The 143062-nt window shown below is 45.6% G+C and overlaps 2 protein-coding genes across 4 annotated transcripts; both read left to right on the top strand.

The window, feature by feature from the left end:
* Positions 1-45117: 45117 nt before the first annotated feature.
* LOC131810249 (conserved oligomeric Golgi complex subunit 2-like) lies at positions 45118-71392 on the top strand. 3 transcript variants are annotated; one of them, XR_009345501.1, is made up of 5 exons: positions 45118-45340; positions 64415-64575; positions 65971-66033; positions 68238-68318; positions 69935-71392. XR_009345501.1 is itself a non-coding variant. In XM_059137958.1 (4 exons), coding segments are annotated over exons 1-4 (297 nt in total). In that variant the 5' UTR covers positions 45118-45268; the 3' UTR covers positions 68239-68457. The 3 variants fall into 3 exon arrangements, 2 of the variants coding, with proteins under 2 accessions (XP_058993941.1, XP_058993940.1); XM_059137958.1 differs by lacking the exon at positions 69935-71392 and having other exon boundaries at positions 68238-68457; XM_059137957.1 differs by lacking the exons at positions 68238-68318; positions 69935-71392 and having other exon boundaries at positions 65971-66519.
* Positions 71393-72234: 842 nt separating this feature from the next.
* LOC131810250 (conserved oligomeric Golgi complex subunit 2-like) lies at positions 72235-88540 on the top strand. The gene is made up of 4 exons (XM_059137959.1): positions 72235-72412; positions 73229-73408; positions 75054-75181; positions 88318-88540. Exons 2-4 carry the CDS (start codon positions 73400-73402, stop codon positions 88469-88471), a joined length of 291 nt encoding a protein of 96 aa, XP_058993942.1. The 5' UTR covers positions 72235-72412; positions 73229-73399; the 3' UTR covers positions 88472-88540.
* The last annotated feature ends 54522 nt before the right edge of the window (positions 88541-143062 follow it).

Below are 143062 nucleotides of genomic sequence, written 5' to 3'. Positions count from 1 at the left end.
GGATCAATAAAGGGCAGCCAGTTATTATTGATGTTTTTCTAGGGATTTTTTCGCCATATATTTAAGGGGTTTCTGGTTAGCCCCAGAGGGAATGTTTTTTCTTCTGGAGGGCAGGCAGAGGGTTGCATTGTACTTCTGAAATTGCCAAACTGGAGGGCTTTGGGTCAGGAGTTGAGGACAGAAGTCTGAGAACACAAGCTATCTTAGGTTTCTGGGCAAGGGCATGGCAGTTACGCGCTGCAGAGCTGAGAGGAGATCTCGTGCATCTGAAATCAGGTGAGGATCTGACGAACGCTCAGGTTGGAGTTTCTGTCCCTTATGGCCCTCTTCAAGAAGAGGTGGTGGATCACGAGGCCATGGAATTTTTCCAACCATGGGAGTTGTGAGATGCTCCAAATCGTAAAGAGTCTTCTGCAGGATGATTGAGACCTGTTGGTTGGCTCCAGGATTTCCCATACGGATCGATTCCGAGTAGGGTTGGGAATGGATGGCTGGGAAGCCCGACTCTCATTCCTCTTGTCTCCGAGTGACAAGACAGGTTAGATCTGCTGGATCTTGGGGAGAAACTGAGAGGGTTGAGTTGAAATGGACTCTCTTGTGGATGGGTCCTGATGTGGGTTTGTGTCCATGGAGAACTTGGAATGAGGCAGTGGCACAGGGTCCCTGAAGGGTTCTCCTAACCAGAGGCTTTGACACAGCACCAACGTGCAAGATTCCCACGTGGAGACGAGATTTGTTCTGATGGGTGCCTCAAGAAACAGCCATATGCTGCTATTGGAATCCAGGCCTCTGAGGAGAGATGACTGGACAACAAAGCAATGGATCCGATTAGGATCTAGGGGCCTGCTCATTCCAATTTACCTCTGGGGACATCTGTCCACGGGTCTAAGTGCAGGTAGAGGCTCAGCTGGTGTCAGACCACCCTTGTTATTCCTGGGCAGTCAACACTATTGGGATGGCCCCGGGCACTTTGGAGGTTTATCATCCTATTTCTAGGTTTGTGGCCAATGGAATGGGCAGAATTCCCAGGCACAGTCCTCAGGTTTGGCTCCAAGAACCTGTGCCTGTAGGTTTTGTGGGCCAGGGCTGTGGGGACAGTTGTCTGAAAACACAAACTCGGCTTAGGTTTCGGGTCGTAGGTATTGCAGGACTGATCTACAGACCGTGAGGAGAACTCTTCAGGATATGAAGAAGGGGGCGAGTGTGAGACGCTTGCTCAAGATTTTGTCTCTGGATATTGTGTCATTGATGGCCGTGGAATGTCCGGGTGGCCTCATGGGCCATGGACGAGTCTTCCTCTCTGGGCATTTGGCCCGATCCCAAGAGTTTGGGGTTATTCTTTGAGATGGGAGGAGTCGGTTTTGTTTTGTTTTTACCTCAGGTGTCCCACCAAAAGAGAGTTTCCAGAGCAGAGCCCTGGGGAGGGGCGACTGGACAACCAGAAAGCTGGTTAAAACTTGGGGCCTAGGGGCATGGCAAGCCCATTATGACGTCTAATGGTCCAGCCACTGAGAGGACTTACTAGAGGACAGGACTCACGCTGAGGGTCACAATGCGTGTTTGTGCCCTCTTCGTACTCAAGCATGGGCGGGGCCTCATGGTGAACGCTGGTTTCTCCTACACTGAACGTGGGACTACATGCCAACCACAAGGTTTCTTGCCATAGGGAAGGAGGAGTTCTGATTTCTTCATCACATTCACCCCTTGGCGGGGTGTGGAGTTAAGGTCTATGTTCTGAAGTCTGAGAAGCTAGGTTGGGAATAGATGACGAGCTAAGGCCATGGCGGGTCTGTTGTGCTCAGTGTGCGGTCAGCTGTCTCGGTGTTGGTCAGGAAGTCCGGGCTCAGGCTGTGTCAGACAGTGTATTAGTGCCCAGATTTGTCGATATAATTTGTGTACAGAAGGGTGCCGTGTAGGTCTATCCTCATTTGGGGTGTCTGGGAATCTCCATAGGGCAACATTTTGTTCTTTTTTCTGGAGGGCAGGCAGAGTGCTGCCTTGTGGGTCCAGAATTGCCAAACGTGAGGTCTTGGGGGCGAGGAGTGTGAGGACGGACATTGGAGAACAGAAGTTTCACATAGGTTTAAGGGCGAGGGCAAGGCCGGCACACTCTGCACAGCTGAATCGAGATGTCGTGCATCCGAATTCAGGGCGAGGATCAGACGTTGGCTCAGGTTGGAGTTCCTGTCCATGATTTCCCCTTCAGAAATGGGGTGGGGGCTTCAGAAAGCCATCACGGTTTTCCCACGTTGGGAGTTGTGAGATGCTCCAAAACGCAAGGATTCCTTCTGCAGGACATTTGAGACCTTTTGGATGGGTCCAGGACGTTCCATATGGAAGGACGCCAGAGCAGGGTTCTAAGGGCGGAGCCCTGGGCAACCCGCCTCGCATCTCAATTGTCTCCTAGCAACAAGACAGGTTCTATCTGCTGGCTCTGGGGGAGCAACCGAGAAGCCAGAGTTGAAATGGACTCTCCTGCGGATGGATCCTAATGTGGGTTTGTGTCCATGGAGACCTTGGAAAGGGGTGGTGGCACCAGGCCCTGAAGGATTCTCCTAACCGGAAGTTTTGACACAGTTCCAGCCTGCTATTTTCCCATGTCGAGACAAGATTTGCCTCCAGAAACCCCCGCATGCTTGTATTTGAAAACATGCCTCTGAGGAGAGATGCCTGGAAACCAAAGCAATGGATCCGATCACGGCCTAGGGACCTGTGAGGTTCAATCTACTACCCTGGTGACATCCAACTACGGTATGAGTGGAGGTAGATGCTCAGCTGTTGTCAGACGCCCTTGTTTGTCCCGGGCGGCCTACACAATTGGGATGGCTTCAGGGACTGTGGAGGTTTCTCCTAATTTGGAGGCGTGTGGTCAAGTGAATGGGCAGAATTCCAGTGGAGTGGGCAGGCACAGACCTGATGTGTGGCTCCAGGGGCCCCAGCCTTGAGGGTGTGTGGGCCAGGAGTGTGGGGATAGAAGTCTGAAAACACTAACTCAGCTTACGTTTGGGGACATAAGTGTGGCAGGCCCGATCTACAGACCGTGAGGAGAACTCTTCGGGATATGAAGAAAGAGTGAGTGTGAGGCATTTATTCAGGCTTTTGTCTCTGGATTTTGTGTCAACAATGGCCGTGGAATGTCAAGGAGGCCTCATGGGCAAGTCTTCCTCTCTGGGCATTTGGCACGAACCCAATTGTATTGGGTCCATCTTGGGGATGGGAGGAGTCCTTTCAGTTTGGTTACCTCAGGTGTCCCAACAAAAGAGGGATTTCAAAGCAGAACCCGGGGCGGGGGGGCGAATGGACAAACCGATCTATGGTTACTTCCAGCCACTGAGAGGCCTTCCTTGAGGACAGAACTCACGGTGAGGGTCACAATGTGTGTTTATGCCTTCTAGGCGCTCAAGCATGGGCGGGAATCATGGTCCACGCTGTTGCTCCTACACTGAACGTTGGGCTCCATGCCAACCACATGTATTCTTGCCATGGGGAAGTAGTAGTTCTGATTTTTTCATCTGTTTCACCGCTGGGCCGTGATTGGAGTTAAGGTCTAGGTTGTGTAGTCTGAAAACCGAGCTTGGGAAGAGATGACGACTTAAGTCCATGTCAGGTCCGACGTGCTCAGTGTGGAGCCAGCTCGCTGAGTGTTGGTCGGGAGGTTCAGGCCTAGGCTGCGTGAGACCAGGCATTAGATTTCAGGGTATATTGTATAATTGGGGGAGAGTCGAGTGCCGTGCAGCTTGATCCGCATTTAGCGTTTCTGGGTAGCCCCAAGGGCAACGTTTTTCTTCTGGAGGGCAGGCAGAGTGCTGCTTTGTGGCTCCGGAATTCCCAAACTGGATGCCCTTTGGGCAAGGAGTGTGAGGACGGAAGAATAAGAACACAAGTTAGGTGTAGGTTTCGGGACGAGGGCACGGCAGGCACTCTCTGCAGATCTGAATCGGGACTTCGTGCATCTGAAGTCAGGGAGAGGTTCAGACCTAGGCTCAGGTTGGAGTTTCTGTCCATTATGGCCCTTTCTTGAAGGGGGCAGCATCTCGAGGCCATGGAGGTTTACCCAGGAGGGGAGTTGGGATATGCTCCAAGCCACAAGGATTTTTTCTGATCAACAATTGAGATCTGTTGGATCACTCCAGGATGTTTCATACGGAATGACAGCAAAGCAGGGATCGAAGGATGGAACCCTGGGCAGACTGCCTCGATTCTAACTGTCTCCTAGTTAATAGACAGTTTTGATATGCTAGCTCTAGGGGAGCAATGGAGGGGGCTGAGTTGAAATGGACTCTCCTGCGGATAGGTCCTAATGTGGGTTTATGTGCATGGAGACCTTGGCACGGGGCGGTGGCACACGGACCCTGAATGCTTCTCCTAACCAGAGGTTTTGCGTCATCTCCAAAAGACAAGTTTCCCATGTGGAGACTAGATTTGATCTGATTGGTGCCTCAGGAAAGCCCCACATGCTGATATTGGAAACCAGGCCTCTGATGAGAGATAGCAGGAAACCAAAACAATGGACCCCATTAGGGCCTAGGGCCCTGTCCCGTTCAATCTCCTTCTCTGGGGACATCCATCTACAGTATGGGTGGAGATGGAAGCTCAGCTGGTTCCAGGCAGCCCTTGTTTGTCCTGGGCGTTCTATGCTATTGGGATGGCCTTGGGGACTTTGGAGGTTTCTCCTAGTTTGTATGATTGTGGTCAATGGAAGGGGAAGAATTCCCGTGGAGTTGAGAGGCAGAGACCTGATGTGTGGCTCCAGGGTCCCCAGGCTGGAGGGTATGGAAGCCAGGAGTGTGGGGATAGAAGTCTGAAAACACACACTCGGCTTGTTTTGGGGACGTAGGTATGGCAGTCCCGATCTACAGACCGTGAGGGGAACTCTTTAGGATATGAAGAAAGAGCGAGTGTGAGGCGCTTATTCAGGCTTTTGTCTCTGGATTTTGTGTCAACGATGGGCTTGGAATATCGGGGAGGCCTAATGGGCCATGGATGAGTCTTCCTCTCTGTGGATTTGGCCCGATCCCAATTGGGGGGTCAATCTGTGGGATGGGAGGAGTCCTTTCAGTTTGGTTACCTCATTCTAAAGCAGAGCACTGGGGAGGGGCGAATGGACAACAGGAACTATGGTTAAAAATTGGGGCCTAGGGGCATGGCAAGCCCAATATGCCGTCTCTTGGTCCAGCACTGTGAGACCTTACTTGGGGACTGGGCTCACGCTGAGGCTCACAATGCGTATTTGTGACCAACGTGGCCCTCAAGCATGGCGGGGTCAAAGGGCCACACTGCTATCAACTACACAGAACGCCAACCCCAAGATTTCTTGCCATGGGGAAGGATTTCTGATTTCTGCCTCATGTTCAACCCTGGGCAGTGATTGGAGAAAACGTCTAGGTTCTGAAGCCTGAAAACCGAAGTTGGGAAGAGATGACGACCTAAGGCTTTGGCAGGTCCGATGTGTTCAGCGTGAGTCCAGCTGGCTGGGTGTGGGTCGGGAGGTCCAGGCTCAGGCTGTGACAGAAAGGGCATGAGTGCCCAGGGCATCCTGTAGAATTGGGGTACAGTCAAGTGGCAAAAAGGTTGATCCTCATTTGGGGTTTCTGGTTAGCCCCAGAGGGCAATGTTTTTTCTTCTGGAGGCAGAGGGCTGCATTGTTGTTCTGGAATTGCCAAACTGGAGGGCTTGTGGGCCAGGAGTTGAGGACAGAAGACGGAGAACACAAGCAACCTTAGGTTTCTGGGCGAGGGCAAGGCAGGTACGCTCTGCAGAGCTGAATCGAGAACTCGTGCATCTGAAATCAGGTGAGGATCTGACGAACGCTCAGGTTGGAGTTTCTGTCCCTTATGGCCCTCTTCATGAAGAGGTGGTGGATCACGAGGCCATGGAATTTTTCCCACGATGGGAGTTGTGAGATGCTCCAAACCGTAAAGATTCTTCTGCGGGACGATTGAGACCTGTTGTTTGGCTCCAGGACTTCCCATACGGATCGATTCCGAGTAGGGTTCTAAGGATGGATGGCTGGGAAGCCCGACTCTCATTCCTCTTGTGTCCTAGTGACAAGACAGGTTAGATCTGCTGGATCTGGGGGAGAAACTGAGAGGGTTGAGTTGAAATGGACTCTCTTGTGGATGGGTCCTAATGTGGGTTTGTGTCCATGGAGAACGTGGAATGAAGCAGTGGCACAGGGTCCCTGATGGGTTCTCCTAACCAGAGGCTTTGACACAGCTCCAACGTGCAAGATTCCCACGTGGAGACGAGATTTGTTCTGATGGGTGCCTCAAGAAACAGCCATATGCTGCTATTGGAATCCAGGCCTCTGAGGAGAGATGACTGGACAACAAAGCAATGGATCCGATTAGGATCTAGGGGCCTGCTCATTCCAATTTACCTCTGGGGACATCTGTCCACGGGTCTAAGTGCAGGTAGAGGCTCAGCTGGTGTCAGACCACCCTTGTTATTCCTGGGCAGTCAACACTATTGGGATGGCCCCGGGCACTTTGGAGGTTTATCATCCTATTTCTAGGTTTGTGGCCAATGGAATGGGCAGAATTCCCAGGCACAGTCCTCAGGTTTGGCTCCAAGAACCTGTGCCTGTAGGTTTTGTGGGCCAGGGCTGTGGGGACAGTTGTCTGAAAACACAAACTCGGCTTAGGTTTCGGGTCGTAGGTATTGCAGGACTGATCTACAGACCGTGAGGAGAACTCTTCAGGATATGAAGAAGGGGGCGAGTGTGAGACGCTTGCTCAAGATTTTGTCTCTGGATATTGTGTCACTGATGGCCGTGGAATGTCCGGGTGGCCTCATGGGCCATGGACGAGTCTTCCTCTCTGGGCATTTGGCCCGATCCCAAGAGTTTGGGGTTATTCTTTGAGATGGGAGGAGTCGGTTTTGTTTTGTTTTTACCTCAGGTGTCCCACCAAAAGAGAGTTTCCAGAGCAGAGCCCTGGGGAGGGGCGACTGGACAACCAGAAAGCTGGTTAAAACTTGGGGCCTAGGGGCATGGCAAGCCCATTATGACATCTAATGGTCCAGCCACTGAGAGGACTCACGCTGAGGGTCACAATGCATGTTTGTGCCCTCTTTGTACTTAAGCATTGGCGGGGCATAATGGTGTCAGGGTCAGTGTCAATGTCAGGGTTTGGGTTAGGGTTTGGGGCAGGCTCACAGGCAGTGTCAGGGTCAGGGTTAGTGGTTACTGTTAGGGTGAGCCCCGCTCCTGGGTCATGGACCCATCCGTTCAGGGTCTCAGGATAAACCCTGGGCAGAAGGGTGTAGACCCTACACCCGATCCCACTTAACCAGCCTTAAACTGGGGTGTGAACATAACTTGCCAACCAGACATCTAAACCCTCATCAGCCTGACCCTACTTGGGTCATCTCCTCCCACGATGGCATGGCGAGGTCCTCTTTACACACAGACACACAGACACCCAGAGGCACACACACACACACACAGACACACACACACAAACGGGGAAGAGACCTAGGGCTACACCAGTGGATCAGAAGGTGTGGGACTCTCTGACTCTGAGCCGCCTGGTGTCACCTTTTGATTTTATTAGCCAAAGGGTCTGAGGCATTGGGGAATCCTGATATGACCTGAAGGGAGGCCACGTGTCTGGCGGGCGATCTCTCTTCTCCCTGCATCCTCTCGGCTTCAGTACAGCAGAAGAACATATCGCTTCCTTTAGGATGTGCCTAGAAATGAGCTAGGCAGGGGGGTTTTCTCTGTAATGGGGTGCCTGGATACGTGGGTTCCAATTCCGTTGGGCTCTGTCGTCAGGGAAGTGAGGTCACCACTGCCTGGGGGCTCCTTACCGAACTTCCTGCTTCACCAGAGCTCCCTGAGCCTCCGGTCCACAAGCTGCTCAGGCTCACACTCCACTCAATGCAGTGCCCATCCAGTGTCCCCCATACAGCCTCCACCCCGCGCCTGGGAGGCCTGGGTGCAGCTGTTGTCCCCGCTGGAGGCAACCGAGCTGGGTTTAGACTAGGTTAGTGTTAGGGTTTAGGGTTTTGAAAAACTTAGGGTCAGAGTTAGGTTTAGACGTCGTTGGGGTCAGGGTTAGCGTAAGGCTTAGGGTAGGGGTCATGGTTAGGGTTAGGTTCATGTTTAGGTTTAGGGTCAGGCTCACAGTAGGGTCACGGTTAGCGTAACGGTCAGAGTTAGGGTCAGGGTCAGTGTTAGGGTGACGGTTAGGTTTAGGGTCAGGTTCAGGGTCATAGTCAGATTTAGGGTCAGGTTCAAGTTTAGGTTTGGGGGCAAGGTTCATGTCAGGGTCAGGGTTAGGTTTGGGACAGGTTTAGTGTCAGGGTTAGGGTCAGGGTCAGGGTTAGGTTCATGGTTATGGTAAGGTCAGCTTTATGTTTAGGTTCTGTTTTATGAGTCGGTTCAGGATCAGTGTTACCTTTAGGGTTACGATTCTGTCCAGCATCACAGATTGGGTCAAAGTTAGGTTTACAGGCAGGGTTAGGGTCAGTGTTAAGGTCAAGGCCAGGGTCAGGTTTAAGGTTAAGTTCTGACATAGGCAAAGTTCAGAGTTAGGGTTATGATCAGGGTCAGGGTCAGGTAGAGGGTCAAGATTATTGTTAAAGTGGGTTAGGGTTAGGGTAGGAGGTAGGTTGAGGGTTAGAGTTAGACCGGGTTAGGGTCAGTGTTAGGGATATTGTTAGGGGTTAGTTTTAGGCTTAGGTTCAGCATTAGTTTTCAGGTCAGGGCCCATGTTAGTGTCAGGGTTAGGGTTACGTTTAGTGTTAGAGTTAGGGTCAGGCTCACATTCACTGTCAGGGTTATTGTTAGGGTCGGGGTGAGTGTCACTGTTAGGGTCAGGGTTAGGTTTATGGTCTTGGCCTGGGTCAGGGTCAGGGTGAAGTGTAGCACCAGTGTCAGGTTTAGGGTCAGGTTCAGGTATTGTTTTAAAGACCACATTCGGGTCTGGGACAGGGTTATGTAGTGGCCAGTGTTAGAGTCATTGTTAGGACTAGGTTCAGGGTCAGGGTCAGGTGAAGGTCATGGACAGGGTCAGGTTTAGCGTCAGGCTTTGGTTTAGGGTCAATGTTCGGTTCTGTGTCACAGTTAGGTTTTGGCTGTAGGGTTTGGGATGGGGTTAGTGTTAGAGTTAGAAGTAGGGTTATGGTTAGTGGTAGGGTTAGTCAGCTTAAGGTCAGAGTTAGGGTTTGGTTTAGGGTAGGGGTTAATATGGGGGTCAGGGTCAGCATTAAGTTTATGAAGGGTCCGTATTAGGGTCATGTTTAGACTTACCTTTAGTTTAGGGTTAGGATCAGGCTCACAGTCACGTTCAGGGTTAGGGTTATGGTGAGGGTTAGGTCAGCGTCAGGTGTAGGATTAGGGTCAGGGTCAGTGTCTTGTTTAGGTATGAGTCATGGTTACGGTAATGTCAGAGTTAGGTTTAGGTTCAGGGTCCACATCAGGCTGAGTGTCAGGCTTAGGTTTAGGTTTAGGGTTCAGGTCAGGATCACAGACAGGGTCAGGGTCAGGGTCAGGGCTTCACTTAGGGTTTGGGGCAGGCTCAGAGTCAGTGTCAGGGTCAGGGTTAGTGGTTACTCTTAGGATTAGGCCCGCTCCTGGGTCATGTACCCATCCCTATAGGGTCTCACGAGAAACCCTGGGCATAAGGGTATAGACCTTACACCCCATCCCACTTAACCAGCCTTAAACTGCGGTGTGAACATGACTTGCCCACCAGACATCTAAGCCCTCATCAGCCTGATCCTGCTTGGGGCATCTCCGCCCACGATGGCATGGCCAGGTACTCTTTACACACAGACACACAGACACCAAGAGGCACACACACACCCAAACACACACACACACAGAGAGACGAGGAGGAGACCTAGGGTACACCGGTCGATCAGAAGGTGTGGGACTCTCTGACTCTGAGCCCCCTGGTGTCACCTTTTGATTTTATTAGCCAAATGGCCTTGGGCATTGGGGAAACCTGATATGACCTGCCAGGGAGGGGACTTGTCTGGCGGGCGAGCTCTCTTCTCCCTGCATCCTCTCGGCTTCAGTACAGTAGAAGAACAGTCGCTTCCTTTAGGATGTGCTTTGAAATGAGCTGGGCAGTGGGGTTTTCTCGGTAATGGGGTGCCTGGATACGTGGGTTCCAATTCCTTTGGGTTCTGTCGTCAGGGAAGTGAGATCACCACTGCCTGGGGGCTCCTTACCAAACTTCCTGCTGTACCAGAGCTCCCTGAGCCCCCAGTTCCCGAGCTGCTCAAGGTTCACCCTCCACTCAATGCAGTGCCAAACCAATGACCCACATACAGCGTCCCCCCAGCCCCTGGGAGGCCTGGGTGCAGCTGTTGTCCCCGGTCAAGGCAACAGAGCTAGGTTTAGACTAGGTTAGTGTTAGGGTTAGGGTTAAGGAAGAATTAGGATCACGGTGAATGTTAGACTTCATTGGGGTCAGGATTAGCGTAAGGGTTAGGGTAGGTTTCAGGTTTAGGGTTAGGTTCATGGTTAGGTTTAGGGTCAGGCTCAGAGTAGGGTCACGGTTAGCATTATGGTCAGAGTCAGGGTCAGGGTCAGTGTTAGTGACGGTTAGTTTTAGGGTCAGGTTCAGGGTCTTGGTCAGATTTAGGGTCAGGTTCAGGTTTACGTTTGGGGGCAAGGTTCTTGTCAGGTTTAGGGATAGGTTTGGCACAGGTTTAGTGTCAGGGTTAGGGTCAGGTTCAGGGTTAGGTTCATGGTTACGGTAAGGTCAGCTTTATGTTTAGGTTCTGTTTTATGTGTAGGTTCAGGATCAGGGTTAGCTTTAGGGTTACGATTCTGTCAGGATCACGGATTGGGTGAGAGTTGGGTTTACAGGCAGGGTTAGGGTCAGTGTTAAGGTCAAGGCCAGGGTCAGGTTTAAGGTTAAGGTCTGACATAGGCAAAGTTCAGAGTTAGGGTTATGATCAGGGTCAGGGAGAGGGTCAGGTTTATTGTTAAAGTGGGGTTAGGTTTAGGGTTAGAGGTAGGTTGAGGGTTAGGGTTAGACCGGGTTATGGTCAGTGTCAGGGATAATGTTAGGGGATAGTTTTAGTGTTAGGTTCAGCGTTAGGTTTCTGTCAGGGCCCGTGTTAGTGTCAGGGTCATGGTTATGTTTAGTGTTAGAGTTAGGGTCAGGCTCACAGTCAGGGTCAGGTTTAGTGTTCAGGTCAGGGTCGGGGTCACTTTTAGGGTCATGGTTAGGTTTATGGTCATGGTCTGGGTCAGGGTCAGGGTGAAGTCTAGGGCCAGTGTCAGGTTTACGGTCAGGATCAGGTATTGGTTTAAAGTCCACATTCGGGTCAGCGACAGGGTTATGTAGTGGTCAGTTTTAGGGTCATGGTTAGGTTTAGGATCAGGGCCAGGGTCAGGTATAGGGTCAGGGTCTGGTATAGACGAAGTTCAGGGTTAGGGTTATGATCATACTCAGTTATAGGGTCAGGGTTATTGTTAAAGTTAGGGTTAGTGTTAGGGTTAGCATTTGGTTGACGGTTAGGGTTAGAGCTTGTTAGGATCAGGGTCCATGGTAGGGTTATTGGTTAGTGTTAGGGTTGGGTTCAGCGATAGGATCTGGGGGAGGTCCCGTGTTAGTGTCAGGGTCAGGGTTACATTTAGGGTTAGTGTTAAGGTCAGGCTCACAGTCAGGGTCAGGTTTGTTGTTCATTCAGGGTCGGGTTCACTGTTAGGGTCAGGGTTAGGTTTATCATCATGGTCAGGGTCAGGGTCAGGGTGAAGTTTAGCACCAGTGTCAGGTTTAGGGTCAGGTTCAGGTATTGGTTTAAAGTCCACATTCGGGTCAGGGACAGGTTTGTGTAAGGTTAGCATCAGGCTCACAGTCACGGTCAGGGGTAGGGTTAGGGTCAGGGTTAGGTCAGCGTCAGGGTTAGGATTAGGGTCAAGGTCAGGGTCATGGTTACATATGATTCTTAGTTACAGTATTATCAGCATTAGGTTTAAGTGCAGCGTCCACATCAGGGTTAGTGTCAGGCTTAGGTTTAGGTTTAGAGTTCAGTTCAGGATCACAGTCAGTGTCAGGGTCAGGGTTAGTGGTTACTTTTGGGGTTAGACCCGCTCCTGGGTATGGACCCATCCCTTCAGGGTCTCAGGATAAACCCTGGGCAGAAGGGTGTAGACCCTCCACCCGACCCACTTAACCAGCCTTAAACTGGGGTATGAACATGACTTGCCCACCAGACATCTAACCCCTCATCAGCCTGATCATGCTTGGGGCATCTCCACCCACGATGGCATGGCCAGCTCTTCTTTACACACAGACTCACAAACACCCAGAGGCACACACGCACACACACACACACACACACACACACAGACGGGGAGGAGACCTAGGGCTATACCCGTGGATCAGAAGGTGTGGGACTCTGACTCTGAGCTCCCTGGTGTCATCTTTTGATTTTATTAGCTAAAGGGTATGAGGCATTGGGGAAATCTGACATGACCTGCCAGGGAGGGGACGTGTCTTCTCCCTGCATTCTCTCGGTTTCAGTACAGCAGAAGAACATGTCACTTCCTTTAGGATGTGCCTAGAAATGAGCTGGGCAGGGGCGTTTTCTCTGTAAAGGGGTGCCTGGATTCGTGGGTTCCAATTCCGTTGGGCTCTGTCATCAGGGAAGCCAAGTCACCACTTCCGGGGTGCTCCTTACCGAACTTCCTGCTCCACCAGAGCTCCCTGAGTCCCCGATCCCCAAGCTGCTCAAGGCTCACACTCCACTCAATGCATTGCCCATACAGTGACCCCCATACAGCCTCCCCCCAACCCCTGGGACACCTGGGTGCAGCTGTTGTCCCTGCTGGTGGGAACAGAGCTGGGTTTAGACCAGGTTAGTGTTAAGATTAGGCTTAGAAAGCCTTAGGGTCAGGGTTAGGGTTAGACCTCATTGGGGTCAGGTTAGACGTCTTTGGGGTCAGGGTTAGTGTAAGGCTTAGTGTAGGGGTCAGGGTTAGGGTTAGGTTCATGTTTAGGTATAGGGTCAGGCTCACAGTAGGGTCATGGTTAGCGTTACGGTCACAGTCAGGGTCAGGCTCAGTGTTAGGGTGACGGTTAAGTTTAGGGTCAGGCAGGGTCATGGTCAGATTTAGGGTCAGGTTCAAGTTTTGGTTGGGGGCAGGTTCATGTCAGGGTCATTGATAGGTTTGGGACAGTTTTAGTGTCAGGGTTAGGGTCAGGGTCAGGGTTAGGTTCATGGATATGGTAAGGTCAGCTTTATGTTTAGGTTCTGTTTTATGAGTAGGTACTGGATTAGGCTTAGTTTTAGGGTTACGATTCTGTTCAGGATCACGGATTGGGTCAAGGTTAGGGTTATGATCAGGGTCAGGTTAGGGTCAGGATTATTTTTAAAGTGGGGTTAGGGTTAGGGTTAGAGGTAAGTTGAGGGTTAGGGTTAGACCGGGTTAGGATCAGTGTCAGGGACAATGTTAGGTTTTTAGTTTTAGGGTTAGGTTCAGTGTTAGGTTTCGGGTCAGGGCCCGTGTTAGTGTCAGGGTTATGTTTAGGGTTAGAGTTAGGGTCAGGCTCACATTCAGTATCAGGGTAAGTGTTAGGGTCAGGGTCAGGGTCACTATTAGGGTCAGGGTTAGGTTTATGGTCTTTTCCAGGATCAGGTTCAAGGTGAAGTCTAGGGCCTGTGTCAGTTTCCGGTCAGGAGCAGATATGGTTTAAAGTCCACATTCAGGTTAGCGACAGGTTTATGTAGTGGTCAGTGTTAGGGGCATGGTTAGGTTTTGGATCAGGGCCAGGTTCAGGTATAGGGTCAAGGTCTGGTATAGGCAAAGTTCAGGGTTAGGGTTATGATCATAGTCAGGTATAGGGTAGGGTTATTGTTAAAGTTAGGGTTAGTGTTAGGGTTAGCATTTGGTTGACGGTTAGGGTTAGAGCTTGTTAGGATCAGGGTCCATGGTAGGGTTATTGGTTAGTGTTAGGGTTGGGTTCAGCGATAGGATCTGGGGGAGGTCCCGTGTTAGTGTCAGGGTCAGGGTTACATTTAGGGTTAGTGTTAAGGTCAGGCTCACAGTCAGGGTCAGGTTTGTTGTTCATTCAGGGTCGGGTTCACTGTTAGGGTCAGGGTTAGGTTTATCGTCATGGTCAGGGTCAGGGTCAGGGTGAAGTTTAGCACCAGTGTCAGGTTTAGGGTCAGGTTCAGGTATTGGTTTAAAATCCACATTTGGGTTAGGGACAGGATTGTGTAGTGGTCAGTGTTAGTGTCATGGTTAGGATTAGGGTCAGTGTCAGGGTCAGGTTTAGAGTCAGGCTTTGGTTTAGGGTCAATGTTCGGTTCAGTGGCACAGTTAGGTTTTGGCGGTAGGGTTTGGGATTGGGGTTAGGGTTAGAGTTAGAAGTAGGGTTATGTTTAGGGTTAGACAGCGTAAGGTCAGGGTTAGGGTTTGGTTTAGGGTAGGGGTTAGTGTTAGTGTTAGGGTCAGCGTTAGGTTTAGGTTCAGGGTCCGTATTAGGGTCATGGTTAGAGTTACCTTTAGGTTTAGGGTTAGGGTCAGGCTCACAGTACGGTCAGGGTTAGGGTTAGGGTCAGGGTTAGGTCAGCGTCAGGGTTAGGATTAGGGTCAGGGTCTGTGTCATGATTAGGTTTGAGTCATGGTTATGGTAATGTCAGATTTAAGTTTAAGTTCAGGGTCCACATCAGGGTGAGTGTCAGGCTTAGGTTTAGGTTTAAGGTTCAGGTCAGGACACAGGGTCAGGGTCAGGGTCAGGGTCAGGGCTTGGGTTAGGGTTTGGCGCAGGCTCACAGTCAGGGTCAGGGTCAGGGTTAGTGGTTACTGTTGGGATTAGCCCCACTCCTGGGTATGGAAACATCCCTTCAAGGTCTCAGGATAAACCCTGGGCAGAAGGGTGTAGACCCTACAGCCGATCTCACGTAACCAGCCTTAAACTGGGGTGTGAACATGACTTGCCCACCAGATCTCTAACCCCTCATCAGCCTGATCCTCCTTGGGGCATCTCCACCCACGATGGCATGGCCAGCTCCTCTTTACACTCAGACTCACAAACACCCAGAGGCACACACGCACACACACACACACACACAAACACACACACAGAGGGAGAGGAGACCTAGGGCTACACCCGTGGATCAGAAGGTGTGGGACTCTCTGACTCTGAGCCCCCTGGTGTCACCTTTTGATTTTATTAGCCAAAGGGCCTGAGGTGTTGAGAAATCCTGATATGACCTGCCAGGGAAGGGACCTGTCTGTCAGGCGAGCTCTCTTCTCCATGCATCCTCTCGGCTTCAGTACAGCAGAAGAACAGGTCGCTTCCTTTAGGATGTGCCTAGAAATGAGCTGGGCAGGGGGGTTTTCTCTGTTATGGGGTGCCTGGATACGTGGGTTCCAATTCCGTTGGGCTCTGTCGTCAGGGAAGTGAGGTCACCACTGCCTGGGGGCTCCTTACCGAACTTCCTTCTCCAGCAGAGCTCCCTGAGCCACCGGTCCCCAAGCTGGTCAAGGCTCACACTCCACTCAATGCAGTGGCCATCCAGTGACCCCCATGTAGCCTCCCCCAAACCCCTGGGAGGCCTGGGTGCAGCTGTTGTCCCCGCCAGAGGGAACAGAGCTGGGTTTAGACCAGGTTAGTGTTAGGGTTAGGTTTAAGAAAGACTTAGGGTGACGGTTAGGGTTAGACATCTTTGGGGTCAGGGTTAGCGTTAGGCTTAGGGTAGGGGTCAGGGTTAGGGTTAGGTTCATGGTTAGGTTTAGGGTCAGGCTCACAGTAGGGTCACTCTTAGCGTTACGGTCAGAGTCAGGGTTAGGGTCAGTGTTAGGGTCACAGTTAGGTTTAGGGTCCAGCAGGGTCATGGTCAGATTTAGGGTCAGGTTCAAGTTTTGGTTTGGGAGCAAGGTTCATGTCAGGGTCAGGGATAGGTTTGGGACAGTTTTAGTGTCATGTTAGGGTCATGGTCAGGGTTAGGTTCATGGTCAGCTTTAGGTTTCGGTTCTGTTTTATGAGTAGGTTCTGGATCAGGCTTAGTTTTAGGGTTACGATTCTGTTCAGGATCACGGATTGGGTCAGAGTTAGGGTTATGATCAGGGTCAGGGAGAGGGTCAGGATTATTGTTAAAGTGGGGTTAGGGTTAGGGTTAGAGGTAAGTTGAGGGTTAGGGTTAGATCGGGTTAGGATTAGTGTCAGAGACAATGTTAGGTTGTTAGTTTTAGGGTTAGGTTCACTGTTAGGTTTCGGGTCAGGGCCTGTGTTAGTGTCAGGGTCAGGGTTACGTTTAGGGTTAGAGTTAGGGTCAGGCTCACATTCAGTATCAGGTTTAGTGTTAGGGTCAGGGTCAGTGTTAGGGTAACGGTTAGGTTTAGGGTCCGGCAGGGTCATGGTCAGATTTAGGGTCAGGTTCAAGTTTTGGTTTGGGGGCACGTTTCATGTCAGGGTCAGGGTTAGGTTTGGCACAGGTTTAGTTTCAGGGTTAGGGTCAGGGTCTGGGTTAGGTTCATGGTTATGGTAAGGTCAGCTTTATGTTTAGGTTCTGTTTTATGCGTAGGTTCAGGATCAGGGTTAGCTTTTGGGTTACGATTCTGTTCAGGATCATGGATTGGGTCAGAGTTAGGTTTACAGTCAGGGTTAGGGTCAGTGTTAAGGTCAAGGCCAGGGTCAGGTTTAAGGGTAAGGTCTAACATAGGCAAAGTTCAGAGTTAGGGTTATGATCATGATCAGGGAGAGGGTCAGGATTATTGTTAAAGTGGGGTTAGTGTTAGGGTTAGAGGTAGGTGTATGGTTAGTGTTAGATCGGATTAGGGTCAGTGTTAGGGATAATGTTAGGGGTTAGTTTTAGGGTTAGGTTTACCGTTAGGTTTTCGGTCAGGGCCCTTGTTAGTGTCAGGGTCAGGGTTACGTTTTGGGTTAGAGTTAGGGTCAGGCTCACATTCAGTGTCAGGGTTAGGGTTAGGGTCAGGGTTAGGTTTCTGGTCTTTGCCTGGGTCAGGGTCAGGGTGAAGTCTAGGGCCAGTGTCAGGTTTATGGTCAGGATCAGGTATTAGTTTAAAGTCCACATTCGGTTCAGCGACAGGGTTATGTAGTGGTCATTGTCTGGTTCATGGTTAGGTTTAGGGTCAGGGCCAGGGTCAGGTTTAGGGTCAGGGTTGAGGGTTGGGGTTATGAGCATAATCAGGTATACGTTCAGGGTTATTGTTAAAGTTTAGGGTTAGTGTTAGGGTTAGAGTTAGGTTGAGGATTAGGTTTAGACCTGGTTAGGGTCAGGGTCCGTGGTAGGTTTAGGGTATAGTGTTAGGGTTAGTTTCAGTGATAGGATTCAGCGGAGGGCCCATGTTAGTGTCAGGGTCAGGGTTACATTTAGGGTTAGAGTTTGGGTCAGGCTCACATTCAGTGTCAGGGTTAGTGTTAGGTTCTGGGTCAGGGTCACTGTTAGGGTCAGGGTTAGGTTTATGGTCATGGCCTGGGTCTGGGTCAGGGTGAAGTTTAGGGCCAGTGTCAGGTTTAGCGTCAGGATCTGGTATTGGTCTAAAGTCCACATTCGGGTCAGGGACAAGGTTATGTAGTGGTCACAGTTAAGGTCATGGTTAGTATTAGGGTCAGGGTCAGGGTCAGGTGAAGTTCAGGGCCTGGGTCAGGTTTAGGTTCAGGCTTTGCTGTATGTTCGGTTCAGATTCACAGTTAGGTTTAGGGGAAAAGTTTGGGATGGAGTTAGGGTTAGAGTTAGAAGTAGTGTTATCGTGAGTGTTAGGGTTAGACAGCGTAAGGTCAGGGTGAGGGTTTGGTTTAGGGTAGGGGTTAGTGTTAGGTTCAGGGTCAGCGTTTGGTTTAAGTTCAGTGTCTGTATTATGGTCAGGGTTAGGGTTACCTTTAAGGTTAGGATTAGGGTCAGGCACACAGTCACGGTCAGGTTTAGGGTTAGGGTCAGTGTTAGGTCAGCATCACGGTTAGTATTAGAGTCAGGGTCAGGGTCAATGTTAGGGATGAGTCATAGCTAGGTTATCTCAGAGTTAGGTTTAGGTCCAGGGTCCAGATCAGGGTCAGCGTAAGGCTTAGCTTTAGTTTTAGGGTTCAGGTCGGGATCACGTCATAGTTAGGGTCAGGTACAGGGTCAGGGCTCGGGTTAGGGTTGGGGGCAGGCTCACAGTCAGTGTCAGGGTCAGGGTTAGTGGTTACTGTTAGGGTTAGCCCCGCTCCTGGGTCATGGACCCATCCCTTCAGGTTCTCAGTATAAACCCTGGGCAGAAGGGTGTAGACCCTATACCCCATCCCACTTAACCAGCCTTAAACTGGGGTGTGAACATAACTTGCCCACCAGACATCTAACCCCTCATCAGCCTGATCCTGCTTGGGGCATCTCCACCCACGATGGCATGGCCAGGTACTCTTTACACACAGACACAGAAACGCAGAGGTGCACACACACACACCCACACCCACACCCACACACACACAGAGAGACGGGGAGGAGACCTAGGGCTACACCGGTGGATCAGAAGGTGTGGGACTCTCTGACTCTGAGCCCCCTGGTGTCATCTTTTGATTTTATTAGCCAAAGGGCCTGAGGTGTTGGGGAAACCTGATATGACCTGCCAGGGAGGGGACGTGTTGGCGGGAGAGCTCTCTTCTCCCTGCATCCTCTCGTCTTCAGTACAGCAGAAGAACATGACGCTTCCTTTAGGATGTGCCTAGAAATGAGCTGGGCAGGGGTTTTTCTCTGTAATGGGGTGCCTGGATACGTAGGTTCCATTTCCGTTGGGCTCTGTCATCAGGAAAGTGAGGTCACCACTGCCGGGGGACTCCTTACTGAACTTCCTGCTACACCAGAGCTCCCTGAGCCAGCAGTCCCCAAGCTGCTCAGGCTCACCCTCCACTGAATGCAGTGCCAATCCAATGACCTCCATACAGCCTCTCCCCAGCCCCTTGGAGACCTGGGTGCAGCTGTTCTCTCTGCTTCAGGGAACAGAGCTGGGTTTAGACAAGGTTAGTGTTAGGGTTAGGGTTAACAAAGACTTAGGATCAGGGTTAGGGTTAGAAGTCCTTGGGGTCAGGGTTAGCGTAGGCTTAGGGTGCGGGTGAGGGTTAGGGTTAGGTTCATGGTTAGGTTTAGTGTCAGGCTCACAGTAGGGTCTCGGTTAGCGTTATGGTCAGAGTCAGTGTCACGGTCAGTGTTAGGGTGACGGTTAGGCTTAGGGTCAGGTTCAGGGTCATGGTCAGATTTAGGGTCAGGTTCAAGTTTTGGTTTGGGGGCAAGGTTCATGTCAGGGTCAGGGTTAGGTTTGGGACAGTTTCAGTGTCAGGGTTAGGGTCAGGGTCAGCGTTAGGTTCATGGTTATGGTAAGGTCAGCTTTATGTTTAGGTTCTGTTTTATGAGTAGGTTCAGGATCAGGGTTAGTTTTAGGGTTATGATTCTGTTTAGGATCACGGATTGGGTCAGAGTTAGGTTTACATTCAGGTTTAGAGTCAGTGTTAAGGTCAAGGCCAGGGTCAGGTTTAAGATTAAGGTCTGACATAGGCAAAGTTCAGTGTTAGGGTTATGATCAGGGTCAGGGAGAGGGTCAGGATTATTGTTAAAGTGGGGTTAGGGTTAGGGTAGGAGGTATTTGAGGGTTAGGGTTAGACCGGGTTAGGGTCAGTGTCAGGGATAATGTTAGGGGTTAGTTTTAGTGTTAGGTTTAGCGTTAGGTTTCGGGTTGGGCCCGTGTTAGTGTCAGTGTCAGGGTTATGTTTAGGGTTTGAGTTAGGGTCAGGCTCACAGTCAGGGTCAGGGATAGTGTTAGGGTCGGGGTCAGGGTCACTGTTAGGGTCAGGGTTAGGTTTATGGTCTTTGCCTGGTTCAGGGTCAGGGTAAAGTGTAGCGCCAGTGTCAGGTTTAGGGTCAGGTTCAGGTATTGGTTTAAAGTCCACATTCGGGTCTGGGACAGGGTTATGTAGTGGTCAGTGTTAGTGTCATGGTTAGGATTAGGGTCAGGGTCAGGTGAATTTCATGGTCAGGGTCAGGTTTAGCGTCAGGCTTTGGTTTAGGGTCAATATTTGGTTCAGTGTCACAGTTAGGTTTTGGCGGTAGGGTTTGGGATTGGGGTTAGGGTTAGAGTTAGAATTAGGGTTATGGTTAGGGTTAGAGTTAGACAGCGTAAGGTCAGGGTTAGGATTTGGTTTAGGGTAGGGGTTAGTGTTACGGTCAGGGTCAGCGTTAGGTTTAGGTTCAGGGTCCGTATTAGGGTCATGGTTAGAGTTACCTTTAGGTTTAGGGTTAGGGTCAGGCTCACAGTCATGGTCAGGGTTAGGATTAGGGTCAGGATTAGGTCAGCATCAGGGATAGGATTAGGGTCAGGGTCAGGGTCATGGTTAGGAATGAGTCTTGGTTACAATAATATCAACGTTAGGTTTAGGTTCAGGGTCCACATCAGGGTGAGTGTCAGGCTTAGGTTTAGGTTTAGGGTTCAGGTCAGGATCACAGACAGGGTCAGGGTCAGGATCAGGGTTTCGGGTAGGGTTTGGGGCAGTCTCACAGTCAGAGTCAGGGTGAGGGTTAGTGGTTACTGTTAGGGTTAGCCCCGCTCCTGGGTCATGGACCCATCCGTTCAGGGTCTCAGGATAAACCCTGGGCAGAAGGGTGTAGACACTCCATCCGATCAATCTTAACAAGCCATAAACTGGGGTGTGAACATAACTTGCCCACCAGACATCTAAACCCTCATCAGCCTGATCCTGCTTGGGGCATCTCCACCCACGATGGCATGGCCAGGTCCTCTTTACACACAGACACACAGACACCCAGAGGCACACACACACACACACACACACACACACACACACACACACAGACATACACACGCACACACATAGAGAGACGGGGAGGAGACCTAGGGCTATACCGGTCGATCAGAAGGTGTGGGACTCTCTGACTCTGAGCCCCCTGGTGTCACCTTTTGATTTTATTAGCCAAAGGGCCAGAGGCATTGGGAAATCCTGATATGACCTGCCAGGGAGGAGACGTGTCTGGCGGGCGAGCTCTCTTTTCCCTACATCCTCTTGGCTTCAGTACAGCAGAAGATCATGACGCTTCCTTTATGATGTCCCTAGAAATGAGCTGGGCAAGGGGATTTTCTCTGTAATGGGGTGCCTGGATATGTTGGTTCCAATTCCGTTGGGCTCTGTCATCAGGGAACTGAGGTCACCACTGCCTGGGGGCTCCTTACCGAACTTCCTGCTGTACCATAGCTCCAGAGCCGCCGGTCCCCAAGCTGCTCAGGCTCACACTCCACTCAGGCAGTGCCATCCAGTGACCTCCATACAGCCTCCCCCCAGCCCCTGGGAGGCCTGGGTGCAGCTGTTGTCCCCGCTGGAGGCAACAGAGCTGGGTTTAGACTAGGTTAGTGTTAGGGTTAGGGTTAAGAAAGACTTAGGGTCAGGGTTAGGTTTAGACGTCCTTGGGGTCAGTGTTAGCGTAAGGCTTAGTGTAGGGGTCAGGGTTAGGGTTAGGTTCATGGTTAGGTTTAGGGTCCGGCTCACAGTAGCAATAAGGTTAGTGTTACCGTCAGAGTCACGTCAGGGTCAGTGTTAGGGTGACGGTTAGGTTTAGGGTTAGGTTCAGGGTCATGATTAGATTTAGGGTTAGGTTCAAGTTTTGGTTTGGTGGCAGGGTCATGTCAGGGTCAGGGTTAGGTTTGGGACAGTCTAGTGTCAGGGTTAGGGTCAGGGTCAGTGTTAGGTTCATGGTTATGGTAAGGTCAGCTTTATGTTTAGGTTCTGTTTTATGAGTAGGTTCAGGATCAGGGTTAGCTTTAGGGTTACGATTCTGTTTAGGATCACGGATTGGGTCAGAGTTAGGTTTACAGTCAGGGTTAGGGTCAGTGTTAAGGTCAAGGCCAGGGTCAGGTTTAAGGTTAAGGTCTGACATAGGCAAAGTTCAGAGTTATGGTTATGATCAGGGTCAGGATTATTGTTAAAGTGGGGTTAGGGTTAGGGTAGGAGGTAGGTTGAGGGTTAGGGTTAGACCGGGTTAGGGTCAGTGCCAGCAATTATGTTAGGGGTTAGTTTTAGGGTTAGGTACAGCGTTAGGTTCTGTCAGGGCCCGTTTTAGTGTCATGGTCAGGGTTACGTTTAGGGTTAGAGTTAGGGTCAGGCTCACATTCAATGTCAGGTTTATTGTTAGGGTAAGGTCAGGGTCACTGTTAGGGTCAGGGTTAGGTTTCTGGTCTTTGTCTGGGTCAGGTTCAGGGTGAAATCTAGGGCCAGTGTCAGGTTTACTGTCAGAATCAGGTATTGGTTTAAAGTCAACATTCGGGTCAGCGACAGGGTTATGTCGTGGTCAGTGTTAGGGTCATGGTTAGGTTTAGGCTCAGGGCCAGGTTCAGGTATAGGGTCAGGGTCTGGTATAGGCAAAGTTCAGGGTTAGGGTTATGATCATAGTCAGGTACAGGGTCAGGGTTATTGTTAAAGTTTAGGGTTAGTGTTAGGGTTAGCGTTTGGTTGACGGTTAGGGTTAGAACTTGTTAGGATCAGGGTCCGTGTTAGGTTTAGGGGTTACTCTTAATGTTAGGTTCACCGATAGGATTCGGGGGAGGGCCCGTGCTAGTGTCAGGGTCAGGGTTACATTTAGGGTTAGAGTTAGGGTCAGGCTCACCGTAAGGGTCAAGTTTAGTGTTCAGGTCAGGGTCGGGGTCACTGTTAGGATCAGGGTTAGGTTTATGGTCATGGTCTGGGTCAGGGTCAGGGTGAAGTTTAGCGCCAGTGTCAGGTTTAGTGTCAGGTTCAAGTATTGGTTTAAAGTCCACATTCGAGTTAGGGACAGGATTGTGTAGTGGTCAGAGTTAGTGTCATGGTTAGGATTAGGGTCAGGGTCAGGGTCAGGTGATTAGGGTCAGGGTCAGGGTCAGGTGAAGGTCAGGGCCAGGGTCCGGTTTAGGGTTAGGCTTTGGTTTAGGGTCAATATTCGGTTCAGTGTCACAGTTAGGTTTTGGCGGTAGGGTTTGGGATTGGGGTTAGGGTTAGAGTGAGAAGTAGGGTTATGGTTAGGGTTAGAGTTAGACAGCGTAAGGTCAGGGTTAGGATTTGGTTTAGGGTAGGGGTTAGTGTTAGTGTTAGGGTCAGCGTTAGGATTAGGTTCAGGGTCCGTATTAGGGTCATGGTTAGAGTTACCTTTATGTTTAGCGTTAGGGTCAGGCTCACAGTAACAGTCAGGGTTAGGATTAGGGTCAGGGTTAGGTCACCATCAGGGTTAGGATTAGGGTCAGGGTCAGGGTCATGGTTCGGAATCAGTCTTAATTACAGTAATATTAATGTTAGGTTTAGGTTCAGGGTCCACATCAGGGTCAGTGTCAGGCTTAGGTTTAGGTTTAGGGTTCAGGTCAGGTACAGACAGGGTCAGGGTCAGGGTCAGGGTTTCGGTTAGGTTTTGGGGCAGGCTCAGAGTCAGAGTCAGGGTCAGGGCTGGTGGTTACTGTTGGGGTTAGCCCCGCTCCTGGATATGGACCCATCCCTTCAAGGTCTCAGGATAAACCCTGGGCATTAGGGTGTAGACCCTCCACCTGATCCTACTTAACCAGCCTTAAACTTGGGTGTGAACATAATTTGCCCACCAGACATCTAATTCCTCATCAGCCTGATCCTGCTTGGGGAATCTCCACCCACAATGGCATGGCCAGGTCCTCTTTACACACAGACTCACAAACACCCAGAGGCACACACACACACACACACACACAGAGAGAGATAGAGATGGGGAGGAGACCTAGGGCTACACCCGTGGATCAGAAGGTGTGGGACTCTCTGACTCTGAGCCCCCTGGTGTCACCTTTTGATTTTAGTAGCCAAAGGGCCTGACGCATTGGGGAAACCTGATATGACCTGCCAGGGAGGGGACGTGTCTGGCGGGAGAGCTCTCTTCTCCCTGCATCCTCTCATCTTCAGTACAGCTGAAGAACATGTCGCTTCCTTTAGGATGTGCCTAGAAATGAGCTGGGCAGGGGGGTTTTCTCTATAATGGGGTGCCTGGATACGTGGGTTCCAATTCTGTTGGGCTCTGTCATCAGGAAAGTGAGGTCACCACTGCCTGGGGGCTCCTTACCGAACTTCCTGCTCCACCAGAGCTCCCTGAGCCGCCAGTCCCCAAGCTGCTCAAGGCTCACTCTCCACTCAATGCAGTGCCTATCCTATGACCCCCATACAGACTCCCCCAAGCTCCTGGGAGACCTGGGTGCAGCTGTTGTCCCCGCTGGAGGCAACAGAGCTGGGTTTAGACAAGGTTAGTGTTAGGGTTAGGTTTAACAAAGACTTAGGATCAGGGTTAGAGTTAGACGTCATTGGGGTCAAGGTTAGCGTAAGGCTTAGGGTAGGGGTCAGGGTTAGGGTTAGGTTCATGGTTAGATTTAGGGTCAGGCTCACATAGGGTCAGGGTTAGGGTTATGGTCAGAGTCAGGGTCAGGGTCAGTGTTAGGGTGACGGTTAGGTTTAGGTTCAGGTTCAGGGTCATGGTCAGAGTTAGGGTCAGGTTCAAGTTTTGGGTTTGGGGCAAGGTTCATGTCAGGGTCAGGGTTAGGTTTGGGACAGGTCTAGTGTCAGGGTTAGGGTCAGGGTCAGCATTAGGTTCATGGTTATGGTAAGGTCAGCTTTATGTTTAGGTTCTGTTTTATGAGTAGGTTCAGGATCAGGGTTAGCTTTAGGGTTATGATTCTGTTTAGGATCACGGATTGGGTCAGAGTTAGGTTTACAGTCAGGGTTAGGATCAGTGTTAAGGTCAAGGCCAGGGTCAGGTTTAAGGTTAAGGTCTGACATAGGCAAAGTTCAGAGTTAGGATTATGATGAGGGTCAGGGAGAGGGTCAGTATTATTGTTAAAGTGGGGTTAGGGTTAGGGTTAGAGGTAGGTTGATGGTTAGACCGGGTTAGGGTCAGTGACAGGGATAATGTTAGGGGTTAGTTTTAGGGTTAGGTTCAGCGTTAGGTTTCTGTCAGGGCCCGTGTTAGTGTCAGGGTCAGGGTTACGTTTAGGGTTAGAGTTAGGGTCGGGCTCACATTCAATGTCAGGGTTATTGTTAGGGTCGTGGTCTGGGTCACTGTTAGGGTCAGGGTTAGGTTTATGGTCTTTGCCTGGTTCAGGGTCAGGGTGAAGTGTAACGCCAGTGTCAGGTTTTCGGTGAGGATCATATATTGGTTTAAAGTCCAAATTCTGGTCAGCGACAGTGTTATGTAGTGGTCAGTGTTAGGGTCATGGTTAGGTTTAGGCTCAGGGCTAGGGTCAGGTCTGGTATAGGCAAAGTTCAGGGTTAGGTTTATGATCATAGTCAGGTATAGGGTCAGGGTTATTGTTAAAGTTTAGGGTTAGTGTTTAGTTGACGGTTAGGGTTAGAACTTGTTAGGATCAGTGTCCGTGGTAGGATTAGGGGTTACTCTTAGGGTTAGGTCAGTGATAGGATTCGGTGGTGGGTCCATGTTAGTGTCAGGGTCAGGGTTACATTTAGGGTTAGAGTTAGTGTCAGGCTCACAATCAGGGTCAGGTTTAGTGTTCAGGTCAGGGTCGGGGTCACTGTTAGGGTCAGCCTTAGGTTTATGGTCATGGTCTGGGTCAGGGTCAGGGTGAAGTTTAGTGCCAGTGTCAGGTTTAGGGTCAGGTTCAGGTATTGGTTTAAAGTCCACATTCGGGTCAGGGACAGGATTGTGTAGTGGTCAGATTTAGTGTCATGGTTAGGATTAGGTTCAGGGTCAGGGTTTGGTGAAGGTGAGGGCCAGGGTCTGGTTTAGGGTCAGGCTTTGGTTTAGGGTCAATGTTCAGTTCAGTGTCACAGTTAGGTTTTGGCGGTAGGGTTTGGGATTAGGGTTAGGGTTAGAGTTAGAAGTAGGGTTATGTTTAGGGTTATGTTTAGACAGCGTAAGATCAGGGTTAGGGTTTGGTTTAGGGTAGGGGTTAGTGTTAGGGTCAGGGTCAGCGTTAGGTTTAGGTTCAGGGTCCGTATTAGGGTCATGGTTAGAGTTACCTTTAGGTTAGTGTTAGGATCAGGCTCACAGTCATGGTCAGGGTAGGGTTAGGGTCAGTGTTAGGTCAGCGTCAGGGTTAGGATTAGGGTCAGGGTCAGGGTCATGTGTAGGTATGAGTCATGGTTACGGTAATGTCAGAGTTAGGTTTAGGTTCAGGGTTCACATCAGGGTCAGTGTCAGGCTTAGTTTTAGGCTTAGGTTTCAGGTCAGGATCACAGTCAGGTTCAGGGTCAGGGTCGGGTCAGGGCTTGGGTTAGCGTTTGGTGCAGGCTCAGAGTCAGTGTCAGGGTCAGGGTTAGTGGTTTCTCTTAGGGTTAGCCCCGCTCCTGGGTCATGTACCCATCCATTCGTGGTCTCAGGATAAACCCTGGGCAGAAGGGTGTAGACCCTCCACCCGATCCCACTTAACCAGCCTTAAACTGTGGTGTGAACATGACTTGCCCACCAGACGTCTAACCGCTCATCAGCCTGATCCTGCTTGGGGCATCTCCACCCACGATGGCATGGCCAGGTCCTCTTTACACACAGAAACACAGACACAACGAGGCACACACACACACACACACACACACACACACACACACACACACAGGAATTCTATGCAGCCATCAAAAATGAAATCTTGCCTTTTGCAATGACTTGGATGGAGCTAAAGTTTATTATGCTAAGTGAAGTAAGTCAATCAGAGAAAGGCAATTATCATATGATCTGTCTGATATGACGAATTTGAAAGGCAGGGTAGGGGGTCATGGGAGGTAGAGAGGGTTAAAATGAAACAAGATGGGATGGGGAGAGAGACAAACCATAACAGACTTAATCTCACAAAACAAACTGAGGTTTGCGGGGATGGAGGGTGTATGGAGAGGGTGGCTGGGTTATGAACATTGGGGAGGTTATGTGATACGGTGAGTTCTGAGAAATGTGTAACACAGATGAATCACAGACCTGCACCCTTGGGGCAAATAATACATTATATGTTAATTTAAAAAAATTTCACCTGTGCTTTATGCAGTCTGGAGGAGGATGGGCACACATATAAACCCATATAGTGATTAGTCCACCTGACACCAATAGGACCAATCAGAGTCTCCCTGGGATTGATATGTAAATGACAGGAAGACGAGGTTCTCTCTTTAGGCGAGTGACTGGCCTTGCTGGATGGGATTCAGGAGCTGGCCATGGCCATCTTCCTGGACACTTGAAGAGTCTGACCAGAGAAGAAAGCAGCCATATGGAGACGAGTAAACATGAAACATGGACAAATAGAAAACTGTTTTGCCGGGTTCCAGTCCCTGTTCTTGATTCTGAAATTTTAGTTCTGCAGCTCTTCTTTTGATTTTTAAAAAGATTTTTTTTTAATTTATCTGACAGAGATCACAAGTAGGCAGAGAGGCAAGCTGAGAGAGAGGAGGAAGCAGGCTCCCTGCAGAGCAGAGAGCCCGATGTGGGGGTCGATCCCAGGACCCTGGGATCATGACCTGAGCCGAAGGCAGAGGCTTAACCCACTGAGCCACCCAGGTGCCCCATCTTCTTTTGGATTTTTATGAACTTCTGTGGTATCCATCCCTACAGGAACCTGGACATTCCTTTGTTTTTTGATTGTTTGCTTGCTTTTCCCTTTTTGTTCCTCCAGTTTTCTTTGGATTGCTGCCACTTGCAAGCAAAGGGTCTTGTAAAAATACCACACCAAGGAAATTCACACGTCCTTAGGAGCTATTGAGTAAGTTCCTATAGGGGAAGGACACAGTGAGATGCACATTTTAGAGTGATCATCTTAGAATAAGTTTAGAGGATGAATTGGTGTGAGGAGGGGAGGGAAAGGGGCATATTCCTGAAGATGAGATGACAGGTTGGAAGGCCGTTATGGTCATTGTGGCAAAGTATTGTGAGTGCCTGAAACAGAAGAGAAAAGGGGGCCGAGGAAAGATTAAACTTACACAAGGTGAGAAGACTAATGAGACTTTATGAAATCTGAGTTTGTGAAATCGGATATTGCTAGGCTTTTAGCACACTTACTTTGGGATCTAATCTTCAAAAATATTTAAATATCTCTGGTGGTGACAACACCATCGTCTTTCCAGTGATTAAGAACTCTGAAATCTTAATCTGGCCTGGGCTGTAGAATGTCAGCTGCGGCTTAATCACAACGAAAAGCCGTTGAAGGGTTTTACACTGGTGGGTGGAGGGTGGTCATGGGATTCCTTTTGCATTTTTAAAATGTCATTTTTGGCTGCTGTGTAAAGAATGGATAGAGAAAAGGCAAAAATAGTAACAAATCATTCTCCAATATTTACGGAACATCTACTATGTGTCAGGTACTGTTCTAAACCCTAAAGACAGAATAGTTAACAAGAGACAAAATAAATTTGATGTCCTCTTGGAGTTTTCATTTTAGTTGTTGAGTGAGAAATGAAGCAAATAAATATACATACATATCAGGGCCGTTTGTTCTGGCGGGCCTTGCCTCAGCACTCTGGAAAGTCCCAGGTCCACTCTATTCCTCATTTGTCTTTTCTTTTGACAGACCGGGTGATCACAGACAATAGACATCCTGGTATGTGTTGCCATCTGGCTATGGGGACAATCAAGCCTTCAGCAAGGGGAGAGGGGGTGCTGTGGGGACATCAGGTTATTTAAACAAGCCTTTAGCAAGGGGGGAGGGGTCTTTCATTCCCCCCTTTTTCTTTATCATGGATAGAATCCTATATCCATTCAATTTGTTTATGAAGTAAGTCAGTTTGAGAGCCGGTTTGTTTAATTAGTTGATATTGCTGTGTCAGTACCATTGTCTGGATTACTGACAAGCGATCTTTTACTGTACGAGTTTATTTAAGATACAAGGGCCGATTGAAAATTGGGCTATTGATAAGGTAACTTCTTTGTTGTAATCTCAAGGACATTTGCAAACCAAGGGAGGCTCCTATCTTGCAGGATTGTGATCTTAGCAAGTCAACTATTTATCATTTTATGGCAGTCAGGGGTGCCTGAGGAATGCTACACATATGGAGGGGAGCGGGTGAAGGGGGGATGCAAGGTGCCAGCTTTTAAAGACCCTTAAATTTTTAAGGTGGTTGAAGGTGGAAGGTCTCATCTTCTATAACTTCTTCGTGCTGAATAGGGGCGTAGAGCTGTCCCTACCTACTGGGGTTAATATTGATCAGGGTAGGAATGTATAAGGGAGTTTCGAAAGGTGGAGGCAGCTGAATCCAGCGCTGACAGTGAAGAGGTGTCCTTGCACGCGACAAGGATCGTCTGTCGTGGTGTAGTCATTGTAGCAATGGAGTCTCGACACCAAGTAGAGAAACATGGAACAAAGCAACATATTAAGGTTAATAAGGTGATAAGAATGAGAAGCCCGAAAAGGAGATTCGGTCATAGTCCTCCTTCAAATCAGGAACTTAACCATTCACTGAGAGAGAGAGCAGGATCTTGTAGGCCTTAATTTGGGTATTCATATCTTTTATTAGTCCTGTGACATTTTTGTGATAGTCTGGGATATACACACAACATTCTGTCTTGATAATTGCACATGTGCTACCTTGGGCTACTGTCAGGACATCTAAGGCCATCCTATTTTGTAGGACTGCCTTGCGTATCTGTGACACTTCGGTATTAAGCTGGGAGATGCTATTTAGTGAATCATTGAGTGCCTTTGTAGTATATTTATTAAAGGCTTCTTCATGCCACATGATATCCCCTAGTCCCGCAGATGGAACAAAAATGGATGCTAAGTGATCATACCATTTAAAAACAGATCGCGTCCATCTTTGTCTCAAGTAGGGGAGATTAGCTGGAGTTGTAATGGTTTTAGTAATGCGCCCATGATTCCAGGAAAATACCCTTTTCTTCCAAATAGCTCCATGGGCATGTGGTACCAGGAAGGCATATTTGGAGTCAGTATACATGTTAATTCTTAGGCTTTGGCAATTGCAAAGTGCTAGTGAGCACTATGGCACACCTAACTTTTCTTCTTCTTTCTATGAAAACTATTTTCATCAAAAAACCAACTTTCATTTGTAATTTTAACAGGGGCATCTTAAACCTGGCCATATAGAATAAGCTAGATTAATAATCTCTGAACATTTTTGCTCTATAGAGAAAGAAGTACAGTGGTCAGGTTCAGGCATACAGGTAACTAGGTTTAAAGTTTGACAAATTTTAAGTTTTATTTCTGGCATCTCTGTTAGTGTAGCCCAGTATTTAATAAGTTGGCCTCCATCATCCATTGGTGGCCTTTGGCTACTAAGACAAATCTGGACCTGATGTGACATTATTACAGTTAGGGACTGTCCCATAGTGAGCTTTGAGGCTCTTTTATGAGGGCTGTTTTAGGTTTTGCTAAAGCATCTGTTTGCAATTGCACCTCAATGGAGGTGGCCTCTAGATAAATATGACTAAGGGATGAAACCAATAAGAAGACCTTTGAGTGGTCCAGCCTTAACAATATCCTAATGACAGAGGATCATTGTCAAGTGGGAGAAGAGTACGGTATGCTGGCTTTTAGGCAATTTCATTATTCCAGTCGTTTAATCATGTGCCGTGGGGTCTGCTAATATCCCCACAAAATAATAAGATTGAATAAAGAAGCTATTTTACAAGTTCTCTGAAGTTTACCTCAAATTGTTTAGCTTAGGTAAACAAACATTGAAAGACAATCAAATCTAGAATTTAACATCCATAAAGGTGTTTTACTAAAATAGAATTTTTTTCTCTAAAATAACCCTCATTTACAGAGATAGCCAAATCAGGACTAATTCACTTGTGAAACAAGTTTAGTTTTGACAAACTTGGCCTATTATTTACATAAGCTCAGCAAGAACAATAAGTTTGATCAATAGATCTTTTAGCATCTGCTTTGCTGGAACTTTTAATAAGGAATCTCTAGGTTGAACTTTTAGTAGCCTCTCTGGGCCAGAAGCCAAGCCCTGTACTGGTCATCAGGCATGCCTGCAATACCTGTCGATTTGGGCGAATCTCTCATTGGGGAATTCCTCTTCTGAGACCGCACCTACCAAGGAGTGACATTCTTTACTCACCTGGTGAGGCTGCTGGGAACTCTGTAAGCAAGGTATCAGGCCAACAGTCCCAAGGGGCTTTATGGCTCTAGGTTTTATAAAGTCAACCTTAGTTCCTTTAAACTGTCTGGTTATATCCGAGTCTTTTTAAATATGACATTCCAGCCAACGCCTTGATAAAATAAACCGTGTTTCCAATTCTTTCCTGTTACAAGGAGAACAGATTCTTATTGGACTTATGCAAATGACTGATTGTCATGGAAGAATGTTTACTTACTGAGACCTTTTGGTTTCAGAGGGTTCAGATAGAGAGAAAAGCTTGAATGCTTTGAGCTCTTTTATAAATGAGCACTTTTACATCTCTATAAGTTACAGATAACTAGGAGGAAGTATCCCTAGTCTGGAAAAGTAAGTAAGTTTAAAGTAAGACAAAACATTAAGAGATATAACATTATAATTTTTTAGTTCATTTAGTCCCGTGTTACCAAATCTAGTGAATGCGGCTTTAGTCAGTTTTGGAAATTTTTACCCATTTCAGTTTTAGGATTTTCAAGTATATCAAATATCTGTATGTGTCCTGAAAGTCCTTTATAGGAATCTCCTTGAAAATAAAACTCATTTTATAAGAGAATTAAAACAATTATAAATGACAAAAACTCAGAATGGATATGGTTAAAGCTAAGGAGACACGGGAGTTTACAATTTAGCTGCAAGGAAATCAGGTTATTTTTGTGATACATAACATTTCCATAATTACAGTATCAAGCGATGATCTCTCAAAACATTAAAACTTTAGGAAGTGCGTAGAATCTCTAGAATAGTTATAGTATTTTCCCAAATGTAATCCAAGGTTTATCATCGGTTCAGTAGTATTTCATGAGCAACTTCATATATTAAGGAAAAGCCTGAGTTAAAGAGATTTTACAATTTAAATCTTGTCAACATTTGCTAAGATCTCAGAAAGTTTTGAAGCACATGCCTAAATATAATTAGGGATGTTAAACACCTGATAAAACAAAACATAGAAACTGGTTTTTCTGGGCAGGCAAAGAGAAAATCACTTACATTCTCGTAACAGGAGATCAATTAATCTAAGAAAACTTTGTCCTTTGAACAGAAAATTTTAGTCTTGTACTAATGTAATATACTTTTAAAACCCATTTATTTAGTCTATTTTAGTCCGTCCTGACCATAGCTAAAATTCCTTTTCTGAAGATTTCCCTTTATAAATCTTTTATAACTTTCCTTTGCACTCAGGTCTTGTCCTAAGCCATTTCTTACTAAGCAACCATCTCATTTAGGATAAAATTACCTTCCCTTACCTTCAACAAAATGTATTCCCATTCCTTAAATTTTTTTACTTATCATCTACTTTCCTACAGAGTTTCCCTTATTTCCATCAGTCTTAGTTACACTAAGCAGAATTTGATACTCTTAGAAACCCCTTAATCTCTAGTGAAGACTAAGTATTAACCAATTGTGAACTGTTACAACAGAATTCTTCAGGTGGCAAATTTATGAATCAGTTAAGTGGCAAACAAGTTTACCAACAGATTTAAATACTCTTAGTTTCTTTGCAGTAAGAAGTCAAAAGCACAAACCTATATCCAGTAATTAATGACCTAGCATTTTATCCTGCTTGGTTAAGACCTAGATGTTTATAATTCAATTTTATTTGTCATCCAAGCAAAACTTTAAAGCTTTCAGATTATCAAAGACTTTGAAAACGACTTCAGCAATTACCCATTAGAACTTTGAGACAGACAATTAACCACCAGTTTAGTTATTTCTTTGCTAACAAATTTTAATAAATAACATGAGCTTATTTGACCTTCAGTAAACTTCGAAGTTTTACATTTACTGCTGATAACTTAAAAGACAGGTCTTATTTTAATTAAACCAACAAACTTAACTTAGTTCCAACACTGATTTACGTTCCATCTGGACCTGAGACATGGTTGGGAAGATCTGGAGTGAGGGGGTGTTAGGTCCAGGGGGTGCTCTTCTTGCTCCTTGACAGTGAAGAGAGAAGGAGCTGTGGTGCATGATCTAGAGGCGAGTCATGAGGGCTGCACACACGTTGGTATAGAAATAGGAGAAGAGGGAAACAGAAGAAAGAAAGTGCTGCCAGGAGGCAGAGAAAGGATTCCCAGTTTTGGAGCTCCTAAGCCCCAACAGAGGAGCAGATGCCATGCTTTTTCATTAACCAGGGGGGAGGGGTTAGGCAGTCCAAGTCAGGCCAGAGAACACAGGGAAATCTCCCCGAAACAAAGAGTTTCGGCAGCTGCTTGGGAATATTCCCTATAGTCTCTGTCCCGAGTCAGACCAACCCCATTTGGCTTCAGTTATAGCCATCAACATAGGAAGTGAGTGAGGGAGAAGCTCCCACATCTATTAGGAGAAACAGAGAGAAATAAAGCCAGAGTCCCCTTTGCTAGGGATGGCCCAGCAACCTGGGTTTACTAGAAGAAGGCTTATTTACATAATTATTATCCAATATGTCAGGAGGAAATTTACTAGCTGACTCATTGAATCTGGTTTTAGTTCTTAATACCTATCTTTTATATTTCCTTCCGATATGTATGATGTTGCAGACAAGGGGAGGGGGACCTTTCAGGTGCTGTCCTGCTCACGTCCCTCGTGGGAACTTAGGAGCATCTTAGCTAAGGTCTATCCACATAAACACCGGACCAGGCTACTCCATGGAGTAGATGACCGTTATGCCGTATGACGCTCCGCGAGACTCAGGGTGCAGCCCACTCAGACTCCATAGCTAAAGGCAGTGGAGCCACATAAACATTCATACAGTCAGGCATTCCTCAGATTCAAACGGATCAGACATTTTTTCCTAAACAGAATGTTACCTTCATAACTGAAACAAAGAACATATAGACACTTAGGACGTCGACAGGACAGCCTGGACACAAGAGACAAAAAAAGAAATTGCTGTGCGGGTTCGGTCCAGAAATCGAGACTACGGGTTATGGTCAGGAGGAACGCAAGATCCTCTCTGACCGACAGGTGGCCCAAGATAATGGCCCTCTTCGGAAACCCCAAGGCATACCCTGGAGTAAACTGAAACCCCCGAGGCGTCCCTCGGTTGCAGCAGGGGAGAAGTCTGAGTTCGTCAACTCCTTCTCAGCCTGCCCAAAAATACGGAGCAACAACGTTGTTGTACGGAACAGAAAAACAGACAAACAGAGAGACAGAGACACGAATGACAGAGACACGGATACTGGCCAGCTTACCTCCTGGTGGGGACCGGCTAGAGTCTTGCGTGGGACTTCAAGAGATCTCGGTGGGACCTCCAAATGAAAGACCCTGGAGCCGCACCCAAGAATCAAACAGCACGCCTCCACTGGATGCAAACTGCAAGAGGTTTATTGGTTACACAGGCGCCTGCGGACACATCAGACTTTGTGGGCTGAGCGCGCCGGGCTAAGTTGGGGAGCAGATTATATAGGGCAGGGTTGGGGTGGCGGGAAGAAAGCTTACAGAAGCAGATGCATGGTTACAGGGATCTGATTGGTTAATTAGTCAGGCGTTGGGTTTAAGGCAAGGACACAGTCATTTGTTCTGGCGGGCCTTGCCTCAGCACTCTGGAAAGTCCCAGGTACACTCTATTCCTCATTTCTCTTTTCTTTTGACAGACCGGGTGATCACAGACAATAGACATCCTGGTATGTGTTGCCATCCGGCTATGGGGACAATCAAGCCTTCAGCAAGGGGAGAGGGGGTGCTGTGGGGACATCAGGTTACTTAAACAAGCCTTTAGCAGGGGAGAGGGGTCTTTCAGTAGGAGGTAGGTAAGGAAGGTAGTGGGGTCAGATCACATAAAGTATTCAAGGCCATTGTAAAGATTTGCCTTTAACTTTGTGACAGATGAGAAGAGCTTGGATGGTTTTGAAGAGGCTTGACTTGATTTAGATTAGAAAAGGATCGGGGTGCCTGGGTGGCTCAGTGGGTTAAGCCTCTGCCTTCAGCTCAGGTCATGGTCTCGGGGTCCTGGCATCGAGCCCCACATTGGGCTCTCTGCTCATCAGGGAGCCTTATTCTCCCTTTCCCACTGCCTGCCTCTCTGCCTACATGGATCTCTCTCTCGCTCTGTCAAATAAATAAATAAAATCTTAAAGAGAAAAGAAAAGAATCACTCAGGCTGCTGTGTGCAGAACGGACTTGCGGGGTTGTGGGGTGGGGATGCTACTTGCATTAATGTAGACTGAGATTTCTATACTGTTGACATTTGGGGCCACATTAATTTTTGTTATGGGGAGCTGTCCTGTGCACTGACCACTAGATCGCAGGAGTGCCCTTTCCCACTCTCAACTTGTGACAACGAAAAGTGTGTCCAGACCCTGTCAAAATCCCCTGTGGGGGAGCAGGTACACAAAACTCTCCTGGTTGAGGACCACTTATTTGGGTGAGAAGGGGTATTGGCCCAGACCAGAGCAGTAGATGCAGGGGTGGGGAGAAGGGGGGAGATTTTGGGTGTATATTGAAGACAAAACATGCAGGATTTGTAAATATATTAAGTGTGGAGTGTTCGGAAAAGACAAGAGTTGGGATGATTTTACAATTTTGGGGGCCCGAGGCCCTGGAACAGTGACGTTACCACTTGCTAAGATGGGAAAGATGACGGGAGAAGCAAGTTTGATGGGCAACAGGTGTTTGTTTCTGGAGATGGTGGCTGAATCCACATGGGGATGCCCAACCAGCAGCTGAACACAGGAGTCTGGCATTCATGGGTGAGGTCCAGGCTGGAGGCACAAATATGAGCACCGTTAGGACATAGGGTTCAAGCTCTGAGAAGAAGTGGGCTTACCTACGCAGTGAGTATGGACAGAGGTGTGTTTGGCAACATGATAAGGCAGCTTCATGATATCTGTCCCCTGGTATTTGTCCTGTGAGTATGGATGGGAGTGTGTATGGGACTTAGGACTTGCTTTTAACCAGTAGAATTTGGCAAGGTAAGAAGATGTCACTATTATGATCTCATTATATTAAATCAGACTGTTTTACTGATAGGAGTTAGAGGCTGTCCTGGACTTGAAGAAGCAAAGAGCCAAGTTCAGAATCACCTGTGGAGAGAGTTATATGGCAGGAAACCGCAAGCAGCCTCTGGGGGCTGAGGATGGTTTCCAGTTAACAGCCTGGAGAATCTCCCTGGCCCACCCCAGCATGGGCTGCCCCCCAAATCACAAAGCTACAAGGAAATGAGTTCTTCCAACAACCCGAGTGAGTTTGGAAGCAGAGCCATCCCTAGTGGAACCTTCAGGTGAGAACACAGCTTGGTGGGTGCCTTCTCTCCTCCTTTGAGTGAGACCCAGAGCCAAGGACCCTGGTTAAGCTGTTTCTGGCCTCCTGACAGCTAGAGATGGTAGGATAGTAAACTGAGCTGTTTAAAGTTACTAAACTTGTTATTATTTGTTATGAAGTAACTATTAAAAACAAAACAAGAGGCCCAAAATGGAGTTGCTTATGCTAAGCCCCATGTCCCCCAAACCAGACTTAATTATGATTTCAGCTGTCCCAGAAATGGAATCTGAGCCCAGGCAAGCAGACACCACCTGATCCCCACTCCCTCGGACCCCTGCCATCCCCAGAAGCCAAGTCACCTGGCCATAACCAACCTGCCTTGTTTGCCTGACGTGACTTCCTTGCTCCTCCTATCTTCTGCCTATAAACGTCTTTCATTTTGTACTGCTCCTCCGAGCTCCTTTCAGTCTGCAAGCAGGATGCTGCCCATTTCGTGAATCATTGAATAAAGCCAATAGGTTCTTTAAAATGTACTCAGCTGAATTTTTTTTTAACACAACAGAAAACTCAAGCAGAAGGTCCGAGTCCCAGAGCATAGGACTGATGTCTAAAGTTCAGGAAGCTCAACAAAACCCAGCCAGGAAAGGAGCCATCATCACTGACCAGTGTGGAAGAGGAAGGGAGAGCCAACATCACGATGAAAAAGGTAGAATATTTCCAGAGAAGTGGAGGGAGTTCCTTGTCTATAGGACTGACAGGTTGAGTCATTTGGATCTGAAAGTTAATCATTGGATTTGGCAACTTGGCAGTGATTAGCTATCTTGTAAAATATCTGTGTAGGTGTAGTCGTGGGACCAATGACTGTTAGCAGTGTCTGAAGTGCAAAAAAAAATTCAGGGTTTGGATTGAAATGGGAGCAATGGATATAAAGAGCAGTGAGCAAGTCTGACTTCTGTTTTGGAGGTCAAATCAGTTGGTTTTGCTGATGGATTAGATACGAGAAAAGGGAAAGGGGGAATTTATCCCACGGGCTGAGGCTTTAGCCAGTAGGAGGTGGGGATGCTGTTTACTAAAATGGGGAGACTGGGACAGGAGCAGGTTGAGGAGGGAGCAGGATAGAAATCATGGTGAAAATAAGACTCCTGTTACATATTCATGGAGAAATATGCTGCAGGCAGTTGGCCATGTGAATCTCAGCTCCAAGGGCGGGTTAGGATTAAAGACATTAACTTCAGAGCCTTCAGCTTCTACAAAGAACTGAAATCAATGATGCTGAATGGAATCGGCCAAAGCAGTGGTTTTAAAACTGGGGCTGGGAGGCAAGGAGTTTTGCTCCCAGGGCCGATTGAACAATATCTGGCGACATTTTTGGTGGTCACCACTTGGGGGGGTGGGTGCTGCTGGCATCTAGTGGCTAGAGACCAGAGATGCTGCTAACTGTCCTGCAGGGCACAGGACAGCCCCACAGCAGAGAATCACCCACTAGGTATCAATAGTGCTAGGTTGCGAAAGCCTGATGGAGGGAGAGAGAGAGAGAGAGCGAACGCATAGCTACAGAAGACCCAGAATCAAGCTCTTCAAAGGGGCAGAGATGAAATAGAGAAGCAAATTGAGAATACAGGTCCAGGATGGTAGGAAGAGAAACCATGTGATTAAGAGGGCACTAAGGAAGCTGGAACCTAGAGACACCGAGTACATCCACGTTTGCTAGTGATAGGCGTGTATGGTGCATGGACCGCCTAAGAGAATTCACACACCTTGCACATTTTTAAGTGGACATCTGAAACTTTTTAATCATAAACTTTTCATCACAATATATGTATATTTTATTAACTAGGTGTTGAAAATATTAAACATTTAAAAAATGAGGTAGAGGGCACCTGGGTGGCTCAGTCACTAAGCAGCTGCCTTTGGCTCAGGTAATGATCCCAGGGGCCTGGGATGAAGGCCCACATTCCTGATCAGCAGGAAGCCTGCTTCTCCCTCCCCGGCTCTCCCTACTTGTGTTCTCTCTCTCTCTCTCTCTCTGTGTGTGTGTGTGTGTGTGTCTCTACCAAATAAATAAATAAATCTTTAAAAAGAAAATGAGATAGGAAAAAATTGACGTCATTGGAATAACATTTGCCTGCTACAAGTTGATTTTTTTTTAAAGCAGAACAGTCTCATTTTCTGTTATTTTATTCCCCAAACCACACTGGAATGGAATGAAACCATTAAAATCCTTACTTGTGCTTTTTCCTATTATGTCCCTAAAAATATGTAGTTTAATATAAATATTAAGGATTGAGTGTCACTAACCAAAACTGATTGTTATTCTGATGTCAGAGAACTTCCAACATCTGCCCTAATCCCCTTTCCGATGTTAACCTTTACCCTTAATAAGGAGAGGAAGCTCTAAAGGCGGAGCCTCAGGACTGCCCACAGAAGGGCATTATTTGAAACAAAATTGGTATTTCAACTTTGGTATCAGCCCAAGTCCTACACTCTAATAAGATCTGAGAGGAGTGTCTTGATCTTCTAGGAAGGAGAGGAGTATCCTGATATCAGACCCAATAATGGGTATATCACCTATCCTACAAAGCACACATGGAGTTTGGATCTGGAAATGGACTCCCTTAAAATGATCTGCACATAAGGATTCTTTATAGAGATTTTTCAACTACCCTTGGGGACATGGTACCCTACACCCACAGGTGTAGACAAATATTTTACAAGCTATGCTGGGAATGAGGTGGGGAGAGAAATATGGAGGTTGTTATAGGAAGGTAGAAGGTTAAAGGAAGTCTTTGTTTTGGGTTTTTTCCTTTTGTTTTTAAGAAAAAGGTCATTTGTCTTCTGACTGGAAGGATCCATTGGAACAAGAACTTGATATTGACTCTGGGAGTGGAGTCCTGGAGAGGGCTGGAGGGAACAAATCCCAGGCACAAGGAAGAACAAACCCCAGCTGGGGATGTCTGCTCTTTTCAATAAACCTGCTCTGTCTTCAACTCTTTCTGTGTTTCTTGTACATTTCTCCAATTACCATGTAAATTCCATGATGCCAGGGACTTTTCTGTGTCGTTCGCCACAGATTTACAAACACTCAGGGCAGTGTGTAGCACACAGTAGGTACTGACTAAATATTTGTTGAGTAAATGTCTAAAAACAAATTAAAAATGGATACAAATGTAGGTATAGATTTGATTGGGTGGTGGTAAGATAAGGAAATTCCTGCACAAGGGGCTTTTATTTTCTTGAAGTGTGACACTAGTGATGAAGTTTTGGAACACAGGTGAGGTTTGGTGGGGTGAGGTTCAGAGCCGATGACCAAGAAAGGATTCTTGAGACGTCTTAGGTGCAAATGGTGGTTTTATTAGAACACAGGGACAGGACCCAGGGGAAGAAAGAGCTGCTCAGACAGAGGCATGGTTGACTGGGAGCTGAGGAAGGTGAGGACAAATGGGGTGTCCAGATGGACTGTCATATGCTAAAGAAGAATTTCAGGATAAGGGAGACCTGGTTATTGTCAAGTCAAGGCTGTTTTTGCCTCTAATGAGGGAAAGCATGAAGACAGCTGGGAGTTTCCTGGAGATATGTTACATTCCTCCTATCACACATCCTTGTCAGTGGGCTTTGGGCTTAGAAAAAATTCAGTTTTATTACACTTCCCTCCCCCTTAGCCTCCCTCAATTTTATGGAGGGGAGAATGATGTTAGGACTTCCGGAAACTGAGGTATGGGTGTCTGGAAGTCAGGCTATTGATGAGAAAGCTTCTTCCTTCCTTGTAAGTCGCTAGGACATTCGTAGATGGAGGGAGACTCCTGTCCTGCAGGACTGGGATCTCTATCAGTTAAGCATCGTTTTTCCTTTAGGGCAGCCGGGAGTGCATGAGGAATGTTACACATATGGCATGGGGAGAGGGTGTAGGGCGCCAGCTTCTGCTTTGTCCTCAGCTTGCCTTCTGCTCCCTCATCCCTAGGACAGGAGCTGGGAGTGAGGTGACATAGTTCAGTAGAGGTGGGGGTAGGGATTGTTGAGGCAATTCTTGAAGGTGTGAAACGGTCATCCATTAGAGGGAAAGCAAACTCACCGGAGAGACAAGGGAGTTTGAAGCCAGAGTTGAGTATCCACTGGAGAATTGTGGTCAAGTGTTTTAAAGTACATCAGGTTGGCTCAGCTGTATGATTCCTTCCTGGTTTCTGGTGCATGCCAATGGCATTGGTAGAATCATTTCTAAAGAAACAAAACAAAAGAGGATAAGCCGTTCTTTCAGAAACGATGATGAATCAAGTTTTGAACATGCTGGGTTTTGAGGCACAGGTGGGACATCAGTGAAATAGCATGAGTAGGTAGTCAGTTACACGGGCCTGGTGGGTAGGAAAGAAACAGATGGTCATGTATCAGTGGGAGAGATGTTGGCTAGGGAATAGGAGCTGAAACCAAGGGCACAGTTGATATCACTACAAGAGAGGGTAGCTTGGAAGAGAAAGGTTAACTGAACCCCCGGGGAAACCCTGATGGGAAAGTCACATGCATTTCTCAGGCATGCCAATGTTGACACATATTATTGTAACTTCTGGAGGCCAGAAGCCATGGCTTTGAGACTCATTCATTCTCTGCCTCTGGCATAGCATGGGCCACATTGAAGGTAATTCTAAAATTCATTCTGATTTGATTTCATTGCACTTTTCATTTACAAGAATCTTGTCATGGTTTGCTAGTGTATCATTTTCTCAAAAAGATTAAATAAGGACCATTTTACAAATATGAGATGAATGCCTGAAGGGATTTTGTTTAATTCATTCATTAGCTCGGGAACCACTAAGATGTTACCACCATTTCAAGCAAAAATCTCCAGGCAGACACATATACAATCAGTAATACTTAAACGAATTTGCTTTGATAGATGCAAATAGATATGCAAATAGAATGCAAATGGATGCAAAACTGCCTTCTACCAAAGGAAAGGGGGTCAACTGTACTTCCAGTGGACAAAATTCATTTAAATATAGCTAGACAAGATCATCTGCATCCAAATCAATTATGTACAATCTATAGAGTTGAAAATAGCTCAAAGACAAGAAAGGCACAGAATGTCCCATAGAATTGGTCAGCCCAGAAGGGTACATGAGACAACACCTGTTTTCCCTTGGAAGACAGTATAATCTTTTAGGTTCATTTCAATGTCTTTCGTGATTTTGCCTATGCTTTAAAAAAAAAAAAGTTACCCTTATTCTTATTAGTTTGAAAAAAAAAACTAATAAAATACTAGTCTGTTATAAAATACACATGGAAGAATGTTCTGGCACTATCATACCCAATTTGGGGTACTAACTGATTAGGAAGATGAGGCAGAATTTGGGAGCCCCTAGAATGAGTCTGTTTCCGGTTGGAATGGGAAATATTTAAGAATCAAATTAAATGATCTCAAATCCACTCTGGAATGAAACAGGTTATAAGGAAAATACAGAAGATGTTGAAATGGACCTGTTGGCTCATTGTGAGCTTTCCTGGTCGAATGGAGACCTCTACCATGATGCTTGTACTCCATGTCCCACCCATCCCATACCTGCTATCCTGGCACCAAAGGGCCACCAGACTTTAGGCTCAGTCTGCAGTTCCAAATGGAAACCCTCTGGTCCCACAGTAGTGGACAGGATGACTCTGGTTGCTGGTGGAAGCGTCAGCTGCTTTAGTCCAACAGTTCAAGAGAGGATCAGAAGAGCATAAGGACGATATTGGAAAAAAAATGCTCGGGCGAATTTCCAGAACACAATATTTCTCTTTGCAATTTTTGAGTGTTCTGTAGCCAACCTGCCAAAAAAAATGTGAAAACTATAAATAGAGAGGAGTGGGAAGGAGAAATGAGGACCTGTCACAGTGCCAGCAAAAATAGGGAACTGAGAATCTTCCAGAGATTCAGAGTCAAAGGGGGGTTAATATTTACTTAGAAAAGAAGTCGTGGGCACAAGTTCTAGGATGAAATGAAGGCAAGAGAGGGAAGTTAGGGAATCGAGAGAGAGAGACTTGAAGATAAAAAAAAAAGTCAACTTAAAGTCTCATTCCTCATTAAGGAAAGTACATATCAGAGAAGAGGGGAGAGACTGGGATATAGTTGATCACTGATTGTGTCTGGCTCTGATTAGAAGCTTTGTATCCACTTTTTAATTTAATCTTCCAGCCTGTTTCCTGGATTCCAGCTTCTATTTCCTATGAAATAGGTACCATCACCAAAGACGAGAGTCAAACATGTAACAGTAGTCAAATCTTTAACAGCGCGGACAACTAACTAACCAAAAGCTGGCCCGGGGACCCCTGCAGAGTCAAGTGTTACATGCCCAGTGCCTGGACCGTGAGGCCATGGTAGGGATCTTGGGAAGGGTTCAGGGTAGGGAGACACACCGCAGGTTCTGGCCAGAGGCTAGTCACCAAACTTTGTGTGGCTGAAGGGGTGTGTACCAGCTGAATGTCAGCTCCCAGATGAAACTGAGGGAAATGTCCTTTGGGAAGGTTTCCGCTGACTCTCTGCCTTTCCTTCGTCCTCCCCAGGGTGTTCCATTAGCATTTGGGGTCTGGGGTCTTGCCTGTTGCTCCTGGCTTTGGTGGGCCACGCCACTGCCACAGCCAGGGCTCCAAGTGGCAGTGAACTGTATGGGCTCTTGACTGTTCCCTCCTTACTCTTGGAAGGAGAACAGGCAGCAGGGATTTTCATTCTTTGTTGGCACCTACTCTCTTCAGCAACCCCAAGATCAGAACCCCAGGCTGCACAAGCTCAGGTTCATGTCTTTACCAAAGGCCGGCAATAATTTCAGAAAGGAATGACAATGAAGGCAAAAAACAGTTCAACTACTCGCTCATCTGGACTTCTAGGGCAGGTGGGGTTCCCAGACAACTTTGTTTCGTCGGTCTGGCACTCTTGCCCCCCCCCCCCCTCGGTGCCTTGGTGATGAGTGTGGGCCTTGCTGTTTGCGCTGCCTGAATTTGCCCTTGTCGCTTATTAGCACTGTGGTCCTAAAAGTCTGAGAGGCTAAAAGTCATGCCTCTCAGAGCCAATCGGAATAGCTTATTAGACCTATTGATTCTGGCATAGTGGGCCTGTGCGGAAATCTCTCTTCTTCATCCCTCCTCCTTCTCAGTCTTCCCCTCCTCCACCTCTTCCTCCTCCTTCTTTGATGTGTAAACCAAGGTATTTGGGGAGCAGGGAATGATGTGATGTTTGGGATTTACTTTAAAATATATTCCAAACCTCCCCCCTCCCCAAAAGCAAAAATACAGCCACTTTGGGGGAAGTAGAAGGAGGAGGGCCTTTGAAACAGTTGGGGAAGCAGAGTGATAAGTACTCAGAAGGGCCGGGATCCTTCTGCTCTACACATTTTGGTGTGTGCTTGAGAATTTTCATAATAAGAGTAAACAAACAAAGACCAAATAATGAGGCTTTCATTCCCTATATACAAATGACCACAACAGGGCATAGAATGCACTTTCATAGTTGTTCCCCTGGCAATTTATTCTGATTCTCCAAATAAGATTCCAGCTCTCATCCTACCAGTCATAGTCTCTGGATATTGACTGGGAACGTTTTCCTCAACAAGGCCTTGCCAGGCCCACGCTAGGGAATGTATTGTTTTAGATTCTGTACTCAGGTTTTAAAGATTATTTATTTATTTATTTATCAGAGGAGGGGGAGAGCGAGCACAGGCAGACAGAATGGCAGGCAGAGGCAGAGGGAGAAGCAGGCTCCCTGCAGAGCAAGGAGCCCTTGTGGGACTCTATCCGAGGACGCTGGGATCATGACCTGAGCCGAAGGCAGCTGCTTAACAGGCTTCCCTGTACTCACGTTTTAAAAAAAGTGACCAGTTTCCCGTTTGGAGTGACTCGAATGCAAGACTCACTGTAAGCCATTGTCTTGCTGTGTCCCATCCCTTTCTAAGGACTGCTTGTGCTATCTCTGGGAGATCACAGCATTGGGAGGGGCAGCCCAGGCCTGGGCTACTACAGCAAAGCTGCAGCCTGAAGGGCTCACATGAGATCTGTGGTTTGAGCTGTCAGAGCCTCACGGAGAAAAAAAAAGAGAAATGAATCATCATTTGACCATGACATTCCCACTAAAGGTGAGGACAGTGGGAGAAAGAGCAAGGGAAGAGAAAAGAAAAATCTCAAAATAAATGTGGGGTGGATGGCAGGAGGAGGAGGGGGTCTCGGAAATTGGGGGCAGGTGTGGCGATCGAACCAACGCTAGCCACAAACACAGGATTCCGCCCATTCTAGAGCGGACTGGACATAAACATGCTCCCACATCTACTTGTCGGCTGCGTTTTGTCAGCCGGTAGCAAGGTGACTCTTTAAGAGCTCTGAGAACCCAAACTTGTGGCCTCCCCGCAGCTGAGCCAAAGTGGAGCTGGGAGCTGCCCTGACGACCCGAGGCTGCCAGCTGACCACCTTCCTCCCTACTGATCGCTGGAGCCAAGCTCGGCGGGGGAGAAGCCACGCTCGCAGGTGGGTGCCAGGGCTAAGGGCAGAAGCCGGGTTCCCACAGAGGCCTCCTCGCCCAGGCGGCTGCAGGGGCGGCGCACGGGGACCGGAGGCCTGACACCGGGACGCGCCCCCCACTCTGGACAATCGGCCGCAGAAGTAAAGGGCCAGCATCCGGCCACGGCTGTGCTTCCCGCGGGACAATCTCGGGAGAAGGTCCTGGAAGAGGCTCGCAGGCCGATTTTCCGAGGGAAAGGGCGAGGTGGGGAGGGAGCGCCCCTGACCCTCCCCGCCCCCCCTCTCCCGCTCACCCAGCATCACCAGCGTCCTGGCTGCTCCGCAGAAACTTACGCGAGGTTGTAGTGTCGCCCTCTGCCGCATGGGGGCAGCATCACCTGCTGGCTCAGCGGCAGCGGTCTGCACCCCTCTCTTGGCAGAGGCAGGCGCAGGCGGGCCTGCGGCATCCTCTTTCATTGGCCGAGGCGCGGACGCTGCCATGTTGGAGGAAGCAGTGCCTTCTGTGCGGTGGAAACGCCGTGGCTTCACCGGTAGCGTCGGGGAGCGCAGCCTCCTACCTTTTCTCCTCGCTCGAGTGTCGGTGCTGAGAGGCGGCGGCCGGCGGGATGGAGAGAAGTAGGATGAACCTGCCCAAGGGGCTGGACACGCTCTGCTTCGACAAGGACGAGTTCATGAAGGTGCGCGCCTGGGCTCTGCTCCCCGGAGCCGGGCCGTGGGTGGCCTGCCCTCCTTGGCCCTCCGGGGCCTCTCCTCGGGCTTCTCCTGCGGGCTTCCTGGGCCGTCCCTGCCCCGGACGGGTCCTCGGCGGGGACCTCACTGCACTTCACAGTGAGTCTCTTGGCCTCGGGTGGGCTAGGTGCAGCCTGGAGAAAGCACTCCTGTGAAATCGTGCACATTGAATGAAAAGGCCTGAAAGTTCAGGGCAAGTGGTTTTGAGCTAAACGTAAAAGCCCCGGACGCGTAGGACCCGCCTCTGGTACCGTGCGGCACAGTCAGACCGCCGCTCCCCCGGCCTGACAGAAGCCTCCCAGTGCCTTGTGCCTAGAAGCTGAGCGACTGTGCGTTGAACACATCTCTGAATACACGTACTTACCAGGAATCGGGTCAAAAAGGCACTTAACCTAACGTTTATGCCTGACTTTCGTCTTAAGCTCCCGGAATGAGAAATCTGAAAGACTGTACTGTCGTTACTGGTTCTGGTCCAGTACTACAAAGCATACCAAGCTCCTTTTCTAAAGTTGCCCTACTTCTCTTGGTGAGGTCAGCCTGAAGCTGGCAGCAGATAACTGTAGGACATAAACTTACAGAATAGAAATTTAAACTGAAAAGACTTTACTGACAGGAAAGGTTCATCAGACATAGCCTTGAAAATGTCCCAAGGTTTGAATCAGAGCCAGGAGGAGCTTTATCTGTTTTCTGTATCCCTCTGGGTCTGTACTTAAACTATCAAAACGTATATGTTTAATTTCTAAGGATTGGGATTTAGTAGCTGGTTTCAGTGTTAAAAAGTTTTGGCTCTGTAGGTACCTAAAATTCTGAAAAGAGTTTGAATTTCTTACTTTTTTATGGCTTCAAGTCATAATATGTTTTTTTCTTTTTTGGGTTAACCAGCTAGTTCCTTTTTGATACTTGCATTCAGATCACATCTCCCAAACTCTGGCTTTAAAAGTGCTTATGTCTGGGGGCGCCTGGGTGGCTCAGTGGGTTAAATCCTCTGCTTTCGGCTCAGGTCATGATCCCAGGGTCCTGGGATCGAGCCCCACATCGGGCTCTCTGCTCAGCAGGGAGCCTGCTTCCACTTCTCTCTCTGCCTGCCTCTCTGCCTACTTGTGATCTCTGTCTGTCAAATAAATAAATAAAATATTTTTTTAAAAAAAGTGCTTATGTCTGGATCCTCTGCAGTGTGGCCATATCATTTTTAATATGTAGGGATGCCTAGACGAAGGTATATTGTACTCTTGTTCTTGTATGGTGATGTTAAGCCACTGTAATAAAAGGTGTAAATTGAATGGAGTGTCTGAAGGAGAGCACAGAGTGAATTCTCGGATCCAGAAACCTTTTGTTAATGAACGACACGTGATGAGGAGAGAGGTCATTGGAAGAAGAAAAGGCACACACACAGACTTAAAGAATCTCAAAGCACGGAAGTCTCTTTAGCTTGTCTGTCTTTGGACTTCGTCAGGCTTTCTTTGAGCCTAACACTAGCATTTTCTCGCACTTCCTTGCCCCGCCATCTTTCTCACTCTGAGCTGACAGAATGCCTTTGGTCAAAGCAGCTTCGGAAAATAGAAATCTCAAAATAGCAGTTCTAAAGTAGGACTTAGAGGTAGGAAGAGAGCAAACTGGGAAAGTGGCTAGAATGCCAGCAATTCCATATTCTTTCAAGGCTCTGACATTTCTGAATATAATGTACAATTTGTAGTGTTAATGAACGTGACCCCTTCATACATAGAAGGAAAATACATAGAACAGCTGTTCTGTGTAAAGTGGTATTGATCTTCTATGTGGCTGCTGGAGATAAAGGTTATATGCAATTTGTGTTTCCGTCAGAGAGATGTTTTGTTAAGTTACAGTTCCGAGGCAGAAATGAGTGGAGAGCTTGCTGGCAGGGTTGTATTTCTACATAGGTGTCTTGTTTGGCACATTTTGGAATGAGACTGAGATGGTAGAAAGGGAGATGTGGTGGGGCTGCGGGTTGCACCTTGGACACTGCATACATTGAGGGGTCCACGTTGATGCAGTCTTCATGGTAGAGCTGCAGTCAGGTTTACAGCAGGAAGTTGCATGGTCATATCTGTTGAGTTCGAGCTGACTGGTGGCAGGAGACTACTTAAAAAGTCATGTTTATGAGATCTAATGAGAAATAGAAGGGGAAAGGTATGCAAAAGAGGTAGGTGATCAAAGTGCAGGAATGGCAGATGGGGAAGGGTCACCTGGGGCAAAGGCACTGGCAACATCATACTTTGTCGGCTTAGAAATACGAAAATCCTTTGGGTTGACAGCCAACTAAGAGATAAGCAGGACATAACGTATTGGTAGTAGGGGGAGAAAGTGTCATAACAGATAAATTAGACCATTTACATGGGTGTGCTATTGACATCACATGTAGCCTTCCTCTTCCATCTCAACATATGACTTCATCTCCAGTCGTACAGAAAAATTAGCAGCCACCCCACGGGACCTCCTCCATCGTGCTGATCATGATCCCATTCTTGTATTTGTCCCCTTCTCCTCCTCACCTGGTACAGGGAGGGGCTCTCCTTCCTCCTCGGGTTCAGTCTTCACTCTGGCTTGGAGTCCATGCCCTCCTGCCCTTCCAGGAGCCTGCGAGGATCCTCTCCCCTGCACTCCTTCCCATCATGCGCTCCTGTTTGATCCTCTCCCACTTGACTGCCCCACCTCTAGGTATTGCCCTGTCACTGTCGCGCATCACAGCCAGTGCTCAGGGGTTGACTTGACTTTCCCACCTTCCACCCTTCAGGCCCTGTCGTTCCACTAAAGAGTTCTTACCAAAACTGTTTCTAAGTCAGCGCACCTGACCTTTCTCTGTCTCCTTACTCGACATCACAGTAGACCAAATGCTCTGCATTGCTTCCTGTCTTTCTTCTACCTCTCTGATGTGTCTCCTGTGCAAAGTCATGCTCCTGGTAGCCACTGAATGCTGATTATGGGTTCAGCCCTGTGTTCCTTTCTTTCCCTAGATGACCTTTTGTGCAGCTTCATGACCACCTATCAGCAGGTCAGGCAGATTCCTGTCTCTGGCTCACACGCCTCCTGAGCACCAGTTCTGTGTATCGGACTTGCTGACCTTTCTTCTCGGATGTGTCTGTGGCCCCTCAGACTCATCAGGTTCAAGACGGAATTCATGAGCACCTCCTCCACTGAAAACCACCTTTCTTATTCTATTGCCTCTCTCGGTAAACACTTCATCCATTTAGCCTGGAGTCGGAAAACCAGAAGTCAACTCCTACTCTGTCACCTTTCCAAACTCTAGTCTGTCACACCAAGTCCTGTGGATTTCGCTTCCTAAACCTCTTGAGTCCATATACTTCTTTCCATCTCTTCTCGTACCTTTGCAGCGCGCCCTTGCCATCACACCGTAGAAGCTTCTCACCCAGTCTCCATGCGCCTTCCTTGTCTTTCTGGCCCCTGGTCTACACTGCAGGCAAGCCACTCTTGTCAGAATGCGGATGTGATCTTGTATGTACCAGGTGACTGGTCAGTCCACCAGCTCTTGAAAAACCATTTTCCCATGCACTCGAACGTATTTCAAAGAGAATCAGTCCCCCATGGGGTAGTTTTCCTTGGTAGACAGTTTCTTTCTGCGCTGAGCCAGTCTGCCTCCTTCGAACTTCTCTGTGTCAGTTCCTCTCTGGAACCTGTGGCTTCGTTGGCACCCCGGGTAGGCACATGATGACCTTTTCCATGAGAAGTGAAGGCAGGAGCCCTCTGGACGGTGAATGTATGTACCCTCATGTTCCATAGGTAAAAGAACCGTGTGTGTGGGTGAGGGGGTAAGTCGTTGAGGCTCCTCCCTGTTCTAATTGGGTGAACTGGGAATTTTGAGACAGGAAGCAGGTCCTGTGTGTCCTTGTTTGCAGGGAGCATGCATTCTGATGGACAAAACGGAAAAGGGGAAGAATGAGCAGCTGCTCAGATCTGTTTGTACTGTGCTGGCTGATTAGCTGTGACCTGCAGATGTGGGTCCCATCCTCGGCTCTGCTCTCTGCCTGCTTATGTCTGACTTGGGGCAAATCTCTCGCCTCCGGCCTTCTGTTTGCTTGTTAGTATAATGAGGTGGTGCTTATCTATGTGATCTTTGCCGGCTCCTCTGAAAAGACTCTAGTCCATCCTGGCTTGCAGATAAGGAAACTGAGGCCTGAGGTGTGATGACTTCCTTTAAAGCCACACAGCTAGTTGGGGCCAATCACAGGCCAGATCTCCTGACCCCCATGCATCAGTCCTTGGAAATCCTACTGTAATATGTTCCTTTCCAGAGGCCACAGGTGGGAACTGAGGGAAGTGGGACAATCAGAACATTAAGAATAGCGCAGAAGATGGCACAATGTCCGCATGCCTTGGCACCTGCATTTCACCAATAGGGCCACCTCTTACCTTAGAAGAAGTTCCCACAGGGCTGGTGATCTGGGTGCCTGGCCTGGAGCTTAGCTACGGTAAATGGGACCGGAGGGAAGTGATGGCTGTTTGAGGTGGACTTTGTTGACGGTGGCTGGAGATAGCAGCTGACAGAGGAGGAAGAGGGAAGAGTGACAGATGGTAGATAGCCGCAGGCCCGCAGGTCAGCCACTGTTGCCCAGGGTGGCCCATCCCCAGGAGCTGTCTTCGTATCACAGGAGCTGAGTGCTTACCCTGTGGGTTCTTAGTTCGATGTCACATCTTGATGACAAGATTCCATTCTCTTCCGCATCAGTTTGAGACAGACATCGTAATGAAATTCTAATTAGCCAAATATGGAATGTAAGCCTGGAACTCATTTTATAGAGAAATTTTCTTATGTGAACTACTTTCCCTGATGGTAGAGGAGTTGTGACGATGTAACATCAGATAAAGTTTATCTGATTGGCACTTGTAAGAAGGTTTCCCGGCAAAAAAGAACTGTTTTTTTGTTGTTTTTGTCCTCCCTTTTGATCTTTCCTTTCCATTCCTTTTTTTTTTTTTTTTTTTTTTTTTTTTTTTTTTTTTTGGTCTTGTGAGCGGTCATCTGATTTATAAAAAGATGCAACAAAAAGTAAAATGGTACAAGATAATCAGTTTCAAAAAATAAAAAAGTGAGTGTCTTTAGCCATAGCTCAGAACAGAGGAACTGGGTAAGGAAAATTGCTTGTATGAACTGGCAACAGGAAAAGTTGGTAAAGGAGAGCTGAGGAACTCTATTAAGACATAGGAGTGAGGGGCTCCATCATCATCTGGCATTTGCTCAGTGTCATCTATATGGTTAGAGATGTCCATGATGGGAACTCCAGCAATCTTCTGGGTCTGGGTCTGGGTCAGCTGATGCCACAGTATAACACTCTGAATTACTTCTGTACTGAGCAGTCATCTGCATAGTTTGTCTTGTGTGTACGTGGTAATCATTTGAATCTTGGCTCTTTCGCAATCCTTAGAGCCTCTTGATATTTTCACCCCGGTTTCTCAGTTTCAGCCATTACACAGTCAGTTGTACAACTGGTACACTTGGCACACAGCCCGTCCATCATTGACCGGTCAAGTTTGGCCTAAATAGAAAAGTTGATAAAGTCGGTACCAACCAGGATGTGGTAAGTCGGCCCAGCTGTGTGTTTATATTGGAAAAAGCAGGAGGGATGTTGGGGGACTTCTCTTTCCTTGAGTGCATGGGATCCTTCTTTTCTTTCTTTTTAGGTTTTAATCTGTCCTTCTCTCAGAGAAGGATCTCAGAGCTAAGCATTCGCTTCCCGGTCACATACTTTCTTGCTTTCTCTTGCTTCCCCATGTTCACACCATGCCCATTTCTCCTTGCTTTTGATTTTCTAATTCACTCTTTGTAGTACCATAAAACTTATTTAAATAAAATGTTGGTCTACTAAGTTATTGATTATTAGTAAGTTCTTTGTTCAAAATTTGAGAGCAAGAAGTATTATGTAAATATATCTTTTTGTTATTTAACTAGTCTTACAACATTTAGCATCAAATTTCTTGAAACATTTAAACAAATTAATCACAAACTGGGACTTGGGCTCTTTCTTTCTTTTTTTTTTTTTTTAAGTAATCTCTATACCCAACATGGGACTTGAACTCACAACCCTGAGATCAAGACCTGCACACTCCAGTGACTGAATGAGCCAGGTGCCCTTTGGGCTTTTTGTTTTTAAGTTCCTCAGGTGAGGGGGTGCCTTAGTGGCTCAGAGGGTTAAGCTTCTGCCTTCAGCTCAGGTCATGGTCTCAGGGTCCTGGGATCGAGCTCTGCATGGGACACTCTGCTCAGCATGGAGCATGATTCCCTCCCTCTCTGCCTACTTGTGATCTCTCTCTCTGTGTCAAATAAATAAAATCTTTAAAAAAAAAAGTTCCTTAAGTGATTCTAATGTGTGACCAGTGTTGAGAACTCTAGCACTGGATAATTCCTTTAAATAGCTCAAGAAATTAATTATGAAAAGCGAACTAAAAGCCTACATAGATTATGATTGGTGTTAAATTGAGGGGAAAAAAAGAGATAAAGAGAAGAAACCAGCTGGAACAGAGTGTATTTAGGTACTCAAATATTTGTTAGATGGATAAATACATTTACGGAATGTAGGTTTTTTTTTTTTTTGTCTCTTCATAAATATGTCAAATGGGTATATAAATTCAACAAAGGAGTTTGATATAAAATTGATGAAAATGTTAGAACAGAAGTTTTTTAGAATTTCAGTGTTACTATTTCATGATGCTTTTAAGATGATTTCTCTGTAGATGGTGGGAAGATCTTGTTAGCATATGTTTTTAATTTCTCAAGCTTGAATAATTTAGTCACCGAACAAAGATTTAGAATGAGTTTTGGGAGACACAAGTCCTAGATTATGTCCCCACCTAGCTGGGTCAGAGATTTGAGAGCAGGCGCTGGAGGGAAGAGCTCCAAGGACATTTTTGTATACATACTGATACCTTGGGCGGGAACACTCTTCCCACATTTCCTGTGGCTAGCCCCTTTGTGTCATTTGGATCTCAACTCATTGTTCTATATTTCCTGGTTCATCCAAGTTAAAATACATCCCATTTGTCACTCAGACCTTTACTCTGTCCTGTTTTCTTTTTAGCTGTGATCACTATTCATTAATCACTATTTGATCACTGTTCATTAATATAATGTTTGATTACATATTTATTTTCTCATTTCTTCATTAGAATATCTGCTTCTTAAAAGCAGAGACCTTGTCTTTTCTTTTCATGACTGTGTCCCCAGGTCTTAGAGCAGAGCTGGAGTTGCATGATAAATATTTGAGGAATATTTATGGGATATACAGGGACATTTATTCATCTCTGTTGTCCATTGTTTTCAAGAATGGTTGGAAACACACACATACGTGAGCTCACACAAACTTTCTATGTCTTTCAACCCCTATGTAGTGTGCAGATTAGTGCTTAACTATTTTGGTTTTTTGTCTCGATGAAATGGGACATGTTTCAGGGCAGAGCTCATAAATTTCATATGCCCTCTTAGTACTTCTCATCTTTACAGAGTGATGGTTCTGGGGATTCTGCTTCTCGTGGAGATAGTATATAGTGATTTTATAAGTCCATGTATCTGGGAAGGAGTGTTTTACTTCTTGGCAGTTTAGAGAACTTCAATCTTTCCAAATTCCATGTAATTTTCATAGCATTAAAGCTACTAATTTCAGATTATTGGTAAGTTTTAAATGATTAATTCCCAGGTTACTTTGAATTAGTCTTTGTTTGCCATCCCTGATTGCAGCTAGTTAGTAAAGTAGCTAAACTTTTAAACTCTACTTGGTTTTAATTTTGAGTGATGTCACTGCTCCTCTGATGGTTAATGGTTCTTAATTACCTGCAGCTTGTCTGGTTTGCTCATTTATTTTCCTGTGTTCCAACACCTCTTGTGATCTACCAACTTCTGGCCTTTTGGGGGATTTGTACTTTAACTGGGTTCAGATAGGAAATACCCCTGAGTACAAAGAGAAGATATTTTTCTTCTAACTTCACTATCTCCTATTATTAATGTATTACATTGTTGTGGTACATGTGTTACAACTGATGAACCAGCATTGATACAGTATTAATTAATAATCCATGGTTTACATTAGGGTTCACTCCTCTTTCTAAAGTTCTGTGGGTTTTGACAAATGTATAATGTTATTTACCTACTGTTGGTATCTTACAGCCTAGTTTCATTGCCTTGAAAAACCCTGTACCTCATCTATTTGTTTCTTCTCCTCTCTCTGCACCCTCCTCGCTCACCCCTCAGCCCGGGATGTTTTTACTGTCTAGAGTTTTACCTTTTCAGAGGCACCTGGATCGCTTAGTTGCTAGGGCATCTGACTCTTGATCTCGGGGTTGTGAGTTCTATCCACCACATTGGGTATAGAGATGACCTAAAAAATAAATTAAAATAAATAATGTTGGTTAATTTTTACCTTTTCCAGAATGCCATAGAGTTGGAATCCTATAGTATTTAGCCTTTGAAACTGGTCTTTCACTTAGCAATATGCATTTAAGGTTCTTCGAAGTCTTGTGGCTTAATAATTCATCTTTTAATTGTCGAATAATCCGTTGTGTGGGTGTGGCACAGTGTACCTGTTCACCTATTGAAGGAGATTGGATTGCTTCCAAGTTTTGGCGCTTCAGAGAATAAAGCTGCTGTAAATATCCGTGTGCAGGTTTTTGTGTGGACACTAGTTTTAAGCTCTTTTGGGTAAATACAAAGGAGCACAATTACTGATCTTATAGTGAGAATGTGTTTAGTTCTGTGAGAAACTGCCAAGCTGTCTCACACAGTGCCTCCCATTTTGCATTCTGACCAAACAGTGAATGAGTGTTCGGTTGTCCCACATCCTTGCTAGCATTTGGTATTACTAGTGCTTTGGATTTTTTATATTCTACGTGATATGTAATAGTACCTAGTTTAAATTTGCAATTTCTTAATGACATACAAAGTTGAGCATCTTTTCAGATCCTTTTTTTTTTCTGTTTTAAAGATTCTATTTATTTATTAACACCACAAGCACACGGAGAGGTAGCAGCAGGCAGCAGGAGAGGGAAAAAAAGCAGGCTCCTCGCTGAGCCGGGGGCCCAGTGTGGGGTTCAGTCCCAGGACCTGAGCTAAAGGCAGATGCTTAACTGACTGGGTTTCCCAGCCACCGCTCTTTTCACATTTTTAAATTAGGTTTGATTTCTTGTTGCTACTAAGACATCTTTATATTATATTTCTTATTTTAAGTCCTTTACCATGGATGTGTTTTGCAGATATTTTCTCTACTCTGTGACTGGTCTTTTCATTCTCTCTCTTTTTTTTTTTATTTTTAAGATTTTATTTATTTATTTGTCAGAGAGAGAGCGAGCGAGAGTGAGCACAGTCAGACAGAGTGGAAGGCAGAGTCAGAGGGTGAAGTAGGCTCCCTGCGGAGCAAGGATCCGGATGCAGGACTCCATCCTAGGACGCTGGGATCATGACCTGAGCCGAAGGCAGCTGCTTAACCAACTGAGCCACCCAGGCATCCCATCTTTTCATTCTCTTAACAGTGTCTTTTACAGAGAAGTTTAATTTTAACAAAGTCCCTCTCATCAATTTTTTTCTTTTGTAGATCATGCTTTTGGTTTTATATCTGAAAAGTCATTGCCAAATCCAAGGATCCCTACATTTTTTCTTATGTCATCTTTAAGAAGTTTTGCATTTTACGTTTAGGTTTTGTGAAAGGTGTGAAAAGTTTGTTTTTATTCTTTTCATTTCTTTGTTTTTTCTTATCAATGTCCCATTGTTCGGTTCCATTTGTTGAAGACTGTCCTTGCCATTGAGTTGCCTTTGCCTGTGTGTGTGGATGTTTTTCTGAGCTCTCCACTCTGTTCCAAGGACCTGTCTCTTTTGCCAGGCACCTTCTGTCTTAATCACTATAGCTTTAATAGTAAGTCTTGAGATTGGGTGGTGGCAATCCTCAATTTCCTTTTTTTCCCCGCTCTTTAATATTTTGTTGACTACTCTGGGACTCTTGGTTTTCCAGTTTTCCATCCAAATTTTAGAGTCAACATGTTGGTATCCACAGAATAACTTCCTGGCATTTTGATTGGGATTGCATTGAGTCTGTCGATCAGTTTGGGAAGAACTGACCTCTTAACAGTATTGAGTGTTCTTACCCAAGATTATGGACTTTCCACTTCACATCTTACCTTGCTTGTTATCTTTCATCAGAATTTTATACTTTTTCTCATATAGATCTTGTGCATATTTCGTTAGATTTGCACCTAAGTATTAATTTTTTTTGGTATGCTAATGTAAATGGTCTTGTGTTTTTAACTTCAAATTCCACTTGTACATTGCTGGTATATACGAAAGCAATTGACTTTTTAAATTTTTTAATTAAAATTCAATCTCATTAACATATAGTGTACTTTTAGTTTCATGGTTAGAATTTCGTGATTCATTGGTTGCATACAACACCCAGAGCTCATCCCAACAAGTGCCCTCCTTAATACCCCTCACCCAGTTACCCCAACATTCCCCTCTCCAGTAACCCTCAGTTTGTTTCCTGTAGTTAATTCTCTTGTGATTTGCCTCCCTGTCTGTTTCTATTTTTTCTTCCCTTCTCCTAAATTCATCTGTTGTTTCTTAAGTTCCACATGTGACTGAAACTATATGGTATTTGTCTTCCTCTAGTTCCATCCATGTCCTTGCAAATGGCAAGATTTTGTTCTTTTTGATGGCTGAGTAATGTGTGTGTGTGTGTGTATGTATACCACATCTTCTTTATCCATTCATCTTGATGGACATCTGGGCTCTTTCAATAGTTTGACTATAAACATTGGGGTGCTTTTGCCCCTTTTGTGTACTTTGGATAAACATCTAATAGGGCAATTGCTAAGTCGTTGGGTTGTTACATTTTTAACTTTTTGAGGAGCCTCATACTGTTTTCCAGAGTTGCATTCCCACCAACAGTGTAGGAGGATTCCCCTTTCTCCACATCCTCGCCAACATCTGTTGTTTCCTGACTTGTTAATTTTAGCCATTTTGACTGATGTAAGGTGGTGTCTCATTGTGGTTTTGATTTGTATTTCCCTGATGCTGAGTGATGTGGAGCCCTTTTTAATGTGTCTGTTAGCCATTTGGATGTCTTCTTTGGTCTGTTCATGTCTTCTGTCCATTTCTTGACTGGATTTTTTTGTTTTTTGGATGTTGAGTTTGATAAATTCTTTATAAATTTTGAATACTGGCCCTTTGTCTGATACATCATTGGAAAGCAATTGACTTCTGTATTTTAACTGTGTATTCTAGTTTTACTTTCTGGAAGAGATTTTAGAGAATTGTGTAGTATTCCATAAATGTTTGGGTGAATTTACAGTGATTGGGGTTGTTAGCAGTAGCCCTCCCTTCTTTCATCTGATATTAGTAATTTATGTCTTCTAACTTTTTTTCTTTGTTTGCCTGACTAAGGGTGTATCTGTTTTATTGATGTTTTCAAAGAAACAGACTTGGGGTTTATTGATTTAAAAAAAAAAATCCTGGTTTTAATTACATTGATTTCTGCTCTAATTTTTTTTTTTCTACTTCCTTTAGGGTATTTTTTAATGATTTTATTTGACACAGAGAGAGTCAGTGAGAGAGGGAATACAGGCAGGAGGAATGGGAGATGGAGAAGCAGCCTCCCTGAGCAGGAAGCTCTGATGCAGGGCTCTGTCCCAGGACCCTAGGACCATGTCCTGAGCCAAAGGCAGATGATTAACCAACTGAACCACCCAGGAGCCCCTCCTTACTTTAGATTTGATTTTGTTGTTGTTGCCTAAAATGGAAGCTTAGATTATTGACTTTAATCTTTTTTTTCCTAATATTTGCATTCAGTACTGTATTTTCCCTTTAAGCAGCATTCCACACATTTTGCTACATTGTATTTTGTTGAGACTGGTCTCCTGTAATTTAGAAGTGTGTCATTTAATCTCCATGTATTTTGGACTTCTTCAGCTATCTTCTGTTACTGATTTTTAAAGATTTTTTTTTTTAATTTATTTTAATTCCATTGCGGTCTGAGAACATACTTGGTATAATTTTTATTTTTAAAAATTTGTTCTGTTTTGTGGTCCAGAATTATTCTGTCTTGATGAGTGTTCCATATGAGCTTAAGAAGAATGTGTGTTGCACTATTACTGGGTGAAATTGTCTGTGTACATCTGTTGTACGGTAATTGATGGTGGTGTTAAGTGTGCCATGTCTGGACTGAATGTGCACATCTGTCAAATCCTTGTTGCCCTGCTGCTGGATCGGCCCATTAATGATGGAGAAGTGTTGAAGTCACCAGCTGTGATAATGGAATTGTTTATTTCTCCCTGCAGTTCTGTTAGGTTATGTCTCACCTGTGTTGATCAGGTACACATACATTAAGGATAATTGTGTCTTCTTGGTCAGTCGATTTCTTTATCATGTAATGCTGCTCTTTATGCCTGATAATTTTCCTTCTCTGAAATCTGCTTTGTCTGAAATTCATGTAGCTACTCCATTGTTCCTGTGATTAGTGTTACTTTGGATATTTTTAATGTATCCTAGCATTTAACTTGTTGATATTTAAGTTGTTTCATTTTTCATCAAAATATAATTCACAAAGCATAATAGTTGCCATTTTAAAGTGTACTCTTCTCTGGTTTTTAGTATATTTACTGTGTATATGGTACATACATCACTTCTGTCTAATTCCAGAATGCTTCCATCACCCGAAAAATAAACCTCTTAGTTCCAATTCTCCCCTCCCCTTATTCCCTGGCAACCATGAATCTACTTTCTGTTTTTATGGATTTGCCTTTTCTGGAACATCTCATATCTGTGGAATTGTATAACACGTGGCCTTTTGTGTCTGGCTTCCTTTAACCTGAGAGTAGAATGTTTTCAGACTTCACTCGTGTTGTAGCATGTAACAGTTTATTCCTTTTTATGGTTGTGTAAGAGGCTCTTCCACATTTTACGTATCCATTCATCAGTTGATGGACGTTGGGTATATACTCTTTTGGCTGTTACGAGCAGCGCTGCTGTGCACATTCATGTACAGGTTGTGGCAGGAACATCTGTTGTCAGTTCTGTCGGTGTCATACCCCTAGACGTAGAACTGCTGGGTAATTGTACGTGTGTAACTTCTTGAGGAGCTACCGAGCTGTTTGCTGCCTTAGCCACACTATTTTACATTCTCACCGAGAATACAGGAGGGTTCCAGCTTCTCCGCCTTCTTGCCAGCACTTTTCTTCTTCTTTTTTTCTTTTTCTTTTTCTTATTTTACCATAGTTGTCCTAGTGGGTGTGACGTGGCATCTGCATGTGCTTTTGATTCGCATTTCCCCAATGACTAAGGATGTCGAACATCCCGACATGTGCTCTTGACCGTCTGTGTATCATCTTTGGAGAAATGTCTATTCAAAAGTCTTTGGCTTGTTTTTAAATTAGGTTATTTGTCTTTTTGTTGTTGAGTTCTAAGAGTATATTTGCATATTCTGGTTATTAGGTCCTTGTCAGACAAATGATTTGCAGATACTCTCTCCCATTCTGTAGGTTGTCATTTCAAGTTCTCCGTAGTGTCCTTTGATACATGAAAGTTTTTATTTTGATCAAGTTCAGCTTATCTAATATTTCTTATTGCTTTGTGTATCATGTCTAAGAAAGCTTTTCCCGATCCAAAGTCATACAGATTTTCACCTGTTTTCTCTGAGTGTTACAGTTTTTACCCTTACATTTAAATCTTTGATCCATTTTGAGTTATATTTTTGTGTATGTGTGACGTTGCTGTTCCAAGTTCATTCTTTTGCATGTAGATATTCACTTGTCCCAGTAGTAGGCACTCGAAAAGACTGTTTTTCCCCCCATTAAATGGTCTTGGCATCCTTGTGAAAAATCAGTTGACCGTAAATGTATGGGTTGTAAATACTTTCTTTTTGAATACTTGGGAAATCTACACTATAAAGTAAAACCATTCCTAAAGTAGTAAAACCATTCTTGGTTAAGTGAAATGGGTCTCTATTATGGCACTGTGAGTTTGGGTTTGCTTTTCACAGCAAACGCTGCCTAACCCAGTATTCACAGATGTTCCGAGTTATTTAGTCATGTGTTATGCAACTTTTGTTTATCTGAGAACAAATGCATAAATGGTAAATTGAGTACTAATATTACCTAATAGCATTTGTTCACTGAGGCTAAGTTATATGATTTATTTATTTATTTATTTAAGATTTTATTTGAGAGTGAGAGAGTGCAGGAGCAGGAGGAAGGGACAGAGGGAGAAGCAGGCTCCTTGCTCAGCAGAGCGCCTGATGTGGAACTCAAACCCAAGAGACTGGGATCATGACCTGAGCCAAAGGCAGATGCTTAACCACATAGGCACCCCAGTTATACAATTTAGAATGCCATCATGAAGTTCAAGAACTTTCAACAATGTGTAACTGAGGCAGGGAAAGTGATCGACCTAAAGGTATACAGTTGGTGAGTAGGATGGCCAGGATTATGAACCGAGACCCCCTCCCGTGATGTACTACATAACTATGATGTAAGGTCTGAGATGGTCTCAGGAGAGAAAGGTCCAGGCTAATTTGGTCACCAGTGTAAGGAGCAGGTGGCTCTCTGTAGATGACTGTGAAATTACGGTTTGGTATGAAGTCCTTCTCTCTGACACTAGCAGGATCAGTCTTTGGTTGTAACTAAAAAAGTCAGTTTAAACAAGTACTCTTAGGGAATAGTACATACAGTTCTTAGCATTTAATTGGAAAAAATATATGTACATTTATTCTTCATTGAAACAGAGTGCCAGGTCTTTTCTCTGGAAACTGGCCTGCAGATTAGATTTCTGAGTTATCACAGCACTTGGGTCGCTCAATAGGTTAGGCATCTACCTTCGGTTCAGGTCATGACCCTGGGGTCCTGGGATGGAGTCCCGCATTGGGCTCCCTGTTCAGCAGGGAATTTCCTCCCATTGCCCCTTTCCCTGCTCATACTGTCTGTCTGTGTCTCAAATAAATAAAAAGAATCTTTAAAAAAAGCTTTCTATGTTGTCTTTTTTTGCATTCAGTTTCAGTTTCTTTAACTGAATTGAGTGAGAATCCTGTGATCACTCCCTCCCTGCCTGGTACTTGGTCATCTCACCCATACCTAACTTAGCAAAAATTTTCTTATTGATTTCTTTGTATCAAATCTTTCCAAAGTAGCTGTGTTAGTTTTCAAAAGAACAGTGATTTTTTTTTGCAGTCATATTTTGTTGGTTTACATAGTGTTTAATGAAAAGTAAGTGTAGGTGTCCTTAACTAGTTTGGGAATCATCACATTTGATTCTTGCTGACTAAACAGGTCATGGAGTAGCAGAGTCACAGGGGAATTAGATAGTAATTTATTGCCTCTAAGCATATAAGCCTACCAGGGTATCACAGTATTGTAAAGGGGAAACACAGGATAGCTAATCCTGTGAGACCAATACTTGGAAATAGGTTATGAAAGATTTGGAACATATGTTCAATGGGACACTCAGCATGCACGTAAAATATTAATAGAAATGTATGTGTTTTATGTAAAGACATTCAAGTTATATTTTTAGATGGGAATTTTTTTTTAAAAGAATGGGTTTTTATTTTTTATTTTTTTATTCTTTTTTTAAGATTTTATTTATTTATTTGACAGAGAGAGAGAGAGGTCACAAGGAGGCAGAGAGACAGGAAGAGAGAGGGGGGAAAGTAGGCTCCCAGCTGAGCAGAGAGCCTGATGTGAGGCTTGATCTCAGGACCCTGAGATATGACCTGAGCTGAAGGCAGAGGCTTAACCCACTGAGCCACCCAGGTGCCCCTAGATGGGAAATAGTTTAGAAGAGCATGAATATTTGTGTGTGTGTGTGTGTACACATATGTGTGTGTACACACATACATAGAGAAGGTCTGGGGTTTCCATTCAAGATGGAAAAAACCCTACAACTAGCTGAGTGACTCCTACACATTAGGTGAGTAAGGAAAAAAACCTATGTTGAAGTAAGAATCAGTCTTGCCACAAACCCCACCCCTGGTACAGCGACCTGGGATTGGGAGGGTACTCAAAACCCCAGGCTTCTCCCTGAGGAGCAAAGGGTTTGAGCCCCACTTCTGGCACCCCAACTTCCAAGACGTACATCTAAGAGACAAGACCCCAAAACATCCAGCTTTGAAAGCCATCAGAGCTTGCACCCATGAGACCCACAAGGCTAGAGCAAACTGAGAAACAGTTCTTAAAGCAGTCGCCCGCGAATAGACTGACCCACCCTGGAACTCAGCACAGAAGCAGCAGACTGAAATGGGTTCAGATTTCTGTGAAAGAGGCTCATTTGCTTATCTTAAAGCCCTGAGGGGCAGGCATCTAATTTAACCTGGATCTGGGAGCCTAGTAAGGTATTCTCCAAAGATGGAGCTGATGGGTACCATCTTTGCGCTGTCCCTCTACCTCGCTTCTGCTTTCTGGTATCTCCTGGAAAGGAGCTTGAATGCTCGTATGATGCCCCGAGGTTTGCAGTTGCTACCCAGGGTATACCTCTAGATCACCTGGCTCTAGCGGCCAACAAGACTCACACTCACGGTAGTGAGTATCACAGTATTTACAACAACCAAGACTTGGAAATAACTAAAGTGTCCACCAACGGGGTGAATGGATAAAGAAAATGTGTGTGTATACGATGGAATATTACTCAACCATAAAAAGAAGGAAGTCTTGCCATTTGCAACAACATGGATGGACCTTGAGGATATTGTGCTGAGTGAAATAAGTCAGACAGAGAAAGAGAAATACTGTATGATCTCCCTCACATGTGGAATCTAAAAAACAAAACAAAATGAAGTCATAGAGAACAGATTGGTGGTTGCCAGAGGCGAGGTTGTGGAGGAAATAGATGAAGGGGTCCAGTGGTATAAACTTCCAGTTAATAAGATAAGCCTTGGGGATGTAATGTACATCATAGTGACTGTAGTAAATAATACTGTGTATTATTGTATATTAATTTTATTATTTTTTATTAGAAATATGTATTATTAGCCCCAGGGTTACAGGTCTGTGAATTGTCAGGCTTACACACTTCCCAGCACTCACTGTAGTACATACCTTCCCCAATGTCCACAACCCCACCACCCTCTCCCTACACCCCTCCCCCCAGCAACCCTCAGTTTGTTTTGTGAGATTAAGAGTCTCTTATGGTTTGTCTCCCTCCCAATCCAATCTTTTTTTTTTTAAGATTTTATTTATTTATTGGACAGACAGAAATCACAAGTAGGCAGAGAGGCAGGCAGAGAGAGAGGAGAAAGCAGGATCCCCGTTGAGCAGAGAGCCCGATGTGGGGCTCAATTCCAGGACCGTGTGATCATGACCTGAGCCGAAGGCAGAGGCTTTAACCCACTGAGCCACCCAGGTGCCCCCCTCCAAATCCAATCTTGTTTCATTTTTCCTTCCCTACCCCCACACCCCCCACTTTGCCTCTCAAATTCCTCATATCAGGGAGATTGTATGATAATTGTCTTTCTCTGATTATTTCACTCAGCATACCCTCTAGTTCCATCCAGGTCATTGCACATGGCAAGATTTCATTTCTTTTGATGGCTGCATAGTATATTATATATATATATTTTTTTTTTAAGATTTTATTTATTTATTTGACATAGATCACAAGTAGGAAGAGAGGCAGGCAGAGAGAGAGGAGGAAACAGGCTCCCTGCTGAGGAGAGAGCCTGATGTGGGGCTCGATTCCAGGACCCTGGAATCATGACCTGAGCCGAAGGCAGAGGCCTTAACTCACTGAGCTACCCAGTGCCGTATATTATTATATATTTAAAGTTGCTAAAGCTTAAGAGTTCTTAGCACAAGAAAAAAATGTGTATGTTTGGTGATGGATGTTAACTAGTCTTAGGGTGATCATTTCACAACAGATAAAAATATGGAATTTTTATGTTGTACGCCTGAAACTAACATGTGTCCATTATATGTCAGTTTCTTTAAAAAGTAATTGATATTTTATTTTTTAAAAAATTATTTATTTATTAGACAGAGATCACAAGTAGGCAGAGAGGCAGGCAGAGAGAGAGACAGGGAAGCAGGCTCTCTGCTGAGCAGAAAGCCCAATGCGGGGCTTGAACCTATAACCCTGGGATCATGACCTGAGCTAACGACAGAGGCCTTAACCCACTGAACCAGCCAGGCACCCCAAAAGTAATTTATATTTTAAAGAGAAAGACTAGGGCACCTGGGTGTCTCAGTCAGTTAAGCATCTGCCTTCGGTTGAGATCTTGATTTCAGGGTCTTGGAATGAACCCTGGCATCAGGCTCCCAGCTCAGCAGAGAGCCGGCTTCTCCCTCTGCCCCTCCTCCCACTTGTTCTCTCCATCTCTCTCTCTCAAATAAATAAAATTAAAAAAAAAAAAAAAAGTAAAGAGAAAGACCAAAGCAAAGTCTGGAAGGATGTTAATCGCTGTGTTAAATAGTGAAGAAAAATAAATATTAACAGTGCTTAACTGCAGAGCATTAGAGAGTGGGTGATTTTTTTTTCTCTCTCTTACATAAGTATTTCTTGGTTGGTTGAAAGTTTGACAGTGAACATTTTTTACTTTTAAAATTAAGAAGAAGGGGCGCCTGGGTGGCTCAGGGGGTTAAGCCTCTGCCTTCGGCTCAGGTCGTGATCTCAGGGTCCTGGGATCGAGCCCCACGCATCAGGCTCTCTGCTCAGCGAGGAGCCTGCTTCCCACTTCTCTCTCTCTGCCTGCCTCTCTCCCTACTTGCGGTCTCTCTCTCTGTGTCCAATAAATAAATAAAAACTTTAAAAAAAATAAAATTAAATTAAGAAGAAAAAGCTGTTTCTATTTTGAGAAGAGCCTCTTTGAAATGTATAATTAAAAGAAATAAAATGCCTGTAGAGTTAGGCAACTGGAGAGAATGGTCTTGGTGAGGGGCTCCCTTTCCCATAATCTTAGGAAGTGAGCAGACCCCCTGATGTCCCTGTGTGTGTTCCCCTGCAGTAATACAGCCTCTTATTCTTTCTCTGATCTTAATTTTTCTATGTAAAATGTGGTATCAGTGCAATCATTTTTTCTCTCTGGTTTGATTTTCAGGAAGATTTCGATGTTGATCACGTTGTGTCTGACTGTAGGAAGCGTGTCCAGCTGGAGGAACTAAGAGGAGATCTGGAACTCTACTATAAACTTTTAAAACAGCCATGGTTGAGCTCATCAACAAGGATTATGCAGATTTTGTCAACCTTTCCACAAACTTGGTAAACCTGAAATTCACAAGTCCTATACACACACACACACACACACACACATTTTCTCTCTCCTTCATATTTATTAAAAGGGCAGAGTTTTTAGAAACCTTTCAGTTGATTACCCCACCAACCCCACCAGAAACTTGAAGAAATTACCAATTTCATTAATAAAAGAACTAAACTTTTTGGAATACATTTTTTTGTTTGTTTTAGTTTTTATTCATTTAAGGTTGCTCTAGTTTGATTATGTTTCAAATTCATTAGTCAACAGTGAAAAGTAAAGGATAATAATACCCAAGGGGTTGTTTTATTAGTTGCTAAGTCCTGAAGTCTTCCTTGATTTAGACTAATTTGTAGGAGCAAATGTCCACCACTCTTACAATGTTTAATTTACTCCCAGGTATATCTGTTAGCCAGAGCTAGGTTGAGGGAACATTGGCCAATATTGATATTTTAAAAGTTTGGTTTTATAAAAATATAAGAATGATTTGCAGTGAGCTTATCAATTGTTTGTAAAAGCTGTTTAGAAATGTTGAATTTTGGGGCGCCTGGGTGGCTCAGTGGGTTAAGCCGCTGCCTTCGGCTCAGGTCATGATCTCAGGGTCCTGGGATCGAGTCCCACATCGGGCTCTCTGCTCAGCAGGGAGCCTGCTTCCTCCTCTCTCTCTGCCTGCCTCTCTGCCTACTTGTGATCTCTGTCTGTCAAATAAATAAATAAAATCTTAAAAAAAAAAAAAGAAATGTTGAATTTTGTTACTTGGCAGAAAAGTCTCCTTGTTGATGCTTCATTTTGTTTTAAATCTGTTTGTCCAGAGAAGCACAGAAAGTTGCAGCTTCGTGGGAATTTCAAGAAGCATTAAAATTAATGATGCACATTTGCTTTTGGGAAATATACCACTAAGATAAATATCCCAATAGGATTTAAAACCTAGAAAATTTTACTTCTGTTTAATTTCTATTTTTCTCAAGGCTTATAATAATGTTTAAGAGAGACGTAGCCCGTGCTCGCTTCGGCAGCACATATACTAAGAGAGACGTAGCCCGTCAGACTTTCACATCAGCTGGCTGAGTATCATCAATTACAGACAGAGAACTGTTTACCTTCTGTGAAAATTTTTCACATTCATTTAAAATGTCATCTAAAGGCAAATTGTTCTTAAGGAAACTTTCGTTTCTCATGACTTCCCTTATTTTTATAGTTCCATGTATTTCAACAGATTTTTTTCATATTCTATGAACAACATTAATGGCCAAATAACACTTCTGTTGTTTAGCTAGTTATGTAGCAAAATACGGTTGTGCCAAAAAAATAACTTAAATCTGGTACTGCTTTGATCGTTAAATAGATACGTCACTATTACTTCTTATCGTGATGTGTTTGTGCCAACCTGGTTTTGCCTTTAGGTTGGCATGGACAAAGCCCTCAATGAACTTTCTGTGCCTTTGGGACAGTTATGAGAAGTTCTGGTAAGTCCCCAATTAATGAAAACAGTCTGCTGTGACGCCTGTTGTCCTCGTCGGCTTTTCTCTAAGAATTCTTTTCATCTGTTAGTTTGGTGGTACTGGTGGTTGTATTTTAACGGTTCATGATTATAATATTCACCTTCAGAAGAGTTGTAAATGATTTTGTTTTTGCATATGCTAAAAACCTAAAAAAAATGTTCGATTTGAAGAAGACATATTCTCAGAGTAGACAACCTTAAAATGTCAGGGGAGAGGAAGCATATTTCCAAATTCAACTTATTAATGCCACTTTGGTCATATGTAAGTGGTTTCTAACTTACGAATGACTTGTATTTTAACAGTTTGTAATCTTGTAAATATCCCCCCCCCACCCCACGTAATCTACATGTGGTTAGGTTCCTGGGCTGATCTACAAAAACTGTGTAATCCCTAATGGAACTGAAGGATAATATAAATAAAATGTAATACTTAATAAATGTTACATTTGCATGTTCTCTCAGAAAAATCTCTGTTGTGGGAATGGGACTCCCCACCTCTAAGCCATTGGGAATAGGAACTCCACCTGGGTGAACAGTGGAGGGGCAGTTGTGGCATCACTTCTAACAGAAAACTGTGCTGCCCTGTCTCCCCCCCCACCCCCCCCGTCTGTGTCTGGTGCCCTGACTTACGGCCTCTGTCCGTTCTGATGCCCTGTCGTAAATTTGTCATAAACTGCACCATCCTTCCTTGTCTGTCTCCTCTAGCTTGAGTGGCCTCGTGCATCCCTCCGCTAAGACAGTGCCTGCATCCTAGAGAGAATATAAAGAGAACATAATTTAAGGGAAGACACAGTACATGGTTAGAACCAAGAAAAATGCGGAGTAATGGAAATATCAGTGCTGAGAAGCCTAGGGGAGGGGCAGGCAGGAAAGAGTTCGTGAAACAGGTAAAAATCTTGAGTTGTGCCTTGAGGTAGCCAATACTTTCCATGGTTTATGTCTCATTTGAATTTTACAAAATCTTGTTAAAGGTACTTTTCCTTGGAATGGAAGGGAATTTCGTGGTCCGCTGTTGGATTCCACACCAGCCGCTGTGGGGCTCTCCCACTGCCTCCTTGGTGTGCCTCTTCCTTCCGGGGCCTCATAGTGGTGTTGTTTCCCAAGCCTAGCCTTCCTTTGGCCTCCCACTCTTCTCTCCCTGGAGGCAGATTTGCTCTACTCACACAGCTCCCGTCCCACCTCACCCCCTGCCATCACTGTATCCCCTCCCTTTTCCATGGGCTGTTTTTATGGCCACTGTGGTCCTGCTCAGCCATAGGCCTGACCTGCCTTTCTGGTCCAAACTCTGAAGCTGTTCTGTGAGATTCTCAGACCTCTGAGGGATACGACTATATCTGTCTTTATTGTATCCCTGTGGGCTGCCACCATACTGACGTCCAGGAGGTGTTTCATAATGTTGATGGAGTGAATTAATTCACCTTCCTGTGGAATTTTTGTGATATGCCTACTTCATTCTAGTTGTTTCTGTTAACCTTTGTTTTGGCCCTAATTCCTAATTATCTCTTTATTCATTAGCTTCTGGACATGTTTCTCTACCTCTGTGCTCTGCCTTTTTCTGGTCTTCTGTTCTTCATTCTTGATTCCTGGTATTTCCATACCCACATTTCATCATCATGCATCAGTGCTTTGACATTCTCTCATTCTCCAAAATATGCAGAATCTAAAGACCTCATCTCAGTGAAGTTGGCCCTCCATTCCTATTTCTGCTTCTCTCCAGAAGGAAGCCTGCAGTGCACATGGCTGTATGCCTGTCTGACCCTGCCCCTGAGTGTGTGTGCACTTACATCTGCTCCCCATCCCCTCCCCACCTCGGCAGCTGTGTACACATGGCTTTCAGAGTCCGATTTGAGCCCCGTCGCATGTCCAGACTCTCCTGTACTTTGCTTCATATTATCTGTTCTCCATTCTAAGCCCCCTCATCCCCATAACTTTCACTGTATATATGTCATTCTTCTTCTGGCCATGCGACCCTGCCTTCGTGTCATTATGCCCCCAGATCATGAGTCCCCTCAACAGTAACTATGTCTGGTATATCATTTTTTTTTTTGTCAATATCTGCATAGTACTGGAGCACAGGTATTAAGTTCTGTGGAATTGAATGAGATGTAGGAACTTGATGATGTGACAAAACAATGTCTGTAATACGTTTTATTTTTTATTCTTTTAAAGAGTCTCAGGTCATCAGTCAGTGAAGGAATTCGGGCAGTAGATGAACTAATGTGTAAACAACAGGACATAAGGAAGAAAAAGGTACCCTCCAGTAGATTTCTTATGCTGCATGCCAGTTGAAGCCCTCTCCCCTTTTCTCCACGAACTTGTCAGCACTATTCAGCTTTTTTTCAAAGCTCTCACGCATGTGCATTTTATGCATTACGTCATGTTATCTACCTGAAATAATAAGACAGAATTTCAGAGGTACCCACACAATCTCAAGATCACCCACTTTTTCCAGAACAAGAAACCGTGATAAATGTTGTCGGTGCAGCGCCTGACAGTTAACGACTGTATAAATTGTCAGCGGCCCTGTAAAGAAAATAGTCCTATATTAGAGACTAGGGGAGAAGTGGGCTTTCCAAAGCAAACTCAGGATTCTGCCGTAGGTTTGTTGTTATTTTCTGATCCTGTGTTCTTTATGTTCTGGTGTTAACTTTAATTTTTTCAATTCCCAGTAGTTAGCATGTGATGTTGGCTTAGTTTCAGGTGTGTGAGACAGGCAACGGCTCTGTACATCTGAGGGCTCACCCCGGGAGTGTGCCCCTTAGTGCTATCTCCAGTTTCAAGTGTCCCCGATGTCATTCATGATCATAACGATGTAGGGGCACAGTGGGCATTGGGAGTCTGGGCTTCTGACTCTCGCCTGCTGCTCTGTACTATGTTTTCTATGTGTATTATTAGCATATTTGTTAAAATCTCAGTGGGGAGAAAGCCTGTTTGAGGGACCTTCTGTTTAATTCGCCTCTGGATCTCCTCACAGCTTTTGTCCAAAGAATGCTTGTCATGCGCTTCCAGACAAAACAGTAAGCTTTATGAGAGCAGGGTGTATTTCTTGCTTTATTTTCTCGTGCCCCCCCCCACCCCCACCCCCTGTCGGAATGAATGTCGAGCTCCCAGGGGTGTTCAGGAACTATTTATTGAATGGATGACTTTGTATTTTTTTGTTCTTTAAGGATGAGAGTTTTCATAATGTCCCTCAACCTCTTTGATAATATTTGTAGTGTAAAAGGTCTTTAGTGATTTGGTGCTTGGCCATATAGGTATATGCACATGTAAACTGAGAGGATCAGTACGATCGGAAGCCAAAGTTAAAACATGAATAAAGGGCCATAAGAAAACAAATGGAGGGGAGCCTGGTGGCTCAGTTGGTTAAACGTCCGACTCTTGATTTTGGCTCAGGTCATGATCTCAGGGTCATGAGATTGAGCCCCACATTGAGCTCTATGCTCAGCAGGATGTGTACTCGAGATTCTCTCTCTCCCTCTGCCCCTCCCCTGCACGTGCACATGCAGTCTCTCTCTCTCTCAAATAAACAAATCTTTTTAAAAAAATAGGAAAGAAATGCCAATAGAAAGATTCAGGTTGGGGAAAAGAAGAAATAAGAGTATAGAATATGAGAAAGCAAAGTCTAGGGTTTTTTTTTTTTTTTTCTATATAAACTTGCAATAGAATATGGAAGTATGCTTATTCTAGAACTAAGATTTGCATTCTTGAGAATTCTTTGTTTCATAGAAATATTCAAAATATAGCATGCCCTATATATTTGAAGTTAACTTTTGGTCTTATATTTTCCTGCATTTGGCATGGGAAATAAAGATGATTAAGAGTAAAGATGGTGACGTTTTTTCTTTGCTTAATTTTTATTTTTATAGATGTGTGTGTTGATGCTTATACAAGTTATTTGATCAGTTGAAAAGATTGAAAAAATCTTAAATTCACAAAGTTCTAAAGAAACCTCTGCACTAGAAGCAAGCAGGTAAGCATTTTTTTTTTTAACTAAGTAGCACATAAATTAATACTTCACATCCAGTCTAATTAGGCGGGGACGGCTTAGTTAGAATTCATTTCTAAACAAGAAGAAAATCCAGGTTTGTGGCTAGAATGTAGCTCCAGGAGAGTGGAGAGCATGAAATGGTGAAATCTATAACACGTTCCTATAAACCCTTTGGTTATAGACCACAGTTCCAACACGTCATTATGCTTGCAGTGGAAAAGTATATTTGGAACCACCTTCCCTGAGGACTAGCAAAGTCCTGTTGATCTTTAAGGCATACCTACCATTCATCTTGGTTTTTCTCCATCTCATTTTTTTTCCTAGACATGCCCAGAGTATTACCATTGATGTATTTTGCACCAGCATTATATTATTATGAAACAGTATAGGGCACATCCAGTTGAAATTTACAAACAGGAAAGAAAAAGCTTATGAAATAGGAAAAAGATGATGGCTCTCTTTGTTATACTGTGATTGTCTTGTTCCCTTCCTGGTGTGAATTTTCAATCAGCCAGGGTAGATGAGTGACTCAGAAAATGAGTAGTTAGGTCCTGTCAGCACCGTGAGACACACAGTGGTGCAGTGGGAGTAGCCCGGGCTGGTTCTGCACATACCAGCTGGGCTGCCTGCGTCAAGGTCGCATGGTGCCCTGCGTGCCCTGCGTGCTCTGTTATGTGAGGCTAACAGTCCCTCCCCCTGCAGGCGGAGTTAGGTTTCTAAATTTTAGGAATTAAGGTTTTAGATTTGGAAGGAACTTGAGAGACCATATGCTCCACATGTCTCATGATGGAGATTAAGAACGGACACATCCCAAAGGAAGCGATTCTCTGGTCCTAGGTCTCTGCCCCCTTTCACATCAAGGCATTCAACTAAGTGGTCAGCCTCCACTGTGCTTGTGTCTCTAGCCCGTTGCACTCGTGCTTCTGCCCCGTTCGTCCACACTTAGCAGACAGTCTGTACGCGGCCCTTCTGCAGCCCATGTGTCTCCAGCGGCTCTGCTTTGCTGCAGCCCTTGGCAGCACCTGCAGCCCCTCCGGCCATGTCCACGTTCGGCCCCTGGGGAGCTGGCCTTCCAGTGTTCTTCCCGTCTTTGCTGTTGCTGCTGTGCTCCTCGGATAGAAACACCTCAGTGAGCTCTGTGTCTACAATCCTGTCCCTTTGCAGCACTGTCCTTGATAAACAGATATTGTGCGCTTTCTTGCTCAGAATTACCTTGGAGGACTTTTTTCTCCAGAAGAGTAGCTCTGAGCTCTGGAGTCAGGAAAGCCAGAGCAGAGTCAGCGCACGGTAAATCCATCATGCTCTTCTAGGCCCAGAAATGCCGAGATAAGGATAAATAGGAAATGCGCATGGGATCAGTCAGTAGAGGTTGGGATTAGGCTTCTTCATTGGTCATGCCCAGCGCCTGCCTTCCCTCCACACCAGTTCTGATGCTCTGGGACGGAGCACACCGTGGCAGGTCTCCAGACATTTTTGGGTTTCCTTACAGTGTGTTTCCTCACTACCTGACTGCCCATCCTCAGATGTGGGATGCCTCATAGAGCCCAGCAGGGGCTTTGGGGTCTTTGTTGTGTTTTTTTTTTTTTCTTTCACTGTTCGGCTTCCTTTTGAATGGGGTTGACACTTTCTAATGTGGGGGGCAAGAGGGAAGTGTATCCAGTCCACTTGATGGCAGATGCACTGTGAGTGATTTCTCACCAGCTCCAGGAGCACCGAGCTTGCTCTTTCTGCCGTTGGGTAAATGTAAACTTGGAGTCCGCTGCTCTGAGCGATTTCCCAGGTTGCTGCTAGGCGGTCAGTTTTAGCTGATTGAGGAGACAGCAGTAGTTGGTACTGGGGAGGTACTTGGGAGGGAGAATGAGGCAGGCAGAGAAGAGGGGGATTCGCGTATGAACGGTAGGACAGGGCAAGAGAGAGGAGGGGGTTAGAGAATGGGAGAAGAAGGGAGAAGAAGGGCACGAATGGGAGAGCCCGAGGAACGTGGTGGAAACATGCAGTTGTACCCACACTGACCTAAAATAGCTCCATCCCCTTGCCTGGGCCCTGTGGCCCGGGCCAGGCTGCATCGGTGGCTTCTATGACCTCCCCGCTCCTCACCCCTCGCACCTGGGGCCTGCTGCACAGACAGTTTGTCCTGAAAATTGATGGCGTGCAGGTGCAGGTGCCCGAGCGCTGTAAGGCATGGGGGGCGGTGGGGGTGGCAGGTTTTAACTTTGGGAATTACACTTCTCTAATTGTCTCTACTAGCCCTCTCTGGACTAGAGAGATTTTGGAGAGAATTGCCACAGAATTTAACCAGTTACAGTTTCATGCTGTTCAGAGCAAAGGCATGCCTCTTCTGGACAAAGTAAGACCAGTAAGTGTTGGTTTCGATTTTCAATTTGCTGTTTGCGAATTTCCTGGATGATTTTGATTTGACCTAGCATTGCCCCCTGATAATTGCTACTTTACAGGATTTTGAAGCTAGCTTTGAATTTTTTTTTTTCAGTATCTCCTGCTTGGGACCCTTCTTCCATTATGTCACACTAGATAGATTTTGTGTAAAGACACAAGCGTAGTCTCCAAACTATGCAAGTAAAATTAATTCTGAATTACATGTAACTTGACACATCATATGATGTAGTCGGAGTTCATTTATCCAAAGCCCTTGACTGGGTTTAAATGCACGTTTGTCAGATTTACTCCGTAGCTTAAGAGGCAAATAACTTTTTGTCATTCCGTAATTGTCTAAACTTCACTTTGATGAAGCCGACTTACTTTCAAAGAAATCATACGGAGGGGACGCCTCAGTGGCTCGGTCAGTTAAGCCACTGCCTCTGGCTTAGGTCATGATCCCAGGGTCCTGGGATCAAGTCCCACCTTGGGCTCCTTGTTTGGCAGGAAGCCTGCTTCTCTTTCTGCCTATGCCTCCTTATGTGCTTGTGCTCTCTCTCGACAAATAAATAAATAAAAACCTTTAAAAAAGAAAGAAAGAAAGAAAGCAATCATGGGGAGAAGAGATTCATTGTTATTCTTTAGGAAATGTTGGGATTTTAATCTTACATATATTCTGGTAGAATTAGAGGCTCGATTTATATATATAACACATATGTATATAAATTATACACATATATTGGAGCTTTTAGAAACTGTTGTGCCTGGACCTTCTTTCCTGGTCTCTCTGTTCTTGCAGCGTATAGCCCACATTACGGCCATGCTGCAGCAGTCCCTGGGAGGCCTGTTGCTAGAAGGGCTTCAGACTTCCAATGTGGACATCATACGGCACTGCCTCCGGACTTAAGCTACATTTGACAAGACACGGGATGCAGAGGCGTTCGTTGGTCAAGTACTGGTGAAACTGTACATGGATGAGGTTTGTGCTCCCATGCACCTCATTCCACAAACACAGAGCATCTAATCTGGCTTCGTTTCTTGACTGGGTGCGAGAGAGCTCAGGGCTCTTCCTTGAAGATGCTCTTAGTTCCTGCTCTTCTGGATGTAAGAAAAGGTTGGTCCCGCTTGGAGCCCATCAGCATGGCAGGAATCAGGCATGCGCTCTTTTCTCTTCCAGTGATGCCATAACTCAGGGATCATCTTAATTTAGTAGGGGTGAGGGACTTGCCTCGGAAGAAGGTACGGATCAGAACATTTTCAGGCCAATTTCCATTTCCATAAGTTATACGTTAATGAAGTTGCTGAAAAGCGTGACCCCACCAAGGCGCCCGTGCCCACTGGAGGAGCTGGAAGACAGCTCTGTGCGCAGGGAAAGTCTGTGAGGGGAGGCGTCTTCGCAGAATTGATGTGGCTTAAGTCTTGAAGACCATGGGGGAGTTTGCCAGGCTAGGAAGGTGGGAGGGAGGGAATATTCAAAGATAAAGGGCTTTGAAGGGCGAGTTAGCGGGGTAGTACCTTAAGTCCGGAACTTGGTTACCCAGTGTTCTTGACCTATAAGGATACAGTTAAATATAGGGAGTCAGTGTATCCTGCCTCTGAGCAGCCGGAGTATGGGCTGCACCATGTGAGACCACCAGCAATCAGCAGCTTCCAACGTAGAGAGCATTGGTTTCATCTAGTTCAGGCTGACAGAAGTTATGAAGCCAGTCTCAGCGTTTGAGGGCTTTCTTCCAGTCACCTGCCAGTGCGAGTGTTCTTTCTGTCCGGTAAGTATAAAGCTACCCACCATGACTTCAGGATGAAAGGCTTCCAGTTTTAAAACGAGACAGTATCCCAGTGATAGAAGTGAAATTGAAGGATTAATTTCAGTAATCTTCTCAGCTTCATTAAGACTACTAAAAGTAAATGATCTGTCAGTTCTTTGTATGTATCCTATTATAGTTCATAGCTCTCTCTGTGGGGGTGAAAAAGATTACATTATTCTTTGTCACTAAGTGAAAATATTTTAGTTGTTTAATTTATGCCCTTTTCATTGAACTGAATCTAATATGCTAAATTAGGGAAGTACTTTACGTTTCCGTGTCGTTAAGTGAACTGTGGCCACGTTTGTATTTTAAGTTTGTATGCTTGTCATTCACCTCCTCCAACTCAGCCTCACCAAAAAAATAAAATACTAAAGCAAAATAAGATGTGTTTTCTTCCATCACTTTCCATCTCAGCCCTTCCCTGTTCTGGAGACGGTAGAGGATAAGGCCAGGGTGAAGATGGTACAGAGCTGTTGTCTGCAGATACAGTATTTCGCTTTTAAGCTCAGAAGGGAAGCAAATGAGTGTGTGTGATGTTTTAGCTTCAGGCCAGTCTCTGTCCCTCAGCCTCTGTGTCCCCCAGGGTTGGAGCAGTATTCCCAAATCCCGGGACCTAGATTTTCATGCCATTGTTACTTACCTCCTGTTTAGAAAGCATACTGAGTGGGGAGGAGGAAGAACGAAGTGCATTTGTAAGGTTTACTCGATTCTTTTCTCTGTAGTGTATAGTTCATACTTCTCTTTTAGGTGCTTTAAAAACAAACAAAAACACAAACAAACAAACAAACAAATAAAATAAAACGCTCTTCCTTCTGCTAGGTGATTGTAGAGCAGATCGTTGAGTCTCATCCGGACGGCCTGAAGATCATGTATGCTAATAAGCTCCTGGAGTTCGTTCCTCACCACTGCCGCCTTCTTCGAGAGGTCACAGGAGGAGCCATCTCAAGGTGACGTAAAATGCTGTGTATGCACCTGAGCTCAGTTTAGTGACCACCTGTCACCTCCTCATGTGCCGCTGATCCCTGGCTGTCCTGTCTGACCCGGGAACGTGGGAACGTGTGCTCTTCCCTATTTGTTACCAGTGCTGTGAGGCAGGTGTCGCTTGCCTGGGTTTACAGGGAAGGGAATGAAGAGTGTGGACGAATCTCAACGGTGACATTTGTGTGACTCCAGAGCCTCTGCTTTTCTCTTGTCTATACTTTCTCCTTAACCAGGTTCAAAATCAGAATTGGTTTCCTTCCATTATTGTGATGTCATCATCGGTCTAGAAATACCAATTCATTTTAATTCAACATGTTTTATACTGATGGCAATTAAAGTCATGTTCGGTTTTCCCTCCCTCTCTTATTTCATTTCCATGGCTTTCCATTTCTGTTTCATGAATATCCCATTACCTTCCACCATCTCCGTCATCCCAGTCCAGACCTTTGTCGCCTTTTGTTCGAGGGTAGCGGGCTCTCCCCACCTGGTCTCCCAGCTCCACCTGTCCCTCTTCATTGCAGCCTTCAGCTGTCCCACCTGCCCAGAGCTCTGCAGCCTTCCTGAGTCGCTCGTGGCTTCTTATCGCCCACAGAGGAGCATCCAGTCTTCCTGCGCAACCTGTGACCCTTGGTGCTGGAGTCCTAGTGGTTCTCCGCTGTAGAACTTTTTACTGTGGAACTTTCCCCCATACCACTATGGGTCTTGGCCAGACAGGAGCGCTTGACCTTCCCTAACACACCTGGTACAGAAGATCCCTGACTTCACCTTGGTTCAGTTTATGGTTTTTTGACTTTTTATAATAGTGCAGAAGTGATATGCATTTAGTTTGGATCTTTTCCCAGGCTGGCGATCTACAGTAGGGTCCTCTTTTGTAATGCTGGGCAGGGGCAGCGAGCACAGCCCCCAGGCAAACCACGTGATCACGAGGGTCAGCAACCAACACACTTGAACCGTCCTGTTCTGGCTTTCAGTGCACTGTTCAGTAAGTTACATGAGATACCAGACATTTTATTGTGAAATAGGCTTTGTGTTAGAGGATTTTGCCCAATTGTGCAATACTGTAAGTTTCTCAACACATTTAAGTTAGGCGGGGCTAAGCTCTGATGTTCAGTCGCTTAGGTGTTTTCCATGCATTTTCAACTAAAGAGATTTCCAGCTGAACAATGGGTTTATTAGAAGCCGAGGCCGTCATAAGCTGAGGAACATCTGTCTATACTGTGCGCCTCTGTGTTTTCCTTCATTGCTTCCTGTCTCATATCCCTTTGTCTTTCTGTTGATCTGTCACTCCACATGAAGCTCCAGTCAAATACAACTTCTTTTGTTTTTAGGTTATTTATTTATTTACTTATTAGAGAAAGCATAAGCAGAGGGGGAGGCAAGGAGTATAGCAAGCTCCCCACTGAGCAGGGAGCCCAATGTGGGACTCGATCCCAGGACCCTGAGATCATGAACTGAGCCACCCAAGCGCCCCCAGGCTATGGTTATTTCAAGAAAAAGTCCTATTTGTGAATTCTTCATCTAGTGAAGATGAATTAAAATCAGAAAGTCAACTCTGCCACCTTTAAAAACCCAGGAACAAAAAAAAATTCCACGACCAGGTATAACCCTATACAATTTTTAAATTGGAGAACGACTTTGACCAATAAACCAGGGCTTAGTTCATGAGACTATGTCAATGAGCTTATACCATCCCATGTCCTCGTCAAACCCTCATGTCTGGGAGATGGAGGGACATCTTCATCTTCAGAGCTACTATTAGTGAAAAAGGTGGAGACAATACTGACTGAGTCCCTCCTTCAGCAGGAGAGCCAAAAACACCTTGCCCCTCCATAATCCCAAATGAAAATAAACATCTCAGGGCACCTGGGTGGGTTAAGCTTCTGCCTTTGGCTGGGATCGAGCCCCACGTCGGGCTCTTTGCTCAGCGGGGAGCCCACTTCCCTCCTTCTCTCTCTGCCTGCCTCTCTGCCTACTTGTGATCTCTGTCTGTCAAATAAATAAAATAAATAAAATCTTTAAAAAAGAAAAGAAAAGAAACATCTCATTTTACTAGTGTGCAGCAGTGACTATGCAGGAGAAATTATTATTATATTATTATTATTATTAAATGATATTATTATTATTATTATTGTACCATATTGTTAACCTTTTGAATTCGGACACCTAAAATTTTTAATAAAATATGAAGGCCTTTTTTTTTTAAGATTTTATTTATTTGAAAGACAGAGATCACAAGTAGGCAGAGAGGCAAGCAGAGAGAGGACGAAGCAGGCTCCCCACTGAACAGAGAATCCGATGCGGGGCTTGATCCCAGGACCCTGGGATCATGACCTGGGCTGAATGCAAGAGGCTTTAGCCCACTGAGCCACAAAGGCGCCCCATGAAGGCTTTTTTTTGTTTTTTTAAAGATTTTACCTATTAATTTGACAGAGAGATCACAAGTAGGCAGAGAGGCAGGCAGAGAGAGAGAGAGGAGGAAGCAGGCTCCCCGCTGAGCAGAGAGCCCGACGTGGGACTCGATCCCAGGACCCTGGGATCATGACCTGGGCTGAAGGCAAGAGGCTTTAGCCCACTGAGCCACCCAGGTGCCCCATGAAGGTTTTTTTTTAAAGAAAAAAAACTTCAGACTATATCTTTATCCTAGAAGTTCCCCCTACAACTGGCTTCTGTCTTGGCCAACATTTAGCCATTCAGATAAAGTCCGTATTTAGTGCTTCGTGTGTATGCATGTGTAAAATAAGAGGACAGTCATAAATCTTTAAGATTGTGTATAATAACCGTGAAATAAGGATTCTTGATACACAAGGTCTCGCCTGGGGAAAACAGTTGGAGAACAGTATGCAGTTTTCAAATGACGGAGAGGAAATACGCATTCGGTTATGAGAAAGGGAAGGAGAACAAGACCAAATATTAATAAAAGGGAAAAAAGCATTTTCTGCCATCTTTCCGTGCCATAGTAACAGTGTGAACAAATGTCCCACAGATCTCCTAAAGAACATTAACACTGCTGAAAGGGGGGGCGAAGGCCAGGTTCTTAGGAGGCCCTGCACCAAAGTCATCGTCCCGTTTCCTCACTGTGATGACGAAGCATGAGTACATTGGCAAATTTGAAATTATTGATGACCACAGAGCTGGGAAAACTGCTGTGAACCTCACGGGCAAGTTAAACAAGTGTGGCATGACCAGCCCTAGACTTGTATAACTGAAAGATCTAGAAAAGTGGCAGAATATTTCCATCCCCTCAGTTTGGTTTCACTGCATGGAAAAATTCTTCTGGCATCATGCACCATGAAGAAGGAAGAATCCAGGCAGGAGGGAAAATCCTGGGATTCCTTTTTCCTAGAAATATAATATACATGGCACGTGAAAAAAAAAGGAAAATAAATTACAGTCAACTAATGTTGACAAGGGTGCCAAACAATTCAATGGGGGTAAGAACAGTATTTTACTCCCAAGCAGCCACATGCAAATAATGAAACAGGAGTCCTGCCTCACACCATACAGAGAAAATAACCCAAAATGCATCAAAGACATAAATGTAAGCATTAAAATGATAAAGTTCGAGATGCCTGGGTAGCTCAGTTGGTTGGACGGCTGCCTTCTCCTCAGGTAATGATCCCGGAGTTCCCGGATCGAGTCCTGCATCAGGCTCCAAGCTCCACGGGGAGTCTGCTTCTCCCTCTGACCTTCTCCTCACTCATGCTCTCTCTCATTGTCTCATTCTCAAATAAATAAAATCTTTTAAAAAATAAAAATAAAGTAAAATGATAAAGTTTTCAGAAGAAAACACAAAGGTAAATGTTAGTGGTCTTGAATCTAACAACGGCTCCTCAGCCAAACACCAAAGTCAAGCAACTTAAAAAAAAAATAAACAAATAAATGGGACTCAACCAAAATATCCCAGTTTTGTGCTTCCAAGGACCCCATTGACAAAGTCAAAAGACAAGCCACAAATGGAAGAAAATATTTGCAGGTCATATATAAGGAACATGCCTTCAGACTGTGTGAAGAATTCTTACAACTCAAATAAAAAGACAACCAAGTTAAGAAATGAGCAAAGAGGGGTGCCTGGGTGGCTCAGCGGGTTAAGCTGCTGCCTTCGGCTCAGGTCATGAACTCGGAGTCCTGGGATCGATCCCCGCGTCAGGCTCTCTGCTCAGCAGGGAGCCTGCTTCTTTCTCTCTGCCTGCCTCTCTGCCTGCTTGTGATCTCTCTCAAATAAATAAATAAAATCTTTAAAAAAAAACGAGCAAAGAACTTGAATATACATTTCTCCAATATTCAAATGTATACATTAATATATAAATGTATATATAAATATATTTTACATTATCATATATTTATATAAACATTTATGTAAATATATTTACATTCTTAAATATGTATTTAAATATAAATAAAATATGAAATATATATATTTAAAGATACATATAAGGTATATATAAAATATATGGGACAATAAGCACGTGAAAATATGCTCAACATCACTAATCATTCGGGAAATGCAAATCAAAACCATGGTGAGATACCACCTCCCACCCTCATGGATGGCTACTATCAAAAAACCCAAAAGCAGGTGTTGGAAGGATGTGAAGAGCTGGAACCTGTAAATTGCTGGTGGGCTTGGAAAATAGCGCAGCCACATTAGAAATGGTTTAGTAGCTCCTCAAAATGCAGAACACAGAGTTGCCATATGACACACCAATATCACTCCTGTGTATAGAGCCAAGAAAAAAACTATGCTCACACCAAAACTTGTGCATGAAGGTTTAGGGTTTATTCGTAATAGTGAAAAGGTGAGAACAACCCAGATGTTCATCAACTGATGAACAGATAAATAAAATGTGATCCACCCAGCCAGTGGAATATTATTCAGCTTTGAAAAGGAATAGAATTTTGATATGTGCCACGACACAGAGGAGCCTTGAAAACATTCTGCTGATTGAGAGAAGTCAGTCACAGAAGACCACATACTGCATAATTTGATTTATATGGAATTTCCAGAATAGCTAAATCTACAGAGACCGAAAGTAGATTAGCGGTTGCCTAAGACTGGTGGTGATGGCTAAAGTTTTCTTTTGAGGATGATGAAAATGTGTAGGTAGTTCAGTATAGTATAGTTAACTATAGTGAAAGCCATTAAATTGTCCACATTAGATGGTGAGTGGTATGGCCTGTGAATTATATCTCAATTAAGCTGTCATCGAAAAATGCAAAGAACTTCTATATTTATCAAGTAGAAAAAGAATGAACTTGATTAAAAACATCAAAAATGGGGAAAATAAAAACAAACAAAATAAGATGGAAGGAATAAAATCATGACTGTTTATCATTAATTTAAATGTGTACAGACTGACTTTTTCTATTAAAGCACCTATCAGGGGGTTACAGATCCACGCTGTTCAAGAAACATACTTAAAATGCAAAAGGGATTGAGAATGTATCAGGTGAGGAGATACCATGCAAAAGAGAAAGCCGGAATGGCAAAATTCATCGCAGACAAGTTGGGTCTAAAGTTATAGGTACTAAGATGAAGAGGGACATTTTTAAAGGCAGAGTTTGGAAAGAAGATGTAAAAGGTATAAGCAGGTATACATCTAACAACATAATACCTAAAGACTCTAAAAATGCAATAACAAGGTAAAATTTTAGCTTTTCAAATGGGAGTATCTACTAGAAGGAGGGAAAAACAAGGACACAACAGAAAATAGACATCCTGGGGCGCCTGGATGGCTCCGTGGGTTAAAGCCTCTGCCTTCGGCTCAGGTCATGATCCCAGGGTCCTAGGATCGAGCCCCACATCGGGCTCTCTGCTCCGCGGGGAGCCTGCTTCCTCCTCTCTCTCACTCTCTGCCTGCCTCTCTGCCTACTTGTGATCTCTGTCTGTCAAATAAATAAATAGAATCTTTAAAAAAAAAAGAAAATAGACATCCTTATTTCCCTCGGAAAACATTTCTTTCTTACACCTAAGGAAAGCCATATTTGTAAAGATTAATTGCATACTAGGCAACAAAGGAAACCTTTACAAGCCTTCCAAATTAAAGATTTAAAGAACAGTTCTTTGATCACAATCCAGTAGAATCAGAATTAGATAACCTGGTAAAAAAAATTGAAACTACATACAAGTGAAGAAATACAGTCTTCAGTCAAAGAAGAAATCATAAGACGACTGAAGAAAATCTTGAAAGCAATGGAAAGGAGATTATTTCATAACAAAACTTACAGAAGACACCAGAAGTTATACTCTAAGGAGACTTTAGTGTCAAATGTCATCAATTTCAAACATTTTTTTGAATAAAAGAAACTACTCATTACCCATCAGAAAAGGGCAGCTCAATCAAAAGAAAGGAAGTAATTATAATAAAGATAAATTTTTTAACTAATAAAAAATATGAGGGACAAATAAACTCAAAGTTGTTTTTATGAAAGACTAATGAAATAATAAAAAAAAAACTTCACATGCCCTATTTAGGATAAGAGAGGGGGAAGATGGGGTGTGGGAGGAGGTGGGGAGAGAGGGAAGGGGAATGGGGAAAGGGGGGTTTCAGGGAGGAGGGGACAGAGAGAGGGAGAGAGTTGCAAAACAGATAAGGGTTGGGAACAGAGATATAAAAGCAATTGCATAATATAAAAGAATCACTAAACTGCAAGGCACTTTATACTAATCAATTTGATAACCTAGAAGAAACGATGATTTCCTAGGAAAACAAAATCATCCAAATGATTCAAGAATGGAAAATTCAGATGAGTTCCAAGATCAGACAGGTTTGCAGCTGGATAACTGTCATTCTACTGTTAAATGGCAACAGGCAATTAAACAATAATAAGTCAATTCACTTGATGACGCTGAGCACAATTTTAATACCCAAACCTGAGAGGGAGGAACGGGGAAGCTATTAACAAATCTGGCTTAGGACAGATTAGTTAACAGAAACTGAACTAATGTTAGCAAATAACAGAAGTCAGGCATCTATCAAAGGACTATATCCTGAGACCAACTTGGATTCATTCCAGGAAAATAAAGGGAGCTCAAGACCAGAAAATCAATAAGATTTACCTCATCACTAAATTAACTGTGAAAAAACTCTTAAGACCATAGCAATAAATGCATTTGATAAAAAATAAAGGCACCTGATAAAAGGTGAGCAGCCATTCTTTATAAAAATGAAGATATAAACAGAAGGACGTTATGCAGGAGGGATTCTTAACCGGGAAGCACTAGATCAAGAGGTAGATAAAATGAGCCCATATTTGTCAAACAGTGACAGAGCCCCATGCGTGTGTGGATAGAGTCGAATGAGCTCATGGATGAGCACCAGGCTGTCAACAGGTATTATAGGGACAAAGGCAGCGGTGAGGAGAGGAGAGTCTTAACAACAGGGAAGAAGGTAAAAGGAGGATTGCAGTTAAAAATGGTGCATGATACAAACACATGCAAATAAGACCGGATATTTTCCCGTATATAGTTTTTTAAAACCCTGCACACATTACTGGAACTACCAACTCTTTCAGCTCCGCAGCCCTCGCGTGCTTTTCCAGTACCAGGATGCAGGGGTAGATCCTCCGTTGGTGAAATCCTATGTCATTGTACTCCTAAAGGGACAGGTGAAACAGCGCAGGGGCTGGAGGTCGGAAATCAGGCATCGCTGCGCCCACCCCAGCTCCCTGCTCGCCCAGCCCCCACTCTGAAGCAGCGGGCACTTGGAGCTGTTAAGAAGCAGGGATCTGAGCAGTTCTCTGGTTTCCCCTGGAGCCATCTGCATCCATCATATTTCCCACAGCTCTCCCTGAGTGTTGGTGCTGGCTCCCCCCGAGTGTTCCCTTAACTCCTAGCACACCCTTCTTATGAGAGCACCTAGTACTCCCCGTCACATGCATCCATTGATCCACTTTGTGCTGGTTGAGGGCTGGAGCCCCCTCCTGTTAACTCCTCAAGTCCGTTTCTAATGCAGCAGCACCTGGCACTTAAGCACCCTGTCAGTACCTGCCAAATGAATGAAATGTACTCAAAACATAGTATGAAGTCTGCGTTTTGAAACTCCTTTTTGGAGCCATTTGCTATCATTTTCCCAGGCAATTTAAAAAATTTCCAGCCTTGCTGCCAATAACCTGAAGGGGTAAAGGAATGCCGGCGTGCCCCATGGGACATGTCACTCTGGATGGTCCTTCGGCAGCAGGGACTTTGATCGCGCTCTTCCAAACCCAGCAGGATGGTGGAATGGGTACGTGGCTGAGTGCCTCCAGGGTCTGACCCTGTGTGACAACACCCGGTGCCTGCAGCTGCCCTCTGGAAGGTGTTGCTTTTGCGGCAGAGCCGGAGGGCACCAAGCGTGTGTCTGTCTCCAAAGTCCTGGGCACCACATCACAATGCCTTCCTGAGAAGCAGAATCAAGGACAGTTGCTGATCTTCATTCCTTCCCACCAAAGGTATCTCATACACCATCTTTGGAAGTTGGAGCCAGGGGGCGCCTAGGTGGCTCAGTCGGTTAAGTGTCTTTCTTCAGCTTAGGTCATGATCCCAGGGTCCTGGGATCGAGTCCCACACATTTGCCTCCCTGCTCAGCGGAAAGCCTGCTTCTCCTTCTCTCTCTGCCATTCCCCCCACTTGTGCTTTCTGGCTCTCTGTGTGTCAAATAAGTGAATAAAATCTTTTTAAAAAGCTTGGGCCATACTCTTTAGCCATTCTACTTTCCCTGGGGTAATTTGCCACCTCCCTGAATTTACCTGCATCTTTCCCAAAATCTACTTATCTTCCAGCCTTCGTGACCATAATGAGTCTATAAATTTTCAATAGACAGTGTGAACTTACACTTGCTAATCTTTGCATAACATGCACCTCTTTCGATCTCAAAGAAAAGCTTCTCACCGCAATGGTCTCTAATCTACAATTAGGTTCTGTTCTGGGATCCCACTGGAATTCTACACGCCTGTCCCCTAAGATGCCATAAATTGTGGTCCAGTTTCCCAGCCAGCCAAGGAAAGCACATGGAAAATCTTGCTGAAGTATGAGTAAGAGCCAACGAAAGGGAACATATTTATCTGCCTCGAATGCTGGGACCTGAGGAAAGCAAGTTTTATTACAGACAAATCAGGAAGAAGGTGCAGATTGCTTTTTATGTCACTCTGGAGTGGAGGTCTGCCATTGATCATTAAGGCCATTTCCTGCAACGCACTCACCAAAGTGATACTCACTTCGGAGTGGACAAAACTTAGGAAATGGCCAAGGGGAGCTCTGCTTACACTTTACAGTCTCAGCATTTATTTGTATTAATTTCTTTATAGGGCAGTATAGAAACATGAGACCACATTGAAAAAGCAAAGCTTGTCATCCTGTGGCCTTGGGTCAAGAATAGAGATAGTGCTGCTCATGTCAGTTTCAACCTCCAGTGGCCAAGGGTTTGATCTGATGCTCTTTCAAGTTTTCCCCATAGCCTTTCTCAAGCTCAATGGCCAATGATCCCACAGGAGGAGATTTTAGGGCCCTCTCAAACTTCTGTTTCGCTATCTCTCCCCAGCCTGCTTCCTCTGCAAAAGTCACCACTTTGCCTGTGCATCTACCACCTCTTAGAGCTTTTGGAATCAGCCACGAATTGCAGTGCTGATTCCTTCCATGACCACATATTGTTTACAGGAAAACTCTTCTTCGTTATGCCTTGCCAGTCAGAGTGACGGTTTCATCCGCAACCTGGACCAGGTTCGGGAATGTTCTACACATAAATGTGAGCAAATGTCTTCTGTATTGAGAGACATGTACATTCTGTAAATGGACTCTATTGAAAAACCAATACATAGGGTACACTTGTGTCCTGACCCAGCTGGAAGGAGGCACTTTATTTCCATCTTTCAGAAAATTGGTGTAACACATTGATTTTCATAACAAAGAAAGCAGTTTTGTGTCCTCTACCAAAAGACTGTCATAGTAAGCAATAAATTGCCTCTTTGGAGCGAACAAATTAATAAGATATTTTCTAAATTTCAAAATAACAAAGACAGAACGATGTCTGTAATGCTAAGTGCATCCCCTTAGTTGCAGGACATTGTGTCATGGGCCACCTGAGCAATGACACATGGCGGCCGGTAGTCTGATTCACCTGGCAACCTGTTAAAAGAAAGTCTTGCACATGACAAGGTTTCAATAAGTCACTGACAAGATGGCCAGGAAGCCAGCCTTAGCTGGCTTTTTCAGGTGTCCAGACATCTAGTCAACCTACCTCACCAACTCATCACCATGCTTACTGGAGTAAACCCAATCTCTTCCTTCCCCCCTGGAGATGGGAGAAGAGCCACTCACATGTTTGTATGGAATCCTCATTCCCCCTCGCTCTGTCCCCACAGAAATAAATAAACAAAGCTTTATGTCACCCAGAAGTTCCTGGGTCAAATTACACAACTTGGACAATTTTGGGTCACTACAGCCTTTTGTTTTTCTCTCCACCTTAAGCCTTCTGGGTGACCAACAGCTATCTAAAACTCATGTTGCTGCCATATGCTGTTGTTCTGCTTCATCTTCCCAGTAAAGTTCAGTATTTTTCCCTAAAGTTTGGTTTATCAGTATCTCCAGCGTCTATCTCCAGCTAGGTCATGATCCCAGGTCCTGGGAGCAAGTCCCACTCTAGACTTCCTGCTCTGCGGGAAGCCTGCTTCTGCCTCTGCCTCCCATCTCTTATGAATAAAAAAAGAAAATCTTTTAAAAAATTTAAAAAAACCATTTCTATCTTCCCACTTTTAAAGATTAATTCTAGGAATTATTGCTATAATTCCAAGTGTCCTATCTCTTTCTTAAAAAGTCTACTCCAGGGCACCTGGGTGTCTCAGTTGATTAAATGTCTGACTCAAAATTTTGGCTCAAGTCATGATCTCAGGGTCATGGGATTGAGCCCTAGTGAGGCCTCTGTGCTCAATGGGGAGTTTGCTTCTCTCCTTTTCCCTTTGCCCCACCCCCCTACTCACATGTGCACACACATGCTGTCTCTCTCTCTCAATAAATAAATAAACAAATATTTAAAAAGTCTTCTCCAAAGGGAGTTTGGGAAATAGTCCAGTAAGGGGCTGGAAGAAAATATTATAAGTTTTATTCATATTTCATGTCATCCATTTAACTGTTTAGCTTTTGCATATCATTTATAATGTGCATAATAATTTAGAGTAGTAGAGTCTATAATTTATCAAAAATTTGCTTAAATTGGTGGTATGTACGCAAATATTTTTGTATGTATGTATGTATGTATTTACGTATTTATTTATTTTTGTGAAAGAGAGGTGCACAGTAATAAAAGGAGATCACTGCTCCAGGGACCCAGATATTTCCCCAAATCCTGTTTCCTTCCATTCCCTCTGGGCTTCATTAGAACCCCTTAACACCAATCTTGTCCCTAAAACACGCCCTCTGCAGCACCAAGTTCGAATGCTTAACTTGGGCCATCACTGCAGGCTGTACCGGGATGACCTTAGGGAAAAGGGTGGTGGGTCTCACGAGTTAGCTGTGTCACCTCTATGAACAGTCCTTTGTTCTGAACAGCTAGTGCAGCCCACGTTTGCAATCACAGGCTCTGGCACCAGAGTGGGCGTAGAGCCCAGCTGGCCCCTCAGTAGCAATATGGCATTGGGAAAGTTGTGTCATTTCTGGCCCAGACTTAAGGCTCATCCATAACGTGGAGGAGAAGACAGTGTGACCCTCAGTGGGCTGTTGGAAGGATCACGAGATGGTTCGACTCAGGTGCTCCGAGGTACCCAGCACACAGTAGGCCCACAGTAGAACAAAAAGTTGTTCTATTGATCTTATAGTTACTATTACTCATACTAACAAAACTGATCATTTGAGATGATTTTCAAGTGAAGTGTCTTCGCCTGGATTTCTAAGATTAACCTACTTCAAAATGAATTCTGCTCTACTGTGAAAAACGAGCTAGCCAGCAGGTTTCTTCTGCGTCTTTTCTGAACTTTTTAGGATCCTCTCTAGAGAAAGGTTCTAAAGGAAGACAAAGTGCAGAAATACTCGTGCTTCAAAGGATGTGTAGGAAATGATTAATTTTGCCAAAAAACAGTGCCTTGAACATAAAAGATGTTTGACGAAGCTCACTGTAGACAGTGTATCCCTCCAGGATTCTTAAGTTGAAAACTCAATGTCCAAAGGGACATAACTAGGAGATGGGGTCCTTGGGAGATGTTTAGGTCATGAGGGTGGAGTCCTCATGGGCGAGATTAGTGTCTCCATAAGAGAGACCCCACAGAGATCCCTCGCCTCCTCCACCTTGGAGGTTATAGGGAGAAGATGGTCATCTGTGACCCAGGAAGTGGACACTTGAACAGACACGGAATCTTCCAGGGTTTTGATCATAGACTTCCCAGCTTCCAGAACTGAGAGAAATAAGTATGTCTTTAAAGCACCTAGTTTATGGTGCTCTTGTTACATCAGCCCAAACTAAGATAAAGCTTGCCTCTTATACTGAAAAATAACTCAAATGTTAACAACAATTAAAAAAAGGAACAATGTAGCCAATGACATGTAATGAACACCATCTCTCCTCTACAGAGCCAAGAGCTTAATTAGTTTCGGGCAACTCAGTAGAGTATGATTAAACCAAAGAGCAGCAAGATGTCTAAATGCTCAAGTCCTCTGCCTCCTACTTTTCTGTCAAAACAAAAGAAAAGCCCTAGGCTGGTTTTGGTTGCCACCAAGCACAAAACAGCCAAATTCCAAAATAGAAAGCTATGGGGTTTAATTGTGGATGTATGGAATTACATAGAAGCTCTCTTTGATCATTCCAAAGGATGTTTCCCTCAAAGGTTACAAATACATCTCAGCCTACCAACCATCTCAGGCCTACCAGAAAAATTATATATATATATATATATATATATATATATATATATATATATACACTTTTAGCATTTTAAAATGTGTCTAAATTTCAGTTTCGGATCCAGTTTTGACTATTGTTATGGGCTTAGTTGGATGCCCCCAGATTCCTACATTGACGTCCTAACACCCAGCATCTCAGATTGTGGCAGTATTCAGAGAGAGGATTTTTAAAGAGGTGATAAAGGGAAAACGAGCTCACTGGGGGTGGGCATCAAGCCAACAGGACTGTTGTGCTTACAGGAAGAAGAGATTAGGACACAGACAGTACAGACTGAAGGACAATCGTTTGAAGACAGAGTGGAGAACACAGCTATCTGCAAGCCAAGGAGAGACGTTTGAAGAATCGAACCCTACTGCCACCTTGATCTTGGACTTCCAGCGCCCAGAACCATGAGAAAATAAATTGCATGTTGCCTAAGCCACCCGGCTGTTGATATTTTGTTTATGACAGCCCATGACTCAGAAATTTGAGGAGCTCCCCCTCAGACTTTATCCTGAAGTTCTGTTTCAGCTTCAGGGACTTGTGTAATACTACTGTATCAAGGAGGGAGGCTCCTGCCATTCCCTGCACTGGGTCATTGAGACACTGCACAGCTGTCCCCAGGGCTGGCTACATAATTTACAAGCCCCATGCAAAATGAAGATATAGGGCCCTTTGGGCAAAAACAGGGAGGAAGTGTTTGTTAAAGGTACTAAAATAGAAAGCTCATTTCCTCCATGGTCTGTCTTCTGAAGGGGCATAGCTGCTGTTTTCTATTTGCATTTAATGTCATTCCAAGCAAATAAAAATTTTAAAATGTGATTATGGGCATGATTCTTGCCATTCATCTTCGCAGGGTGCAATGTCAGTGTTAAATAATTCACGCAGGGATTCCACAGCTGGGGCACACCCACGTGCCCTCTTCTTATCAGAACCGTGGAAATCCTGCACAAGACCAGCTCTGCCATCTTTACCTCACCTGGGGACTCACACATGTTCCACCGACCCTGCCTCCCTCGGCTTCCTGATGAGTAAGGAACTTGACAGGATCAGGAGCCGGGGGCTGCCTTTCTTTCCCTTCCCTCCTAAGTCACCACTTCCAAGGCTTGGCTAACACAGGGAGTTGACATGAGTGAGAAAGGACAAGACAGGGTTCTGGGCTGCTCACAAGAGGCCACCGCCTCCTGCCGGTGCTCAGAGCAATCTCTGGTCTGTAGGGAAGGCGAGCTCCCGTTGACTCGGTCATAGACGTCACGTGGTCAGCGAGTCTCGTTGACCACCACTCACGAGGTGTCCATTTCCATGCTGTGCTCACTGGACAGGGCGAGCAGTACATGCAAATGAGGAGGCAAGGAATGGTGGATACCCACAGTGGGCTGTCCCCTCCGCTATGTACGTGCTCCACTATCCCACCTGTTATGCCCCAATAATGGGTCCATGATTAAAATAGCGAGACTGATACAAAGCGAAGGTCAAACAAAGCTTTATTTCGCACCAAGCATCAAGAATCAAACTGACCAGCCAGGGCCGCTTTTCTTACAGAGAAGTCAACCCCTCTCTCCTTTACGGACTAGCTTTTAAGGACATAGGCCATGTGGTTGGGCCTGGTCATGCATAGGTGGCCAATTAAATTGTAACACACAGAGAAAGCTGCACAGTGATGCTAGGTGACCAATTGAATTACAACTTACCTTTTAGTAGATATTTGACCTAGCCTATCACCTTGGTTAGGATTGGCGCCCAAAAGACTCACAAAGGGCGGGACCCATACTCCTTGGTAGCTAGGGAGACAGTATGCAACCCTCCACTGATCAGATGTCTTACCTGGCCTGACCCACCCTTGTATTTGGGCTTTGTTACCTGAGGTTGATTTCCGGGACTTGTTTTTAAGTAAGTCCCCTGGGAGAAGGGGAGCAGGGACAGCTTAAGCGTTAAACAACAAGGTTATTGTGTAACCTCAATGGAAGCCTCTGGCTAAAATATAAAAATATAAAATAGGTCCTTACACCACCCACTTCGCTCAAAAAACACAAAGTAAAAAATAAAACTGAGTAATTCCTAGACAGTGAGAGAGAAGCACACTGACTTCACCATAGAACCCTTCTGAGGGCGGTGCTTGGCGGGGTAGGGGGGTGTGAGGGTGTTGGGGGTGGATAATGGGACCTCTGAGGGTGTGGCCAAAGGGCAGGGCCCTTTGGGAAGGGGCTTTCTGGGGGAGGGGCCCTTCTGGGAGCAAAGCTCTGGGTGGGGGCATTCCCTCTGGGGGCAGGGCTGGGAGCAACCCCAGAAACCTGGCCCACAGAGAAGCTGGTCCTGTCTCTCCCTCTGCCCCCTTTCCCCAGGGACCCCTAGGCTTTGAAGACTAAAGTCAAAATTAAAGCCATATGTCTAAATAGTTCATACTGTGGTTGGGTAGTGTTTTTAACATATTAATTGACTGGTTTTTCTCAGTATTTGTCAAACCTTTCCCAACTCAAGGCTTTCTCTTAAGCAGCAGCGCAAGGCTGGCCCTTCAGTTGGGTCAAGCTGTTTGGTGATTCTCTGTAAAAACCCACCCTCTTGCGCTGCTCAGGAGGGCAGTGTTGCGTCCTAGGATAAACATAAATGTATATCAAATGTGTTTACAAATTATATTTATATGTATACATTCAATTCTATGTTTACATATATATGTATAAAATAAAAATAAAAATATTGTTTAAAAGGCTGTTTTCCGGGGTGCCTGGGTGGCTCGGTGGGTTAAAGCCTCTGCCTTCAGCTCAGGTCATGATCCCAGGGTTCCTGGGATGGAGCCCCGCATCGGGCTCCCTGCTCAGCGGGGAGCCTGCTTCTCCCTCTCTCTCTGCCTGCTTCTCTGCCTACTTGTGATCTCTGTCTGTCAAATTAATAAATAAAATCTTTTTAAAAAATGCTGTTTTGCAGGGAACCTGGGTGGCTCAGTGCTTAAAGCGTCTTTTTTCCACTCAGATCATGATCTTAGGGTCTTGGGATGGAGGCCCACATTGGGCTCCCTGCTCAGCAGGAAGCCTTCTTCTCCCTCTCCCACTCCCCCTGCTTGTATTCCTGCTCTGTCTCTCTGTCAAATAAATAATTTTTAAAAAAGAAATACTTTATTAAAAAAATATATGTAAAATGCTATTTTGCCCTCTATCCTGGTAAGATTGAACACATTCCTAACAAGAGATCTTCCTTGACTCCGTGATAAAAATTTAACATTGTCTTAATGAATCCTCACAACATCCGCCTCCCCAACCCTTCTCAGATGTTACAATTAAGGTTCAGTGAAGTCCAAACACTGGGCCTGAGGTAATATACCCAGTATGCGGCCTCTTGGCATAGTCTAGCTGCCCAAATTGGGGGCGAGGGTGTTTGAGTGTCGTTGGCCAGGATGAAAAAGCTGAAAGATGAAAAGAAGGGTAGTCTTGCTTTTTGGCCCAAAAAAAGAAAGAGACCTGTCGCCCAAAGGAGGAGGCTCCCCACTGATCCCGGCTGGGCAGGAGTCAGAGCAGAAGGGAAACTCCCATCACCAAGGAGAATGGGCTTCTCCTTCATACAAAAGCATAGGATCCCTCTCACCTGATATGTTTCTGTCCCATAGTCATCCCCCTGTGCCTGCCCCATAATAGCATTCACAGGAAATGGCTGAGAGATACATTCAACTTGCAGAATTATAGCAAATAAAGTAATCTTTGACCCATCCTGGGAGCTTCTGATTACTCGGAGGGGCCAAGCCATCCTAGGGCAAGTGCACTCATTTCAAGAACCAGTAAAATGACTCCAAGAGTATCCTAAGGGCTAGTGATCATGACTGGTCCAGAAATATTTCTGGGAGTCCCTTTTAGCATCCCTCCCATCATTTCTTCTCATCTCCAAGGGAATGGTACTTAGATATTCTGAAAGAAATATGCATGACTAGTAAACTGTGTGTGACCCCTGCCGCCTAATTCATCCCTCACCAGCAATTAACACTGATGGTTTGAAGGATGGCTACTCCCCTGGCAGGGCAAGAGCTGAAGCAGAATGTATGGGGCGAGGCGACTCTTCCCCCTGGATATAAATAATTAAACCCAGTAGCCACCCTTCCTGCCTGGCCACTGTCATTTAGGTATGGCTGATTATCCCTAAATGGGAATGAGATGGGGGCGGGGGTGGGGGAGGGAAGCAGGTGACAGTCAAAAAAACTACAGTAGCTGCCACTGAGGGTCCAACCTGGCATTAGACTGAGCTCAAGTCCTGATTCCATCATATACGAGCTGTATGAACTTGGAAAACTGAGTTCAACTCTCGAAGCATCTGCTTTGCTTCCCCTTGGAGTGAGAATAGTCAGTAGTATTGACTTCACAGGGCTTATTAGGAGGATGAAATTAGATACTGTTCATTTAGCACAGTTTCTGGCCTATAGAAGGCACACATAAAAGTTGATTATCGTTTTTATGGACCTCCAACTTTAAGCCTTCTATAAAGAACCAAATGATATCTCTGAAAAATACCAACTGCCTACAAGGTTGTAGGGAAAGTGGTATCTTTGTTGACCTGATTAGAAAAAAGTGGAAAATCTCTCTTGTTTAAGCCTTGTTGAAAATTTTCTAAACTCTGTCCGCTCTTCTGCTTTAGTAATTAGAACAAACGTTGGAGACTCGTGGTTTTCTGAGAACTGAGTTGCTCGTTGTAACGCAGGGCAATTCGACATTAGTGTTTATTTAAAAAATTACCGCAAATGAAGATAAATGGTGAGACGTGCACTAAATTTGATGAAACTCCTGATGTGAGTGTTTCTTCTTGGGATTCTCTCTCTCTCTCTTTTTTCTCCTATGATCTGAGAGCAGATTACATTCTACTTGGGTGATGGCTCAGGTCAAATGTGTGGTTTTGCAGGTGCCTAGCCTTTCACAGACAATCTTGGAAGAACCATCATTGTCTCTGTAAGAAAACGGAGGGAAAGATGTGATTTTAACACTCAGCCTACAACAGTTCAACAATCTACCAATGTGAATTTAGAAACGCTGAGCAGGTCCCCCTTCTAGTAAGGAATATCTCTCCCTTTTTCTTATAATACCTGAGTTTCTACAACTGAGCAATCTACTCTTTTGTGTAAAACAGCTTCCCAGGATTGTTTCTCCTTTAAACGCAAGTGAACTTTGGGGATGGCACTCAGATCCCTTTCTTTTACTGGACAACTGTGGAGCAGGGGTTGGGTGTGTTTCAAGAGGGAAAATATCCACAAGGGGACAGAAAAAGTACATAAATGTACAAAATCCCATTTTCCAAGAATATAAAAAGCTAACTTCCAGGGGAGCCTGGGTAGCTCAATTGCTAAGCATCTGCCCTTCGGCTCAGGTCATGATCCCAGGGGCCTGAGAATCCAGCCCCGTGTTGGGCTCCCTTCTCAGAGGAAAAACCTGCTTCTCCCTCTCTCACTCCCCCTGCTTGTATTTCCTATCTCATTGTGTCTCTGTCAAATAAATAAATAAAATCTTAAAAAAAAATGCGAACTTCCAATATTTATTTTTTTTCGTTTGCTCTAAATATCTCAATGTTCACTTGTTGAAAGCAATTGATTGAAGCCCTAGGAAGAAGTGGTAGATTGAAGCACTCATCAGAGTTCTTTGTGCTGCTTTGCAGGGGTCTGGCTGCACTAAATTATTTCAAGAAGTATTAACTATCTAAGTCACTCAGAAGAAGCCATTTACCTATTTGATTTTCTTTTTTTGAAGAGAATCTTTTTTTTTTAAGATTTTATTTATTTGTCAGAGAGAGAGAGGGAGCGAGAGCGAGCACAGGCAGACAGAGTGGCAGGCAGAGACTGAGGGAGAAGCAGGCTCCCTGCCGAGCAAGGAGCCCGATGTGGGACTTGATCCCAGGACGCTGGGATCATGGCCTGAGCCAAAGGCAGCTGCTTAACCAACTGAGCCACCCAGGCGTCCCCCTATTTCATTTTCTGTGGTTTTTGATCCTTCCCCCAAATTCTCACAGGCCTCCGCAGCTGGCACAGTGTCCGTTCCCATAACTATAATCCCTGTCCCATACTCTCACCTCCATCATACATCATACATACCTGATACAACCCCACCTTGGTAAAAACCCAACCCTCTGTCCACCTTACATCTGCCCCTGGCAGCTGAAGGTGGTTGGTGAGAAAAGCAACGATGCTGGAAGCTTTCACATTAAGTTTTTTTTTTTTTTAAGATTTTATTTATTTATTTGACAGAGAGAGATCACAGTAGGAGAGAGGAAGGGAAGAGATCACAGAGAGAGGAAGGGAAGCAGGCCCCCTGCTGAGCAGAGAGCCCGATGTGGGACTTGATCCCAGGACCCTGAGATCATGACCTGAGCCTAAGGCAGCGGCTTAACCCACTGAGCCACCCAGGCGCCCCTTTCACATTAAATTCTCAGCCACAAATCCAAGTATGTTTCTCTGACTGACAGAATCTCCGCTCTTCTCATGAAATATTTTGACTATTTCACATCTTCTTTCCTCCAACCTTAAGCCAGGGCTTCTCAACACTGGCCACACTTTTGAATCACCTGGAAGACTTTAAAACACAGGAGTGCCCACCTCCAGAGGATCTGATCTAATTGGTGTAAAACCAATTAGATTAATATCCAATTAGGGTCTGGATATAAGTGTGCTTTTAAAATTCTCCCAGGGATTCTAATGTACAGCCATTTTGTTCAGAGTGAGAACTGAACACCTTCCATCAGATACAGCTGATGACCGACCATTCTGATGACTTCACTGAGAAAAGTAAATTGAGGGCACCTGTGTGGCTTCAGCTCAAATCATGGTCTCAGTGTCTCGGGCTCTCACATCAGGCTCTCTGCTCAGCAGGAAACCTGCTTCTCCCTCTCCCTCTGCCTGCCTCTCTTCCTACTTGTGATCTCTCTCTCTTTCTCTCTGTGTCAAATAAATAAATGAATTAAATATTTTTAAAAAAGAAAGAAAAACAAATTGGGTGGGTGTGTAGGTGGCTAAGTGGTTAAGCGTGTGAATCTTGGCTCAGGGTTATGAAATCGAGCCCCACGTCAGGCTCCATGCTCAACGGAGAATCTGATTGAGATTCTCTCCCTCTCCTTCTGTCTCTTCCCCCTGTATGTGTGTGCTCCTGCTCTCTCTCTCTCTCTTTCTCTCTCTCTGTCAAATAAATCTTGAATAGAAAAATCGGTAAGGAAAGAAGACCCACAGAATCCCACTAAGTTTACCTGGGTGGAACCCTTACTCCAATCCCTTCTGAGTGAGGACAAGCCCCTCCACTTGGGGTTTCTTCTCATTTCCCTGATCTCTGAGTATGAATGTGCTCCAGGACCCAACCTCAGACTTCTCCTCTGTCTACACTGAGTCCTTGGTGACTGTCCCTCTTCTACCATCTGTCTCCTGATGACTCCACATCTCCACCTCCAGTCCAGACCTGGATTTTGAGCTTTCTCCCACTGCCTGCTTTCCAGATCTACCTAGATGAGTTAAACCCAACATGTTCAAAACCAAGCTCTTATTCTTCTGGAGCTCTGCTGGTATTGCAATAGCTCAAACAGGAAACTGTAGAGTCATTCTTGATTCATCTCTTTCTTTCACTGCCCACGTTTAATTCTTTGGTAGAAGCTGTGGATTCTATCTTCAAAATATATTCTAAATCTGACCAGTTCTCCACACTTCAGTTACTCCCACTGTGGTCCAAAACACCGTCTTCTATAGCCTGAGTTATTGTAATAGTCTCCTATCTGGTCTTCTGGATTCCATTTTTGCTCTGTTCTAGTTTATTTTCCACTCAGCAGTTAAAGCAATCCGTTTAAGACAAAAGTCAGACCTTGTTATTTCTCTGCTCTAAGATCTCCAATGGCTCCCCACTTCACTCAATACAAAATTCAGTCTTACAAAATTTAACACTCAACTTCCTTCTCAACTCATCTCCCACCTCTTCACTCAGCTGTCTCTGCCTCCACTCACCAGCCTCCTTAGTGTCTAACAGAGTCCAGCAAGTGCGTGCCTCCCTTGGGGGGTTGCACTTGTTTCCTCTTCTTAAATGTACCCGTCTTGTTCTCTGAATCCACTCAAGGATCTGCCAATGTCTTCTTATCAGAGTAATCTCCCCTAACTGCACACACAGCCAGCACCAGCACCATCACAATCAACATAGTTTCTGTCCCTCTCTACTTTTGACTTCTTATCAACAGCTGACATATTATATATTTATTTATTTACTGTCTGTTCTCTCTCTTCTATTTGAATGCATGTGCTATAAAAATGGTATTTGTGGGGGCTTTTTTCCTGATTTATTCTGTGTTCAGAAGAGGATTTGATACAGAATACTCAGTACATAATTGTTGAACGAATGAATGAATCAATGGAAATATCAGGTTATCTCAATCATAAGAGAGATTTCTCTCAAGCATTTTCTATAGTATTGCCCTATTACATTCTCTGCACCTCTGGGTTGATTAGTAGATAAAATCATTATGTAAAATCAGTTTGAGCAAGGTTGGATCCTTAAGCTTCTATGTCACCTAGGACTCCAAATGTCACGGTGTACCATGCACATTTGCCTCCAGCCTTCTCCCCCATATTTTGGTCATGGTTCAGCAGCTGTGGCATCGTTCAGCTTTCTTTTCCCCTCCCCTGTCTCAGTTCCAGGAGGTCCTCCTTGGCTTTGGGCCCCCTCCTTGTGGGTGATGAAGGCAATGTAGGGAGAGGCAGCAGCTTCCCTGACTCACCCCTGCTTTCTCCATTCATACTGATCCAGTAACGCATAGCCTGTGCAGTACAGGGCTGGCCAGGTCAGTCTCTGCCACCTTAGGACCTCATTTTTGTTCCCTGCGGCAGCTTGGCCATTTGCAAAATCAGAAATTGTAAAAGTACAAACAGGAGACAATATGCCATATTTTATAGATTTTAAGATGCCCCTCCCCTCCCATTTTCTTTCACATCTCCAATGTCAGGAATTGTCTTATAGTTGGGGCTGAGCAGGTGGAAGTCCCTGTAAAGTTACCACAGCTTGACCCTGTTCCATGTGGTTACTGCTCCTAGGGCACAACTGATCATCTACATCCCTTGGCATGCCAAGCCACAGGCCTTTTGAGGACCATTTAAAGAAAGAAAATAAACTGGTTATTATATGAAAATCTCAGATAAGGAAAAAAAAAAAAAGAAACCCCACCAGCATCAAACCAAGCAGAATGGAGGGGTGGCAATTTGGATGACCTCAGAATACTTTTATAAGAAGTGCAGCATGCAAAACAATCTGGAGAAAGGAGAACAAAGCTGGAGGTATCAGCTTCTTGGATTTCAAGATATACTACAAAGTTATAGTAATCAAAACAGTAGGGTACTGGGAGAAAATATACGCATAAATCAATGGAAACAGGATAGAGAGCCCAGAAATAAATCCACAATTATATGGTCAATTAATCTTTGACAAAGGAGGCAAGTATATGTAACAGAAGAAAGTCTCCTCAAAAACAGTGTTGGGAAAACTGGAGAGCCATATGCAAAAGAATGAAACTAGACCACATTCTTTTACCATACACGTAAAGAAACTCAAAATGGATCAAAGATCTAAATGTGAAGTGTGAGGTGTGCCTGTCTTGCTCAGCCTGTACAGGATGTGACTCTTATTCTTGAGGCTGTGAGTTTAGGTCCCACATTCAGTGTAAAGCTTACTTAAAAAAAAAAAAATTAAATGAATAAATGAGAGACCTGAAACCATAAAACTCCTAAAAGACAATAAGCAGTAATCACTTGGAGATTGGTTTAGCAACATTATTTGTGGGTATGTCTGCTTAGGCAAGGGAAACAAGAACAAAAATAAATTATTAAGACTACAACAAAATAAAAAGCTTTTGCACAGTACGGGAAACCCGCAACAAAACCAAAAGGGAACCTACAGAATGGGAGAAGATAGTGGTGAATGATAAATATAATAAAGGATTAATAACCAAAATATGTAAAGAACACACACACACACACACACAAAACCCCAAAAAAACCCAAACCCCAACATATAATCCAATTGAAAAATGGGCAGAGGACTTAATAGACATTTTTCCAAAAAATATATAGAGACATCCAATAGACATGTGAAAAGATGCCCAATATCACTCATCATCAGGAAAATAAAATCAAAACCACAGGGAGATCTATCACCTTATACTTGTCAGAATGGCTAGTATTAAAAAGACAAGAAAGAACAAGTGTTGGCCAGGATGTGGAGAAAAAGGAACCTCTGTACATTTTTAGTGGGAATGTAAATTGGTGCAACAACTGTGGAAAACAGTATGGAGGTTCCTCAAAAAATTAAAAATGGATTTACCATATGCTTTAGTAATTCTAGTACTTGATATTTACCCAAAGGAAATAAAAACACTTGATTCAAAAAGATATATGCCCTCCTAGGTTTTCTGCAGCACTATTTATAATAGCCAGTATATGGAAGTAGTTCAGGTGTTTATCAGTAGATGAATGGGTAAAGATATGGTGTATATAGATATATAATGGAATATTATCCAGCTATAAAAAAGAATGAGATCTTGCCATTTGTGACAACATGGCTGGATCTAGAAGGTATTAGGTTAAGAGAAATGTCAGACCGAGAAAGGCAAATACCATATGATTTCACTTCCTTTTTTTTTTTCTTTTTAAGATTTTATTTATTTATTTGAAAGAGAGAGAGATCACAAGTAGGCAGAGAGACAGGCAGAGAGGCAGGTGAAGCAGGGTCCCCATCGAGCAGAGAGCCCGACTTGGGGCTCGATTCCAGGAACCTGGTATCATGACCTGAGCCAAAGGCAGAGGCTTTAACCCACTAAGCCACCCAGGGGCCCCTGTAATTTCACTTCTATATGGAATATAAAAAAAAGAAACAAGTGAACAGACAAAATAAAAAAAAAAACAGAAATAGACTTTTAAATACAAAGAACAAACTGGTGGTTATGGGAGGGAAGGTGAATGGGGGATGGGTGAAATAGGTGAAGGGGTTTAAGAGGTACAAATTTCCTGTTATAAAATAAATAAAATAATTTCCTGTTCTCATCTGGAGATGAAAAGTACAGCATTGGGAATACAGCCAATGATATTATAATAAGTTTATATGGTGACGTGATGATATGCTTACTGTGGTGATCACTGAGTAATGTATAGAATTGTCAAATTACTATGTTGTACACCTGAAACTAATTTAACATTGAATGTCAGCTATATGTCTAATAATAATTTTTTAAGTGCAGCATGACAGAAGCTCTGGGTGGCTCGGAGGAACATATTGTGAGAAAAATCTGGGCACTGAAATCTCTCAGTTAGAAAGTAAATAAAAGTAGTGAGATTCTTAATGTGAGGTTTGGAAAAACGTTAACCAAAAATTTTAAGTTTTATTTTATGTATGCATTAAGGCCATATGTAATAAAAATCTGTCTAAATACTTACCAAAGAGCTTTTTGAATACATTTTAATTAAAATATTAATGAAAAGAAAACATTGTATCATAGTTTGAATGGTAGCATTTTTTGTTTCTTATTAAACTGATGAGGGAGCAAGAGGCTGGCTGAGAACAGAGCAGGGGCTGGCGCCTTGCACCCCCTCTCCACCCACTCCCCTTGGTAATATGTGTGACATTTCACAGGCACCCCTGACGGCCCTAAAAGAAGAGCAAATGGTTATCTTGCAGAGATCACAGTCCTGCAAGGCAGGAGTCTCTCTTGGTTTACAAATGTCCTTGAGATTTACTACAAAGAAGTTGTCTTATCAATAGCCCAATTTCCAAGGACACATAACTCAGTTCCTCAAGCCTTAACGTCACCCTCCCCTCCATAAAAAACCGAAGGAGACGGAGGTAGAAGGAAAAGTAAATAAAGTTAATTTTCTTTTAAGACCTAACTCTCACTAACAAGGACGTTTGATAGCAGGAATGTAACATTCCACCAGGAGACTCCCAATTGTCTTTATGTTAGTGCCTCATTAGAGGGAAAGTGGCCTTGGCTTGATAGTAACCAGGCCTTCAATATCCTGATAGTCTTCTTTACCCCAATAGCCCTTCTGAACACCCCTTTGTCCTCACCTACCCAACTCCTGTGTATATAACCAGCCACTCCTCACAGGCCCTGGGCAGCTGCATCTCTGCCTGCCCACGGGTCCTGTCCCCGTGCTCTAATAAACCACCTTTTTGCACCAGAGACGTCTTAAGAATTCTTTCTTTACCCGTCGGCTCCGAACCTCACCCCACCGAACCCCACCTAGGTTCTGGGACTTCATCAAAACTATACCAGGAAAGAAGGCCAAGACTCAATGAAATATGGCTATTATCCCCAGTTTCACAAGAGCATGAACCTCTCTGCCTAACAAAGCCTAGGAATCTACTACAGAAATGGGTTGTTCTTACTACCCTGGAGCCTTTTGTGCAGACTATGAACCAAAAGCTCAATATTAATCTTAAAATTAATTATATTACAAAGTTGTATTATTTGGAAGATGTGTTTAAATTGAGGGAGCAGGAGGCTGGCTGAGGACAAAGCAAGAGCTGGCGCCTTGCACCCCCCCCTTCATCCGCTCCCCTCCATAGGTGTAGCATTCCTCAGGCACCCCTGACTGCCATAAAATGATAAATAGTTAACTTGCTGAGATCACAATCCTACAAGACAGGAGTCTCCCTTGGTTTGCAAATGTCCTTGAGATTACAACAAAGAAGTTACCTTATCAATAGCCCAATTTCCAAAGACACAGAACTCAGTTCCTCAAGCCTAATGTTACCCTCCCCTCCATAAAAACCGAAGGAGGTGGAGGTAGAAGGAAAAGTAAATAAAGTTAAATTTCTTCTAAACCTAAATCTCATTAACAAGGATGCTTGATAGCAGGAATGTAACATTCCACCAGACTCCCAATTGTCTTTAAACCTAAATCTCATTAACAGGGATGCTTGATAGCAGGAATGTAACATTCCACCAGGAGACTCTCAATTGTCTTTACTTGATAGTAACTAAGCCTTCAATATCCTGATAGTATTCTTTGCCCCAATAGCCCTTCTGAATACCCCTTTGTCCTCACCTACCCAACTCCTGAGTATATAACCAACCACCCCTCACAACCCGGGGCAGCAGCAGCTCTTCCTGCCCACGGGTCCTGTCCCCGTGCTTTAATAAACCACCATTTTGCACCAAAGATGTCTCAAGAATTCTTTCTTGGTCATCGGCTCCGGACCTCAGCCCACCAAACCTCACCTAGGTTCTAGAACTTCATCATTTTGATCCCTTTCAATTATTTTTTAAAATATATATCATTAAATTTTAGAGGAGTACTACAGAATTCCTAATTGCAGAATTTGAACTTGAGCTACGCAATCTTACTTTTCGTCTTCAATCTATGTGTCATTGACCATTTTAAGTCTGATTACCTGTATGAACTCTCTTCAGAATCTTTCCCTGGTTAACACAGTATAGAGAAGTGCTGGAAACCAGTTCTTTTCTGTGACACAATTCTTCCAACGGAGTTGAAATGCTTTGCAAACAATTTCACGTATATCAGCCAATTCATATACAAAGCAATGTCATGTGAATCCTTTCCTTTTTATATATCATCTTTCAGTGATGATCAGGAATTCATGCTGGTACAGAGACTCTGGTTTGGGAGGAGGAAACAGGGGCTTGCGAGGGGAGGGCGAGAGCAGAAGCTGCTCACCTGCTGTTAGAACTGACCTTAGCTGGTGGTACCAACATCTTCACCCTTTATGCATCTGCATCCTTTATGCATGAAATAGCAATATGCCTTTCCCTTTCGTGTAATCCTTATTTAGTTAATACCCAGTAGGATTTGCAAGCCCTTCACATCTCTGTGGATTTATTTTATTTCAGAGTGCAAGTGACTTTATGGCCCAATTACCATCATTGTGACTTATTGCATTATTGTGGGAGGGAGAGAGGAGCAAGAAACGCCTGATCATGTGTATCGTCATCAATGGAATGAGTGCCACGCACTCCTGGCCAAGGCAGAGGGATGATGAAACCTTTCTGATCTATTGTTTATCAGAACACTGAAGCCTGGGTGATTGTGCCGTATTTTAACAGACAAGTGTGTCAAATGTATGGGTGAAGATGTTGCAGTGGTGGTGTTAGAGTAATTAATATTTGGAAGGTAATGAATACTTTGAGTTTAAAGATGTCAAAGGTCAAAGACGGGAGGAATGACTAAGATCGGATGTTGACCCCCTCAAATTACAGGGGTATTGAAGCGAGACTGAGTCACCACCTGACCCCAGGAATGAACCAGCGAGGCGGGCTCCTTATTAGAGCAAGGCTCCCGGAAGCCAGATAGCCCTTGTGCTTGCAAGAGCTCAAGGCACAGCCGGTTGTGGAGCACCGAAGCAGCAGCAGCCACAGCAGCCACGGGAATCGTGACCCTCCGGCCGGGCGCCTACCTAGAATTTCCGCAGCGCCTGGTTCAGAACCACCGGGGCGGACAGCTCCCCGCCGCCGCCGGCGCCGACTGCGGAAGGGGACCGAGAGCGCGGGCTTCACGCTCCGTGAGCTCGGGCGGCGGGAAGACCGGCTGCGTCCCCCCCCAACCCCCGACACCCACTCGGTTCCTCCCTTCCCCCTGCAGGGCCGCGCGGGGCCTGCGGGTGGCCGTCCCGGGCCACACGTCCCGCAGGCGAGGAAGTCACCGGCCGCCCTCCCCCCTGCCGCCGCCGCCGCCGCAGCTGCTCTCCTCGCCCCGCTCGGCCGAGGGCTGTGGGGCGTGCCCCGCGAGGCCCCGCCCCGGCCTGCTCCCCATTGGCCGGCGGGCCGGAGGTGCGAGGAGGCGGGGTCGGTCTCTGGCGGCTCCCGCCGGGGAAGGTCGGCCAGGGAGCGCCGGGTGCCGCGGGAGGGCGCGCGGGGACGCAGCAGGCGCCGAGGAGACGTAGCGGCTGCGCCTGGGCCCGGCCGCAGCCCCTGCCTCCCGCCCTCCCGCCCTCGCGCCCTGCGTCCCTCCGCGGCCTGCAGCCTGCGGCGCCCGAGCTCCGAGGGCGCTTCCTCGGGCGCTGGGCCCGAGGCGGCCCAGACGGCGGGCCGGCCGGGCGCGGGGCGGCGGGCGCTGTGCTGCGGGCTGCGCTGGTGGGGGGCGGCGGGCCGCGGCGCGGGCCCAGTGCCCAGCGCGTGCGGCCGGGAGGCGCTCTGGGGGGCGGGCGCGCGGGCGGCGCCCGGGGCTATGGCCCAGGTCGGCGGGAGCGCGCGGAGGAGGGCGCCGGCGCTGCTCGAGGCGGCCCGCGCGCGCTACAAGAGCCTGCACATCTGGGACGACGTGTTCGGCGAGTCCGGCCCGGACAGCGGCGGGAACCCCTTCTACAGCACGTCCGGCGCCTCGCGCTCCTCCTTGGCCGCCTCCTCGGACGCCGAACACGAGCGCCCCGGCCCCCCGCTGCCTCCCGACGCCCCCCGAAGCGCAGGAGTCCGACGAGGACGAGGCCAGCACGGGTTGGAGTGCCACGCTGCGGGACCGCCCGCCCCTGCGCTTCGTGGACACTGGCGGTAAGGCGCGGCCCGCGGGTACGGGGGCGGCCTGGGGTGGCGTGAGCGCGGGGCTGGGAGAACTCCAGACGCTCCGCGGGCCGGCTGCTTGAGGTCGGCTTTTAGGTCAGCACACAGATGGGGCCCTGGCAGCGGGGATTTGAAGTGGGAGAATCAATCTGGTTGCGTGGTGGTGGTTGGTGGGGCCGCTCTGACTTCCCCGCTGATGGAGAGGATGAGGAGGAGGCCCAGGTGGCACCCTGCCGCTGGCAAGGACCCAAGGGGGGGGCCTTCCCTCCCTTGCTGGGAGTGTCCAACCCAGTCACACCTGTGGGGTTGCTCCTTAGGGGTGCGTTTGAGTTAGGTTCCTAAAGCCCGATGCAGCTTGTGTGTGTGTGTGTGTGTGTGTGTGTGTGTCTGTGTGTGTTTGTTGCGGGTGGGGGGTACGTAAATCGTTTTGTGTGGATGGCCCCAGAGCAGCGTTACCCAGGTGCCAGGGGTGGGGCAGCCAGCCTTTGGAGGGAGGCCTAGTGTGAGCCGGGACGTCTTCACTGGCTCATGTTTTCTCCAGTGAATCTGACCAACTTTGTGCATGCCTTTCAGGATCACTTGCTGAGAGCAGAGAAGAGTGAGAGGACCAGTTATCAGCGTTAAGCTGTCTGCTCTCGCTCCAGAAGGCACTTGTGTGTTCTGCTTACCGACACGGTCATGGTCAAGCCCCTGATATCTGGAGGTCGCAGGCCTGCTGGCTTTTGTGGCTGCTTGAAATTCTCCTTTACTGCCTACTTTTTGGGAAGGTAATTCTGACATGTCTCTGCTTAGCCTGCAGAAGCTCTGCGGCCTCTACCCTCTGGGAGAGGTGGAGACCAGCCAGCAGTCCCACCTGTCCCCTGATGCTTTCTGTTCCTTGCTCGACAGCCTACTGTGGCAGGCCCTTGTTTCTGCACACCATTTTCTTGTGTTGAAGAGTGTGCAACCAGTGTTGTGGAGGACCAGGGAGTGGCCATACTGGACCCAATGCCGCTCTCCCTGTGGCTCTCCATGATTGTTGTTCAACCATAGGAGGGCAGGCCAAAGGGAACCCTGGCTGGTGCCTGGGCTTGGATCTGGACCTTGTGCCACAGCCTGCTGGTAGGCTGATTGGGTTGGCTGGACTCTCTCAGCAGGGAGTGGTCTGCAGACCTCCCACGGACAGGCTGCAGTGTGGACACCCTGAGCTACAGCTGGGCTCTAGGGTCTGAGTCAACTGTGCTGTGTTTTGGAATGGGTGAATTTAACATATTCTCATTTAGGCTTCAATTCAGAGTTTGGGAATTTTGAAAGTCACATCACCCTGCATAATCCTTTTAAACCCCATACATTTCCCAGAATGTCATAAGGGTTTCCAGCCCCAGATGGCTGTTTTCCATTCAATTAGCTCTTTAAGAATTGTACGTACCCAGAGCTCTGGTTTGGCAGACTTGATGCTGTGAGTGCTGTGATCCAGTTTTTCATCTTCGACCATGAGAGACATGTCCTCTTGTTTCCCTCCCTCTCTGGAGAAAATAGGGGAATCGTGTGAGCTTAAGCCTGGTTATGACTAAGAGCCATGAGTGTTGGTCTGAGAAGGATGAGCACACCTAGATACATTTTCAAGCAATATTATGTTTCTCAGTAACCTATACTTGGGAGAAATTCTGCGTCAGAGCAATTTAGTCTAGCCACTGAAGCACTTAAATGGTCATGAAGTTCAGGATCATTTGTTATTTAGCATCAGGTTCAAATTCTGCTTCCTTTGGATGTGCACTGAGCTCACATCTGGACCCGAGAATCACAGGCAGGCAGGTGCTTTAACCAAAGACATTTAGTGGTTATTGGATGGTATTTATACCCAATTTTGTTTTCCGTTTTTTTGTGGAAGCTTGCTTTTAAAATCCAGCCCTAATGAAGAATTTCCTTTTCTTCTTGAAACAGTCTTCCCCTGTGGGATATTCAGGGTAGTGGTGGAAGGGTGATGTGGATGGTTTATTAAGCATGAGTTCAGATGGCCTGGAACAATGGGATATGATTTATGGGGCCTGGAAATAGATGCCGGGCAGAGAAAACCCTTGTGCCCCACGGTGGGGACGGGTTTGGTAAGAGTGAGAGCTGCACCCTGGCCAGTCTGAGAGCAGAGAAGCTCAGGCTCTGAGGTTTATTAAAGTGTCAAATATAACCCCACTTTAGGAAGGCAGCTTGGGCCTGTCTTCCATCTTTGTTCCCTGGCTCACTGACAGACGTCAGCGGGCCGGTGGGGTAGGAAAGGGTGGCAAACAGGACGGTGGCATTTGGATCTGTGATCAACCCTCGAATAGGAAAATCCGTAGCAGAAATGGCTGTTGCTGCTAGAAGCAGATGAGGAAAGCAAAGGACTTAGGGAACAGGTTTCATGCCTGCCTTCTGCTGCAAGAGTGTGTGTGTGTGTGTGTGTGTGTGTAGATAAGTGAATGTGTATGTGTGCATAGGTGTCTTACACATAAATATGTATTGTATGTATTGCTTGTGCTGGCTTGGGCTGGTTGGGGATTTTGGTTTTGGTTTTAAATTAGAGATCACAGGTGCTGTCTAGGAGTCCCCTGATGCCCTAGACTCCCTGCGCCGGAGAGAGGCATCGGCACTGGGCACCCCTGAGCTTGGATCTGCATCTGGAGTGCAGTAGGGAGGCACCTGGTGCCCAGCCGAGGGGCGGAGGGCAGGGAGGCAGAGGTGTTTCTGTGGTTCAGGTTGAGACCAGTCCGCGAGCAGCTCTTCTAGTCTTCCAGTCTTCCCAGATTCTTCCTTCTGTTCTGTCCACGCATTTAGCTTCCTGGATCAGGCGCTCCAGAAGTGCAGCCAGCAGATAGGAGTGGAGGTACCCTCTCCCTCTCCCCCTTCCCTCTCCTCCCTGGCTTCTGGTTGTGCCTGGAGATATGGGCCCCCTTGAGGTGATTTAAATACAAAGACCATGCTCGCCCTGCTGTCTCTTAAACCCTGTCTGAAGGGAGGGTCAGCCTGGAAGCTGGAGATGCGTGCTGGGACCCCAGGGTCCAGAACCTTCTCCTGATCAGACTTACAGCTCTCCCTCTAAAATAACCCCTTCAAGCTGTCAGCCTCACCTGCCCACTGTGTAAATAACTGACACAGCAGGCGGGCTCACTCCTTGGAAGCAGCACGAAATTCAGGACACGCTGGTTTCCGGGCTTCTGCCCTTCTTATTTCCCATTCCGAGCAGTCTTGTGACTTGTTCCCTCTGAGGAGGCAAAGGAACAGGCAGATTCCCAGATGCTTCAGGGGCCCCTCTGTGTTTGGCTTTGTCAGTGGTTCCTTTGCCGTGGCTAGCTGGATTCTGAGCTGTTTGCTTTTTCTCTTAGAGGCTGGACATCCTAAGAGTTTTTTTTTTTTTCTGTGTACCGTGTCAGCAACCCTCGGTAATTATTCAGTAGGGAGGTGTGACCTTGAGAAGCTGAAGACGACCGTAGGGCTTTGGAAATTAACATGGTTAAATGTTTTATCTTAGGGTTTGTTGTTGGTTTACTCGGCTTAAAGTCTTTTTTGACTGAGAAGTAAGAGGAGAAACATCTTAAAGCTAGAGTTAAATGTATATGCTCGTAATGGGTTTGTGAGCTGAGGTACCTTGGCCCTCATCATTGGTGTCCACGGTGAGCCCCTGCTCCCAGCTTTAGCTCTGTATGGCATTCGGTGGCTCCGGGAGGAGCTGGGTGTCTGGGCGAGCGACAGGGTACGCCTTCTGCAGTGCTCCCTAATAGTCAGCCACGTACCCCTACCACACAGAATTCAGAGAAGGGACCTTCCTGGAGGGAGGTGGTGTTCAGGCCGTGGGCATGACGGTGACCACAACCAGCGGGCCCCGGTCATAGTGTTCCATTTCATAACCACGCCAAACCTTTGCGAGTACTCCGAGAGAGCCGCGATCACCTCCACTTCACAGAGAAACATGGTTTCCTCTGAGGCGATGAGATTACCTGGGGAAGTGGTAGCCTTCTCTCGAGGGAGACTTGATTAATCAGGGAAGGTCGTGCCTTTTTAGTTATTTTTTTTTTCTTTACAGCATCTGAAAACTTTTGCTGTCAGAAATACTTTTGTATTTTTACAGGGAATTGCTTGTAACTTTTTCTCAGGGCGTACGCAGTTCAGTGAGGTCTAATGCATGTATGGATTTGGATTTGTGTAACCAATCTGCACAGTCGGATAAGAGACAGGAAATCTGGAATGTTATCTCTTTATTTAATCTGTCTCAGCCCCTGTGATGAGCGTCAATAGAGCACTTCTGCAGGCAGCAGGGCTCTGAATCCATGGGGAATCTGGGGGTTGTGTGGGGTCTGGTACTCAGTTTTATTTTATTTATTTTATTTTTTTAAAGATTTTATTTATTTTATTTGACAGATAGAGATCACAAGTAGGCAGAGAGGCAGGCGGAGAGAGGGACGAGGAAGCAGACTCCCTGCTGAGCAGAGAGCCCGATGCGGGGCCCGATCCCAGGACTCTGAGATCATGACCTGAGCCGAAGGCAGAGGCTTTAACCCACTGAACCCTACAGGCGCCCCTGGTACTCAGTTTTAGAGTTGTGTGATTGTGTATTTTTTTCTTATTAATAAGTAATATATGTACATTTTAGGGAAAAATGATGAAATTTTAAGAAATCCCATAACCCCTCATGACCTTAGCTAATCATAGTTAATCATATTGAGTATATTATTCATATATCTTAGGTGTCAGCTTGTTGGGTGACCTGCTCTTTAATTGTAATTAATATATTGTAGTCGTTTTCCATTTACATTTTTAAATGTCGATTTTAATGAGTCCGCGGTATCACACAGTTTCCTCTGGGTCAGTGTTGTTGCTGCCTCCCTCTTGTATTTGTTCTGCTGTGATAAATATTCTTGAAACCTAAGTCTGTGTGCACATCTGTAGCACAATCCTTAGCAGAAAATGACCGAAGCAGAATTGAATCAAGGACCCACTGTAAGGTTTTTGGTGTCCGTGGTGAAATAGGTCTCCAGAAACATATCTACAATGCTCCTGCCGGCTGTGCACCGAAATCCTTAGAAAGTCATGCTCGGAGGACCTGCTCCAGTGTGTGATTCCTGCCCGCTGGGGCTCTTAGAGGACCGTTGCCTTTGGTAAAGCTTGCTGAGGTGTAACACACACACACAGCACGTGAGTTCTAGCATGCGGCACGCTGTGTGTAACTACTACCCAGATGAGGATCAGGAACGTTCTGAGCACACCAGAGGTTCCCTCCTGCTCCTTCCCAGTCAGTCACTCCCTGCCCCCTGCTTCTCTTCCATCACCAGCGATCAAGTTTGCCTGTTACCTTGCTCTGGTGGTTCGGTTCCTCAGGACATCTGTGGATTCCTTCTTGTTGTCGCATATGTGGCATCTTAAATTTTGTGATCGTCTGTTGTCTTCCATCACGTAGGTACTGTAGTCGGTTATCCGTTCTCCTGTTAATGGTCTTTTACATGGTATCCAGTTTGGGGCTTCTGAGGATAAGCTGCTTCAGACATTTTTGTGGTTTTGATGGACAGATACATTTCCCTTGAGCATGTAAACCTAGGAAAAGGTTTTCCAGGTCCTAGATTAGATTCGGGTCTCCCCTGTCGACCTCGTGGACTGGGTGATGTTTTGCTGAGGCCTGTCTTGTGCATGGCCAGATGTTGGCCACCTCCATTCGGCCTCTCCCCACCAAATGCCCAGTGGCACCCTTTCCTCCAATTACATCAACCAAACGTTTCTCCAGGCATTGCCATATGTCCCCTGGGGAGCCAAATCACCTGCAGCTGAGAACAACTGCTTAATTTTTTTAAAATTTATTTTAAATTTATTTTTTTGAAAAGATTTTATTTATTTATTTGAGAGGGAGGGGAGAAGCAGAGGGAGAGGGAGAAGCCAACTCCCTGTTGAGTAGGGATCCCCGTGCAGGCCTGGATCCCAGGACCTTAGGATCATGACCTGAGCCGAAGGCAGATGCTTCACCGACTGAACCCCCTGGTGCTCTGAGAACCCCTGCTTCAGTACATGCTGCCACACTGTGTTCCAGTTCATCCAGCTGCCAGCGATGTGCGGGACATGCCATGTGTTAATTCAGCAACATACTGAACCCTGCTGGGATAAAATGATGAGTGAGACCTGTCTCCTGGGGTCCAGCAGGAGAGACAAAGTAAAGACAAGGAGAAAGAGCCTCTGGGAAGCAGTGGGATCAACGTTAACAGGGATTTATATGGAATTCTGGGGAGGGTCACCTGGTCCAGCGGGGTTGGGGAGGAGGTGACCCCTCTGATGGAGGTGGCCCCCTGAGCTGCTTCTGGAAGCAGAGATAATGATTACTCAGGTGAAGAGGAAGGAACAGGGCATCTCCAACTCGGGCAAATGCCAGGAGGAGAGAGAAGGTATGCCACTCTGCCCAGGGGCGGACCCACCCTTTTCCTACCCTGAGCATCCCGACCCGAGGCCTTATATACGAAAATGTCCTGAAACGCCACATGATGTCCTTGTTACCACAGCACAAGTAACTGTAGCTGGGATCCAAGGTCCCATGTTCAGGTGCAGATACAGATGTTTCCGGCGTTTCCTGGCGCCCACAGGGAGGGGAATGTGGTTGGCTCGGTGAGATCTATGAACTTAGGATGGAATCTCTGGAGAAGCCCTGAGCTCTGCCCTCAAAAGAAGGAAGAGGGAAAGGGAAAAACTCAACTTCTGTTGGCGGAAAGAGGCACGGTGTTGTCTCGGGGTGGGAGGGATGTCGTACTAAAAGGATAACAGGCTCTGAAAACACCCTGTAATGTGACGATGATGTTCCGCCCCCACTGGCACGTGGTGCAGAGAGCCCCTCTCCCCTTTGTGACTTTCAGAAAAAACTTATTACAAAAGTAGGAACCCCGGGCAATAGTTAGCTGTGTGTTTAATAAGCCACTTTACTCAAAAGTTTAGAACTGCAAATCTTGACACTCTCACTGCGACAGACTCACTCCTTGGCCAGGATATTGGAAACTTCATCTGCTTCCATTTCCAGCTTCTAGGCTCGTGGACACCCCCACCCCATCCCCATTTCTTCTGTGGAAGAGGAGCGATCTTTTACAAATATAGGCTAATCTGATGATTCCCTGCTTAAACCTTCATGTAGCTTCCGGCTGAAACCAAAGGGAATTCCAGAGTCCTTCGCAAGGCCTCCAATGCCGACAGCTGCTCCGCAGCCTTCCTTTCCAGTGTCCCCTTAGTCCCCTGTCCTGCTGTCTGCACATAATCTATTCATTTCCGCCTTCATGCCTATGGGGCCCATACCTGGAATGTTCTTCATGGCAGGCTCTGCTTGTTAGTTTGGTCTTGATTCAGATGTCACTGCCTTACCCCATCCCTCTTTGCTGCCACATTTGCTAATATGTTTCCCTTGTGGGATGAGATGCTGGATGTCTTGGTCACAGTTAGGACACGGTGAGTCCTCTGTGTTTGTTGAATAAAGGAACTAACAGAAGACCAGATGAACACACAGCTAGGTTGTTAAAAATGAGGATGGAATCAGCACCAATGGAGAAATGTCTAAACGTTTTCTACATCCCAAATAGTGGAAGAGAGGTTGGACCACTCTTGAGGGAACGGATTCCCTACTAGGAAGGCAGCGAAGCAAGTCTGGGATGTATTTTACAGGTTTTCTGTCCTGCATAGAAAACTGAACTTGGCCTCGGAGGAACTCGACAACCTTGGGCTTGTGCGGCCTACCCACTTCCTAAGAGCTAGAGACCCCCAGACAGGAGCCTATTAGAAATCTGAAGGGAAGCCAGCCTCTTGTACCCTTTTATCTGTTTAACAAGTGCTTGTGTGTCCTGTATTATGTGCAGATAGTGTTCTAAGAACTTAGTTTTTTAAAAGATTTTATTTATATATTTGAGAGAGAGAGAGAGAGGGCAGGAAGTGAAGAGGGAGGGAGAGGGACATGCAGACTCCTCGCTGAGCAGGGAGCCTGACACGGCCCTATCCCAGGACCCTGAGATCGTGACCTGAGCTGAAGTCAGATGCTTACCCACTTAGCCACCCAGGTGCCTCTAAACACTTTGTAACGTGTGTGTTCCTCATAACAATCTTGTGAGGTATTATTATCCTCATTTTTAGTATAAGGAAACTGAGTCACCGATTGGTCAAGTGATCTCGGGTGAAAGAGTTCCTTTGACTAGGGCTCGAAGAAACCCCATCCTTACGGCGTGAATGTGGAACACAGTATATCTGGTCACATCTGCTACTTAATGGTATTTCCCTTGTGAGGGGCCCTTGAAGGCCAGTGTCATTCTCCAGATCTGTCTGACCTGCTGCCTCTCTTCCTGGTGGCGGCACCTCGTTACTCAGCACCCTTTATAGTGAGACGGGGCCGCTGCCTGGATTCGGCGCGGTGGAAAATGAGCCCAAGGGTGGGCTCCACTCTCAGGCCTGGCCGTGGGAGGCCCCTGGGAGCCACACGTCAGGGATGTTGGGCCCGGCAGGCAAAAGGACCTCGTATCGAAATCACCATTTGGAGAAAAGCTGCTCCCGCATCAGCCACAGCTCTCAGGGATTAAAGGCTTGTCGGCCAGAAATGAACTTCTTCCCCAGTTGGTTCTTGGTACGTTTGGTGGGGGGTGTTAGAGGAGCCGGGTTTGCAGACACAGACGCTGAAGAAAAGTGGATTCCTCGGGGGAAGTGGATTCAGAGCAGTTGGGCCCACGCGGCATTGCTGCGTGGGGACTCCTGAGGGGCTACGAGGGAAGACAGCCCAGAGGATAAAAATCGATTCCCTGTCTCCTTGCTGCGACATTCCCACGGTGATTTGGGGAGCGGCCAGGGAAGGGTGCCGGGAAGCCACGTGCATCCTGCGCTCTGGAGATGGGTGCTGAACTGCACGTCCGTGGTTTGAGGCTGTAGACGGTTTGGAAGGGGCTAGGGGGTCAGTTTATGGCTGGAGAGGACCTGGGGCAGGAGGCCTGGGCTGTGCGTGGGCTCCCCCTGTGACTTTGCACCAAGGGGCTCCTTCCCAGGGTTCTGAGGGACAGGAAAGATGTGCGGGGAAGCCCAGAGCTGCTGGCTCATTCTGGGGAGCTTTATCTTTCTTCCTTTAAACACATGATGGCTTTTGTTCTACTTAGGAGATTTTCAGACCTTTGCAGCAACCAGGAACCTTAAAGAGGGCAAACCCAGGTTACCTATATGAGGCAGGGGAAAGCAGGTGCTGTCTTTGAAGTTGAGAGTGGGAGGGCCCCAGAGCCCCCCACCCCACCCCAGGGTGCTTCCACACCCCATCCCGCTCAGTTCCTCATACTCTAATGTGAAGGACCTTTGGCTGGGACCTGGGTCAGGAGGGGAGAGAGGCCTCTGAGAGGCACCCAGTCCTTTTCTGAGATGGTGAAGAGGACACTGATAAGTCAATGAGATTCTGGTGTTTCAAAGCCACCCAAAAGTGTCTATGGCAAAGTGATTAAAAATTGAATTATTTGGGGGCTTCCTGGGTGCCTCAGTTGGTTAAGCATCTGCCTTCGGTTCAGGTCATGGTCTCAGGGTCCTGGGATCGAGCCCCAAATCGGGCTTCCTGCTGAGTGGGAGAGTCTGCTTGTCCCTCTGCTTATGTGCTCTGTCTCAACAAATCACAATTTTTTTTTAATTTTAAAGATTTTTATTTTATTATTTTGGATGGAACTGGTATGGGAGGACACCTGTTTCCTTCTTTAGGAAACTGTTACAAAAAGAAGATCATGGATTGGGAGAGAGGATGATTTTCTAGGAAGAAAAAAGGTAAATAAGTGTAATTGTCTAAAAGTGGTGACAGTCTTGCTTGTAGATGTTCCTCCTGCATTTTGGGAAGTTGGAGAATCCGTAATACTTTCAATTAAAGTTTTTCTAAGAATCCCCAGCTGACTTTGGGGGTGGGGGGCATTGTCCTTTGTGAAGATTTTGAGCTTCTGTGAGTGAGCAGACCTCCACTCCAGAGTGACATAAAAAGCAATCTGCACCTCCTTCCTGATTTGTCTGTAATAAAACTTGCTTTCCTCAGGTCCCAGCATTCGAGGCAGATAAATATGTTCCCTTTCGTTGGCTCTTACTCATACTTCAGCAAGATTTCCCATGTGCTTTCCTTGGCTGGCTGGGAAACTGGACCACAATTTATGGCATCTTAGGGGACAGGTGCGTAGAATTCCAGTAGGATCCCGGAACAGAACCTAATTGGAGATTAGAGACCATTGCGGTGTGAAGCTTTTCTTTGAGATTGAAAGAGGTGCATGTTATGCAAATATTAGCAAGTGTAAGTTCACACTGTCTATTGAAAATTTATAGACTCATTATGGTCACGAAGGCTGGAAGATAAGTAGATTTTGGGAAAGATGCAGGTAAATTCAGGGAGGTGGCAAATTACCCCAGGGAAAGTAGAATGGCTAAAGAGTATGGCCCAAACTTTTTTTTTTTTTTAATTTTATTTATTTGCCTGAGATAGAGAGAGAGAGTACACACAAGCAGGCAGAGAGGCAGGCAGAGGCAGTGAGAGAAGCAGGCTCCTCGCTGAGCAAGGAGCCCGATGTGGGACTCGATTCCAGGACCTTGGAATCATGACCCGAGCCGAACGCAGCAGCTTAACCAACTGAGCCACCAGGCGTCCCTGGCCCAAACTTTTTTTTTTTAAAGATTTTATTTATTTATGTGACAGAGAGAAATCACAAGTAGATGGAGAGGCAGGCAGAGAGAGAGAGAGAGGGAAGCAGGCTCCCTGCTGAGCAGAGGACCCGATCCCAGGACCCTGAGATCATGACCTGAGCTGAAGGCAGCGGCTTAACCCACTGAGCCACCCAGGCGCCCCCTGGCCCAAACTTTTTAAAAAGATTTTATTCACTTATTTGACACATAGAGAGCCAGAAAGCACAAGTTGGGGGAATGGCAGAGGGAGAAGGAGAAGCAGGCTCCCCGCTGAGCAGGGAGGCAAATGTGTGGGACTCGATCCCAGGACTCTGGGATCATGACCTGAGCTGAAGAAAGACACTTAACCGACTGAGCCACCAAGGCGCCCCCTGGCTCCAACTTCCAAAGATGGTGTATGAGCTACCTTTGGTGGGAAGGAATGAAGATCAGCAACTGTCCTTGATTCTGCTTCTCAGGAAGGCATTGTGATGTGGTGCCCAGGACTTTGGAGACAGACACACGCTTGGTGCCCTCCGGCTCTGCCGCAAAAGCAACACCTTCCAGAGGGCAGCTGCAGGCACCGGGTGGCGTCACACAAGGTCAGACCCGGGAGGCACTCAGCCATGTCCCATTCCACCATCCTGCTAGGGTTAAAAAAATTACCTATATATAAAAAAAAAAGAACCAGAATAGTGGGAATGAATGAAAAATAAAAGTTTTCCTATGAAGTAGTGGTAGTTTTCTTGTAGTACTTTTTTTTTCTCTCTCTCTCTTTTTTTTTTTTTTTTTTCTTTCTTGGTTTGTTTTCTGGGGAAGGGGCCGTGTGGGTTTTCAGTCAATGATGTTCCCTGACAATGATGTTCCCACCTCAAGGGTGTGGGCTCTGAGGAAACTTTTTTTTTTTCAGGCTTTTGTTCTCTGGCGGTTTTTTCTTTGTTCACTTTTTTTTCTCACTTTGACCGCTTTTGATGGTTTTTGTAGTTTTAGAGGAAAACAAACCGCACCCTGATCTCCCTCTCAGAGAGAAGCCTCAGTCTTGCTGCAGAGCCCAAATAAGTTCCCCCTTGGCCGCTGGCAGAGCAGGTTCCAAGTTGCTGTCCCTGGGGATGGAGGATCTTTTGCTTGTACCCAAAAGCACGGCAGCAGCAGCTTTGGGCACCTCCAGAGCGCTAGAGAGGTTCCAAGCAGCAATCGCACACTGAGATTTTCCCGCTGGCCCGGGCTGGGAGTGCCTGGTCTTTCTGGGTCTAAGAGCGCCCACCTTGCACGCACCAATTTCAGGGAAGGCAGAGGTTCGCGCGCGGGTCTCAGGCTCTGAGAACAGGGCACAGGTCCGGGAGCACCAGGCTGGGCCTTCGCGCACCTCTCTGGGGCGAGAGTTTGGTGCAGGCTCTGAAACAAGGGCGTGTATCAAAGGGCACCGGCGGGGCCTTTATACCTCTCTCAGGGGAGTATCTCAGGCTCTATAGCAGGACTCTCGCATTCTGCCGCCTGGTGTGGCTCCCATCCCCTCACAGGAAAGGGACCCCATGCATTCTCCAGTGCGCTGGCAGCTTAGGGACCAAGAGCTGGTTTCTCTGACACACTCTCTGCCTCAGCGCCACGGGAGGCTGTCCTGGGACCGGGGACAGCCAAGAGTGCTCCAAGCCTGTGTGGACCCTAGGCCTGGGGATCCCAGCCCTGAATTCATTCCTCTGCCCTTGATGACCCCAGAATAGATCAATTCAGCAACTGTTAATCCATGCCAGGCCAGGGAACAAACACAGCAGTACACAAGATCAACTCGCCTTGGTCCCAGGAGCCTGGATTCCCCAAGGAGGTCTTCACCTGGTCTCTGAAGGGGATTCTGGGGGTTCCAAGATGGCCATGGGTGGAGCCCACCAGGTAGAGAGGCCCCTGGAGAGTGTCCACTGGCGCTGAGCAGACAGAAGATCCCCTCAGGCCTTCCCTCGTGGCTCCACTGTGCCCTGGGGAGAGAAAAGGGCCAGCCACACCGCACCGGGGCCGCAGCTCGGCCGCCCAGGAGCGGCAGCGGGCCTAGCCTGGAGCTCAAGCAGCGGCAGGGAGGCCGGGACTGGGCGGGGGACTGGGGTCCTGGAGTCAGCAGAAGAGCAGCGGGAACCGGCAGGGGGCGCAGCCAGCCCCTCACCGGACAGGACAGACAGGAGGCTGGGCGAGGGCGCGCGGGCCTGCAGAGGCCTGCACCGCTGTTTGCCGCCCCCCACCCGCCGCAGCGGGCTCGCACCTGCCTGCCCCGCCCACCGCCTTCTGCGGGCCCAGCGAACTCACTGCGCAAAAAGCGCCTCCTGGGGAGGCAGGGGTTCTGGGCTGGCGGGGCAGGGCGCAGGGGAGTGCATGGGTGCCCCGCTGACTCAGGTACTGAGGGGCTGGGGAGGGGTAGGGGCGCTAGGGAGAGAGGGAGGCTGTGTCCCTCCTGCCCGCTGCCACCTGCTGCTTCGTCGAAGGGAGCAGGAGGGGGGCCTGGCGGACAGGTTCCTGCTGGCCTGGTGCTCCTGCGCCCCACAGCCCTTGCCCCACAGCCCTTGCCCCACAGCCCTTGCCCCACAGCCCTCGCTCCACTTCTCTGTATCCAGGGAACCCGTGGGGCCCTACTGACATCAAGGAGCCCAGCACCACTGGGCTTGTCTGACCCCCAGAGAGACGCCTGTGCTGACAGGCTTCTTTTCCAGAACTTGATGGAAAATTTTGTCCCTCAGAATCGCTGGGCTCCCCAACCCGAGAGGAGCTGGCTCTGCCCGCACAGCCTGGGCCCCACTGGGCCCCCTCCACCTCAACTGCCTTTTACCCAGGAGCCCCAGGATACCATTCCTTTCTGGCCCATGGACCCCTTCCCCCCACCCCCACCCCCACAACTCTACTTTGGGCCTGCGACCACCCTGGGATCACTTCCATCTCCGGCCCCCTACCCCATAGGTCCTTGTCCACCTCCAGGCCTGACCCCTGACCCCTCTCACCTCTGGAGTCACTGAAACCCTTCCACTTGGGGGCCACTGGCATCTGCGATCCCAGACTCCCGGGACTCCCCTCCACCTTGGAGCTCCCTACCCTGTTTCCTCTAGGAACTGCTGTGCCTAGAGCACCGAAACCCCACATTCTCAAGCCAGCTGTCTTCGGGCCAGGGACTCAGGTAACCTCAGGGACCCTCCTTTCTGGGGCACATACTCCTCTCTGTGCAGGAGAGACCAGAGAGAGCAGGCTTGGGGATCCTTCACTCCAGCTGGATGGAGGGGCAGAAGCTGGGGTGTGTGTGAGGGGGTGCTCACAGGTGGCCTCCCTGGGTAAGGAGCTTCCAGGAGGAAGCTTCAGGGCGAGGCCAAGATGTGGAAGCCTCAGGAAGCACTGGCTACACAGACTCCAGGCTCCTGGCTTGGGCAGTGGGCATTTAGTGGCCAGAGCCCTACAGGGCCAACCCCGTCCAAACCCACCCCACCCTGGCTGGCTTTTTTGTCTTGAATTTGCACAGCAGCCTTTTCTCCAGTATGAAATTGAAAGCTTTGCTTTGGAAAGTTTTGTGTCCAGGAGGCTCCTGGGAATCCACTTACTTTATTTTCGGAGGCTACTTGAGGAGGGTGGAGTCTTTGGGACCTTAACAGCAGGTCTCCTGATCCTTCCTGACTTCCTTTTTTTTTTTTTTTTTTTAGATTTATTTATTTGAGAGAGATAAAGAGCACACCACAGAACACATGCAGGCACAGGTGAATGGGCCAGGTGAATGGACCTGAGCCAAAACAAAGAGTAAGATGCTCAACCAGCTGCAACCACCACCCCCCCGCCCCCCTTTTATGGATGGGTTACACCTACACACTGTTAGGTGCGTTGCCTGGACCCGGCTAGTCTTACAGCAGTCCTAGGACATCGTCTCTTGCCCAGTGTCTCTGGTCAGTACCAACCCATGCCTCAAGGGTGGGAATGACTTCTTCCTGACTCCTTTTTTTTTTTTTTAAGATTTTTTATTTTATTTTATTTATTTGACAGAGAGAGATCACAAGTAGGCAGAGAGGCAGGCAGAGAGAGAGAGAGGAGGAAGCAGGCTCCCTGCTGAGCAGAGAGCCCGATGCGGGACTCGATCCCAGGACCCTGAGATCATGACCTGAGCCGAAGGCAGCGGCTTAACCCACTGAGCCACCCAGGTGCCCTTCCTGACTCCTTCTTAACTCCCTGTCCAGCCCGGGTTGCCCACCCCCCTCCAGGCTGTCCTAGTTGTATATATTGGATCTCTGTAGATTGTGGGCACCATCAGATCCTCACCTGTCGTGACCGGCACAACAAATCAGCCAGGAACATGAGGGTAAGAGGATGAAGAAAAGAACTCGAGAAGCAAAGAGATGGGGGGCAGGAGGAGCACTGAGGAGGATGTCCAACAGTGCTAAGTTTATTCAAAGCATTAAGGCCATATATATAGTGACATTACATCTGTGTTTAGTTAAGCAACTACGGTTCCTCATGACGCCAAATGTCTAATGCCAGTACAAATACAGCAAACCTGAAAGTCATTTATGGGCTGTACTAAGGCAGCAAGGACCAGCAACGAACTTTTTAGCCCAACCGAATTGTTCTCATTCGTTTAGTAAGCGTGTGGGAAGTCACGTAGGCGAGCGCACAACACATAGCACAGACTCTTTCCCAGTGCTACTCAACTTTTCCCGTCCTAAACCTTTTGTTAGGTTATTCAGACTTTAAAGGAGGCACAAGTCAGGGTCTGGTTTGGCTCTCATCTCAAGCCTTATTGCGGCCTCCCACACTCACCGAAATGAGAACATGGCTCAGGGTTATGGAGCGAATATACCCTTTAGGAAACATTAAAGGACGTAGCATAACTGGTCCGGGGTCACCCAGCCTGTGAGAGGCATGGGTGAGATTCAGACTGCACTGGGTCCCACAGCCATTTTCAGCTCACCTTAGTGTCCAACCTGGTCCCAGAAGGTTCCTGCTCAGGACTTTGCTTTGTGCTGAGCTGGGCTTGCTTCCTGCCTGTGAAGCCATTTTCACAGTGTGTCCCCAGCCCACCCTCTCATATTGAGCATCAGTGCTGCCTTGGCTGGCCTCTGTTGATCGTGCCGTTCCTCTCCATCCCTCTGTCACCCCTCCGGCCCACTGTCCTACTGCCCTCTGTCCAGTGGGCCAAGTTCTGAGTTTCTTGCCTGCACTTCCTCTTAACTGTGCTCTGTTGAAATCCTCTCTAACAGGGAGGATCTGCTTATCAGAGCAGCTTGATTTGGAATCCGTCTCCCCTGGAGGTCAGAGCTTCTGACCATCATGTCCCCAGCCTCAGCACTGGGGATGCCTGCCCAGCCTATTCTGGGTGCTCGTGGAGCTCTGGGATCTTGGAGAAGATTTGCCATGAAAATAAGCATTTATACATAATACGGAAGAGAAGATCTGAGGAAAATGAGTGGGTGTCATCTGGTAATGTTTGTGTTAGGATGGTTCTGAAATTTCTGGGCCCTGAGTTACCAAGAATCCTAGGTTGCCCAGCTGGAAGGACCTCAGATAGATCAGCTGGGCTCCTCACCTCATTTGACAGATGGGAAGTTGAGGCCCAGAGCTTAGTGCCACAGAGCAGGAGTGAGGAGAGATGTTAGTGACAGGAAGAAACCATAGCCTAAGCACAAAGTGGCTGAGCCTGGGCTTTGTTTATGCAAATGAGTTGCTAAAACAGTGGGCCTGAGGCTGCTGACCCTATCTGGTGCCCAGCAAGAAGTAACACCAGCCCACACCTTCTGAGGTTTAACTCATGCCAGGAATGATTCTCAATGTTTTATTTGTGGGCACCTGGGTGGCTCAGTTGTTCAGCTGAGGTTATGCTCCCAGGGTGCTGGGATCTAATCCTCACCAGGCTTCCTGCTCAGTGGGAAGCCTGCTTCTCCCTTTCACACTCCCCCTGTGTGTGTTCCCTCTCACCCTGTCTCTCTCTCTCTGTCAAATAAATAATAAAATCTTAAGAACAACAACACCAAAATGCTTTATTTGCCTTAGGAGATAGGGTCTGTTATGGCTACCATTTTAATGCATGGAAATATGGGCACAGGGCAGCTAAAGGAGTCCAAGGTCACACAGCTTGCAAGTGGAGGAGCCAAGATTTGAACCCTGGGCAGCCTGCCTCCAGAACCTGTATTATTTTTTCCCCTTGTGTATGTCATTTTTAAAAACCTTTCCCTGAATTCTAACAGAGATGTGTAAACATTGTTAAGCATGTAGTTTATTGATCATCACAAAGCTTAGGTTCTGAATCATTGCAGCAAGCTGGGGTGGGCTTTGATGTCAGACCTAATTGGAATCCAGTTTCTGGTGCTGCATGACCTTAGGTGACTTACTCAGCCTCAGTTTCTGCACTGAGTTTGGCAGCCTTGTGATGAGTAGATCATGTGACAATGCCTAGCGGGTTTGGTGCCTGGCGAGTGTTTAATAAATGGTTTTCTCTTCTTAATAATGAAGATTCTAAGTTGTGTTGGTTTTGTTAAGCAGTCCGAATACCTTCCTCATCGGTCAGTTGCCTGTCGGTCGCCTTGTAGGTACTTGTGATGAGTCACTTTGGTAAGTCACTATATATAGCTGAAACATTTGGGGGTAGGGGGGACACCCCCCTGCCCCCACTGCCCCTGCATTGAAAGTCTGTAATTTAAAATGTTCCACCTGTGCCTGTTTTTTTTTTTTTTTTAAACATAATCACTTTGGGACAGTGAAATTTATATGTCTTCTCCTTAGGGTTGTGACGGAGCCTTTGGGGACCTGCAACAGCTTACTTCCAGTTTCTGTCTGGCATGCTGATGGGCCAGAACTTATTTTAACAACATTCCATCACATTCCAGGCACCTGGAAGGAGAAATATGTTGAACTTCTCAGAAATTATTTTTTGGAACTGTTTTTATCCTGAGGAATAACCCATTTAAAAATTGAATGACCTTTATGGTTGACTTTTCCACTCTACATAATGCAAACTGAAAAACTCATTGTTTTCAGCTGCCTCTGCAGCAGTGGGAAGAGCAAGCCTGTGGGAGTCCTCCCCAGGTTGGCCCCAGCACAGAGCTGCATCATTCTACACACCCCTCATGCCTTGTCTCCTTGTCTGTGAGGTGGTAATGATGGTGCAGGGAGCTCCAGGGGTTGTCGTGAAGGTTACAGAGATGGGGGGGTATAAACTTTGAACAGTGTGCCCCACATAAAATGCAGATCTGGTGAGCAGAGGCAGCTGCTCACATTAATTGTTGATGCCAAGGCACTGGAGTTCCACAACAGCCTATGCCTTTCTTTCCTGGGTCCTTTTTGTCTCAGCCACCACCTTAGAGAAAGTGACTCAGCAAGGCTGGTGCTTGTGGAGCCCTCTACAAAGCCAGCGATGCCCTGGATATAAGGGGGTTTTCCTGGGTGGTAGGACCCCATTTCAGAGGCTTAACTAGCCGGTTTCTCCTAACTGGTCCTGTCCTCCAGGGTCAAGATGAAGGCCTGCCAGGAGCCTGGTGGTCTCACCAGAGTTTTCCACTGGAAGCATGAAGGACCCCATGGGGCCTCATGCAGAATAACATGGGTGTTGGAGGGAGAACAGGGGGGACATCGCCTGTACCATCATGGGCAGGTCACTATATCTGGCTCAAGCCGGCTTTCTTCCCATCGGGGAAATGGCAGAAGACCATGCTTTTTCACAGGAGGGATGAGGGTTTAGGGAGGTATTTGATGACTGTGTTGGGGCTGCATGAGTAACAGAGTTGACGGAGGGGCCTTGGAGTCACAGACTTAGGTTCAGGCCCCTGCTCCTGCCACATAAAAGTAGATCGCTTGGGTAAGACATGGACCTCAGTGTCCCCCTCTGTGTACTGGGGATAATACCTAGCATGTAGGTCTGTGAGGGGTACAAAATAGAAGGCCATATTAGGAGCTTAGAGAAGAGCCTGGTACTCACTAGATTGTAGTTTTATAGTGATACTCTGGCATCACTGGTGTTGCAGACCTGGTCCTATCCTCTGGAAGCTTTGGCTGTGTGACAGATGGCTTATGAGGCCGTGGCTGACAGAAAGAAGTGGCGTCTGTCTTTTCTTAAGATTAAGAGTACAGAGGGGTGCCTGGTGGCTCAGTCTTTGAAGCATCCAACTCTTGGTTTCAGCTAAGGTCATGATCTCAGGGTGGTGGGATTGAGCCCTGAGGTGTGCTCTGCTCTCAGTGTAGAATCTGCTGGAGTTTCTATCTCCCTGTATTTGTGTGTGTGTGTGCTCTCTCTGTATCTCTGTCTCTGTCACTCTCTCCATAAAATAAATGAATCTGTAAAAATAAATATATACATACATGCATAAGTTAATTAATTATGGGTACAGAAATCAGTGATGGAGCTGGGCTGATGGGACACTTGGCAGCAAACACAGGTGCACCCTGCTTGAAGGCTCGGGGGTAGCTGCGGTGTCGCCAGTGGTGATGGGGGTGTGAGGAAGTTGCCTCATGCAGCATCCAGAGGGGAACTTAGATGGGGAGGGCTCCAGGGAGTAAATGCCCATGGGTAGGAAGCATCTTCAGGCAGACGAATGTCAGAGGGTGTCCTCATGGATGGGGAGGCACCCTTTCTCCCTGAAGCTGCCCACGAGTGGAGGTGTGCCTGCTGGGGACATAAGTAAATCATTGGGGTTTAGCCTCCTAAGCTGTTAATTTATGAAGATGTGGCCAAGACCTTGTCTCACTGCTTTTTAAAGAGAAGTAAATTAAACTGTTGTTTGGGATGGTGTTGTCTTCCAAAGGCTCATTCAGTGTCAGTGGCAGAGCTGCTGTGGGCTTTCCAACTTGTCTGGAAAGCCTGGTCCAGGCAAGGGTGAGGGATATTCCCATCTCTTGGGGTCTCTTGCCCTCTCTGTTTATGGCAGAACGTGGTTTTGTGACTGGTAAATGGACAGGCATCCTGTGCAGATCCTTCAGCTCTTCGTGTGGCTGCAGTAGAGGAAATTCCCATTCACTGGGCACAGACTGTGGCTGGACGGGCGGTGTGGCGGGGCTCTCACCGAGCATTCTCCTTTCACGTAATCCCCGACCAGACATGAGTTTTGTGGTGTTGCCACTTTCCTGCTAGCCAGGAGGGAAATTGAGGCCCAGGAAAGTTACACTTTCTCGCTGTGGTAAGAGGCAGAGCCATGTCAGCCGGTCCAGGCCCTGGCTTTCAGGTCTGTTTGCTGTGAGCATTTCCTCTTGTGTTTCCAGCTTTTGGCCTGTTTGACCTATCAAACTATTGATGGTGTATTGATAATTCTAATACTCTCGACATTGTGAGAGATTAGCTCTTCACTTTGTGGTAGAAATGTTTCTTGCTGTATTTTTCTTTTAATTAAAAAAAAAAGTCAAAGTCCCACGTTTCTGCCCATATGAATCTCCCTGAGTCTCCCTGTTGTGAAGTGGTTGGGTTTGGGGATTTTTAAGGCAGGGGCCCTGACATAGTTGGTGGTGGCTTTGCCTGGAGGAGCCCATGGCTCAGGACTTAGAGTGGGGACTGGAGCAGTGTGAACTGTGGCCTGAAAATGTGTTCGTGTGTGCTGAGGTGGTGCCCAGATTCTTTTGGAGGATGAACTGAGGTTTTGATCAGTAGGTTAGTGAAACACTTGATGGAATAACACTGATAATTTTGTTTTTGTATTCAATCCTAATTTTGTGTTTTTGTTTTCGTGTAGTGCAGTGTGCTCTATGTTCTAAGAAAAAATTGGCAATCAATTCATACAGTATCATGATTTAATAATCCTTCCTCACTCACCGGGTCATATTTCAGGTTTTTATATGTAGTTTTTATATCTGTAGTTCTGTTTCTGAATTCTGCATTTTGATTCATTCCTTCATTTTTAAATTTCTTATTTTAAAGATTTTATTTATTTGAGAGAGAGAGAGAATGAGCTAGGAGCAGCGGCAGAGGGAGAAGGAAAGGGAGACTCCTCACTGAGCAGGGAGCCTGATGTGGGTCTCAGATCCCAGGTCTCTGAGATCAGGACCTGACCCAAAGGCAGATGCTTAACAGACTGAGCTACCCAGGTGCCGCCGCATTCCTTCACATTTTTATTTTTACTCCAGTGCTGCACTGTTTGGCTGGTTGCTTCAGTTTCTGGGAGGGAGGGAGATGGCCCCCTCCCCTGTTCTTCTAACAAGTTTGCTTTCGCTGCATTGACTGGAGAAGGGCCAGGCTTCCTGAAGATGAGTAGGATGATTCAGTGACACCCAAAAGGCAGTGGCTATCATTGTTCCCACTGTGCTTCAACAACTTCACCCACTGACTCTTTGATGATGGCAGCCACCAGCAAATCTTCTGCAGAGGACTGCTGCCTTGGGATGCTTTTCTTGTGGTGCTGGACTTCATTCCCCCTGGCAGCCAGTACAGCTAGGATTAGAACCCAGGAAAAGTCCCATTAGAACCCAAGAAAGTGGGGTGCCTGGGTGGCTTAATCGATTGTCTGCCTTTGGCTCAGTTCATGGTCTTAGGGTCCTGAGATCAAACCCTGCACTAGTGTCCGTGCTGGCTGTGGAGCCTACTTAAAATCAAACAATCAGAAATCAGCCCAAGAAAGTACCCTCCTTTGTGTTGGTCTATACTGTGGATCAGATTTTATTTTTCTTTTCTTTTTTTCTTTCTTCTTTCTTTTTAAAGATTATTTATTTGTCAGTGAGAGAGCACAAGCAGGGGGAGCAACAGGCAGAGGGTGAGGCAGGCTTCTGGTTGGGTAAGGAGTCTGATGCCAGACTTGATCCCAGGACCCTGTGATCATGACCTGAGTCATGTTAGGCTGCTGCCTAACAGACTGAGCCAACCAGGCATCCCCCAGGATCAGACTTCAATAACCCTACCAGATTTCTTTAGCTTTGACATTTTAAAGGACAATGAAAGCTAGCTAAACCTACACCAGGATTCTGCATCTGCTGGGGCTGTGCTGTCCGGGCCTATGTGCCTCCTGTTCTTCTAACCCCATCAATTCCACCCATGTTTTAGCCAGAGAACTGTAGGCAGGTGTGGGTGTGTCACTGAAAGCTTTGACTCATCATTCATATCTTTATTGTAAGCTTATAATCTTTATTTTTTTTCTTTTTTTGGGTAAGATTTTATTGATCTGTTTGTTTATGAGAATGAATGGGGAGCAGAGGCAGAGGGAGAAGCAGACTCCCTGCTGAGCAGGAAGTCTGACATAGGGCAAGATCCCAGGATTATGGCCTGAGCCCAATGCAGATGCTTAACCAACAGAGCCACCTAGGTGCCTCTTTATTTTTCCTTTATTGATTATCTGCCTTTCTGAGGCAGCGTTCTACCTGGGTTTTCATAACTCTTCCACTAGTCTGGCCTATTTTGAGGTAATTCCTATACATTTTGGCTATGCTGCTAAATGATGCTATGACCTTGGACTCTTTTTTTTTTAACCTCTCTGAGCCTTGGTTTCCTCTGTGCTAATGGGGATAATATACCCTCTCTTGCAGATGTGTGGAGGGCCATGGCTGACTTGGATGCAGTTGGAGTCATCTCACAGCACATGGAATACACAATTTATCTTGCTTCCTGTCTTGATAACGACATCTTGGTTTTCATGCTGTCTTAGAACAAGTAGAACTTGACTTACATGTAAGTTGTGAATTCACGTGCTTTTGACAGAGGTGTTATTTTAGTTTAGTTTAGTTTAGTTTAGTTTAAAGCAGGCTCCACACCCAGTGCAGAGCCCAGTGTGGAACTCAAACTCACCACCTTGAGATCAAGACCCGAGCTGAGATCAAGAGTTGGCCGCTCAACCAGCCTAGTCACCCAGGCATCCCTTCTGTTTATCATTTTTCAAAAAATGTGACAAGTAACACTTTTTCTGCCTGGACCTGTCCTCACACCTGCTATGCTGGCCTGGGGGCCAGACGTGTAACTGGTGTGGTGCTGGTGATGATGAGCAAGACAATTGTTAAGTCTTTTTACCCTAATTGCTGTTGTCCTATTATTTCTCTTTTTTTTTTTTTAAAGATTTTATTTTATATCGTGGTGATATATACAAAAACTGTTGCTTCTGGTCCTGCATTAAAACTTGAATGTGTAGGGCATTTTTCAAGGATTCATCACTGGAGATACAGTATTTGTTTTTCTCTGTCTGACTTATTTTGCTTAGCACAATGCCCTCTAGGTACATCCATACTGTTGTAAATATCAGGATCTCATCCTTTTTGATGGCTGAGTAATATAACCATTGTGTGTATGTACCACTTCGTCTTCTGTTGCCGGACACTTGGGCTGCTTCCATACCTCGGCTATGGAAAAAAAAAATGCTGCAGTAGGCTTAGGGGTGCCTCTGTGCTTTCAGAATGTTAAGTCTGATGTGTCAACTGCCGCAACAGTCGTGGCAACTCAGGAAGGGAGCCGGGTCCAGGAGGTAAGAGGAGGAGTGCAGCTTTAGGCAATCTGAGTTGAGGTGTCTGTGGGACCCGCAGGTGTAGGTTCTGGTTGGACAGTCAAAATGTAGGGATGGGTGCTTGGGGGAAGAGAGATGCAATCATGCTGTTGCCAAGGGATATATTTCTTGTAGAGAGAGTGACAGTTAAGGATTTAGGGTAATTCCTTCTTTTCTTGGGCAGATAAAGGGGAAGAATAAAGGAGTAGTGGATGGAAGGGGAGGGACGTGGCTTTGATGCCAGGAAGGCATTTTTGCACAGATGTCTAGAGAAGAGAGATTTCAAGGAATGAAATGTCAGCAATGTTCGATGATGTGAAAAGTTGCAAAGCAGCTTGATTAGGGGGTGGGGGTAGAATGAGGAGGTTGTCACTGAGTACTGAAAGAAAATGGGAGGTGAGTAGTGGAGTCCTAAGCCAGACAGAGAGATAGAGTGACTGGGCGTGAAACCATGGAGGTCACATACAAGAATAGCCTTTTAGAAAGTTTGATGGTAAAGACACAGACGATCATAACTCCAGACATAGCTTGGACAAGGGTGGGTTTTACAGGCTGTGTTTGCCTATTTGCAGGTTGACTGAAGGGAGATGACAGATGGTGCATGCTGCTGGGCGTTGTGGGTTGAGATGGGATCAGAGAGGAGTGTATGGATGCCCTGACTGCTTCTGTAGAACGCGAGGCCAACATTAGGCATGGAGGGAATGGAACGAACGTGGCTCAAGGAGATGTGCAGTCTCAGATACAGACCACATGGCTCAGAGTCTTGCAGGGCTCTCCTTGCCTCTGCGTGGCCCTTCTCACAGGGTTTAAGTTTTGAACAGTCCTTTTGTTGCTCTGGGTTTCGGGTGTGACTGGAGAGACAGAGCAGATAGAAAGGGCTGAGGAAAGACCAAGAGAGCAGGAACTCACAGAGGGGAGTCTACTACCCTCTCTGCCTTCCCTGGTATGGGCTCTCTCCTGATCTGGATGGACGGATGACCTGCCATTACTTCTTTTAAAAATGCATTTTGCTTTACCCTGCCAGAAAGCAACACATGTTTATTGAAGAATAGTGGGAAACCCCAGAGAAACTGAAGGAAGAAAATAAGCACTCAGCTGAAGACAACCATTCAAAAGTTCTGGCACCTTTTCCTCCCAACTTTCACTGAAGTTGAACAGATAAATGTATATATATGAAGTGATTTCTGGGAAAGACCAAAAAAAAAAAAAAAAAAGATACAAACAACAAGAAAACAAAAAAGAGAACAAAGCAGAAGAAAACGGTGTTCATTTTCTTCCTGAGGCTGCCCTTCCTTCGTACTGCTACTTGGTTTTACTACCTGCTTTGCTCCCTGGGCTTTCTTGACAAAACATGGTTCCACTACTTTTACCTTCTTCAAAGTGTTTGACACAGTCGTTTGCTTTCAACATGGAGTTTGAGCAAAATGGACTATTGTTTTAAAATATTCTATCATGTGTGCTGTAATATCTCATCCTGGACATGATACAAATGCTATGATCAAAAGAGGAGATGCTTTTAAAGTGATCAATAGAGTTGTGAAATTCATTGGCATGATCCTTCTTTTTTTTTTTTTTAAGATTTTATTTATTTATTTGACAGACAGAGATCACAAGTAGGCAGAGAGGCAGGCAGAGAGAGGAGGAAGCAGGCTCCCTGCAGCAGAGCAGAAAGCCCGATGCGGGGCTCGATCCCAGGACCCTGGGATCATGACCTGAGCTGAGGGCAGAGGCTTAACCCACTGAGCCACCCAGGCGCCCTGAAATGATCCTTCTTTTGAGGGTCATAATTCGTTTAATTTTTTTCTGCTCCAGCTTAACCTTCGCAGTCTTCAGTTGTTATGTGCATTAGACACAGTATTAGCAGTAGTGGCAGTAAAAATACTCCTGTCACCCTTTACAGGTACCATTTTACTAGCATCGCCTTACCACTGTAGCAGCTTTAAACCCTGTTTCCACCCTGTTCATTCCTTTAAATGCCTTTTCTCTCTGGCTTTCCTTAAAGCCTTTTCTTAGTTTTTGGTGTTCTATAGCTTAACCACAAAATGTTTCATTGAAGATTTCTCATCTTGCTTGGTATCTGTGCATTTCCTGTATTTCTGGATTTATCATTTCTGTAATATCCTCAGCTGTTTTCTTCTGAAATGTTGACCCTGTCCTGCTGTACTTCCCAGGATTCTTATTTAAACCTCCCGTCTGTTGTCCGTGTCTCTCAAGCTGGCGTTCCTCCTCTTCTCCTGCCTCCTTGAGTTGCATTCTGGGGAGTGTCTTCACTTCTTGGTGCAGTGTTGTGAAGTCCTTCATTCGGGGCTCATCTACTGCCCCACCATTCTGGTGTGTTTTCTGTTGTGTTTTACGTCTCAGTGATTTTTGGTCCCTGTTTAACTTCCTTCAGTTCCATGTTCACACTTGGCCTGTTGCTTTTGATAGGCTCTTGATCCTTCTTCATTTTTAAACCCCTTTTGTGTTCTTAAACAATTAACATGTAATATTTTCTATTCTGTATCTGATCATTCCAGTGTCTGAAGTCTTCATTTTCCCTCAGTCTTCTGTCTCTCACAGTGGCCTCATTTCTTGCATGCTCTGTGAAGGGATTTTGAGACCAGATTTATTGGAACATAGATGTAATCTCTTTTAATTCTGTTTTTTGGGTTTTTTTGTTGTTGTTGTTTGTTTGTTTGTTTTTTTCCTGGAGGGTTTGTCTTTCCTTTGCCAGGAGGCTGGGAGTGTTCTTAGTTGGGATCACTTTGGTCCCATTTGAGGGTCCTGGTTTATTAAGGAAATCTCAGGTTCAGTTCCCCCAACTTACCATGTGGTGGGAACGGGGTCTGGAGGGCACAGGCCTGTAGAGATCCTGCAGTGAAAATGGCATTTGTTCTCTGGCACCCTGATTTGTTTCTCTTGAACTTGTTGCTTACAGATCAGGTTTTGGCTCACTTGTTTCTGTCACCTCCCTCTTCCTGCTTTTTTTCCTACCGTTTTCTAAGTCCTTTGTTAGTTTTCCGATGTCCTCTAAAGCCCAGAAATGTTTTGTGAATTCCATTTGCCATCACTAATTGCAAGTCTCATCCTGCAGCAGGAAGGCCAGAGCCAGACACTGTAATGCTCTGCCTCCCACAGAGGAGATTTTAATACCCTCTCCTCGTGTTCAGAAATTCTAGATTGGAGATGGAGTTATGGATACATTACCATATACAGAGGATTAGTTGCCTATATAATAGAACAAGTATGCATTATTCTAATCTTCCTAAAACTTCCATTTTGCATAATAAATATGAATGAATAAGGAGCCCACATTACTTTAGTTTATGCAGATGTTCTCTTTCTGTCTCTGGCTTTAGATGTTAGGTTGTAATTTGTATGGTTCATTCTGAAAATTGGGTAACTTCATTCTTTTTTTCTACATGTTGGTGCCATATAAAGTGATGATTTATGGAGATTCAGAGGTAAATATTTATCAACATCTAAATAATTGGGGAAGGCTTCCTTTACAAAAGGTAGAATTATTAAGATCTGTTTAATCACAGAAGGGATATCCTGTAAAGCTAGCCCATAAATAAAAAGTGGATCAGAAGAAAGCAGAGAGAGGAGAGAATTTGGAAGGAGCACGTGTAGGGACACCTACTGCCTATCCCTGTAAGTCAGGGGCAATCCGGAAGGGAAACCTTGTTAAAGGAGGCAGTAGTGTTTAGATGTAATGAGCTACTGGAAACCTCACAGTGTTCTGGTGAAGCAAGTGGTGTGCAATCAAGTCCGGCAGCCCAGTTGAAGTTGTGGCTTCAGGCATCAAGCGAGCAGGCCTTTCTGTCTGCCTTTATCTCCAGTGGGAGCGACTTGTCCTCCTTGAAGTCAGCCTCCAGACATCTTTTCCTGTCCTGTGCATCACTGAGAATTTCTGTGGTTGTTGCTTCATGGAGATGTTTGTCAGTTTTGGGTTTTGTTTGTTTTGTTTTTTACCGAGGTTCACTTGCTAACTTTTCTCTTAAAAAAATATATTTAATCTAGGGGTGCCTGGGTGGCTCAGTGGGTTAAAGCCTCTGCCTTCAGTTCAGCTTGAAGGCATGATCCCAGGGTCCTAGGATTGAGCCCCACATCAGGCTCTCTGCTCAGCAGGGAGCCTGCTTCCCTTCCTCTCTCTCTGCCTGCCTCTCTGTCTATTTGTGATCTCTGTCTGCCAAATAAATAAATAAAATCTTTAAAAAATATATGTATTTAATCTAGGGGCACTTGGGTGGCTAAGTGGGTGGGTTAAAGCCTGTCTCTTCAGCTCAGGTTATGATCTCAGGGTTCTGGGATTGAGTCCTGCATCAGCAGGGAGCCCTCTTCCTCCTCCTCTCTCTCTCTCTCTCTCTCTCTCTCTGCCTCTCTGCCTACTTGTGATCTCTCTCTGTCAAATAAATAAGTAAGTAAATAAATCTTTTAAAAATATATATATAATCTCTTCCAGGAAGAGATTATGCTGAGTGAAATAAGTCAAGCAGAGAGAGTCAATTATCATATGGTTCCACTTATTTGTGGAGCATGACAAATAGCATGGTGGACAAGGGGAGATGGAGAGAAGGGAGTTGAGGGAAACTGGAAGGGGAGGTGAACCATGACAGACTATGGACTCTGAAAAATAATCTGAGGGTTTTGAAGGGGTAGGGGGTGAGAGGTTGGGGGAACTAGGTGGTGGGTATTAGAGAGGGCATGGATTGCATGGAGCACTGGGTGTGGTGCAAAAACAACGAATACTGTTACACTGAAAAAAATATATATATATTTCATCTATCATTACCATGTATTTCAAATGGAAGTGGGGGATGATGGTGTGGGACCCCATGAAGTGAATTTACACTGCCATCTTGACAATATAAGTGTCGTACACAGCTGTCCTGTGTCCCCTTTCCTTCTGAAATGGATTCTCTCTTCCCAGCTGTTATCAATAGAAGACAGGGGTCTTTGTTCTTGTAGATGACTTGTCCAAGATCGCACCGCTTTCAAGGTTTAACCTTTGGTCTGATTGTAGGACCCATTTTCTTTAACTCAGTGCCATGCAACCTACCATGTAGGAGTCTCAATACTCTCCTACTTTTGAAGCTGTACTCCACAGGCCACGTCTACCAGTGCATATCTATTCTTGTCTAGTTCACTTATTTATTGCACACATTTACTGGATGCCAGCTATGTGTTTCAGGCACCTTTCTAGGTGCTGGAGGTATGGCAGTGAGCAAGTCAAACACAACCCCCTGCCCTCATTGAGTATGTTCCATTTCCTACTACTGGAAGCATCCACCAGGAACAATGGACTTATGCCAGAAGTCCAGCAATGATATGAGTTCCAGAAATTTCTGAATGGTTCTTTGTGGAAGTGATGATTTGGCGGCAGCCCTCGAGGTAGCTACCTGCACAGGCAAAAAAAAAAAAAAAAAAAAAAAAAAGGAGGGCTGGTGTAGAAATGCCTGATGAATGGGCTTCAAGGTCAAATAACTGAGCCAGGTCTTTAAGGTCTTATTTAGCTCTGAGATTTTTCAAGAACTTTCCATGATACATATGCATATTATAGAAAAAACCCTATTCAAAGCACACTGTAAATTTGGAGGACGATTGTCTTTGCATTATTTTTGTGATTAAATGACAGTTGATGATACAGGCACTGTTGTAAGTCACTTATCCCTGTGCCAGCACTTTGTGGTAAATTCTTTTATCATCCTTATTTTTCAGAGGTAGAGACTGATGCAAACGGAGAAGTTTGGTGGTTCTCCACTGGCCACAGCTTAGCTAGCAAAAAGCAAAAAGCAGAGCCTGCATTGGAGCCAGGCACTGTGGCTCCAGACCCCAACTCTTCACCCTTGGGCTTCTTGCCACACACCTGCTTCCTTGTCACTAAGAACTTGGTGCAGGAGTTTAACGGTACCTTTAACTTCTAGTTTTTCTTTCTCAGAACTGAATCTGCATTGCAGTGCATCTCTGCATAAACATGTGTTTAATTCTGTCACTTTTAATTTTGTTTTTAGGTAAGATCTGAAGAAGTCAATCTGTTTCTTCTATGGCTTCAAGGACTTCAGACAAACTTTGCAGAAGAGCAGGTGCTGATTTTTGCTTGCCTCGTGCCTGGTTTCCCAGCGATCATGTCATCCAGAGGGACCTGCATGGTGGAGACACTCATCAGTCCTAGCCCTGGTGTGGCAGATGGTGAGGAACATTTTAGCCAGCCTTACAGGTTGAAATGACTCTGGAAGTTCTCTTGAGGGATTCCTCAGCTTGTCATGATCCTGAATAGAACCCTTTATTTCATAGATGGGTTTGGAGGAGGAATTATCCCCTGCTCTTGTTCACAGTAATGTCTTACAGACATTAGAATAGAAAGAATTAAAGCCTTTTTTATATGCAATGAGGACGGGAGACATTTACTGAAGTGGTGGAAACAGGAATGGAAGGGAGGACTCAGATGTTGGAAACAGCAGGAAGTGGAGACACATCATGTATCTGGAGTGTTTTCTTGGCTGTGAATGAAATTTAAATCTGCCATCCAAAACTACTGTTTATTGTCCTCAGCATGATTGTTTCATGAGTGGAGATTCATCTGCTCACCCAGCTGTGTATTTTCATGCCACATTCATGGAAAGACAGTAGCTGCTTCCTGGGAAAGTCATGGCAACCATCTGTGTCCCATGAGTTTTTAAGGAACTTGCCAGTTAGGGCCAATGATTGATTAATGCACATCACTTTATTGCCCAAAGACAGGTATTTGATCCTTAGGCTGACCGAAGCAGAATTTGGCAGAGAGAAGAATAGTTTAGAGGGAGAGGTGGCTTCATGGGACTTTGTACCGTATTTCCAACCCCTTGATGCTCGCTGGCCTGGAGTGTAGTGTGAGCAGGTTCCAAAGGAGGGGCAGATGTATTTTAATGAAGGCCATTTTTTAAAAACCCTTTGAACGTTGGTGAAAGAACTCCTTTTTTTCCCCACTCTGGAGCAAAGATAGATCCACAAGAATCACTCCACTCTTGCCGGCCATATCAGGGGAAAGGATCGCTGAGGACCAGACGTGCTTTTTCCTTCAAGTACTATTGAACTGTATGGTTATTCAGGTAAAAGCAAAATCTTGGATAATTCAGGAATGGACTTTCTCTTGATAGGAAAGAGGAAACATTGCTTATTTTCTCCCAGCTCATCCATATTTTGTATGTTTGCTTGTTTGTTTGTTTGTTTGTTTGTTTTTTGAGTTGACTCTTTATGATATTTCACTAGAACTTGAATATGTGCTATATCACATCAGCAAAGACCTGGCATACATAATATTTTGTGTGAGAGTGTATGTCAAGGAAACATTTCAGTTCTCCCATCTGCTTTCATATTACCATATTCACACAGAACACTTCACTTCTAACACTGAGGCTGAGGCTGTGGATTTTTCCCTCACCAGGCAACTCTGCAACACCAGCTGGGTGTCCTGTAGTTTCACTCAGCTTTGACACTGTCTGCCTTGATATGGCATCTGATCCCACAGGTTAAGGTCTCAGTCCCGTGAGACTGTTCCATCACGTTCAGGTGCCAGTCACAAGTAGGAGGGGCCCAGGTTACCCACAACTTCTCTACAACTTGGCTACAAATCAGAGGTTCCTTCAGCTCCTCCTCCGGTTCAACTGAGTGGCTCGCAGAACTCTGGGAAACATTTGTTTTCATTTACAATTTATGAAAGGTATGATAAAGGATACAGATGAACAGTCAGATGCAGAGACACAAAGGGCACAGTCTGGGAGGGTCGCAAGCACAGGAATGTATTCCTGTGGAGCTGGGTTTCATCCCCCTCCTGGTACCTGGATATGTTTACTTACCTGGAAGTTTCCTGAAACCCCTGCTTTGAGGATTTTTTAAAAAAAGATTTTATTTATTTACCAGAGAGAGAGAAAGGGGGAGAGAGCGAGCACAGGCAGAGGCAGAGGGAGAAGCAGGCTCCCTGCTGAGCAAGGAGCCCGATGTGGGACTCGATCCCAGGACGCTGGGATCATGACCTGAGCCGAAGGCAGCTGCTTAACCAACTGAGCCACCCAGGCGTCCCTGCTATGAGGATTTTTATGGAGGCTTCCTTACATAGATGTGCTCTGCTTTTAGCCCCCTCCCCTCTCTGGGGGAATGTAGGGGTTGGGGTGGGGGTGCCGAAGATTCTAAATTCTAATCATGGTGTGGTCTTCCTGGTGATGTGTCCCCACTGAGGAGCCATCTTGGAGCCCACCCAGAGTTGTGTTATTAGAACAAAATATTAAACTCAAAATGGATGAAAGACCTCAATGTAAGATAGGAATTCTTGCCAGTTTTCTTAAGGTGATTCTTTCTCTCTGCTATCCCTCAAGATTCTGTCCTTGCCTCCCTTCCTGACTGCACTGTCCTATTGGGCAATCTTGCCTAATGGGCAGGTGGAATGGACCAGTAGGGTCAAAATGCACAGCTTCTAGAAGACAAAGGGATACTCCAGTCTGCTCTCAGGACTTTGGAGACTTTGTGTTTTTGGTGCTGGCGAAAGGAAATGAGAGAGGAGAGCAGACAAGAAAGAATGCTAAGTCATTAGAGAGAACTGGTGGGATAAAATACAGGCATGATGAGTAGAATGAGTTTAAAAACATGATACCATTGGGTGATTTTTTTTAATACTCAGTAAGAATATTTTTAACAAAGTGAACCATTTAGTTTTGAAATATTCATTCTTAGCATGTTTTGAGTTTTAAGATAGGATTACATTACATGATTGTCAACATTATTTGTCACCATGACTTTTTTTTTTTTTAAATTTCGGATAGGAATTTTAATAAGATAGCATTTTATTTCAGTAGACATTTAAGTTAAAATTTAAATGTATATATGTTCTTTCCCACATATTATCCAAAGGCTACAAATTAGAGTGGAAGAATAAGGAGAATCAAGATACTTGTTTTAAAGTTCTTTTTACACTGTTTTAAAAATATTGTCTTCCTCATTTATTTCCATCATTTACCATGTTAGCAAAATCTACAAACTTGTACTTGGTAAGTACTGATTGGGCTGGGTATAGAGGATATCCACAGGGAAGCTGCCATTCTCCTTCAAAGTGACCTTTGTTTATTTTTAAGCAAAATAGTCACTTTATTCTTATATTTAATGGTAACTTTATTGTAAGAGGTTTAAAGTTTCCTAATAAATGATTTTACCTATTTGTACAAACTATTTATTTGTACCTCAGGAAGACTGTGGCTCCTAAAATAATTCAACATGTGTCATGATTCTTCTTGGTATAATTATATTTAAAATTAAGTTTTAAAATTTTAATTTTTTATTGAAACTGTTTATTGAAGGCAGTGTTTATTTTCTCAGGCAAAGATGGTGAAATAAACATTCTTGTTGAAGCCTTCTCTTAACGGTGTTGAGGTATGGTGACCCCAGACCCCAGACCTTGCCCAGTGGTGAGGCAGACCATCCCAGGCCATGCAACTGCCCAGAGTAGCCCTTCCTTATATCCTGGATCTTTCATCCACTAGGTGCTACTTACAGCTTCTTATGGAGGAGCCAATATTTGGGCAACTGTGCAACCTAAGGGCAGTAAGCTCCAGAAAGGAAGGAAACATGAGGGAATTTCTAGTTTCACTGCTCAGGGTTTTTTGGATGTTTGTTTGTTTGTTTTCCCCTATGAAAAATGAAGGCTCACAGGACAGAAGTATCCCTTTGATTGGTGCTGGGGTGGGGAAGCAAATTTTCTTCTCCTTATTATTGGAAAGCAGGCAAAATTAGTTAAAGTGAATAATCAGAAACAATTTGGGAGGGAAAGAGATCACAACAGGCATTAATCCATGTGGTGAATGTGGACTACTAATTCAGTTGTCTTTGGGTGTTTACTTACATACACACAAATGTGCATGCTTGGATCAGGGGAAAACAGCAGAAACTTGATGCCTTTTGAAATATGTGGAAGTACTAACCTTTAGAGGTACCGGGCTGTGTATTTGTTAGCTATCTGTATATGGGTATTTTTTTCAGAACTTGTTTCTGATTTGATAAATAGTCTATATTCACTGTGGAAAACATAGTATACTTTAATATATTGAAATTAAAGTTCTTTATTGAGAACTTGTCTGCCTCATGCAAGTGCCTCCAGGTATATAAAAGGTGGGAGGTCGGGGTACCAGGTGGTGGGTATTATAGAGGGCACGGATTGCATGGAGCACTGGGTGTGGTACAAAAACAATGAATACTGTTATGCTGAAAATAAAAAAAAAGAAAGTCAGTAAGAGAGCTGGACATACAGCAAGTAGTAGCTCAAGTCCAATACCATGTAACTTTTTGTATTGATTATGAAATTTAAAGAAGGAGAAAGGGACTTTTTTATTATTCTATTTCTTTTCAGTGTTCCAGAATTCATTGTTTATGTACCACACCCAGTGCTTCATGCAATAGGTGCCCTCCATAATACCCATCACCAGGCTCACCCAACCCCCTACCTGCCTCCCTTCTAAAGCCCTCAGTTTGCTTCTCAGAGTCCACAGTCTCTCATGGTTTGTCTCCCCCACCAATTTCCCTCAACTCACTTCTCCCCTCCAATCTCCCAATGTCTTCTGTGTTACTCCTTATGGTCCAGAAGTAAGAAACCATATGGTAATTGACTCTGGTGACTTATTTCACTCAGCATAATCTCTTCCAGTCCAGTTCATGTTGATACAAAAGTTGGGTATTCATTCTTTCTGATGGAGGCATAATAATCCATATTGTATATGGACCACATCTTTATCCATTCATCCATTGAAGGGCAACTTGGTTCTTTCCACACTTCAGTGACTTTGGCCATTGCTGCTATGAACATTGGTGTACAGATGTGCCCTTCTTTTCACTACATCTGTATCTTCTTGGCATATACAGAGTGCAGTTGCAGGGTCATAGGGCAGCTCCATTTTAATTTTTTTGAGGAATTTCCACACTGTTTCCCAATGTGTCTGCACCAAGAAAGGGACTTGTTATTAATTCTGTGGAGCTGGTCAAGTCTGATACTCAAAGATGAATTCTTTCAGACATAAAGTAGTTTATATTGATTCTATTCTTCAGATTCATCTACAAGGAAAAGGCTATATAAAACTAAAGTCCCATGGATTTGATTAGGGTAGTATTGGATGTTAAAGTACCTGAAATGATGAAGAATGTCTGTACATTCTTCTAGATTTGTTTCAGTCCTAAAATATTAAATTAGTTATAATGTATGTGAAAATATCCTTACTATTAGAATTGCTTATCCTTTCTCAAATTTTTTAGTGGCTTAGTACTTAGTACTTCCACCGCTGTATGCCATAGCTGTAATAAGCAAGCAGTAACAGGAGCCACCATCCCACCTTTGTCAGGTCACAAGGCAGAATCAGAAACAAGTCTACCAAAAAATGTCATCCCTAATAATTTCTGGTACTTTAATTTTAAAGTTTTAGTTGATATTCATCCAACCAAATATATAGCTGAGGTATATGTTTGTGAGAAATTGAACTGTTTAGGGTGGTGGCTTACACTCACTCCCCTAATCATGTATTCTGTTTCCTTCCAGACATCCCCCATTTGAGACCAGCGCCAGTGTATGTACATTACTACCACTCAAGACAATGAAAACATTTATAGTATAAAAATTCCACACATGGCAATTCACATTGTTTTTATTAAATGGATTATAAATTTCTTTTTGGAAAAAAAGTATCTAGCTATAATCCAAAGCACTCAAAATCGAGTTGCTGTACTGCCCCAGATCATACAGGTATGTCATTCCTCTTTTTCTTATATTTTACATAGGTAAAAATACACTAACACATACCAAAGTAATTGACTCATAGGGGTTTTGGTTCCTAAAGGATGCTGGTTCTAGGGATTATGTTTATGGGTGGGCTCTCTCTCTGTTGCTGAGGTGTCAGAGGGACTTCTGAGGTAGCACTTGCCATGCTCTGCTGACATTGCCATGACAAGGTGATCTTGGGGGCCAGGGAGATGTTCTGAGAACATGGTGTTGTGTGCAGTCTCCTGGACCCTCTCATTTTCCTTCCTTTGCTCAAGAGCCAGTGACATCAGAGCACAAGACCAGGGGCCTGTGTTGCCTTCACCCATCCCCAGCACCAGGCAGGCCCTTAAGAATCATGTAGGTGGGCTGTGGGAATGACCTATTCGACTGCCAAGTGCGTTTTGGCATCTCAGGGGGAGCAGTGGAAGAGCATCTCAGGATTTTGAGGTGCCATGATGGAATGCCTGGAAGAAAAGGCAGACTCTCTTTTGAAGGCTTTCAGTGAAGACCTCTTTCTGTGTGGGGCCCATGGTATAACTTCCCTCTCTTGTGGTCCTTGGTCATAGAGAAATGGGCTTTCCCAGCAGGTTGAGTTGCTTAGAGACTTTGTGCTGTGTAGGGAAGGACAACTTGGGGAGGTTTGAGAGGGGCTGCTTCATGGCAGGGGCCTGCTTTTATGCACAAAGCATGGTCCCCTTAGAGCAGGTTCGCTGATGCCCCAGAGTTCCCAAAAGTGTGACTAGGCCTGAGCTGCAAGAGTTCACACACCTGAGTGGCAGGTAGCATCTTGGTGGAGGAGCACCAAACTGAGGTCCAGAGCATGTGTCCTCATTGATTAAGAACTGACTACAGAGCTAGAGAAACTTACTGTCAAGAAGTCTGAGGGGGATACAGTTACAGTAAAGAGCAGCAAAATACTTACTGAAGATTTTGAAAGGGAGCTTTGGGGTGCGTGGATGGCTCAGTTGGTTAAATGTCTGCCAGAGATCAAACCCTGTGGTGGGGGGGGTGGGGAGTCCCTGCTAAGTGGGGAGTCTGCTTCTCCCTCTCCTTTTCCCTCTGCCACTCTTCCTGTCTGTGCTCACTTTCTCTCTGTCTCTCTGTGTCAAATAAATTTTATAAATCTTTTAAAACATAAAAATACAAGAAAGATTTGAAACTTAAGTTCACTAGTTGTAACATGTAATAGGAACCCTGTAAACAGTAATAATCACTGCTGAGAACAAAATTGATGTTTTTTTAAGATTTTATTTATTTGGCAGAGAGAGATCCCAAGTAGGCAGAAAGGCAAGCAGAGAGAGAGGAGGAAGCAGGCTCCCCACCGAGCAGTGAGCCCAATGCAGGAATCGATCCCAGGACCCTGAGATCATGACCTGAGCTGAGGGCAGTGGCTTAACCCACTGAGCCACCCAGGTGCCCCACAAAATTGATTTTCTAAAGGAATATCCCAGAACACTGAGGAAAATTTCAAAGAGATGGAAATGAGAAATGAAAAAGTAAGATCTGAGGTCAGGTCCAAATCTACCTTGCAAGTACCCTGAGGACAAAAGGAGAAAATAACAGAAGTTATAAAACAGTCATGCCTTCAGTTCATAAAGCCTTCAAGTCCCAGGGAGAATTATCTGAACAGACTCAAACCAAAACAGACATAAACCTATTTGACTTTCAGGGACTAAGAAAAAATTGTCAGAGCTTCAAACAGAAACCACCAGTTCCTTCTAGAAAATGAGACAGAGTATCATTGAATATTGACTTTAAGCTCTATCCCTCAGAGCTGAAAGAACTCTCTTTCTTAGAACTCTTGCTTCCTATCACATATGTAAGCAGATGTCAGATTGATTAACCTTGTAAATTGGTTTAAGTTCTAACTCTACAAACAAAATGATAAAGAATTTGGAGACAATCTAGGGGCATGTAAAAATTTGGGAAGTGGTAGACTACCTTAGGTAGAAATAAGACCCACAGACCATAGAAGAAATGACATGCCACTTTATTTTAAAAATTTGAAAAAGATTTGTATATCAAAAAAGAGTAAAGCTGCATGTGGGCAACAGGCTGTGAAAAGCATCTGTAACATCAGCTGTTCAAGGAGTTCATGTCTCTGACGTGCCTACAAATTGAGAAGAAGACAAACAGTCCGATTGAAAAACAGACCAAATGAGAGGAAGGAGAAGTTCATGGAAAAGGAAACAGAAATGACCCTGGATTTCATAGTGAGCCAGGGAACACCATTAGTTCTGGACCATGTTGAGACACCTTTATTCACTCACCCTGTAGACAAAAACTAAAAATCATCAGGTAGACAAAAATTTGCATGAAATCATATATAAGAAACTCAGCCCCACTCTTTGATAAATTTTACAGTCTATCTTGTGTGATTGTTAAGTCAATTCAAAACAATCTGTTTAGAGACTCTGTTCCCTACTTGGTTACAAATTTTCAGGGAACCATCACTGTATTCATTGAGAATAAGTTCCTCATTCTTGAAAAATACATTTGAGTGATGAAAAATAGCAAGAATAGTGGAATAACCACAAATTCAAGGTTCTAGTTTTCCCCCCGCCCTTAGTTGGAAAGGAAACTTTTCACACATGTGAGTCATCTACTTTTATTATCTGGCTTTCTTAGTTTCCGTAAAGTCTGACGTCCTGAATCAGTTTGGATGGTTGTCTCATCCTAACTCAAACTGTCTTAAAGATTAAAAAAAATAAAAACAAAAACAAAACAACAAAAAAACCCCTTCAATCTCATGAAGAAGCAGCTCATGGCAGGGCTTGCAGAGAATGTGTTTTATTCACACTGTCTCCATGATTTTCTCCATTTTTCCCTACTCTGCCCTTTCCCTCTGGCCAGTTTGTCTTCCACCCCCTGCTGACTGTGTGATGGCTGCCCACAGTGGGGGCACTGCTTTCCTTGTTCACATTCAGAGACAACCCAGATATTTCTGTAAAGCCCTTCCCGTTTGTGTGTGTGGGACATCCTAGGTTACTGTCTCTCGTAGAACAGTAACAAGGCACTGACTGTCGTGCAGCTGGTTGTGTGAATGGCCCAGGAGGAACATGACTGGCTTCCATGACAGAACCCTTCCCTGTAGTGTGGATGGGGCCAGCTTCCTGTGAGTCACCTGGGCTGCAGTGGAGGAGGCACACAGTGCACTGGGGTTCAGGAAGGGGGAGGGAGGAAGGATGCTGGCAGTCAACTCTCCAGACCCAGTACTACCACACCCTGAAGACAGTCCCACCTAGAAATGGTCCCTGCCATTGTACAGACTCAATATGTCTCAGTGAGTTCTTCTAGTAGTTTTTAGTGCCACTGTTGCAAATGACAAATTCTCAGTGGCCTGAAACAACACAAATTGATTATCTTGCAGTTCTGGAGGTCAGAAGTTCAAAAATCAGTCTCAGTGTGGTAAAATCAGGGTGTTAACAGCCTGTGTTCCTTCTGGAGGCTCTAGAGGAGAATCCACTTTCTTGCCTTGTCCTGCTTCTAAAGCTGCCTGCATTCCCTGACTTGTGGCCCTTCATTGCACCACCTTTTATCCCTCTGTTTCCAACTTCACATTGCCTTCTGATTCTGATCCTCCTGTCTCCTTATGGATTCTCATGATTACATTGGGACCACCGAGGTAATCCAGGATAATCTCTCCCCCCTCACACCTTAATTTAATCATGCTTGCTAAATCCCATTTGCCAGGTAAGGTAAAGTACTCAGAGCTTCTTGGGCTCAGGATATGGTCATCTTTGGGGCAGTCCCTATTCAGCTGATCAGTTGCCTCCTGTACTCCCTTTTATGCCTCACACCTCATCTCACATGTGTCTGCATTGCAAATGAGAAATGCAGCAATTTAAACCATTGAATATTAGATTTTGGAGATAGTTGTGGGAATAAAAGCACATATAATTTTATTTGTGTCCTAAAAGTTTTTGTTTGGAATTTTAAATTTTATCTAATTGTCCCTAGGTAAATTAAATATGATTCAATCAGTTGATCTGAAAAATCTTTTCAAATAGTATACCGCTGTTGTAAAGGCCCTTCAAAACAGTATTTTGAGTGCTGTTTCCAAATGAAGTTTACACTTTCACCCTTATCACTGTATTAAAGGTCATGTTGGGGGTGCCTGGGTGGCTCAGTTGGTTGGACGACTGCCTTCGGCTCAGGTCATGATCCTGGAGTCCCAGGATCGAGTCCCACATCAGGCTCCCAGCTCCATGGGAAGTCTGCTTCTCCCTCTGACCTTCTCCTCACTCATGTTCTCTCTCACTGTCTCTCTTTCAAATAAATAAATAAAAATTCTTTAAAAAAATAAAATAAAATAAAGGTCATGTTGGAGGGTTTTGTGTGTGTGTGTGTGTGCTTTTTTCCAAAGTGAACTTGCTTCTCTGTCTAAAACTAATACCTCTAACAGTATTTTTCACCAGGGAGGAGAGGAATTAGTGTACCTTCTAGACTAAGTTTTCTTTCCACGTGAAGAGTCTGTTAGGACTAATATTCATGGGAGAAGGAAAAGACAGTAGCTCTTACACCCCATATACTATGTTGACAACAGCAGTATAAGCCTGACCAAAGCTGTACATCTTGGTGCATCATTTCAGCTGAAACGTGTTCAGTGAAGTATGATTTATTCCTTAGTAATTCATTTTTGTGTGAGATAAAAGTACATCAACAGAAATTAGGGAAAGCAGAGTGGTAATTTTAAAATTTCATCAGTGACTGTTTTTTTACCAGTTCTATAAGCACATTAATTGATATTAAAACCCATAAAAG

The sequence above is a fragment of the Mustela lutreola genome, chromosome 10 (genome assembly GCF_030435805.1).
Source record: "Mustela lutreola isolate mMusLut2 chromosome 10, mMusLut2.pri, whole genome shotgun sequence".
NCBI classification, from domain to species: Eukaryota; Metazoa; Chordata; class Mammalia; order Carnivora; family Mustelidae; genus Mustela; species Mustela lutreola.
Note: the sequence above shows the minus strand (reverse complement) of the source record. Positions and strands in the feature narration are given on the sequence as shown.

What these genes read in the sequence shown, in the direction of transcription:
- LOC131810250 (XM_059137959.1), top strand. An exon ending in ACAGGAGGAGCCATCTCAAG is followed by an intron (nt 75,182 to 88,317) that starts GTGACGTAAAAT and finishes TTGTGCTTACAG; the next exon opens with GAAGAAGAGATTAGGACACA.
- LOC131810249 (XM_059137957.1), top strand. Translation starts at nt 45,269, where the DNA reads ATGGAGAGAAGTAGGATGAACCTGCCCAAGGGGCTGGACACGCTCTGC. An exon ending in ACAAGGACGAGTTCATGAAG is followed by an intron (nt 45,341 to 64,414) that starts GTGCGCGCCTGG and finishes TTTGATTTTCAG; the next exon opens with GAAGATTTCGATGTTGATCA. An exon ending in TCAACCTTTCCACAAACTTG is followed by an intron (nt 64,576 to 65,970) that starts GTAAACCTGAAA and finishes TTTTGCCTTTAG; the next exon opens with GTTGGCATGGACAAAGCCCT.